This window comes from Rhineura floridana, chromosome 1 (assembly GCF_030035675.1).
Source record: "Rhineura floridana isolate rRhiFlo1 chromosome 1, rRhiFlo1.hap2, whole genome shotgun sequence".
Lineage (NCBI taxonomy): Eukaryota > Metazoa > Chordata > Lepidosauria > Squamata > Rhineuridae > Rhineura > Rhineura floridana.
In genome coordinates, this window is record NC_084480.1 from 175427585 (window position 1) to 175571763 (window position 144179).

A 144179-nucleotide genomic window follows, 5' to 3' on the forward strand; every position below is an offset into this window, starting at 1 on the left:
CAGAAACTAGGAACATAGGAAGCTGCCTTCTACTGAGTAAGACCATTGGTCCATTTAGGTCAGTATTGTCTACACTGACTGGCAGCAGCTCTCCAGGGTTCCAGACTGGGTTCTCTCCCAGCCCTACCTAGAGATGCTGGGTAGCCAGTGCAGTTGTGCCAGAATTGGTGTTATGTGCTCAAACCGTCTTGTCATGGTGAGTAGTCTGGCTGCTGAATTCTGCATCAGCGGCAGTTTTCGAATTGTCTTCAAAGGCAGCCCCACATATAACGCATTGCAGTAATCTAAGCATAGACAATAGAAATCAGGCTATCTCTGTCCAAATAGGGTTGTAGCTGGGCCACCCGCTGAAGTTGATAGAAGGCACTTCTCGCCATTGAGGCTGCTTGAGCCTCAAGTGACAATAATGAATTGAGAAGTACTTCCGAGCTACATACCTGCTCCTTCAGAGGGAGTGTAACCCTATCAACAGCAGGTCACAACCCCTCCATCCAGTCTAGGGAATCACCCACTAATAGTTTCTCAGTCTTGTCTGGATTCAGCTTCAGTTTATTGGCTCTCATCAGCCCTGTAGCCAGCCTTCCTTGTTAGGTGGGGCAACCACATAGAAAGATGGGGCTTTTGGGGGAGAGGGAGAAAGGTGCCAGCCAATTCCCCCCACTCCCACTGGTGGAGAGCACATGAAAAAAAACCCTTCATAATAATTAGGAAAAAGCTAAAAAAAAGTTCCTAAAAGAAGGGCAGTAAAATACAGGTAGGAGTCCAAGTCCTGTTGCTGATTTTCTTGTTAACACTGATGAATTATTTTTTGCCACCTTTGAAATCATGAAAGAAATTTGCTTTAAAAACAAGAGAATGAAGATGGGGGGAAATATTACTTTTGAGAAAGGGTTTTAATTTTACAGGACTGTTTAAGGGCTAAGAACTCTGTTCCTATAGTATTATGCAGATATATAGATCTAGGAAGGCTTTACAGGATGAGATGTTTTCATGACAACAGTTGTAGAACTTTTCAGATTCTCTCACATTTCTCCAGATGGCTTGAATCTTCTCATTCAGAATTGTCATATTCCTTCATGAGAGCTTCTGCTTTCTGCACAGTTTTGTCTCGTACACTGCCCTGGAGTCCTTCAAGATACCGCAGCAAAATGGAAATATATTTATCAGGGACCTTGTCTTTCTCATACATGTGTAAAAGAAGCGGAGGGCACATGAAGTCCAGGCCAGGGGAAAGGCAAGGCAATGACCTTTCCCCTCACTCCTCCTCCATCCAGAGAATTTGTTAATTTACACAAGTGAAATTTAATCTCTTGAATTGTCTTACCCTTTTTTAAAAGGGAGATTCCCAAGAATACCAGACTCAAAAGCTTGACTTTGGCTATAGCTACCGTCCTGTTTCACTTGTGGTCTGTCCCTGTGTTCTGATTTTCATGAACTGAACTATTTTGGTAAAGACAGTGAGCTTCTGAGCTTGGTTTTGATGCTGCATTAGGTATCTCAGTTTTAGATTCCACCTGAAAAAACGAAGTTGTCTGTACTGCAAGGTTAGGGAAGGGCAGAGAGAAAATAAATACTTTAGGGCATGTTTGTTAACATCTCCTTGAGAGTCCCCCCTTCTAGTCTTTTTCCTGACTTTTAGATTTTCCTTCCTGTTGGAGAATGTTTTTAACTGGCTGCTATATAAAGAACTAAATAAGCAACAGGAAAAGTAATCGTGGAAAGCAATTGGATTATTTTTTTTAACTGGCTGCTGGGTTGATTTTTTGGTCCACAAATCCTGAAAAGGTCCATCCTGAGCTACACATATCAGGAATATCAGAAATTGGGCCTGAGTTACAGCCTAGGTAGCCAGCCAGCTAGCTGTAGTGTACACAGCAATATTCTATTCATCTAGGACGGTTTTCATCCTTTGCCATCAAGTACTCAAGAAAAAGCAGAAAAAATAGCCACTATGACTGTGAGTACAGTGAGAGCTTTAAAAGAGTAAAGGGTAACTTAGGGTAGCCATTTTTTAAGGTGACTTTATCTTTTTATTTCAAAGCACCCAGTCCTGCTCTATTCATAATAACTGCAGTATAAACAAACCCTTACTTCTTAGTGCAGGCAAACAAACATGCTTCTGCTGAACACAAGTAAAAATGAAAAGCAGATCTCCAGGGGGTGGAGTCTAACTGTATCTCATAATACAAAATGCTAATATTTAACTTTTCAAGGGTCACTTAAGTAGTTATAGGATGATTGCGATCATGAAAAATCTACCTTGGAAAATCTTGAGTGAGGAGACTTGGGGGCTCTTTCAGATGAGGCTTTTGTTGTGCACTTGTCCTGCCTTATAAAGTGGATTTTTCAAAGGGCCCTATTCTTAAATTGCTCCTGTTCTTAAAACATGCTGTCATTCTTTCAATGGAGGTTTTCATTGTCTGTCATGTCACAAATTCAAAAGAAGACAATTTCCCCCAAAACTCTGGGGGGAGGGGTGAAGCACAGCTCCAGGGGGGCAGCACCCCCATCTGCCTCCCCCCTGGCTACAGGCCTGGCTCTCATCCAGTCCATTACTGAAGTAAGACATCGGTCTAGCACAACTACTGCCACATCTACAGTTGTAAAGGAAAAATAGAGTTGTGTGTCTTCAACATGTTGCTGACAACTTACTCCAAATCTCTGGATGACCCCACTCAGCAGTTTCATGTACATGTTAAATAGCATGAGAGATAAAATTGAACACTGCAGAACCCCAGATTCAAAGCTCCATGGAGCTGAACAATACCTCCCAAGCATCACCCTTTGAAAGCGACCATCCAAGTAGGACTGAACCACCACAGAGCAGTGCCAGAAGAATACCATGGTCAATGATATCAAAAGCCACTGAAAGATCAAGGAGGATTAATGGGGACACACTTCCCCTATCTCTCTTCCAACATAGGTCATCATACAGGGTGAGTAAGGAAGCTTCTGTGCCAAAACCGGGTCTGAACCCTAATTGAAATGGATCTAGAAAATTGGTTTCATCCAAGGGAGCCTGGATTGGGTCTGCGACCATGTGCTCCAGAGCCTTGCCCAAGAATGGAACATTAGGGACTGGCTGGTAATTATTTCGATCTTCCAGGTCCAGAGAGGGTTTCTTAAGGAGTGGTCTTATCACCGCCTCTTTTAGGCAGGCGGTGACCACCCCCACTCGCAAGGAGGCATTAATCACCTCCCTGGCCCAGCTGTTCCTTGCTAGCTTTTATCAGCCATGAAGGGCAAGGGTCAAGAGCACAAGTGGTCACCTGAATTGAGCTATGAGCCTTACCCACATCCTTGAGCCATAGTTTGAACTGAAAGAGTTTCAACTGAAACTCTTCCAACACAAAAGGACTAGACTTTACTCTGGACACCTCTCGAGATTCATCTGCTTGAACAGTAGAGTTAAGATTCCAGTGGATTTACTCTCAAAGTGTTTTGCAAACAAGTCACAGCGGGCCACCGTAGGTTCTATTACACCATTTGGGCCAGACTGTAAAAGGCCCTGCACTACCTGGAAAAGCTCTACTGGATGACACAGTGAGGATGCAAGGGCAGCAGCAAAATGTGTCTTCTTTGCCGCCTTCACAGCCACTGAGTATAATGATAATGAGCACTTACTAGCACTTGATAATGAACACTCGCTAGTGTTTGATTGCATTTGTCTGGAGTCTTCCTCCACTTGCTTGCCGCTGTATGGCCTCCTACATGCACTCTTGACCCCTCTCATCCAGGCTGGTTTGTGCCATCTGTGGAGGGTTGATGGGGTGGATCCAGAGTGTGGTGAATGACAGTGGTGTGGCCACTCCTGAAAAAAAATCCACGCTGGGTCCAGAGGTTTATGCCAGCTACAACCCGGTCACCAATACACCTTTTTTGGACAAGGCAATTGAGAGGGTGGTGGCAGTTCAGCTGCAGACACTCTTGGATGAAACTGATTATCTTGAACCTTTCTAGTCTGGGTTCAGGCCCAGTTTTGGGTCACAAATTACCTTGCTCACCTTGATGGTGACCTTCTTTAGGAGGACAGGGGGACAGTGACCCTGTTGGTTGTCCTGGATTGCTCAGTGGCATTTGATATTGTTGACCATGGTATCCTCCTGGATGGTCTCTATGAGCTGCAGATTGGAGGGAGCAACATTTTATAGTGGTCTCACTCCTACTTACATAGTCAGTTCCAGATAATAGCACTGGGTGACTGTGTCTTGGCCTCTGACAGTTGATCTGTGGAGTGCCACAGGGCACAGTTTTGTCCCAAATGCTATTTAATACATATATGAAGCTTCTGGGAGCAGTCGTTGGCAGATTTGGAGCAAGGCATCACCATTATGCTGATGATACCCAATTCTATTTCTTTGTAACATCTGAATCAGGAGAGGCTGTGCATGTCCTAAACCACTGTCTGGATGCAGTTATGGGCTGGATGAGGGCTAATAAACTGTGACTGAATCATGAAAATTCTGAAAAGACAGAGATCCTATGGATGAGTGGTTTCCAGGTCTGAAAATTGGATTGTGTACTTGCTCTGGATGGCGTTGCACTCCTTCTGAAAGAGCAGGTGTGTAATTTGGGATGCTCCTAGATTCATTGCTATCATTAGAGGCCCAGGTAACCTTGGCAGCTCAGAATGCCCATTACCAACTTCGGTTGGTGTGCTAACTACCACCATTCCTATACAGGTATAGCTTTGCCATGGTGGTCCATACATTGGTCACACTGCATGTGATTCTACACTTGTGCCTGGTTTGGGAGCTGCCACTAGTGTAAAATGCAGCTGTCAGGTGCTTAGCGGGACATCCAGCTTTACAAATATATTACTTCATTGTTGAAAGATCTGCACTGGCTGACTATTTGCCAAGTTCAAGGTTTTGTTGACATTTAAAGCCCTAAACAACTTGGGACCTGAAAACCCCCCAATACAGATCAAACCCATATTTAATCCATGACCAGTGCATGGCCACCTGGTGACAATGAAGAAGCTGGCCTTCTTGGGGATAGTACCAAGGCTCCAGAATGTCCTCCCTCAGGGAAATCGTGAAGAGACAATAATGATTTTTATGTGCCACTTTAAAAGTATATGTTTACCCAATTTATACTGGAGTCTGACTCTTAATTTACAATGTTTTGTTTCTGACACAGCTTAGTTTTATTTGTGATATAAAGTCCTATTCTTTTTCATTTTTATTTAGTTTTTAGGAAACGTTATTGAATGTTGTTGTCTTTTAATTGGTTTTTTAAAATCTAAACCACTTAGGGATTTTTACTACATTAAGTGAAATGTTTAAAATATATAAACAAATTCACTAATAGGCAAAAAACCTTGCAGTTTAAGAACGTACCTATAGCTAACAAATATTTCTATCAAACTTTAAAAAGCAGGGAAATTGGGCAGCTATAGTGAATGCACCAGGGGAGCAGGAGACCTGACCTCCTCTCTGCTTTTTAATCTGGGAGGTAAGCAATGGGATCCTGTGCAAGTTTGCTGAGAATGGATTGATCATTTGCATGCTTATTGAGTTAGTGGGATTTACTCCCATGCAAACATAGGTGAAACTGACCACAGGGGATGGGGAGGGGAGGAGGGGAGCAGGCAGGAGGGGGAGAGGAGGGCCAGTTTGATCATTTGCATGTTTTATTGCGTTCAGTGGGATTTACTCCCATGCAATCATGCTTAGGATAGGTAAAACTGACCTGCAGAGTGCAGTGATCGACTGGGTGTATAAGGGGTAAGACGGTCTTTCAGGTATTTGCCTTTGGGTTGAAATGGGAATAGGTGTGGCTAATCTACTGAGCCAGATATCCCAGCTCGATCACTGAGATCATCTGCAGGAGTGGCTTTAGTTGTTCTCAAGAGTTGGCAAGGCTCATTTAACACTGACATGCAATCGAGCTTTTAAGTGTCATCAGCCCAGTTCTCTGGAATGCTCTGCCGACAAGAGATTCAGCAGGCACCTTCTATTTTAACTTTTAAACACCTGCTGAAAAGCTTTCTGTTCGCCAGGCTTTTGCAATAGTTGACCTTTGTTTTTATTGTATTTTTAATGTTTTTACTTTATGATTTTGTTTTGTTTTGAACTTCTTATAAACTGCTTTGATGTTTTTAAATGAAATAGCAGTATACAAATATATTTATAAATAAAGCAAATATAAATAACAGGCAGCAATGCATTGTGAGAAAGGCAAGAATGTCTGTCAGGCTCAGTGTCATAGCCAGGCCTGCAAGCTACTTGCTTTCAATTTCCAGGAGTGCCAGAAGTTGTCACTTGCAGCTACTGTGCATATTCATTTCATGCATCTTGCCCCTCTGTTTTACTTGACCACAGACTGAAATAAGATACTTTATTTTGCAATTAAACTCATAGCAATGCACGCATAATGTTATATGCTCACTGAGTGTGGGTGTTGGTTGGACTGGGAAAGCAGAGGATCAGAAGGGGAAATCCTCTGCATGTCACTCTTTTTACTTCCTTGGCTAGGCAGGTTTTAGCCAACTGTTTGAGAAAGATAAGAGCACCCACCAAACTCAGAATGGCTTTGGAATGTCACCTCTGAAATAGTCAACACTTGAACACAAACTGCATTTACCTTTGAGTTGCTGAGAGTACATGACACTTTCAGGGAATATGGGGAAATGACCAACGCTCCCATTATGGCAAGCTGCCATATCCTACTTGGGACATGGCCTGTTTGTCTTTTGTACTATTTTGCAAAAAAAGGAGTTTCAGCCAATGAAACCAGCAGATGCTGTGAACTCCATGGATTATGTAACAATAGATTCATTTTGCACCTTCCATACAAATGGCACCACTTGTGCTGGCCCCAGTTTATCCCTGTCTGTCCGAACCCTTCAGTGAGCCATTTTACTTAGTGGGGGAATCTCTGATTTCCAGGAGTTTATTGCTCTGTATAGCACAGCAGAGCATGCATTGGAACTTGCCTGACAGCATACCTGAGACAGCTTCCCTTTACATGTAGAGACCCTTCATTGCCAAGACTTCCTCAAGAAGAGAGGCTCATGGGAAAGGGCCAAATGAGGAAAATCATCTATTTTTCTATCATGTTTATACAAATGCTTGAGTCAAGCAAAGTCTCTAAGCAAGCTTCATATCCATATTAAATACATTATGAATTTATTGAGGTTTATATGGCTATTTTGTCATTTCATAATGTGAGCTGCTTAAAGATCTGACTGGACAGAATGGGTGGGCATTAAATTACATTTTGAGTGCTGTGTGGAATGTGGTGGTGTGATAGTCATGAGCACATCAGACATTTCCTATAACTTGTGACAAATTTTATATATATATATATTAACATCTTTAGAGGCTGAGTACTTCACTAATAAACAACTCTTTCAGCAACTGCAGCAACTAGTAAGGCTATCCCTCCCTGCAAGAAATCCCCTGCCATTTTGAGGAACACTTCTTTATTTCCTTCTTTGAAAGTTACCTTCCCCAGTACTGCGGCAATATCTCCCATCACATTTTAAGACAGAAAATAGGAGAATTTGTGAAGAGCTCTGAAAAGATTTCTCCAAACTGGTGGAATGGTCAACAAAAATGGGAGATGCTCAATGTAAGTAGTGCGTTCTTTGTGACAGTACTCACTGGTAGAGTCCCATCACCTTTTTTGGGCTCTCCATGGCAACCATTTTGCGTTGGCACCTACAGCACTTTTATCAAGGTTTGAGTAACGGCATCTCATTTTTTACAAAGAAGAAACACTAAATGTGGCTAAAGTGTATAAAGTGTTGCCCACTGGGGCAAAAAACAAAGCTCAGCTTCACATACATGCTGTTAGGAGTCTAAGTCTGTAATTACCTAGGAGAAATGGCTTGTGGTCCGGAGTAGTAACAAAATTATTTATTTATTTATTTATTAGATGTGTTAGTCACCCATCTGGCTGGTTGTCCAGGCACACTGGGCGACGTACAGAATAAAAACATACAAATACATTAAAACATTAAAATCTCAACAGTAGTAATAAACCTAACCCACCCCAAAAGCCTGTCTGAAGAGCCAGGTCTTCAAGGCCCGGCGGCAGCTCATCATAGCGGGGGCATGATGGAGATAGTTTGGGAGGGAATTCCACAGAGTGGGAGCCACAATAGAAAAAGCCATCTCCCTAGTCCTCACCAGTCTAGCTGTTTTAACTGGTGGGATAGAGAGGAGGCCTATTGAGGCTGATCTTATTGTGCGGCATCCTTGATGAAGCTGGAGGCACTCTTTCAGATAAACTGGGCCAAGACCGTATAGGGTTTTAAAGATCAAAACCAACACCTTGAATTGGGCCTGGAAAATAACTGGCAACCAGGGCAACTCCTTCAGCCCTGGAGTGATGTGATCTCGCCGGCGGCTGCCTTTGATCAGGCAAGCTGCCACATTCTGTACCAGTTGCAGCTTCTGGACCATTTTCAAGGGTAACTCCACGTAGAGCGCATTACAGTAGTGTATGCGAGAGGAGACGAGGGCATGTACCACTGATGGGAGCAGATGGCTGGGAAGGTAGGGGCGCAAGCCTCCGTATCAGATGGAGTTGATACAGCGCCGCCCGGCTCACAGCTGAGACCTGAGCCTCCATACTGAATATGAAATCATGTGCTGTAGCAATGAAAAGAGTAAATTCAACATTTGAGAAATTAAGAAAATGACTGAAACTAAAACTGCATTTTGCTGTTATACAAATGGTGTGGCCAGTGGCCACATTCCCAAATACTATCTTAGTAGGTCCCATCTCAACAAGGAAACTATAGAGCTGGGAAAAAATAGTGGAATGTTGAAGTATCTTTTTTTTGAAAAAGGTGGAATATTTGGGGCCATTTAGTTATGGTAGCTCATGAAATTATGAATGATGGGGAGAGTGGACAGAGATCATTTTCTTCTCTTTCAGAATAGCAGAAGCAGTAGAATATTAGATTGTGAACTTGTGGGCAGGGACTATCTTTTAATCTCTGTTCAGCACTTAGGAAAAATTAGATGATTTATCGCAGTCTCAAGTGACTTCCTTACTCTTATTTCAATCATTTATCTTGGGATGCCATTCCATACAACAGCCTGAAACCAGCAACTGTGTAAGCACAACACTGGCTTCTCAGCACCCTGGTGAATAGGAAAACACTGCTCACATATTTATTTGCCAGACAAAACCCTGAGCATTGCTATCAAATTCATTTTAAAAGATTTATATGCCACCCTTCATTAGAGATGCCATTGAAGCTTGCTGGGGAGGTGTGTGATAACTATGACAAATACTCAGAACGCTTTGGAATTGCATCTTCAGCATCATTTGGGATATTTCAGGGTAGGATTAATAATCAGGATGGTGTGGATATAAAAGAGGTAACTGAATTTTAGCCTGCTTTGGAAAGCCACCACCCAGTCCAAAATATTGCCTCACAAGCATTCCAAACAAGGTGTTTCAAGTTGCAACCTCTATGAAGGCATCACAATCTGAAACAGATACCTCTGTGACATGAGCTGGAGAACAGAGACTTAAATCACTTTATTTCTCCTCAAGAAATCCTACACATCTAGTTTACTTATCTTCTATTAGAAATCTGCAGATGGATGTTTGGTCAGCCAACTCTTTGTAATGCCACTAACAACGTACTTCCATCATGTTCTTCAGGAGCCCTAGAGCTGTCTTGCCTACTCAAAGGAGCAGCTGTGGTTCTAGGATCACAGAGATGTGTACTTGCCCATTTTGTTTGAAAGTTGTGTGGTGTTTTCCCCTATTACAGATCATCTCTCTTTTGTGGAGTTCTAGGATGTTTATTCTGTGATCTGAAATAATGCTCCTTTTTTATGAAGCTGCAAGAGCTCTAGAAGAGGAAATATTCCTTTAAAGCCAGTGATACTAGTCAGCTCTGTGTGAAATTATTTTTTCTACCACAGAATGCAAATTTCTGCACTAAGGCACTCTGTGTCAAGAATATGAGAATTGTGGAAGCTCTATACATTTGTTGAATATTCAAACTGTCTTATGCTAGTCGTGGTTAGGGCAACACACTCTGTAGGGCACTGAAACCCCACCTGTAGTCCCCAGGAAGTACCTCTGGCTTCTAAAACTTTGCCACAGGTTGCCCCCACACCTTCCAGCCTATCTTCACAGCTATAGGTCCACATTTTACTTTTGGGTTTGTTTTTTTGTACCTCCACAGGATGGTAGGGCACTTACATCCCTGTTTACTCAAACGGGGCTTTGTGGCAAGTGGGTTTGGGCAGAGCCTAGTCCATGCTCACCTGAGACTTGGCTTTCTTTTTATTTCCTTAGTTTGCGTTGTCAGTAGGAAATTACAATCTCTTCTTATAACATAGAGCTGGAGGAAAACAGGAGTGGCACTGTAAGAGCTCAAGAGCAGGGAGCATTCTTGGTGGTCCTGGGACATAGCATTTGCTTTCTTCCATCCTTAGCTTCCAAACCCATCCATAGTTGGAGTGCCTTGAATTGTGTGAATGCATGATAACACATTGGTAGCAGCTAAATGACAATGTCAGCACAAGTTTTGCCTTTATTGATCATTTACTTCCTTAATGTATTCACTTTAAAAAGAAAATATTCCATCTCTTAAGCATTCACCTAATGTTTTTATTGACAAAAAAGTGTTAATACAGTTGTCTGTTTTACGTTAATGGAGAGTATCTTGCCATATGCAAAACATTGTGTCCAGTACAATGATCACTTCCAGAAAGCAAGAAAGGTATTCAACGAAGTCCTATGCAGGGTAGACCTATAAAAATTAATAAACCTAAGTTAGACATTTCTGTTAACTTCAGTGGGCCTGCTCCGAGTAGAACTAGCTTTGAATACCACACTACATTTGAACTAAAATGGAACTAATATGTCATAACAGCGTTGATCAGAATTCTTTTCAAGAATGATTAGCCGAGGGTATCTGTATTTTATTTACTGAAATGGAAATAACCTTATTACAAAAGGGGTCTGATAACAACCTTGGCAGAACGAAATAACCCCAAGATGTCAAGGAACTTAGTGACAGCAACTATGAGAGAAAGTTAATTTCCTAATCCTACCCCTCATTTCCAGCGCAGTAACTGACAGCACCAATCAACCCAATATCACATTCCCTCTGGGATCTATCCAGGCACATCTCTTTGCTGAAAAAAACCCCACCCACCCCTTTGTTCTAGTGGAAGCTTCTCTGAGTGGAAAGGAGGGGGAGGGCATTTTTGCTGATTTCCCCTTCCTTCTGCAGACGCCCGCATGCACACATTCCAATCTTCTCCAGAGAGGTGGGGGACACTCTGGAACATTGTGGCAAGTGGCATAGGGAGCTGTGGGAGAAAGGGGGAATAAGTAAAAATCACCTCCTCCCCCTTTATGTCCACAAAAGCCTCCAATCGATCAAAGAGCCTTCCATCTATGGAGGGACACAACCCTCTGGAGCACGGCTAGCCAACAGGGTCCCCTCCAGATGTTGTTGAGCTGCAACTTCCATCATCCTTGACCATTGGCCATGGTGGCTGGGAGTGATGGGAATTGTAGTCCACAAACAGAAAAAAGTTACTTGTCCTTGACAAAATGCAAATGTTCAGAAAAAAAGAGTTAGGGATAAATAACACATAAATGTAAGAATTTTGATGTGTCAAACAATAAAAGCAAACTTTAAATACTTATTCCAAAGACACTTGTATCACCAGTTGAGGAGACAAATGCTTATTTTTTTTAAAAAAAATGCTCTTTTGGTGTTTTGGCCAGGTGAGTTTTGGCAACCTGTCTTTCTCAGTGGCCAAGTGCATAAAATCCAGGGTTCTTTGTAAGATTTATTCATTATTCACTGGGATTGGACTGTAAATGTGATTTGTGGCATCCAACATCAGTCTGAGATATATATTGCTTCCAGTTTCAAAGGATTTTTTATTCAAAAGCCTGGATTTTATGCACTTGGCTACTGAGGAAAACAAGTTGTCAAAATGCATCTGGCCAAAACACCAAAGGAACATTTTTTTTTAAAAAAAGTATTTGTCTCATCAACTGGTGATATATGTGCCTTTGGAATAAGTATTTAAAGTTTGTTTTTACTGTTTTGATACATTAAAATTCTTACATTTGGGAATTGCAGTTAACACTCCTGGAGGGTGTTTACCTGTTCCAGAGCAGGGGTGTAGTCATGCAGGGTCTCAGGGGGCCTTAGACCCTTTACTTTTTGGGTAGCAGGGTCCCTGTGTCTCCAGCATCCTACAAGCCAATTAGCATCAAACAGGAGTGTATTAGCCACTGAGAAGTGTCCTCTAACATGCTTCCTTGCCCTTTCCTGCTGATTGGAGCCAATCAGAGTGAAAGGTGGGGAGTCAGGCACACTCTCCTCTTTCGGGCTTATTGCTTCCTAGGCATTAACAAGGTTCTCATTCTCAGTCCCACAGCCAAAAAAGCGGGGAGGGAGCATGACTTTGATTAACATAGCAAGATCCTGCACTTCTGAATTTGCCACTACACTACTGCTCTAGAGCCACCTGCAGCTCATTTAGTTATGGCACAACGGATCCTGTGAACTAGAATAGTTAATATTCCTATAAATTTGCCAACATGAATGCTATGTTGATTTCCAGTTATTCGAAAATTGATGGCCTTTCCAGTTAGAGCAAATATTCTACTTATCAACTGTCTAGTTTGCTTTTTGTTTGGGCCTAAAAGGAAACCGTACGTAACTCAGATTCCATACACCATATATTTGCACCATCCATGTTCCGCTAGCCAACAACAAAATGCAGCTTACAAAAGGAAATGTCTCATAGTTCCATTTCACTAATAAAAACATTAATAATTTTTACTTTAAAAAATGAACAAACAAAAAACTAAGGAGGACATCTAATGTCTGTGATATTCAGAATAGACCCAGTAAAATCAGTGGGGCTACTATGAGTATGACTTAGAGATCATCCTAGCAGTGCAATCCTAACCATGTCTACTCAAAAGCAAGTCCTATTTAATTCAATGGAGCTAACTCCCAAGTAAGTAGGGTTAGGATTGCAGCCTTGAACAGTGTTGAACCCTTTCTTAATGGCAAACATTGGAAAATATTGTGGGGAAAACCTTCAACATATCTAAAAGAGGTCATTTTTGGTTTGGTATCCTCCACCCCAAATCAAAAACAAAACAACAAACCCAAATGCAACCAAAATGGACAGAATGGAGATGTAAACCATGACACAAAACATGCTTTCATTTTTATTCACAAAACAGCCTGAATCGCTAGAACATTACAAACAGCCTTTCAGTTAGTGATGGTGAGAAAGCAGGAAACAAGGGCTTTGAACAGAAGAAAAAGACTCGTATATGTGTTCAGCACAGGTTCTGCAATAGCCTTATATCTGAATTCCAGTAACATTGTTCAAATGGTTTCTAAAAGAGAATTGCTGCAGTTAATTCCAGGTTTATTCTAGTGTGCAGTTCTTCTTGATCTAAACTTAATTATTATTTTGCTTTGCTTTAAGAACTTGCCAGTTTTGCAGTACACTTTCACTTTTCATACCAAACATCTTGCTGATTAAACCTTAATCTTATGTGTATGGTTAGGGAAAGGGAAACTACTTTATTTTAAACATATTCTCATTTATAAACATGAAGTTGAGCCATTCTAGAAACTAGCCACACTATTTTTCTTTAATGATGGAAATTAATCAAACAAAAATATGAATGAATAAACAGCTGTGCTAATTACAGTAGTGCTTATTAGTAACTAGATTTAAAAGGTTACTGTAAATTTACATTCTCTACACAAGAACTGCATCTTCCACACATAAACAACATCAACATCAAAACACAGGGAAATAAATTGATTGTCCATATTCCATTACGTCTTGGTACTTTATGGATTCTTTTTTAAAAATTATTTGAAAAGCAGTTAATGTTTGTTTTTTAGTAGTACTTGAAGATGTTAAACAAATGAGAAAAAAATATAAAAACAGGAATGAACTCTGTGAGAAAATATTTTTGGTTCTAAAGGAGACAAAGGCGCATCCATTCATTTCCGCCAAAAAAACATCTTGCCTGAGACAACACAAGCAAGCAGTGACATTGCACTGGATGACAGAGCTTTGGGATTCTTGTTCCTACTGAAACCATCGGAATGCAGCGCCTGTAGGAAGCATCACTTTCTGTAGAGACAGAAGAGAACAGAACAGGGACACATGAGCAGGGAGGAGAACAAGAAGCCCTGGGCAGAGTTCAGTAGCTTGCCTCTTACGAGGAATGTCCAGAACATTACACCACACAGGATGCCCCATCTTTCAACTGCAATGTCCCATCTTCCAAAGTTTGATCTGACATCCTAACATATCTAACATATCTGCAGTTCCATCTACAGTGTTCTCCCTTCCCAAATTTGTTTTTCCAACTTTCTGCTCCTGCCAAAGACCTCTTTGAAACTTTATTGACACCTTCTCTATCAGCAATGCCTCATGGTACCAGACAGCCTCTTGTGAAAACTTTCAGGCCTTTGGCTGAATTTTCTGGCCACATACATTTCAACAAGTCCCCAAAGTGCTATTTCCATACTTTTAAATGGTAATGGTGGTGGCGGCGGCGGCATAAGGAAGTGGTTTGAAATATTTTCATATGAACACAGAAATAAGTCCTCACTCTTTGGCTGATCTCAGTACCTTAGAAAACATAGCTGAAGCTATTAAAAGAACTTTCTCTCTGAAAGTTCTCATGCAGAACTTTCCTCATCTACTAATTCTTCATCTCTGAAGTTTGTTTGCTAAATTCTGCTATATATTTTGTTCATATTTTGCACTGGGATGGCTTCCTGTTTAAATGAATTTGGTTTGGCCAGATCAAGAGTTGTTGGAATGCAAGATCAGACTTGGGTATCTGCCCTTAAAGAGTGAGGGTGAGGCTACTGCAGAACACAGCAGACTCTCCTGAAAAGGATGAGTTCCCAAAACCATTACACTCAGTGCTCCAGTATCTGCAGTCTTCTAGGAAAAATTCAAGGTACTGGACTCAGGTCATGCTTAATCCATTAAGAATACATTAGGATTCCATCCTGAGCATTTCAGGAGCACAACAAACACTATCATGATGATGAAGGGATTCGTGAGAGGCAATTATATGCTAATGAGATATTTACACAGCATTAGTTTATTACGGTGGCATGATCACTGTGTCAGTCGCATGCACACATATTTCCAGCCCTGCAATGGAGAGCTTCTGAGATGCCTACCTTTCTCTCCCCAAGTAGCATTGCTGGATGGGGGTTAGAGGTGGGGCAGTAAGAAGTTGTGACTTTACAATCTGGAAAGGAGAGTGGGAAGACAGGGCTATCGATCTTTTAAAACTGATGTCACCATGCTGTAATATGCAACTTTCCCTGCTACCATAATCAAACAAGGCTGAATAAGCAAAGAAAGAATTAAAAATTACTCGATAAAGCTTATAGGAGAATGGAGTAAGCTAGAATGAAAAACTTTTATTCATTTAATTACTGAAACCTCAGGGCATCTACTTTGTTGTTGTTGCTGGGGTTCATTTTCATTGGTTGCTCAGGATGCATCTCATAAAACAAAGAGAGGGGGAAAGTAGCATTATATCTATGGCTGTTCCACAATTGTATAATTCCTTCTCCGTAAAGGACGGACTAAGGTTGGAGAGTGAGTATCTTCCAGGAGCACCATAAGGCTTTCTTTTACTGAGGTAAGTTTTGCTGGTGCTGAGACTTTTTTTTTTAATCTTCCAAGCATTTGTAGGTTTTTATTTTGATGTGTCCATTTTATGACTCTGAGTTTAAACGTATTGAGGCTAGAACTAGACTAAAACTTTGATGTTAGGAATGGCATTATGAGGGGGAAAACATTCCTTCACAATGCAAGGTTGACATACATAACAGTTTAGCTCTTTATTGGTTATTGGCTTGTTTTGCAGGCACAAAGGAGGTAGGAAGGGCCCATGAAATTGCCACCAACCTGTCCAGCCGTGCAATCTTTCTTTACAAGCCTGAGCGCCTATGAAAGCTGTGTGTATCCCAGAATTTTAAAGGGACTCATTCTTGACTTTTTAAACATAGCACTACTTCATAGGGCCTTTTCGGTGGCCGCCCCTAGGCTATGGAACTCCCTTCCGAGTGAGGTGTGATCAGCTCCCTCCTTGCCGTCTTTCCGGCGACAAGTAAAGACTGTTTTATTTCAATGGGCATTTGGGATAGAGAACGACTAGGATTAAGTGTCATAGGTTTGGTGATTACATTATATGATTTTATTATTTTAAATTGTCAGCTGTTTTTAACCTATATTTTATGGTTTTAATTTTTCTCATAGTTTAATTCTTTTTTAATAATATACTCTATGTTTTAATGGTGTTCTTTTTAGTTGTAAGCCGCTCTGAGTCCTATTGGAAAAAGGGCGGGGTAGAAATAAAGTTTATTATTATTATTATTATTATTATTCATCGCAGAGCTTGGAAAAGTTACTTTTTTGAACTACAACTCCCATCAGCCCCAGCCAGCATGGTCACTGGATTGGGATGATGGGAGCTGTAGTTCAAAAAAGTAACTTTTCCAAGCTCTGATTCATCCATGGCTGATGACAAAAGGAAGGATGTAGTACAGTAGGGCCCCGCTTCCCGGCAATCCGCTAATGTGGTAGCTTTGATTTTACTTTTTTTAAGCCGATTTTGCCCTTTTGCAGCATTTTGGCGGCATTTTCGCACGACGCGCCCCATTATATCCAATGGGGTTCCACTTTACAGTGATTTCCGCTTTACGGCGGGGGTCCGGAACAGAACCCGCCGTATAAGCGGGGCCCGCCTGTAGTCCTTGTCTAGAGCTTCATCTTGTTGTTTCAGATGTTGTTATTTATTAGACTCAGTCGCTTGTTATGCAAAGGTCTCCAAGTGGCTTACAACATATTAAAACCCCACCAGTCATTCAGGTCCTCTCATCACTGCTCTAGGGAAGATTGGGTTGTCCTTCAGTGTTCTCTGACTAAAAGGGGCTTATAGACAAGGCAATATAGCTCAGAATATGGCTTAACCTTGAGCAAATTGCAATAAAATATTTTATTATATTAAAATGTTCAAGAAAATATGCCATATCACATACCAACTAGATTCCAAAATTTTCCCTTCCCTTTCTATGATTGCCATCTGTATAAAAATTAATACCTCTTGAAATAATTAAGTCAGAGGAATGAATAAAAGACAACTTGAAAACTGCATCTAAAACTGATACAGTGCCTTGCAAAAGTCATCAGACCCCTGACCTGCTCTCTCATATTACTGAATTACAAATGGTACATTATATTTTAAATGGTACATTGTATTTTATTTTCAAACACCGAAACTCAGAATTAATTATTGTAAGGTGACATTGGTTTTATGTTGGGAAATGTTTGCAAGAAACATATTGCTTGCACAAGTATTCAACCCCTGTGCTGTGGAAGCTCCCAGTTTACACAGATGAAAAAAATTGCCCTGACGAGGACACAACATTGGCCTCCACTTGTGAGCCATTAACGTTGCTGTCACATTGTCAGGATAAACCCCCCACTGTTGAAGGATCAAGCTGTGAACCTGAAGGAAAATGAAGACCAAAGAGCGTTCTACAGAAGTGAGAGCAGAGCTTTGAAAAGTTACTTTGTTTGAACTACAACTCCCATCATCCCAATCCAGTGGCCATGCTGGCTGGGGCTGATGGGAGTTGTAGTTCAAAAAAGTAACTTTTCAAAGCTCTGAGTGAGAGATAATGTAATACAAATGTATAGATTAGGAAAAGAGTACAAAATAATAGCCAAGTGTTTGGATATCCCTGTGAGCACAGTTGGAACAATAATCAGGAAGTGGAAGCTGCATCACACTACCCAGGCACTGCTAAGAAAAGGCCATCCCTCAAAACTCAGCGCTCGAACAAGAAGGAGACTTTTGAGAGAAGCCACAGAGAGGCCAAGAATCGCTTTGAAGGAGATACTGAGTTCAGTGGCTGGGAAAGGAGTAATGGTGCACTGTATAACATTGCCCTGTATGGGAGGGTGGCAAGAAAGAAGCTGTTATTCAAAAAGTACCATCTGAAAGCACGTCTGGAGTTTCCCAGAAAGCATGAGAGTGCCCCAGCTGCAATGTGGGAAAAAGTTTTGTGGTCAGATGAGACCAAGATAGAGCTTTCAGGCCAACACTCAAAGTGCTATGTGTGGCACAAACCTAACACTGCTCATGCCTCAAGACACACCATCCCTACAGTGAAGTATGGTGGTGGCAGCATTATGCTGTGGGGATGCTTCTCATCAGCAGGGACTGATTAAAATCGAAGGAAGCATGGATGGAGCAAAATACAGGGAAATACTGCAAGAGAACCTGCTTCACTCCACTAAAAAAGTGAAGCTGGGGAGGAAATTCCCTTTTCAGCAGGACAATGATCCCAAGCACAAGGCCAAAGCAACACTGGAGTGGCTCAAGAGCATTTGTCAGGGGGGGTCTGATTATTTTTGCAAGGCACCTGTATATATTATTTAAAGTTTATAATTAAAATGTAGTTTAGTCAATGTAAGACAGCTATTACTAAGAAGACGTCTAAGGTCAACATTTAAGCACTACCCTGTTTCGACTGTAAGCATCACCGGTTTTAGTAACACTTTTAGTGTGTGTTTTATGAATGCCCTTGAAACAGTACACCATGCCACTTGGGCCTGCAGTTAGCGCAGTGTGCCAGAATTGCCACTTGGAGCAGCGGACACTGTCTTTATGTCTCATTTCATAAATAAAAAGAGTGCAGATAGGCAGTGTAGGTGTGGTGGAAATAGTCTGAACAAACTTCTGCTGCCCTGAAAACAAATGCTGAAAATGTAGCAATGTGTCATTGAAAAGACTTGTACCACACATATGTCTATGTTTATCCTGAAACACTGCCAAAGCAACAGGGAACCAGCCACTAATCCATTTAATCAAATTCACTGATAGGCAAAAGACCTTGTGGTTTAAGAACGTACCTATAGCCCACAGATATTTCTACCAAACTTTAAAAAGCAGGGAAATTGGGCAGCTATAGTGAATGCACCAGGGGAGCAGGAGACCTGACCTCCTCTCTGAGATATTGGATTGCCCTACAAATTTGTCAAAATGCAAACACAATTTGGGCTGGTCTCTTACAGTCCAATCCACTTCCTGTGTAGCTTGGAAGAATTTGGTAACATGTGCCTCTGAGCATATAGTGAATGTTGGCAACACCTGCCATCTCTAAAGATGGAGAATTATATTTTTGTATGTTTGTTGGTGTTCTTCTTACTTTGCTTCTTTCCTGTGTTACTAATGTTTCTACAGAGAATCTAATCTAGAAAATTTTATTTCCCTCATTATTCATCCTAGAAATCTGTGTCACAATTAATTTTTATAAATTTCAAAGCCGTTTTATGGGCCAATGTCATATGATGGTGAAGACAGCCTTTTGTGTTTCAAATTGGAGGCAATGTTCTGTTTCTATTTTGGGTGCATTAACAGTTAAATCTGAAACTGCAGTTTGATGTAAAATCAGACTATTACAATATGTTGCTATTTCAGCAATGACTCTAGCTGTTGAAAAAAAAGAGGATGCACGTTTTCAACCTGCTATCTTGAAACCCCTTCATTTAAGGCAAGGTGGGCACGGTCAATTAAAAACATAGATCACACCTAGAATTTTGCTAGAATATATTTCACCTCTCACTGTTTTATCTTGTGCAAACTGAGACACTCCTGATGTCCACTCGAGACTATTCTGCAGAATAGTCAGTGCCATTATTCCACAATTATTTTTGGAGGTTTTTTAGTGTAAATTTTGCAAACTGTTGCTGTACTTCACATATTCACAGAAATAGAAACGTAAGAAAATAATTTCTTATAAGAAACTTCACTAAAATTGCAAAGTAAATCAAACATATTTAAAGTGAATATCTGAACTCTATCAACTGTATCTTAATATTGTTGCTTTCTCCCTGCTAAAACAAGATCAGCACAGCACATGTCTTGTTTCTGTTCTTTGGGCTGATTGCAGGTGTTGCCACCACTCACCATATGCTCAGAGGCACATGTTACCAAATTCTTCCAAGCTACACAGCAAGTGGATCGGACTGTGAAAGACCAACCCAAATTGTGTTTGCATTTTGACAAATTTGTAGAGCAGCACAATATCTCAGAGAGGTCAGGTCTCCTGCTCCCCTGGTGCATTGACTATGTCGTTGTTGTTATGTGCCTTCAAGTCGATTACGACTTATGGCAACCCTATGAATCAGTGACCTCCAAGAGCATCTGTCATGAACCACCCTGTTCAGATCTTGTAAGTTCAGGTCTGTGGCTTCCTTTATGGAATCAATCCATCTCTTGTTTGGCCTTCCTCTTTTTCTACTCCCTTCTGTTTTTCCCAGCATTATTGTCTTTTCTAGTGAATCAGGTCTTCTCATGATGTGTCCAAAGTATGATAATCTCAGTTTCATAATTTTAGCTTCTAATGATAGTTCTGGTTTAATTTGTTCTAACAACCAATTATTTGTCTTTTTTGCAGTCCTTGGTATGTGCAAAGCTTTCCTCCAACACCACATTTCAAATGAGTTGATTTTTCTCTTATCTGCTTTTTTCACTGTCCAACTTTCACATCCATACATAGAAATTGGGAATACCATGGTGTGAACGATCCTGACTTTGATTCACTATAGCTGCCCAATTTCCCTGCTTTTTAAAGTTTGATAGAAATATCTGTTGGCTATAGGTACATTCTTAAACTGCAAGGGTTTTTGCGTATTAGTGAATTTCTCTGCTTTTTAATCCGGGAGGTAGGAAATGGGAGCCCGTACAAGTTTGCTGAGAATGGATTGATCATATACATGCTTATTGAGTTAGTGGGATTTACTCCCCTGCAATCATGCTTAGGACAGGTGAAACTGACCATGGGGGATAGGGAGGGGAGAGGGAGGGGAGGAAGGGCAGAGGGGAGAAGGGGGAGGGGAGCAGGCAGGAGGGGGAGGGGAGGAGGACAGGTTTGATCATTTGCATGTTTATTGAGTTCAGTGAGATTTACTCCTATGCAGTCATGGTTAGGGTAGGTAAAACTGACCGGGGGGGAGGGAGGGAAGGCTGGAGTGCACAGGGGAGGAGGAAGAAGGGAGGGGAGGAGGAAGGGAGGAGAGGGGAAGGAGGGAAAAGGCAGGTCTGATAATTTGCATGCTTATTGAGTTCAATGGGATTTACTGCTATGCAGTCATGGTTAGGGTAGGTAAAACTCACCATGAGGGAAAAGGGGGAAGAGGAAGGAGCAGACTGGAGGGAGTAAAGGAAGGGGGAGTGGAGGGCAGGTTTGATCATTTGCATGCTTATAGAGTTCAATGGTATTTACTCCCGTGCAATCATGCTTAAGGTAGGTAAAACTGACCATGGGGAGGAGGAAGGGGAGGGGGACAAGGGGGAAGGAAGGGATTGGAAGGGGATGGGGAGGGGCAAAGGAAGGGGGAGGGAAGGGGCAAGAGAGGGGATAGGAGTAGGGTTGCCAGGTTCCTGGCCTGAGACTGATCCTGTATCTTTAGGAGAAGAGAAAGTCAGCCAAGTGCAGGTGTTCTTGCAACACTGTAATGAGAAAAACCACAAGGTGGAATACTCCCTTCCCCCTGCACAACATTTAAAGATACAGAAGACCTCTTGGTTGCCAGGCCCGGCCTCCAGCTCCCCCTCTAGCTGATCGCGCTGCTGGCACCATATTAGCGAAACACCGAAAAGCGTGGCCCTACTGTACTGCATGAACATGGCTGATTTTTATTGAATTTCAACAGATTGTCCGATTGTCCAAAAGCCCACCTTTTGGTTGCACTTATTAAAGAAGTCTCTCATCAGTGCAACTCAAGTAACATCTGTTAATTATTCTGATTATGAATAAACAGCATTTTATCCAACAGTTGCTACCCAAATCTCCAAGCTGTTGACTCCTGCATTTGTCTACTTGCTGATGAATCTGAAGGACAGAAATGGATGTTTATGTCTCACTAAGAACAGCTATGATAAGTTGTTCTTTAGGAGGGGATTCTTACTGTGGGAAGCTCTTGGTTTAGTTTGCAGTTGGAACACTGCTCTTTTGACAATGAGCCAGGTTTCCTGTGCCTGCTGGAGTTAGCCTGACCTATCAATGAATTTTTTTTTTGTAATTGTACTAGGGAATAATCACTTTTAACCTTCACAGGCTTGTTCTAGAGTTGGTGAGTTCATGAGACATAAGGATACTGGATATTTGAGAAGGTCATTCCAGAAAGGATATTTAAAATTATGTGGAGCAGGTACTCTGCCATTGTTTTCTGTCCTCTCACTGTTCCAGACACAATGCAGGTGACTCCCTCTCCTTTCCCTGTGCCTGATCAAGATTACAGCATCTAACTTCAGAGCAAAATTGGCCAGACACCCTTTCCCAGTTCTACTGGCACAGCAATGTTGATTTCCTTCCTGCCGCCCACAAACAACCCTTGCACTTTAATACATAAAAAAGAAACTTGGCTAGAGTGCTGTGGAAACTGGAACATCACCAAAGAAACACGAGCCCAAGTCACCTGGATGGGGGGGGGGAATCCCAAAGGTGGGGCACCCACTAGGTTCCTTCAGCATGAATATAGATGCAAATGCAAAATTTAAGTCATAGCGCTGTGCATTTCTAATCTGTTTGTATTGTGCTAACCACACCAACTGTTGTCCACATGAAACATCCAGTATCCCTCAGATGGCTTTATAACGGAATGTTTGCTTGGACGATAGCTAATAGCCCTGAGTAGACCTGTATGAAAACCTCTATGGACAGATGAAGTATACTCTGAGTAGCAGATGCTCAGAGTACCTTGAAGCCCTGCTTGTGAGATTCCCAAAGGCATTGGCCTGGCTAATGTTCAGAACAGAATGCTGGATTACATGGACCTTAATCTGACCTGGCATGGCAGGGCTTGTGTTTTGGGGACTGGGAAGCAGGAGTCAGAGAGTGAGAGTGATCACATAATTTTATTTAATTTATATCCCACCCTTCCACTCAAAGGAGTCCAGGGAAGCAGAAAACCCATGAACATTCACTACCCCAGATGCTGGGTTTAAAACACTTTCTTCCTCTTTGTTTGCATTGTGTATATTTGAAGAGAATTGTCTAACTGTGTTCCTCTTCATCATTTTGAAATGAAACAAATGAACCGGAGTCTTCAAAGCCTTTACTCCAGAATAGTTTCCACTAACATCACTTAAGATTATTCCAGAGCAAATTATTCAGCAGTGGGAACTTCAACAGCTCCAGAGTAGGGAAAGAATTGTGATGCCCCTAAAACAAGAACTGTGTGGGACCCATGAAGCCTGCTGAGAAGGTGACATCAACTGAAAGCTGCTGGTGAGACATCAGAATCTGTGTTTGTCACCCATGTTAAGTAAACAGTGTTGAAATCTTTCACTGAGTGCACTTTACATAATCCTGCACAGATGATATGATTAACGCTGAGAGGCATCTGGACACAATGCTATTATGTCTTAAAATGCTAAAATTTCTTTTTTTAAAACGTGTCCTCCCCTTGATATGAATGGAGTAACACCAAGAACCCCATGCAACATTATGTTTGTTCACAGAACCATGTAATATTAGGAGAAAAGGGTTGTAACACCCACTGCAAAGCATTTTAAATAATTTTCTGCCCAGCAATCTAGTGTTAAAAGAACTTCAGTTAAATTAGCCTGGCTAAAACAAAGGTTATTTGCTAGTGATCCAGGATTCATGGGGCAAAATGCAATGTTTACAGAGGCTAAGAATTCACAGAAAATAACATTTCTAAAAATTAACTTTTTTTCCCATAAGGGGATTTTGGCTTCAGACAGCCATTTGCAGGATATGTTTAACTGCATTTGAGTTTGAATTTCTAATCTTTTCTCAAATCTGTTTCATCTCAAAATTGTAGACAAAATTGTAGACAAGGTCCATTTCCAGTGAGAACCTTTATGCTGAAGGGACAGAGAAACAGATGAGGAGGAACAGAAAAGCAGACGGAGGTCTGAAAAGGGGAATAAATACAAAGCGCTTCTGCCTTGCAAGACAAAACAGCTGACTGTTTTTAGCAAGCTTTAGGCCTTCTAGACCCATTTGTCAGGCAAGTACGGCAACCAGGCCCAAAGGTTGCCCATTTTCTAGAATTTGCAATCAAACCACTGCAGTGCAAAACAGAGCAAACAGGCATATATGCCTTGTGTGCACCAGGAGTTCAAACATATGAATGACCTCCTAAAAACTGCCTCAAGATTGCTAAACTGCTGAACAGCCTCTATAGAACAGAAAGGCTTACATTTGCCTGACGCAAAGTTAGCACCATGTTCAGAGATCTGAGTGATGGGGATAGAAAGCCATAAAGGAAAACAGGTAGACTACAGAATGGGGCATGGAGCAAGAAACTGTAAAGCATCAGAGAGTGCTAGAGCTGGTGCAGTAGAGATTATGGACAGGAATATAGATGAAAAACAAGGACAAAGAAATTCAGAGCCAATAGTGGCTGGGGTGGAAAAATGCAGTTTTAGGATGATCCATTTTACTGGATCCAACATGTCTGTTTCTCAAATATACATCTCTCTCGCTCTCTCTGGCACTCGCTTCTGTCTTCTCATGTCTGTAGCTTCACTTTCTCCTTTCTTTTCTGCCCCCAGTCTCACAGATCACTCTCCTTTCCATCCCACCCTATTACTCCACTTTGCTTCAGCTACTCAGTTCAGATCTGAGCCTTGAAAAGCAGAGCTGAAAGAGGAAATGGGAGAATGTGTCACTCTTCCAACTTCCCCTTCCAACTCTACAGTGTAAACTTTCAAGGAGGGTAAAAGTAACCAACCTCACCAGCTCATGCTGAAGGGGGCAGTGACTGGGAGGGGAGGGGTTCAGAGGGACCAGAAGCCCTCAAGGGCACCATTGCAACCACAGGCACCACATTGATAACCCTGGGCCAAAGTTCGGATGTTGAGAGAAACACAACATTATTTGGTTTGGAAGTTGGGAGACATACACACACCTCTCCAAGTCATCAGCCATCAGCCAGCTTTATCAAAAGGGAGTTTCTACTTCTTCCAGCCACATCTGCGAGCAGGATACCCCCATGCAACAATGGTGGAGCTCCTCTACTTATGTAGGGAAGTAACTTTGAAGAGTTAGAAGCTATCTCACCCATGCATGAAAAGCGGTATCAAATGAATAAAAAGCTGTATCAAATGCCGCCCTGGGCTCCTACTGGGAGGAACAGCGGGATATAAATCTAATAAATAAATAATAAAAATAATGAATTTCCCTCTTCTACACACTATTAAGACTCAGATGCTCTGCTTTGTCTCTGGCTACCTTTCCAGATATTTATACTGACCTTGAGCAGGAGCCAGTATCTGGTCAGTTCACTTGTCCCTCCTCGTGATAATATCCACATACTCACTCATGGGGTGTTGGGTACCACCAGATTGTGGGTTTCCTCCTGAGAAGATGCCTTCCTACAGCCCCTCAATGCCTTTCTCTGTACCACACTTCCTCTCCCTCACTCCCCAATCTCCAGCATCTTTCCCAAGGACTCTAGGCCAGGCTCCTCAGATATCAGCAGGACTCCAAACTACAACTGTTGGCTTGCTTGTGAGGGAGAAAGCAATTTTCAGCAGCTGTAATTAGCTGAGAGTCAGAACAAGCAGGTCTTTAGGGGGCTAGAAGTGTTCAGACAGGTCTGTGCAATCCTCTAAGACTGTACCCCACATTAATTAGAAGGAAGTGGAACAGTTTGGACTTTCCACTTGAGACGGACAGATTTAAAACAAAGTGATTTCAAAGCAATGATTTAAACTGTGAAGGAGGACACCTCATTTAAATCATTTATTTATTAACCTAACAGTTGGGATGCAAGAAACAGAAGTCGGTGTGTGTGTAACAAGGTGTCCTGGGGAAATAATTAGTAGATCCTGGAAATGGGCGACATGGTATATGGGTGCATGTTAACACCATGGAATGGGATTAAGGGGACAGAGGCAGCCTTTCCCATCCCTTGGATCTCCAGATATTGCTGGACTACAACTCCCATCAACCCCAGCGAGCATGGCCAATGGTCAGAAATTATGAGAACGGTAGTCCAGCAACATCTGGGGACCCAAAGGTTAAGAAAGGGTGATCTAAGGCATCCTGGGGCATGGAAAGGTCTGACTGTTACCTGAATGAGGCTGTTGGTTTATGTGCTGGTCACTCTGCTTTGCTACTTCACTGTGCTTTCAGTGTGTACGTATGCATGTCTCTTCCCCAACCTCTTTCCCTATGAGGCCAGAGATTAAACGCCTGAGCCTCAGGTACGGTATGCCTGTATTAAGCCATGGCGCCACAGAGGACCCCTGTAGCACCAGGCTACTTGGCATAGCTGTTTAGTTGCCCCACTGCCTCTCCCCTTTCTACCTGAATGACATCAAGATCCACAAAATGAGGTCTTTGCTTTGGGAAGCCCTATTTGCATCTGCCTGGAGTGGTTCTTAAACCTATACCTCTCCCTCCCCATGGCATTATTTCCCACGGCGCTGCCAGCTGACATGATGCTTACTTCTGTAACTTTCATTCTTCATTGTCCACATGGCTCCCTTCCCTCTCTTGCAGAAAGCTTGTTCCCCTCACAGACACCAATACAAATGTGCAGCTTGGTCTCCTCCGCAACACTCAACTTTCTCCCAGGAAGGCTCTGGGTTCAGTACGCATGGCTCCTGACCACTGGGCCATGGGAGGCCTCTGCTGATGTGCGGGGACAGGCACACTGCTCTCTCTTCCTGGGAGTATGCTTGTGCCTGGTGGGTGGGAAGGGTTTGTATATGCTGGAATGGCCACCATTGCTGCCGGTTGGTTGGTGCCTTCTGTGCATAGATACTGTGGGGTCATTGTTGGTAAGCCACATTGTGATAGCAGAGTTTCTAGGAACGTTGTGCAGAGGTCTTCATGACCTCTTGCTTCTATCTCAACTGATGCACTTCCTTCTTTGCTGCTGGGTTTATGTAGGATTGCAACTATAATAACTGTTGCTCGCAACCTTGAAATCACTGGTTGAGAGAATGTTTTAAACTGTTTTTAGAATGCTTAAAAAAATTATCATTGATGTGTCTGCTGCCCTGGCCCCTTTTGGGAGGAAGGGCAGGATATGAATGGAACAGATAAATAAACTATATTACCTTGACATAGTAGCTGTCAGCATAGCGAGACCATAGGATTGCCCCCAATTTACTGCTTTTGAGTATTCCAACAAAACATGGCTGTAAAAATACAAAAGGACCCAAATCTTTGAAAGAAAGATTTCCTCCACACAGGAAGCAGATGGCCTCCTCCTTCACCATTATAACTTAACAAAGTGAACCAGAAGCACAACTGGACTTTCTGCTCTAAGCCGCAAAGTGTGAAAAGGGGAACTTGTGCATTTCTCCCTCTACATGCATCCATGTATCACCCTGTGGGGAAATGCACACATACTCTTTTGCATTGTAACTTCCAGCAGAAAGCGGAAACTCAAGTCCACTTGCCTCCACCAGTAACAATGGTCAAACTGTTGCGCATCGCGCTCAGGCCCTTGGCTGAAAATAAATAGCATCCTCACATCTCATTCTTCCCTTCTCCTCCCTGGAAAATTTTAGTGATACAAGATGTGCGATGTAATGTTTATCATGTTGCCAGTTTTCCTTCCTCCACAAGTGACAGCCGGTGAAGCAGAGTGAACTCACCGTGGGATACCCTTACATCACACTTTGTACCAAAAAACATTTCAGGGGAGAGGAGAAACAGGATTGCCCTGCATCTGCTGTAGTGTCTAATTTTAGACTCACCGTTTCAGCCATTTTCTAGCCACATCTTTACAAATATTTTAACATGTGCGTATGGAAAACTAACTTCAGAAATATACAAGCCAGTGTATTGCAATGGCAGATTTCGGCCAGTGAGATCTGGGTGCAACTGTCCATAGGTCGGTTTATATCATTTAACGAACACTGCACGGCAGGGCTGCTGTGAGGATAAAACCACCAACTGCAGCAGCCTTAGTTCCTCGAGGGAAGGGCAAGATTAATAAACAAATAAGAACAGAAGAGCCTGCTGGATCAAGCCAAATGGCCGTCTAGTCCAGCATACTCACGTTGGCCAACCAGATGCCTGTGGGACACCCACAAGCAAGAACGGAGCGCAAAAGCATTTCCCCCTCCTGCCGTTTCCAGCAATGGGTATACAGAAGCATACCGTCTCTGACCATGCAGATAAAGCATATGGCTAGTAGCGACGATATCCTCCGTGAATTTGTCTAATCCTCTTTTAAAGCCATCCAAGTTGGTGGCTGTCACTGCCTCTTGTGGGAGGGAATTCCATAGTCTGTGCTGTGTGAAGAAGCACTTTATTTTGTTTGTCCAGAATCTTCCAGCATTCACCTTCATGGATGTCCATGAGTTGTGGAACACCCTCCCAGAGGAGATACGCCTGGCGCCAACGTTACTATCTTTTCAGCGCCAGGTTAAAACTTTCCTCTTCGCCCAGGCATTTTAATTATTTTAACATGTTGTATATATTGGAAGTGTTTTAATTCTTAGTATTTTGTACTTTAAATTGTGTTTTATATTGTATATGTTTATGTATTTCTAATGTTGTTCTTGTTCTTGTGAACCGCCCAGAGAGCTTCGGCTATGGGGCGGTCTATAAGTTTAATGAAATAAATAAATAAATAAATATTGCTATGAGACTGAGAGGGAGGAAAAACCTCTCTCTATCCACTTTCTCCATGCCATGCATACTTTGATACACTTCTATTATGTCATCTGTTACTCGCCTTTTCTGTAACCTAAAACGCCCCAAATGCAGCAGCCTTTCCTCATAGGGGAGTCACTCCATCCCCTTGTTCATGTGACGAGTGACCCTAAAGGTACAAAGACAATGAACAATTCCTTCGAGAGAATACAATACTATTGTTGCAGGAAATCCTTAAATGTAATCTTCATTGCCATCTGTCCACATGGCATCAGTTCCAGTGTCCAACTCTGTAACTTGCCTAGGCAACTTGTTCCATCACCTCAACTGAACTTATTTTATTGCTAGACTCCGCCCCCCCCCAAAAAAAATTCTGGCAAAAATAACTTAAAACAAAAGTCAAACATTTTATTCCTCCTCACAGTATCCATTTTATATTTATAAAAAGTGGTTGCCATCTACTTATGGAGTCTGCTCCTATGCATGCTCTCTCAGAAGTCAGTTCCACTGTGTTCATTGGGGCTTGCTCCCAGATAAGTGTGCATAGGATGGCAGTGTCAGAGATACTGTAAGACCTAACAGATTTCTCGTTAAATTATTTTTATTTACTTCATCTAAACTTAGCAACCAATAGCAATTAATTCTTAGCTCAGAATAGGTCTGCCACTCCTTGGGAGATTCTAGCCCTAACTCCCAAAATTAGAACAGATTTGTTCCAAATGGACCAGAGCTCATCATAAGTTGAAAGCAGTTTCAGTTATTCCAATTTCCCAGTTAACTCCCACCAACTCCCATAATGCCAAGAGAATGAAGGAAATACTTCAGCCTAATATGCCCTGTGAAATCAGTGTTCCCACTTCAGGTCTCTTTAGGACAGGTGGACTTTTCCCTCTCCCCTTTTCCAGATCACTGACTCAGCAAATTAGAACAAGAATATAATTTAGCAATACAGCAGTTTTTGAAAGATACCAGTCCCCCATATCACCACCACCCAGACCGATCCCTTCCCCCTCCTTAAGTATGCATTCCAGTCTGATGCTAATTGAAAAACTTTGAATGTGGCTAATAGAGAGTAAGTTACCATGTCTCCTGTGCCACGTATTGCTGTCTTCAGTGAGAGTGTGATGCCTATAACCTTCACTAACTTTAGAGAAATAGTCTTAAGAAGCATAACCAGACAACACTTCATTGCCCCACTGCCTGACAACAAAGTACAGATTAAATGGAATGGAAGTGGCCGTTTTTTCAGGAACTGCAGATCTTCAAAAATTAGCCAGCTGCCTGACCAACAGAGCAATCATTCCCAACCTGGAGAAAGGATCACAACCTGGAGAAGAAGGGACCTGTGCCTATTAAAAGGCCAGCCTCAGACAGTTGTTACAGACATGCATGCTACATGTCTTCTCTTTCCCCCTTCATCACCAGGTATTGATTGAGGGGGGAGGTCAATTGACAAAGGAGGCACAAGACTTTGCTTTGCCCCATTCAACACAGCTAGCTAGCTTTGGCACAAATGTCAGCGGTGCATATTTGCTGTTTGTGCTTGCACACATATGGGGCTCAGTCAAGCTGAGCTCGTTGCCTCCTCACTGGGCCTCCTTTCCTTTTGATCACCTCTTGGCAGTGGTGGGGAGAGATCAGCTCTGCAACAGCCATAAAACAGATTTTTTAAAGCTATAGGTTCCTCCTTTGTGACCTGACAACTTTGCAACTTGGGAACAGCAAAGGAATTTAATAAAATTAATCCATCACATCTGCACGGCAAATCTTAATCAAGACTAAATTGTTTATATGCAAGAGAATGGCAGAACTACATGTTACATGTAAGCGATTATGACTGCAGCTTCTATTAGAAAGCAGTTGTGGGAGTGGCCAATTTAGAACAGAGAAATGCTTAACACTTCCCCTGCATGTTACTTTCATCCTGCAGTTCCTCCCTGCCGCTGCTTTTTCCTCCTACAGGGTTCCAAATGTGTGTTTATCCTTGCAAACAGGCAGCAGGAACCTCATGGCCAGAGCTTGGAAGATTACTTTTGAAAAGGAATAAATTACAATTACTGTTGCACGGCCCCAAAAGGATTAAATCACCATTACAATTACAATTGTTCTGAAAGGAATTGATTACTTTACTGTTACTCAAAAGCAATCACTACAATTACAGTTACTTTTTTAAAAAATAGAGTGCCTACAAGGTGCTGGCCTTGGCTGCTGAACACCTAAGTAGCCTAAAAAAACATTCAAAATAAACACACACACACACACAGGTAGAAGAATAATTCTTTTTATCCATAAGACAGCAGTGGGGGTCTCTCTGCTGGTAAGGGAGGCAGGGAGGGAGGCAGAGGCCACTACTCAGATCTTTGCAAGTCAAGCCAAGCTCAAGCTCAAAACACATACATTCAGCCAGCAAGTGTCACCTCTCTCACCCTGCCACCAACTAAGGCACATCCACCCAAGCAAACATTTTCCCCTGGGGTGCAAAGTTAAAACACTACAGATGCGCAAAGTAGCCAGGGAGGGTGGCAGAGGCTGCTTGGAGTGCCAAGTGCAAACACAGTATTAACACACACACATAGTTGTCTCTCACCTCCATTGTTCTTTATCTTCATTCTGCAGCTGCCTCCTCCTCCTTTATCCATGTTCTTGCCCTCCGGCTGCTTTCTCCCTCCACTCCATTCTTCACCACCACCGTCCATTTTTTTTAACAATTATTTTCTCCACTGCACCCCGTCTCGCTCTCCACCTCCTCCCTCATTACACAACCACAGAGCACGAGAGAAGAGTGACTCTGCATAGAAGCCTAGTTTGAGGCACATGATTTTCATCCATGAATCGGAAGAGCAGAAGATTTCCCCTGCTCCCCCCCCCGCGTAATGCCCAAATGTAATGCTGGAAAGATTACAATTACTCCTCAAAAGTAAGAAAATTACGCTTTGTTCTATTACAATCAAAATGTAAAGGAATTACCCACTCGGTCCTCAAAAAAGTAATAAATTACAAGTAACTCATTTTTTGTAAGTAATTACTTCCAAGCTCTGCTCATGGCAATGGAGAAGCAGCCATGGTGGAGGAGGAGAGAATTTCAAGGGGAAAGCTGAAAGTGTGGGAAGGTTTAAGCACCTCCTCTCACCATTTCCCTATTCTGAATCACCAGAACCAAGCTCCCAAACTGCACCTGGTTTTTTTTCCCATAGAAGCAGTGCGGATCATGGTTTGTTGCATACATTTGTGTGTAACATGTAGTTCTGCCCAAAGACTACTGCTTTACTACCTTACATTGTCCTTCTTTTATTTGGGAGATGTTGCAAATATTTTCATTCTTCCCTGCAAAAATAAATAACACATGGAAACAAACAATTTTATCTATGAGACATGGGACACATTTTTCAGTCAGATTTTGAGCACTTGCAAAGGAAAGTGGATGAACTGCTTTCAACAGGAGTCCTCCAACCCTCTCTTTATACAGGAAGTTCTAGTGGGGGGGGGAAACGTCCTGTGGGCCGAATTAGACCTCTCAGTTTGGCCTGTAAAGCTTTTTTCACAAGGCTATGCCCACCTGTCATTCACCTAACATCATAAGGCATCAAGCGCAGGACAGATAAAGCCATAATCAGGAGCGCTCCTGATTGCTCCTTTTCTGGTATGCTTACGTTTGGCACTACTTATATTTGGCACTGAATGTAAGCCACACCATTTTCAGCAAAGATCAGAACCACATGTGACATCACACCTCATCAAAGTGGCCTGTGGAGAACAGACCACTTTGGAATCTGGCTTGCTCCCTCAAAGTAGTTCCCCCACCCTGTTCTAGCGTGAGAAGTGAAGAACAGCCCCAAACCTTCCCACATCTGGGAAACTGACAGATTAGCAAAGCAAAATCTATACTGCATCTTAGACACTAAACATTCCTGAGATAAGTTTGTTTGCTAGCAGCATTTATGTCCTTACCTTGCACTGCTTGCATTTCAGATACAACTGATTACTCAAGTCCTGTTCTTTTGTTTGAAGTCTTCCATGGCATGTTACTCGTATGTTACTTCAATGTTTTTACCAAGAACCCTTTCAATGTACAAGACTCAGAGCTTCTGTTTAGTTAGGCTAGGATGGGGAACCTCTGGCGTGTGAGCCAATCTTGACCCCCTCTAGGGGGTCCAATGTGGCCCACAAGGCCATTTTCCACAAATCACGCCCACCTGTCCATCAGTTGACATCATTTGTGATGTCTGCTGATGGACAGAAGGGTGGAGTTCAATTCTGCCTTGGCTGTGCAAAGAGACACTTGCAGCCAAAGCAGGATTTAGCCTCCTGCTTGTCAGCTGGTGAACAAGGGGCTGAATCCTGCTCAGCTTGGCTCTGTGTGTCTGTTCCCTTCTGGAACATGTAGCCGAGGCAAGGAGAAAGAGAGGTGTCTTTTATGAGCATCCCAGAGCACAGGAGAAGTCCTGTCCACTGCCTTTGCTTGCACAATGCACCTTGCTTTCTTCCCTCCCCATCACTTTCGTAATAGCCATGCAAGGGATTTTGACAGGTGGGCAGGACAGCCTGCCTGTTAATCATGTGACATTATGACATTGTATGACTGACACATGGGTTGTCCCATCCACGTGTCAAAGTTGGCCTGGGGCCAAAAAGTTCCCCATCCCCGACTTAGGTTGGGATTATGTACAGTGTTATTATAATTATTACATATAAAATAGCATGTCAGGGGGAAAGGTTCTAAAACAATCCTTACACTGACATGCTAGTTTTCTTTGTCAGGGATTATATTTTCCCACGGGGGAGCATCCACTCATGTAAGATCTCAGATGCAATCTGAGATAGTGGAGTGCAGAAACAGGTCGACCACCTCATCATCTGTTTGTAAGGAGTCTACAGAAGGACCTAGAGAGCTAATCATAGCATCACAGGAAGGCCAATCTGAGACAGTTTCTCTCCAAATCACTAATAACAATGGCCTGTATGTGTATGTGTGACAAGACTGAGGCCAAGTGGAACATAAAAGGTAAGAACTGCTAACAGATTCAAACCCCTGACATTTCCACATCCAGTCCACATGAACTGGCATTGTAGTTCCACACAGAGCAGCTGAGGGGGAACTATTAAGCTGCCTGACCAAACCCAATTACCTCCAGTGCAGCAGAAGGCTTCTTTTTAAGTTCCTCACATTTTCGGAATTTGCAAATCTGATGCCCAGTTTTACGGTTCCTACAACTGCTGCACTGCTCGCAATTTATCCGTCTTCTGCAAGGAGGACACATGCCACATCGTTTCCGTTTCTTTTTCCCTGAATTGATGGCAGATGCCAATTCGTTCTGCATTGGGTACTCTGCTAAGCCAGCCATATGGAGTGCGCTCTCTGCCAGAAATACGCCAGCAGGGGTCATAATGAAAAGGCCAGGGTTGATAGGAAAAGCCCCCAGGTAAGGGAAATCAGACGGGCTGTTCATTGTCTCTGCAGCCGAGACAGCTTCCATGTCTGAGATGCCCGTCCCGTGGTCACTAGGCAGGGGAATGTGCTCCTGGACTACTCTTTTGAGCAGCTCTGTAGACTGAGCAAACTGTTGCAAGATGTTCTGTCCTTCTGAAGAAATATCTGATTTACTCAGCATGTCAGAGATGTTTTTGTGCTTTGAGGTAGAATTGCTTTTATCCATAGTTGCTTCATTGCCGTTGGCTACAGGGGCACCTTTTTCAGAATGTTCACTTAACAAGCTGGTGCTACCAAAAGTGGAGTAGTGGGAGAGTGGTCGAGACTTCTTAAGACTTTTGTTCAAAGGTTCACTTATTATCCCACTTTTGTTCCTTCTTTCTGAATTGACTGAAGGCTGAGAGTCATCTGGGCTATTGCTTTTTCCCAATAGGCCTGGCTTGATGCCAGCGTCTTGATGAGAACCAGGTTCGGACATCTTTTTTTTAACCAAGAGGAGACCAGATAAAGCAACAAGCCCACTTGCTGTGAAAAACCAACCACCACAATAATAGCAGCACTAATCACAAATAGTGGAAGGAGCAAGGTCCGTCTTCAGTGCAATTTCAAGGCCATTACAACATGTCCTGCAGGTTTCATATATAACTGATGTCTCTGAAAGCCGATGTCTTAAAAAAGGGAAGAAGGAATTAGTGAAGAGTTAGTATCTGCTCAAGCAAATGGACTCAGTGTTGATTTTCACTCAGACTGCCTCCCCCTCCCTTTACGGTAAAGACAGCTCTGTCCCCACAACTCCTGTTGTCTCACAACAAAGAGGTTTTGACTGGACTTGTTTTGGGTGATCCAGACCTTGCAGGGCTTCAGTGGATGGTTTACCACATGGTTAGTCACTCCTTAACACACTGGCATGTTAATACAACCACATGCAACTTCTAAATATAAAAAATACATGAGAAATGAAGCCCTGACTCAAGCCATTTGACCTGAATACTTCTCGGATGGAATGGTACTTCTTCCCCAGTCCTCTGCAGGTTGCTTAAGGATCTCTTCCCATATATTTTGTCAAGATTTGTACGTGTCGGTATGACAACAAAATATTATTGAGCTTACTAGAGTTGGTCTGATCATGAAGCAATATCAAGCAGCCATTTCAGGTAGCTAGTTCCAGAGGCACATTTTCCTGCCTCTACCTCCATATCATTAAAAATATCATTTCTAATTGGGGGGGGGGGGCTGGTGCAAAAATATCTAAGGCCATTCTTGAATTAAACTATTTATTATTGTTCATTTATTATTTAAGTGACAAATTACCTCTACATCTGATACACAAAGTGAAAGGGTGTAGCTCCGTCAAAGAACACACATTTTGCATGAAATGGGCTTAATCCCAGAATCTCCAGATAGGGCTAGGAAAGACTCCTGTCAAAAACTCTGAGAGCTCCTACTAGTTGATGTAGTCCAAGGATGGCTAATCGGTGGCCCTCCAGATGTTCTTGGGCTCCAACTCCCATAAGCCGTAGCCAGTGTGGCCAATAATGATGGGAGTTGTAGTCCAGCAATATCCTGGGGGGGCAAAAGTTAGCCACCCCTCACGTAGACAACACTGAGCTAGATGGACCAATGGCTTGACCAATGGGCGGGGGAATACATTCCATTTAGGTAGGCAAAACAAGCAGAAGTGTAACACAAAAGACAGTAATATAGCACTCTAGCACTAACACGTACAAACTTGATGCATAGTTCAAAGGGTCATATTGTAGATTGTTCTGGTTCTAGATGGGGTGCCACAAATATTTGGGAGTTTCCATTATTGAAGCAAAAAGCAAAATGGGCAAAATAAATACCCCCAAAGTAGGTTCGACAACAGTAGTATTAGATCCTGTCTGTACTTTGAATGGGGAACCAGATGTGCAATTAAGCCAATCATACACGTGTGCAGCAACAATTATTCAATAGTAGCCGGTCTCTGAAAATCAGAGAGCTTTTCATGGGCTGGATTGTAAGAAGGAACACATTGGGCAAGAGCTGCATGTGACATGCCTTCTGACCCAGTGAATGTTACCATACTAATGCAAGGGTTCCCACTCCTAGATGCTCAGATTTGTTTCTGATAAATACACCCATTTTAAGTCTATTTTATGGAGTTAAAATGTCAAGTCATGCAGAAACTCTCCTGAAATTCAGTTATCTCTCTAGCCACTTGGAGAACTGGTGTCCAAAGGCAGAATGGTTATTGAGATAATGCAATTTAAAATGTCCATTCCAAATATTTCATTTGCCCTGTGGACAACTGACAAGAGTATGTCTCCTCCCACTCCCATTTCTTCTGCCTATGCAGACACTCAGGAGGCCATAAAACAGGTTGTGAGGTGGGAGAGGGAGGATTTGAGCAAACCTCTGAGGCCGTTTGGCACCTGTGTAGATTCTGTGATCATGCTGATAATGGTAACTTGGCAAGCTAGCTTTATGCTTTCACCATGCAGCCTATCGCTTGTTTATGCCAATTGTTGGTGCTGCTACTCTCTGCTCAGATTCTTAAAAAATGACTATTAAAAACTCCCAAACAAACTGATGGTTGAGTTTTGCTTGGATTTTCCATTTTTCTAAATGAAGAGTCAACCAGAACTGCTCTCTAAAAGTGGATCTCACAGTCAAGACACAATGACAGATTCTGATGGTCAATTCCTGCATTTAGCTTTAAGCTTTCTTCTATCTTACTGATGAATATTACTAATACTTCACTGTGCCCCTCCCCATGTGTCCTAGAGTTACAGGTAGGAATGGCTGGGGACGCAAAGAGAAATGCAATCAATTTAATACAACCAGAGGAACAGGTTTAAACAAAAAGTTCTTTCTTCCATTCCAATATTGTTTTAATAGAATTATTTATGCCCTGATCTCTATCGTCCAGCTCAACATGAGAGATCTTTTCTCCCTTCTCCCTATTTGTGAAGGGAATGTGTGTGCTTGTAACTGCTCCAATCCCAGCATGACATGACAAACTCTCCCTACCATCTTCTCAGTCATGAGAAAGGGTTCCATGATGAGCTTTAAAGCAAGAAGAGGTAGCGCAAGAGGCCTGCTCCAAATCCCAGCATGAAATGAAATGTACAACCTCCTGCAGTCCTCTGGCACATGCAAAAATCAGTATGCCTTGCCTACTCAGCCAGCAAACACGGGGAGGGGCTGTAACTCAGTGGTTAGAGCATCTGCCTTGCTTGCAGAAGGCCCCAGGTTCAATCCCTGGCATCTCCAGGTAGTGCTGGGAGAGAATACTGCCTGAAACCCTGGAGAGCAGCTGCCAGTCAGGGTTGATAATACTGGGCTGGATGGACCAATCGTCTGACTCAGTATAAGGCAGCTTCCTATGCATGTATCTTGGTCCACTTATCAGGCATGAAACCTGGAAGCAACGATGCCAAAAATGCCATGCAACAATGGGGTTATCTCCTTTTTCACAGAGGCTTCACTGCCACCTTATTCACGTAGAAGAAATAATGGAGTATCCATGGATCAGCACCCATAAAGCCTCACACACAAAGCCCTTGCAGCTTCCACCTCCCAGCCCAATTGTGCAAATGAGAAAGATATCATGAGGTGTTCTTTTCCTGCACTTACAGGCACAAAAATCTGGTCTCCTGAGAAGAAAACTGAACCCAGAAGGCTCTTGTGGTGGGGATATATTTTGTATAACATGTGCTAGAAATACAGTTCTGAACTATACAATCTTGCTTATCCCATGTAAGATGTTCAGAAGAATTCTGAAATCACAATTTAGATGCATGGATAACATCTGACCAGTGTGTGAGGGCAGTGAGTTATTAGGTTAGAAATGAGGCAGTGATGCACTTCTGTATCTAGGTTAGGCTGAACTTCTAGTGTACATGCACACTACACAGCTTGGGCTTGAGGAGTACCCTCTCCACAGTTCCTAACTCGATACAGGTTTTTAGCTTAACAGCTGTAGTGGCCTTCAGAGCCAAATCCTGTACAGACACAGCTGAAATGACAGAGAGCCCTCTGGCTGCTTAAGATCTCTTTCCCATCCAGCTTGATGGACAGTTCCAGTAATGGTTGTATTAGTGTATCTCCTACAAATGGAGCAAACACATTCAATCAGAGAACTAGGCAGAAAATAGGGGAAATTAACTGGAGATCATCAAAACTTTCCTAGATTAAAAAAATATTACAGGGCCAAGTTCTTCCAAAAGCTTAGGGATGTCCTTCAAGAAAAAAAAAGAGGCAGTCCCCAGGTTGTACAACAGTGGCTCAGAGGCTGAAGCAATTCCTGTAATCAATGCCACAGTTCAATGAATGCTCTCACCAGATGGCCAGTTATCTCTTTTAATCTGGTGGTTGCAAAATGAGAGGCAGGCGGGGCCCATCTTTGACCTTGCACGGGGTTTGCAAGGCTCGCTGCTTCTGAGAGTCTCCAAAGCTCAGCACAAGAACACAGCCAAGCCCTCCCTGCAATCATTCTCCCAAGCCATCCATCCAAAATGCATGAGTCCTGGATGTGCTGCTGCTAAGTTGATTGATGTTTACATTTTAATATACCAAAGGAGAATCCGTGTAGTGCTTCACTCTATATATTATATGATCTACATTATTTTGTGCCACAGTAGCCAGAAACCCCCCAGCAAAGCACGTGGATAGCGAAACTTGATTCCACTTTTGGCCCTACCCCTCCATGTCCTGACAGACAGACATGAAATGCATCACAAAGCCATTCCTATGACATTCCCTGTGAATGCTCTACAACTAATTGTCTGCATAACCTTGTGGCCTTGTTTTCTAGAGGTCGCAGAGCCATTCCATAACTGGAGGTAGCTTAGCCACATTCCTGAATCAGGCGCCAGAAAGGGTGCCACGAGAAACAAAGAGCAACATCCATCATTCTTCTAGTCCAGAAAGAAGCAGCACCAAGATACAGCAGTATTGTTAGGGGACTGCCTGAGGGGTCATGCTCAGGGTCTTTCCCACCAGGCCATGCAGTGCCATGGGTCTGCCAGCAGTGGCTGCAGGAGCCAAGCATGAAAGCAGTGTAGTGCCACCAAATAGCTATTTGGCAGCCGGGGAGGCCAAGGCCACTGCACTCCTCCAGTGTGAAAATTCTCCGCCCCTAGGAAACTCCTCATTTCCATTTCCAGCAGTGCTGTGTTTGAAGAGAAAAAAATGGTGGAGGTTGCTATTGGCCCATACAGGATGCTAATATATATATATATTTTGGTACAAATTCAATTCCCTCAGAAATAGAAATGAAGAGTTTCCCAGTGGCGTAGAGCTTTCACATTGTGGCATGCATACAGCCAGCTAGCAGCAGTAGCCAAGCCAACGGTGCGCAGGATGCGGGGAAAGTCCTGTCACTTGCTGAGACATCAGAACTTGTGATGAGCCCCAACAACAACAACCACCTTGTCCCTGACAGGATAGATCTATTCCATCAGCTCACTCCTTTTCCCATGTCTCCCCATCATTCTTTCATCATAGACTTCTCAGGCACTCATTGCAGCCCTCTGGTCCACATTTCAAATCAGCAGCAAAGATGTCATCTCCAAAGGTGGATTGGGCAGGAAGCTGCCAATATCTATATATATCTGTCCAAGGCAAAGAACAGTTAAAAGGGGAGGGGGGGGGGAGGGTAAACAGGAAGGAGAACTTTGGGCTACAGATCATCACCCTGAGAATGGCAACAATGGGTAGGGGATGAATCCCAGGCCAGAATAGGATGCCACAATGCCCTTTTGGGAACAGCCTCAACTAGAATTGCCCCCTTCACTCTCTCTTACACCTTCCCCTCTCATCTTCAGACAGTCCAAGTGAGCTAGCGAATCCAGTGTTGAGATGCTGCCATACCAGAGCAACAAGAGGCTACCAGGGTGACCGGGTAGGATATTAACTTGGGAGAATTAATCTGAAGAGGGATGTAACTTATTTAAATTTGCATCTATACATACAATGCAGCATACACAAATATTACACAAATTTCTGTCCTTTGGGCCTGTGCCCTGGATCTTTTAAGATCCTAGCAACACTGCTGACAAAAAAAACCACACACCCTGTATTCCACTGGCAAAGCACATGCAGCTCCTTGCTGATCCAGCATCACACTCTGCATTTAGAGAAGGATTAAAACACACCCACATATCATGGTGAAAGAAACACAGAGGGGACGCTGCCTAAGGGTGTGCTTGGCTTGGAGTCATAATGATAGCATGCTGAGCCACACCTACAGTGAGCTGGAAATCAAAGAAAAAGGAAGTACAAGGAGCACATCTGAAACCTGAGAGAAAATCCGTTAGTTACCCACTACTACCTGAATCCACCCATTTATTTACTTACTTACTTACTTATTTAATGTATCAAAGTATTTATAGGCCACTTTCATAGAGTACATTAAGGCAGCTTACAACATACAAAGGCATACAAAATTTAAACATAATAAAAACATCATTAAAAACAATAATAAAAGCATGTGTATTTCTATTGGCATAAGGTAATTTTTGAGAATTCCTTCTACTTTGCCAGCGAAGCACAATACATCATTGTACAAACAGACCAGAGGAAGGGATTTCCTTAGTAAACTTCCTGAGTTCCATTCACACCTCAGAAACAAACTGTGACGCTTTATTCAAACATATAACCAGAAGGGCAAAAACATTTGCCTATGAATTTGATGCTCAGTAACTTTTGCAGGCCCAAAGCCAAAATTCTCCAGTTGGAACCTAGGGAATCTGTCAGTCCCATAAAAATTACCAGTCATATTTTGGATGTTTTGTTCTGTCTCTTTCCTACAGAAATCTCTAAATCTTCTCTGTTTTCAGCAATTTGGAGGTTGGGGAGTAGAAAGTAAGGGAGAGACAATTTTTTCAGTTTTTCCCTTGCAGTCATGTGGATTGACTAGCAACTCATTTCCCCCCACTGAGTTTGTCATGATTTCGGTCAAAATTGCATTAGAAGTGATGATTGCCGTGCTAGGTGGAGCAATTCTTGAGGCTGGATTTTGTGTGCTTACTCAGACATAATTCCCACTGAGTACAATGGGATTTACCTGACGTAAGCACAGGACTGCAGCCTTACAAAGCAATCATTCATTCATATGTGTGTGTACTCTACTCAGAAGTAAGCCCCACTGAGTTCAGTAGGATTTACTCCCAGGTATGTATGTATATGATTGCAGCCTTTGTCAACTAATGTTTGTATGCTGAGATATGGTCTGCTGTTGGGTAGTTTGTATCAGGAAAGATGCCTAGCCTGTTTCAGAGATATGCCTAGTCTGTTAGTGTTCTGTATCCTGAATCATGCCTAGAATGCCTGATGCTGCTTTTCTGTACTGACTTCTGGAATAAAATTAATAAAAAACCCAGACTTCAAGTCCTGAGACTGTTTCTCTGGTTGGGTGCCAGGACACGTGTTTTCAAACACTAACTCCTACCAAAAGAAGAACTAGATACAGACAAGGGTTGCAGAAAGAAAGAAATTGCTAGAATTCTAAGGGATTTCAATACATAAATATATCCAGGATGCAAAGACTCTTAGGATTGGTATTGTGAGATTAAAATGTCTACAGGTTTGACAAGTTTCAGAAGATTGCAGCCACATAGCCTTGCTCATTGCCTTGGACTACTTATAGGACCCTATGTACCCCCTTCACACATTGACTGTGTGAATGGAGCATCACATGTATATTGGGGAACTGGGCTACACTCCTGGCCCTGATATCAGACATGCTGCCTGACCACTTCTTTAAATATCTACAAATTAGTGGAGTCATCTGCATGGGTTTTTTCTTTGCAGACAACCTCATAAACATGGACATCTAGACAGTGTGCCCAATCCTAGGGGTGGGACCAGGACCACATTCCCACTTCTCAACACATGTGGATGCCCCCTTCACACGTGAAGAGTATTGCGTATTTCTTGGGGCTCATCTGTGTCCCCATCACTACATATTAGGATACATTTTCTGCTGTTCTTTACATGATCATTGATCTTTTTCTGAAAGAAAGGGGACAACTTTTCCAAGCTTTGGCGGTTTCAGCATTTCCTAGCCTCTGCTTTCTCACAGGATGTACAAACACACACAAACCAAGGGTTTTGTTTTTTTAAGACAAGGAGTTTTCATCACAGAATAACCAGTGGTGGAAACAGGTCCTAACTTGTGAAGTGTAAGCTCCCCAATTCTGTTCCTGTATCCAGGCAGACAACAATTAACCCCATGTCTAAAATTAGTCCTGTGCTTTATTTAAGGTTAATCAATGATCATAGTAACGATCTACCTTAGGATTTCTGCTTGACCAGAAAAGCAGCAGAATGGTGAATGGTCTATTCCTCTACTGTCCACAGCAGCTCTCCACAGTCTAAATGATAAACCACATGAAAGCCATCAATCCATGGATCCTTCCCTGGAGATTGGAACACAGAAGAAAATGATAATTATGACAGCAATCATGGATGGGAAAAATGCTTGCATGGAAACATTTGCTACTTATCTGCAATGTGCAAGAGGGCCAATTCCCAGTTTTTATTATTCACAAGGGCCTCCCTCTCAAGGGTTGCCAACTTTTGAAGCAAGCTTCAGTTTTCCATTTCACAGCAGCTTGATATCCAGACGTTGGTAGGTGATAATGTTTAGTGCCATACTATGAAAAGCTTTACCTTCTCATTTCTGCATATCAAACCTCCGTTTAAAGACCCAGGAGCAACCCAGACCATCCTTTTTCTAGCCAGTTGGCAACATTCCAGGTGTTACTGGTGGGGGATAAGGGAGGGTTGGGAAACTTTGACCTGGTGCTTAATGGGGTGAGATTGCCCCTAAAGGACCAGGTCTGCAGCCTGGGGGTCATTTTGGACTCTCAACTGTCCATGGAGCCCCAGGTAGCTGCAGTAAGTCGGGCAGCATGGTACCAACTTCATCTGGTACAGAGGCTGCGACCCTACCTTCCTATACATCTGCTTCCACGAGTGATACATGCCCTGGTCTCCTCTCGATTAGACTACTGTAATGCGCTCTATGTGGGGTTACCCTTGAAGACGGTCCGGAAATTGCAGCTGGTACAGAATGCGGCGGCATGCTTAATAAAGCAAAGCCGTCGCCGGGACCATATCACCCCAGTGTTGATGGAGCTACACTGGTTGCCAGTTGTATACCGGGCCCAATTCAAGGTGTTGGTATTAACCTTTAAATCCCTAAACGGTTTCGGCCCAGTTTATCTGAAGGAACGCCTCCAGTATCACCAAATATGCCGCCAAACAAGATCGGCCTCACAAGACCTTCTCTCGGTCCCACCGGTGAAAACAGCTAGGCTGGTGCGGACCAGAGAGAGGGCCTTCTTGGTCGTGGCCCCCACCCTCTGGAACTTGCTTCCTTTTGACCTTCGACATGCCTCCTCCCTGATGGCTTTTCGTCGAGCCTTAAAGACCTTGTTATTCAGGCAGGCCTACGGGATTTCTGGGGTGGGTTAGGCTACTATGTTGTATTACTAACGGGTGGTTTAGATGTATTGTTGTTTAATATGGTGACTGTTGAATGAATATGTTTTAAATTGTGTTTTATATTGTGTAAGTCGCCCAGAGTGTCTGTTAAGTCAGACAGATGGGCGACTAACAAATAAAATTTTATTATTATTATTATTATTATTCCCATAAAACCATCCCTTATTAGGATAAAAAAAAAAAGATTGCGTGATTGCATTCTTCTTTGTATTTTGTGTTGTTTTTTCAAATCAGTATCATAATCCCAAATTCAAGAGGGGTTTCTCTATACCAGGTCAAGGCAGTTTCTGTGGCCAAAAAATATTGATGAGATGCCACATTAAAGCATACAACATGTAGATTTGCTCCTCAATAAAGGATAAAACAGGGGTAAAACAAAAGTTACCTTCCTATCCAAGAGTATTTTGCCCATTGGTTGAGCTGCTGTCATCTTAAGCCTGGAGGGATGTGAGAACTCAGAGGACGATGAGTAAAGGAGCTGAGTGATGTCAGTGATGGGTGGGATGTGCGGACAAGAGAGGCCATATGGGGAGGTGAGTGCATAACAGAAGGATGGACAAGGAGGGAAGATGCAGGTGTCTGATGAAGGTGACTAGAAAGCTGCCTAGCTAAAGGCCAGTCTACATATTGCTTTTATCGTATGACTGCTTCCTAGGTCCTCATCACATGAAGTGTCTCACATCACATGATATGAAACCCTGTACAGCAGACTCTGGCTGGATTGCTAGGATGTTCCATTATGGAGAAAAATCTTATATAAACCCAAATGAAGAAAGCTTAATTTAGAATCAACATTTCTTCAAATGTCTGTAGCTTCCACATTTATCTCTCCTTGCAGCAATTGTAGCTTGCATCTTAAATTACTAATGGGATTTTTGTAAACTCCCTTGACACCAGGAGATGAATGATTAAAAACAATATACAAAAAATAATAATAATGCGGTAGTTCCTCCCTCCTACTTCAGGAATGTGTCTAGAGAGCAGAACTGTAGCAATCTTACTGGGCAATTCTATGCACGTTTACTCGTAAATAACTCCACATGGCACTTAGTCCCAGGACTGTAGTCTTAAGGTTGTCTTTGTAGATGCTTTTGCACACAAGTTTGGCAATTCAGATCTAGCTTACCTGAGTTGCAACTGTAATTCAGTACTCAGTTTGGTAGAAAGTGCAGATGATAAACATAAGCTTCTCTGTACATCACCCTACATCCTTTGGGTGCAGCTGACATGCTGAGACGCCACATTCCTACACCTACACACTTTAACACTGTTACATTACAATTTACGTCAGTGGGACCCAGATAAGTCTCTGAGCATAAACATGAGTCAATTTCAACAGTTCTCACCGCCAAATAAGTCAGCTCCGAAGCTGTGCTGCAAAAAGGTTAGACCGGGTCACATGTCTCAGACTCTTTCCTCCACAGCCGCCTGTATTCAGTGAATGAGCATTGTGCTTGTCTGGAGGTTTGGGGCCAAACTAAACAAAACAGAGGAGCTACATGGGTTTTATGCCCATGTCTGTCACATTCACATATAAATCAGAGATGAAGGACCTATTATCTCTTATATGATAAAGTGTGCATGGAAGAGGGAAGTGCACTCTCCCTATATCTTACCTCACTGTACTTTATTGCTTTATGGAGTTTTCTCGCAGCCTAGCTCAGTTTCAGTACTGGAAGAGGTTTGAGAGAACAACAGAGCATAGCAAGTCAAGGTGGGGAAGGGAGATGCCTTTCCCTTCCCTTCCCTTCCCGTCCCTCAAATACTCCCTTTCCATGTATAGAATAGGTCCCACACCCCACTTTACATGCATGTGGAGAGACACATATATGAACTCTCCATCACATTTGGCTTGACCAACAGAGCCAATGAAAAGCTACAGTGGGGCCACAGTAGGCCACACGTCCAGGCAATGCAAGGAGAGGAGTCGGACTGAGGCCACTTGCCTTGCTACTGAAATGTAAGAAAGCGTTCTCCACGCATGAAACCAGACAGGCAAACTTGTGGCTCCCCTCCATGTCCTGACTGGATTTTTATTTATTTATTCATTCCACACAATTTGCATACTGTTTGATTACAATAAAACCTCTAAGCAGTTTATTTAAAAAAACAATAAAGTTAAAAACAAGTAATTGAAAACATTTAAAAGATAATTAAAATTAGCATGGATGAGTGTCCTGGAGAGGGTTATTGCCTGGCCAGCTGCCGCCAGCTTGCTCACAAAAGCTTCTGGATATCTGGCTTTTTATCTATTGCCTCAAAAACATGTTGAATTAAGTAAAACTGGTGAGGAAAAATTACATAAAATTCACATTGCAACCGTTTAAAAACAACATGATTTATTGTCGCTTTCAGCAAATCAGCTATAACAACGTAATTATAAATAATTGGTATATATACAGCAAAATTTCCTGTACTGTCAACAGCAAAAGGCAGATAACCAAATAATCTTTATATGCTCATTTTATACACCTATCCCCATTGTGGCTGGAATAAGTTTCCTTACTGCCCCACTCTGGTTAGACTCATAGTATGCATTTGTATTCTGTTCGTCTTTGGATTGATTGTTTAATCTCAAGGTATCCTTTCTCCAAACTCTGTGTCTATCCAGGTTTCAATTTGATGACTCAGAAGACTTGGCAGAAGACTCTGACAGGATGCACCCTATTATAGAACAGCCAATTACAGGAAAAAAGAGCTGAATTCCTCCCCATCCCTTTTTCCCTACGCACGCAGCCCTGATACTACAAACACCAGAAGATGTATATTTTTGTCAACATTTGCTTCTCCGCCATCTTGAATGTTGAGGCATATTCAAAGCTGGGATTCCTTTTCTATATTTGCTTGGGGATATTGCTCATGCTTGGACACAATGCAAGTTTGGAGCTCCTCTTCATCTATTTGGTCCGCATGCACAATACCATACCTCATATACTGCACATCAATTCAGTGAGAATGTCTGCTGTTGTATTGACTGAGTAGAAAGCCAAGATGTAATAAAAGAAAAAATATGGGGAAGATGCAACAGGAAAAAAGAAGATATTTATAGGATAAGAGAAGCCCCAAAAATTGGGAAAGGCACAGGAAATGGATTTAACAGAAAAAAGAGCGGTCTTCTCCTACCAGTGATGGCCACCAACTTGGATAGCTTTACAAGAGGATTAGACAAATTCATGGAGGATAATGGTATCAAAGGCTACTACCCACAATGGCTATGCTCTGAATTCAGTATGCTTCTGAATACCAGCTGCTGGATACCCCAGTGGGGAGAGTCTCTTGTGCTCAGGTCCTGCTTGCCAGCTTCCCCGGTGGGCATCTGGATGACCACTGTCAAGATGCTGGGCTAGATGGGCCACTGTCCTGATCCAGCAGACTGTTTTTGTGTTCTAGTGGAAGCGCTCACTATCATATTCCACCTGCACAACTGTCAGCACCACCATGCAGTTGGTTCCCTTTTTGGAAAGCTGGATCTTGACCCAGTAATACATGCAGAAAGTCTCAGTGCAGTAGAGCTTTTCCCAACCAAAAACTACTGCATGAACATATACCAGGAATGCACAAAACCTTTCCTTTCCAAAAGCAGTCCTGTTCGTTTGCATGCCCCCTCCTTTTCTATCTCTTTTCTCTTTCCCTCTCACAGGGCAACTGTTTTCATAAAAAGCTGCCTTATAGCAGGGTAGAATATTTTGTCCAGCTAGTATAGTCAACTCATTCTCCGGTGTCTCAGACAGCCTTTTAGTTGCTGTCTGATCCTTACAAACAAGAGATGGAGATGATTACTATTTACTATTATACTATTCACTGTTTACTTTATTGTTATGAAAAAGAAATACAGTGAGTAAGGAGAAGAAAAATTCCACTGTGGGTAGAAAGTGTATTGATGAATGGATGGCCCTGCCTCATGGTGGGAAGGCGAACCAGATGAACTTTGATCCCTTTCAATTCTCTAATTCTATTAAATAAAGAATATCTAGCAACCGTAGTTCGAAGAACACCACACAACCACCACACCACAAAGAGAGCCCTAACAGGAAACAAAAACACTCTGTAGATGTTTGTCTCTCCTTTAACTCCCATATGGCACTTGGACCTAAACAAAGCTTGCACCAGCCCAGAAAAAGTCTGAAGTTCTCTAAAGGAGAGCTATAGTGGCCATAGCTCAGTGGTAAAGCAGGTCTTTTGCATGCAAAAAGTTCCTTATTTAATATCTGGCACCTCCAGTTAAAAAAATATTAAGTAGCATGTCTACCTGTCATGGTTGGGGTCCAGGATTCCTTGGAGGCACAGTCCTCCAGCAGCTGCAGCTCTGAGGAGATGGATCCTCACCTAGGTCCATCCCATGTGGGTTCACAGACATTGGAGCCCACCTCCCATCCCCTGAGCCCAGAGGAGACACTACTACTGCCAGACTTTGATGGCTGGTCTGCAGACTCTTCTGCAGATCAAGAGAGCCCTGAGGAGAGATTTCCACAATTGGAAATCCCATTACCATAAAGGAGCCAATAGCTGCAGAAGGAAAGCAGCACTCAGGGGGTAATGTCTGCCAACAGCCCTGTTGTAAAATTTAGCCAGTTGCTCCAGGATCTTGCTGGCCACTTGGATATTTTGCCTCAGCTAAAGGAGCACTGTCTGTGGTCCTGAACCCCCCCACACACACCTTGACCTTCCTCCAAGGTGCTGACTTTGCCTAGCTTTGCTTTGCTATGCTGTCCTGCCTGCTTGAGGAGCCAGGAACTATGTCATGACCCCCCCTTTCTTAGGCCATCACCCCACCTTGGTGGTGAGCATCCCTGTGGATCATGACACTTGCAAGGACTCCAGACCCCAGAGAGCCACCTCAAGTTGGAGCAAACAGTAGTAGGCTATGTAGACCAATGGTCTGATTCTTTATAAAGCAGCTTCATATGTGAGGACTCCCAATGTAGTTCATAGGTCATTACTGGTCTGGCCAAGTTCATATACGTAACCTGTAAAGGGATCTGAAAAGCCAGTAGATTTCAGAGCTAGCCTGACAAAAAATGGACCCACAGGGCTACCCCACCAAATTCCATCCCAGTTAATTCATGGCCTGCTAGGGTGCCAGGCTCTGCCCCATCTGTTACATTTTGACCCTAGTTTGCCCTTACTCCATCCCCAAGCCCACTTTTATACCACCTTAAAGGACAAGTATTTTTTAAATAAAAAGTTGTCAAAGTCTTAAAAGGGCATAGGTGTCTGCATGAGAAGAAAGCAGAGGAATACATTAGGCATGAGAGGTGACGCCATAGAGGCAGCTTGTATTAATAAGAGTTGTAGTTTTGAGGTGGCAGCCAAGCCAGTAGGCCAGAGGTTCCCAAACTTTGGTCCATGAGCTTCATTTGGGTGGTCTGCAGCATGTCCACGTTAAATATTCCCATTGACTTTAATTGTATTTTTATTGCTTTTCTTTCTTTCTTATATTGTATTTTATTACATTACAATTTGAATTCTAAGGAATGCAAATTGTGATGCAATAAAATACAGTATAAGAAAAGAAGAAATAAAATGCCATTAGCAATCACACAGCACCTTGCACAGCACATTACAATTGCTACAGCAGGCAGAAAGATCATTCAGTGGTCCTCCCAGATTATCAGCAATTTTCAAGTGGTCCATGGGGGAAAAGTTTGGGAACCATTGCATTAGGCAGTTCTGTCACCAGTTCAAATGTTCTTGAACACTCCATTATCTCTGAAGAGCTCAATCAGTAGCAACAAGGGGAGGGGAAATCTGGAGTGGTAGGCATTTTTAGTATATTAAGTAGACATAGCTATAATAAGTATTTACAATTTCTTCCACAAAACCTTGGGATCCATCATACTTCCTTAAAAATTAAATATCTGGAGTCTACTGAGTCACCACAAGGAAGGCTCATCTCTTCAAAAGTGTTTTCAAAAGTGGAACAGGAAGCAGGTGAGATTTATATATCAGCTGCTGTATAGCCACATTGCATGGGAAAATTCTTCAGAAAATTCTGAGCATAAATCAAAGCCACACATAAGCTGCGTTAGTTTGCAGCTGGACATGCCATACCAGAAGGAGCTGACAGAGCTGTTACAGTCTATCGGACTGATAATCTGCAAAGTAAGACCGATTTATTGCACATGGCACATCGTAACAGTTCCAATGAAACCATCGCTATCTACTGCATTTATTCACTTGCTTTCTCTTTAAGGGGCCCAAAACAGGATTTCAAAGATAAGGTACATTGGCTGTTCTGATCTGTTACACACACAGCCCTGTCAGGAACACAACACACACACACACATACATACACACACACATGAGAGAGAGAGAGAGAGAGAGAGAGAGAGAGTGTCCAATCTCCAGAGCAAAATGAACACTATTTCATTTTCAGTGGATTAGCAGAAATGGTGGACACACCTCTGCTTATACAAATTACAGAACCATTGTTTCCACTTATCATACAGAACACTTGGGAAGATAAACGAGACTTCTATCAATTTGGCCAAGTCTTTGCACAAATATGGTATAGGCTTCAGTTTCTTCCATCTGGAAAAAAGAAACACACTTATTTTAACTAAATAAATCAAAAGAGTTTGAAACTAGTCTGTTTCCATCCAGCCCCTACAAAGTGAGTTTCATCATAGGTCTAAACTCCATTTACCATTGTCGTTCACCAAAGTTAGGCTAAAGGGTTTATTTCTGGACACCCTACTCTTTTTTAAAAATACACATTATTTTTAATGCTGTTGGCTCAGTGCATGCAGCTACTACAGGTAAAAGATGTTCTACGACTGGAAACAGAACAATTACACAACCTGTTCAAATCATTTGAGGGTTATAAATTGCCCCAAACCTGGTAAAAATATACACCGGAGACCACTGAAAACATAAACTACAAGCGTCAAGAACTTGCAGTTGTGGAAGGGAGACACTCTTACAGCGCACTTATGTCCACTCAGAAGTATGCCAACTCAAAAGTAAGTCCCATTGTATTCAATGAGAATTACTCTCAGGTAACCGTGTACAGGACTGCAGTTTTAAATTAGGCCAGTTTGAAAGAAGATTCATCAGCTCACAGAGCATAAAAATTGGGAAATACTCCTGGAGGTGATGAGGATCATTGAAAGAACTTGTCCTCTTAACTGTTAAAGTCTTGTAAAGTTCCCTACCTCAATGTGTCCCAACTGGGATTACACCCTCCAGTCATAAAGGAAAACCCATCTTCCAAGCTGAATATATCTCTACAGAGAAGAAAGCTATTGCATCGTCCCATGCAATGGGATAATCACCACCAGAATATAACGGGGTTGCATATGCAGGGATGCCAACAGCATTTTCTGAGCCCAGTGCACTGTGGATTAAGCCCTCCAACCAATTCACAAAAGATGACACAGATTTGCACTAAATTTGCATGCGCTTTGTGTCATCTGTAAATTTGTGTCATCTTTTGCAGGTAAAGTGGCCAAAAAATAAATCAGTGGCCACACACTTGCCGTAACTGTTATTTCCATACTCCTGGCCATGACATGTAAAACACTGCAAGTGTCAATGACCATTTAAATCATATCCTTCACGGTATCCTAACCCTAACAGAGAGACCAAATCTCAATGGTGGGATACACGTTCTGGGTGCAGAAGGTCCCAGGTTCAACCCTCAGCATCTCCAGTGAAAGGATCTCAGGCTGCAGGGCTGGGAAAGACCCCTCTGCCCGAGTCAGTCAGAGCTGATAGTACTGGGTTAGAGGGATTAATGGTATGACTGAGCATAAGGGCAGCTATACAACATAAGGGTTTTTTTTTCTATAGATGCAGCTTGTTCTACTCTACAGAAATTTGTTGGCTGTGCAGAGCAGACTGTAAGCTGAAACACGATGCTTACAGGCTAAAAAAAAGAAACTTTCCACAGTCTGAACCAAATGCCCACCACTATCCAGAAGGAGAGGGCAGGTGTGCAACCAGCAGGGGCGGCTCCTTTGCTGCTGTCGACTGCTCACCTGCCACAACTCTGGCAATGACGATGACAGGGAGGAGGAGGAGCAGGAGGAGGAGGAGTTGCTGCCCGCTCATCTGCCACTTCTCTGGGCCAGTGAACAGATAGTGGCAGCAAAGAAGGGGGCCCACTGGCAGGGGAAATACCGAGGGGGACCCTTAGCTTGGCATTGGCCCTAGAGAAACTGGGAGAACTTGACACGGCTCTTGTCCTTCCCACTATCCTAAATGCACAGTGGCTTGTCAGACTTGGGGATGGCAAGCAAAGTCCAACAGAAACAGAATGCTGCTGGCAGATTGGCGTTTTGGTGATGAGCCGCCAGATTATGCCTCTTTGGGATGAGTGTAGGTGTGAAACTGTGAATATATTTTATGAATGTGCTAGGAAAACAGCTTCCTCTTACTCCAGAAACTGTTTACTGGCCCCAACCTACCTATCAACTGCTCCCTCCCATGGATTCTGGGGGGTCTGTTCTGAAAGGGAGTCATAGGTAGGTAGATGTGGATGAGTGTGCTTAAGTGGACCATCTCTGAAAATATGACCCACCAAAATGTGACCCACTACAACTGATAAGATCACTGAAGATGTTAACATGAACAACTTTTAGAGTGGAAAGGACCGAAGAACATCAAGCCACCATATGAGGCATCCCAGGCCATTATGATAAACACACTTTGGCCTGGTTCACATTTAATGCTATTTAAACCATAGCTTACTATGAACTATCGTGAGCCACAGCACTCCTCCTCCCCTCAATCCTTCCGCTGCCAGACTACCCAGGGTTAAGCCACAGTTTAGCTTGGTGTTATGTTCAAACCCAGGCGTGTGGTTTGTCTCTACCTCCCTACCCCCCAATAAACCACGAGCCTGGATTTGAATGACACAGTAAGCCAAACCACAGCTTAGTCCTAAGGAGTGCAGTGGCCATGATCTTCACTCCAGGAACCTACATGTTTGCTCATGTGCAGTGCAGTCAGTCATGGTTTGGCTGAGCACTATGTATAAACCAGGTCTTTGATTAACACACCTCCAACCTTCAAAGGGAGCAGTGACTGATGAGGCAGTTTGCTTGGTGAGGAGGAGTCTTCCCACCCTTATTTTTCAGTGCCAGGAGGCAGCGGTGGAAGTGGGGGTGTCGCAGCTAGCTCTGTGTAAGTGTGAGGCTGTTGACTCACTCCTGCTGATGGCAGCTCCTGTACAGGGCGACTATCTACTCAGCAACATGCAGGCTGAGACACTCTCATCTCCAGCACTATCTCTCAGTGCCAAAAGAAACAGGCAGGAAGGCCCTCCTCTTCTTCCCTCCTTCGTCCACCACACAAGCAGACCCCCTCATCAGCCACTGCTTTCACCTTCCCCTCCTGTCTGCTCTTTTGCCATTCCCAGGCTGTGAAGATGTACCCTGCATTTTCATGTCTACTTCTGGCCTTTGAAGAAACTGGCTTCTGAGAGTTCACATGCCATATTTCTTTTTTCCTGCTCCCTTCAGATATTCTAAATCCTTGCTCTCCCTTCTCTGTTTTTCTTAACAGCAACAAACTACTCCCCCTGCTTAGATTTTTTCCCCCAACAGCCTGCCTTTTCTGACCAAAACACACCCACCCAATATCTAGCCTTTGGCTCATAAAGTCTCCAGATCTTTAATTTGGCTCTTGTCCCATTCTAATCTAAAAACACTGCAGATAGCCCTCTGTTTTGCATTGCGTTCACTCTCCTCTCGTGCAATTCTTAGATGTGACAACCGACATTCTTCAGTGATATTTCACAATCAGACAAGTGGATCAGAGCAAACATGTCAAAATTGGTAGGAGGACTGAAGTAAGTTAGAAAAAGCACATAACCTGGCACATGTGATGAATGCACATGTGTCCATTTCACCACACGTATACATGGCATACTCCCACCGCCAGTCAGGACTTCCTGCTACAGGTCCTTGAAGCCAAGCACAAGCAGAGTCATTCTGGGGTCCACACACATCTTCCCCACATGGAAGAGATGTCTATTTAGGAAAACTGCCCTTGTTCTAGGTCCCCTTGTTCTAAGTGGCGTAGAAATTATGACACTTTCCTTATTCTGACTTTGCCTTTCCCAGCAGCTTATTCTGCATATATGCTTCTCAATAAGAAATGGAGACAGGACAAAGTTCCAAAGGATAATGCTGATGCCTCACCCCCCGCTTGTCTTGCTGATACAGAATGTTTTGCCAGCTTTCCTAATGCATTGCAGAGACTCTCGCCCAGCTGAATAAAGAGATGAGATTCAGCTACAGCAGGAGGTGGGAAGAGTGAGAGAAGGCCTTACATCATGAATATTCAGCAGAAGCTCCAGGCCCCCAGCTAATCCTTAAAAAATTTCACTCCAGAGGGATCACAAGAGTTCAAAATAGAAAAGGCCATATATTACAGATTAGTACACAGAACCGATCCCTTCTGCTAAGACAGAACAGATCCTCAAGGTGTGGCTTGTTTCTTTCTTTATTTTGTTACCCAAGTGCCCTCTCTAGACACCCCTCTCTTCTCCAACATTCCCTATGGACTCGAGTATTGTATTGTTGCATATCTTAATTAAGGGTGTTTATATCTTAATGTTTTAATTGAATTATTTAATTGTGTATCTTAATGATGGATGTTTATGTTTTAATGCTTGAACAATTGGCTTTTATACTTGAAAACTGCTCAGACGCCTATTTTAGCATTATAAAATGTAAATGTACTGCCCTCAAGTCAATTCCGACTTATGGCGACCCTATGAATAGGGTTTTCATGAGGCCAAGAGGCAGTGACTGGCCCAAGGTCACCCAATGAGCTTCATGGCTATGTGGGGATTCGAACCCTGGTCTCCCAGGTCGTAGTCCAACATCTTAACCACTACACCACACTGGCTCTCACATATTTTTAGCATTAAATAAATCAATATAAATTAATAATAATATACATTAATAATAATAATTCTTGCATATTATTGGTAAGGCCATTGTCAGCTATATGTAAGTTTGGACTAATAATCATTAAATATATATATATTCATTAAATGATATATAATAATTAAAATATATATATTGGGGCAGGTGAGAATCCTGCTTCAGCATTTTAATTTTATAAAAACTAGAGGTGAAACTAGGTGTATTCTCAGGACCCACACAAGCACAGAGGTGGTTTGATGAGTTTCTCTGTGCAAACCATTGCTAGAAAACTTTACAAACAGTTGCCAAACTAAACCCAAATTGGATATTTCTGATTCTTTGGGGAAAACTAAGCACATGTTGCATCCAGGAGTGCGCTCAAATAAGTCATAAATTTGACTGAAGCACCCCACAACTGTGTGCTGGATTTGGAATGACACGCGAAAGCATTTAAATAGTTACAAGTATTTAAACAGTGTTTTTACCAGGATGAAACTGAAATTCAAATGTTGAAGGTTTGATGTTAACTGAGCATATTCACTTTTAATTTAATTATTACATTTTTATCTAAATTTGAACCAATAAGATGACCCTTTCAACCCATTACGTTTTGCTGCTCCTGCCAAAAGTATGGAGAGTTCTTCATTTTTTGTGTAGTGCAGAGCAAAACATCAGCATTTAAAATCCAAGAAAGTTGCTACGAAATCCTGCGCATTAAGGTACAGAGGCGCTGTACATTATACCTTAGCCCTCATCATTATATTTTAAAAGGAATAAATAAAGAGCCATGCTAAGTGGCTAAAATGAAGACCTTACAAACTATAAGTTTAGAGTGCAGATCCTGGCCCCTTCTGATAACTTCAGGCAAGGCCCCTGCCTCAGCATCAGCTGCCAACTTGGGTAACTTAGAACAATAGGTGGCTGCTTTGCGATTCCTAGACCAAGTAATCCGATGGAGTGAAGCTGTTTTGTTAAACTCCATCATTGCTGGACTGGCAGATGGAAACCAGATTTTCTGACCAAGTGTCCCTTAGTTAGGCTAAAGAGAATTTAGAATCTCATCTCCCTTCTACTGAAAGTAGTGGCAAAAATTCCATTGGCTTCAAGCAGAGCTAGAGCAAGTTTGAACACAGAGGCCATTAGGACAATTTCCTATATTTGTAACCCTTTGATGATTTGATCATTTGTGTTACAATAACCAACAAGACTTAAAATGATGCCTACCACACTTTGGTTGACAGTTCTTTCTTAACTGTAGATCCTCTTATGCCAGCAATCTGTTCTGTCTTCCCTTGGTAGTTGCTTGTTTGTGCAAAGCGGAGCTGAAACAAAATAAAAGATTTGAAGTTAATGCATTTCAAAATTTAAATTCTTTAGAATTCTGAGACTGTGGTGGTGAGGGATACTTTTTAAAAATAATAATAATAAATTTTAAGATAATGTTTTAAGGGCCAACTCCATGTTTTTTTCTAAAATGTCTGTTTCTAACAGCATCTGCAACTGCAAGTTTTGGGGTGGAAATCAAGGAATTTGCTTGACTTTCTGGAAGCAAATTGGAGTTAGGTGATTTTGTTTGAAGATTTCCCTTCAAAAACTCATTACCACTCTAATGTAAAAGTATATGCCATCACCTTCCTAGGAACTGGAATTATTGCTTCCTCACTAGCAAAAAAGGAGAGGGTGTTTTCAAGGGAGGTTCCCATTTACTATGTGAACTAATATAGTTATGTAATCAGCACTAACAGCACCACCTACTGCCAATTTATAAGCATCACAAACATTACACTGCCACAGCATAAAAAAGCAGGTGGTGGTGGCGGTGAGTGGTGGGAGAGAGATAGCATCTTTGTGAAGTTACATATTTAAAGAAGTCTATACCTTACAACCAGGTGGCTAGACACAGAAAAACAGCTATATACATTATGTAAATCTCATTCTAGGATGGCACCCAAAACAGTAATAATTTGCCCAAATTTGCATCCCCAAACGTATTCACAGTATGGATAAGCTGTGGTGCGCAAACCTTTGCCTTGCTAGCGCTAAGAAACCTCATTTAGGCAATCAGCTGTGGCAAGTAGGCTGTTACAGCTGGCTGTGATGTTGATAGCCGTGACAGCTGCATTGGCCATGCCCATCAGGATTGGAGAAGCACAAAACAATGTTGGATTGAATTAATATACCTCAAGTTGAGGATCAGAAGCAAACAGAGGATTGGTTGGCATACCAGTCACTCCATTGCCTGACAGACAGATAAGGCTGGCAACTTATCAGAAAGAAACTGGACTGTCCTGCACCTATAAAATTTTCACTGAACAGATTTGAGCACTATCATCTGTCAACATTTACAGCTTAAGCTTCTGTTGAAAACACAGCAGAAGCTGGTAAAGGCTGGAATTAAATTCTCAGGATATCAGACAGTTCAATATCAGAAGGTGATCATGGGGCTAATAAGATTGGTCTACCTGATCTGTGTGGTTTTGTTATAGAAAATCACCTGCATTACACTGGCCTTAAGTAGGGGATCTGGCCTTGATCTAGATACTGCAGCTGTCCACCTGGTGGGAAACCAGAATGACAGTCTCTTCTCAAGTTATAAGAATCCAATCTTTATCACATCAGTGTCCCGCCCAGAGCCGAAAGAATGAGGCTGGAGAGTGTGTGCAAGTAAATCTTGTTTTATTAGAGTGATGGATACATCAAAACCATTGCACTTCATAGAAAACCCTAGGCTAACTCACTAAAGTCCCTAACTATACTCTAGACATGCTCTGCAGCGTGTGAAGGAAGTTGACTCAGCGACCCCCCCCCCCACGAGCAGCAGGCTTATAAAGGAAATGTTTTCGAACGTAATCTCTGACTCCTCCGTAATTCCTGTCTTTGCCCTGTCCGTTTCTCGCGGCGGTGAGAACGAGGAGACAGGGGCCCCACCTCCACTTGCTCATCCAAAGACACCTGCTCCCGAACAACAGGCTCAAGGTCAAGAGGCGGTGCCTCATTGAAATCCTCCTGGGAACTGCTTGGAGAAGGAGGAGCTGGCACTACTTCTGAAACTTCCTCCCACAAGTTCTCTGCCTCAACTGGGGGCAGTGCGCTCGGCTCCTCGGAAAGGGCGTTACTCGTGGGAAATGGCTGAACAGCAGGCTGCCCCCCTCCTGCATGATCCTGCTCAGACACAACAATCCCCAACTCTGTTTCTTCTGGCTGCGGAGGTGCCTGAAATTCATGCCTCCCCCCTTCCTGTCCCTTCTGAGTTGGCTGCAGCGTAACGATCAGCCATCAGTATGCAATATTGCCCTGGTTCAGGTACTTGCTGTGCCAGAGCTCCACCTTGCAAGGTAGAGGAGCAATTGCTCTGACCTTCTGATACAGACATATCACATGACCTGAGTGCTCCATACAGAGCCCCATAATGATCCGACTCTGCAATTTCCACCCTTCCCCTTCTGGAAGGGGAGACTGTACAAATCAGGCCATCATGTGCACAAGCCTCCATATGGGGCATCTGCTCCTCTATCGTGTCAGTTACAGTGCAACCCTGATAAGAGTTTGAACTGGACTGCTATTATTGATTTTATACCTATTCTATTATGTCTCATTCTGATCTTAAATTTACTTCCTAACAATTAACAATGTTTCTGAGTGGGAGCTAAAAATCTTACCCATGATGTTTAATGACTCTTGAGTTATACTACTGGTAAAAAAAAAAGATAAAGGCTTTGTCCTTTGCCAGAATGTGAACTCCCCTAATTAATATTAATTAGACATTTGCATTTGCCTAAGAGTTAAAGGTTGGTGCAGTGGGACTACAACAGTTTAAAGGCTGCTTGGGGCCTCGTGGCAAAACTGTATCTGTTATCCTTTAACAGTGATGACAACAGATGGTGAGGTTAAGAAGATTAGGAGTAGAAAATCTAAAAGGAATCTGCTGCGCATCACAACCACATCTAGCTCTAGGCTTTTCAAGCCTCAGTTTTTTGAAGATAGATAGAGGTAATGGCTATTGCACACTTCCAGGAATTCCCAGATTAATCACCATGTTTTATTCAACCAGTTTCAGCTAAGACGAGTAGGTAATGCCCAGCTTCATATCTCATACCCGTTAGAAGAATGGGTTGTGAGATGGCCCCTGTATTATGGAATTGGCTTCCTGTCCATATTGGCCAACACACAATCCTTCCAGAATGCAGAAAAGCTTCCTGGAGGTGCCCTGCTCTTCTTTTGACAGTAGTGGTGCTTACGGCTTACATTACAACAATAAAACGTCTTTAACTTCAAAGACAGGAAACCAGCCAAGGAAGCTGTTGTACCACTAGATGACAAAGGCATGAAAGGACTACTAAAAGATTATAGGGAGACTGCAAAGAAACTGAATGAATTATTGGCATTGGTCTTCACAGCAGAAGGTACTGGAAAGATGCTGACACATGGATTGCTCTTTTTACCTAGACGTTGGAAGAATAAGTCAAACAGAAGTGGTAAGAGATTCAGTTCTAGAGATAACTGACAAATTTAAAACCAGATATGGACAATATACTCCTAAGAATTTTGAAAGAATGAAAATGTGAAATGGTTGATGTTTTACGAAAAATATGCAACCTGTCACTGCCTGACATATCACAAGATTGGAAAGTAGCTAATGCACCACCAATGTTTACAAAGTGATCTTGAGGAAAGGCAGGAAATTACAGGCCCGTTCACCTGATGTGTACTTCAAGGAAATTGGTGGAAAGAATTACTAACGCTAAAAGAAAAACAGGGCTCGCAGGGGAAGCAGCATGGAATGTTCCGTCCCACCAGCCGTTTAGAATTGTCTAAGGGTGTGAATGAAACATGTCTATCACATCATCTCCATCTCCATTATATTCTTGAACTTCTCAAAAGTTTTTGATGAAGTCCCTCACCAAAACTTGCTAAATGAACACAACAGTCAGGAAATAACAGGAGTGCCAGAATAATATGGATTGCCACCTGATCAAAGAAACAGGAAGCAGAGGGTTAGTATAAATGGACAGTTCTTGCAATGCAAGGGCACCAGCTGTGGGATCCCCCAAGGATCTGTATTGGGATTTGCTCTATTTACATTACAGCACTAAATTATTCACAATAGTGAAAAGCCAAGCATATTGTGAGGAACAACAAAAGGACCTCTTTAAACTGAGCAAATAGGCAACAAAATAACAAATCAGATACATTGGAAGGGTATGGTGATGCAGAAAGTACTAACTTCACATACACACTGATAAAGTCTAAACTGATAATGACTAACCAGGAAAGTTATCTTGCGGTCACCTTAGACGACTTAATAAAAACATTAAAAGAGTATGCTGTACTAGTGAAGAAAGCAAACTCCATGGCCAGAATTATTAAGAAAGGACTGACAAAACATCCAATATAATAATACTGTCATATAAACCAGGCTGCAGCATTAATCAATTAATCAAACTGATTAATCATTACAATGGTGCAGCTTGAATAAAAAGCTGTGCTGTATTAATTGAGCATTACCTTATCTGGCCTTTGATTAAGCCCCCATGGATCTCCTAGTCTCAGCCTCTCTCCTCTCCTTGGCTGGGTGTCACTTCCAACACAAAATGGAAGATCATCCCAGCATCCCCTCCAACAGTGCAGAGGCCTCTGGGGTGATCTCCCATTTCTCCCAAGGAGGGCTGCCTGGGGGAGGAAGTGGAGGTAGCAGAACAGAGCTCTTTTGCACTGCCTTGAGAATGAGAAGAGGACACTCCACAGTCTCCTCCTGGGAATTGGGAATCTTGCCTGGAGGATGCAAAGACATCAGCACAGTGCAGCTCTTTCTTGCTCTTTAAAGCCCTACTGGTATCTGTGGGGGTTACAAAAAAGCTGCACTCTGCTACCACCAGGTACATATTCCATCTGAAAAATGGATCACCCAGAGGCCACCGCAATGAGGGAAATTTGCTGGTGGGAAGAGAAACCAACTGAACTTCAAGGACTGGTTTTGTGAATGAATATGCACCATTAGAAATATGGAAGAGGCATTAAAATTGTGTTAAATGATTTATGAGAGCCAGGGGAGGAGGGGAATCACTTTCGGGAGGAGGAGTATCTTGGCAATACATAAATACGTACCTTCCACGGACCACCGTTTCTTGTGGCGGGGTGGGATTTTTTCATATTGAATGTAAACTTGTGTATGACCCACTAAGGAGAGTGACTGCAGATTAGAAAGCAAAATGTGATTGGGCAAGGGTGCAGGCCTGATACAATTAAATTATATATAAGAGGTCATACCTAGGATTCCTCCTCTGCCACAGGAATTACAGTTTAGATACAGATGTTATACTTTTTTTAAAAAAATCACTTTACATAAGTATGCAAATGTATGAAGATTTAATATAGATTAATCAATTAAAAGCTGATGTTCAAACAATTAACATTTCTTTAATCAATCTGCAGCCCTAATATAAACCGTGCTCAGCAGGGAGGGGATGATTTTAATTTCCATTATGGTTGAAACCTCTCTCCAGCCCAGTGTCATGATGTGGAGGCAAATCACCCCCTCCCCACTCATCAGATGATCTGATGATCAGAGAGAGAACAACGACCCCTCCTCTTCAGCTAATCTGCACAATCAGATGAGGAGGGGGCTGTGCACCTGTGTGTGCCTCTGTGTGTGAACCTCTCTGTATGTATTCCCTATGTGTGTGTGTCCTCAACAGATCTGTACAGATCCGCTGAGAGGGGCTGTGTGTTCTGTATGTGTTGTGCCTGGGGGAATGGTACAGCCACACCCATCACTGGCATGTGGTCCCTTGAGGATTGGCCAAGGGTGGATGCTGTCCTCTAGCTGAAAATGTTACTCACCCCTGTGAGAAGAGTTTTATGAAATAATGCAGAGAGAATGTTTTCTTCCACAACGTTAGAGGTCAGGGTCCTCCAATGAAAATGACCGGCAACAGATTCGGAATATGTAAAACGAAGTACTTATACACACAGTGCATAATTAATCTCTGTAATTTCTTGCCACGTGATGATGGCCACTGCTTTAGATGGCTGTAAAGTCAGTTTAGAAAAATGTATGGAGGACAAGTCAATCGAAGGGCATTAGCCATGACAGCTAAACAGAGCCTACAGGATCACAGCTGGGTATTCCTCTGAATACTAGTTGCTGGGGGGGAGAGAGAGATAAGGACAGAAGGGTCCATGCCCTACCTGGTGCCAGGAGCTGCTTGGCAGGAGGATCCTGGGAAGGCCATCACTGTGCCTTGAGAGCTTCCAGTTTTGGGGAAGCTGCTGTTACTTCCACCACCCTTCAGTAAGCAGGAGAAAGGAAGGCAGGGAGAAGGTAGAGGTCACAGGAACGGATGGGGGATAAGGGAAAAGGACAAGGATGAAATGGGGAGGGATTTGTGGGTGGGTGCCCCAAGAATGTGTGTGAGAAAAAGCATATAGGTGCATTATGCAAGAGGGAACATGTATGGATGTATATGTATCTCCATGTATGCAAAGAGATGGAGAGAGAGAACAAGGAAAATCTCTCTCCACTCTATGCCCTGCTTGTGGATTTCCCAAAGGTATCCAGTCAGCAACTGAAGGAAACTGGATGCTTGATCGGATAGGCCTTTGGCTTGATACAGCAAATCTTTTCTTATGTTTGCCTCCACTCTAACCCTGTGAGATTCCATGTGAGTTCCTACTTATTCCTTTGATTCTTCATTCTCATCCTGATACTTTTTCACCCATCTCCATTCTTTTCCTATCTAAGTCCCACATCACTTTCCCAACCACCACAAAACAATTTATTTGCTGGTTATTACCTCTCTTTCAATATTTACCTGAGGTCATGTCAGCTTATCTTGTTGTTAAAGCTCCAGATTCCCCCTCCCAATGACTTTCTAAACAACTAAATGCCATCATGAATGAAACCCTCGAGAGCTGAGAGGAATTCTGTGTTGGAGAAGATCAGGCCTGAAATTATCAACAGGCCAGGAATACAAACTATAGCTTTCCTGTAGTTCTGGTCAAGGTGCTGAAGCAATATCTCTACTCTTTGTTGTGCATAAGCAAAGCACACACAATAATGCCTGAGTCAATCACACATCCCCATCTATTTATTTTAAAACTAGTCTTCTGTTTGGCAATAATTAACCTGAAGTGTTGTCAAAATCACCAGCAAATTCTAGAATAAACTTTTTAGACAATATCTATAGAAACAAAAGGGGTGGTTACAATGTGTTAAAATATAGTTTGTTTGTTTATTAAATTTATATCCTGCCCTTCCTCCCCAGAAGGAGTCCAGGGCTAAAAGTTAATCCATCATTTATCACTGTCTCCCTCCCACTGAATACTTTTAAAGATGCAGTTTTGTGATCATTCATCTAAGGTTAGCATGAATAGTCACTTCTAATATAGAAGATGTGAGGCACAGAATAAACTCATTATTTTTACTACTGTTGTTCATATTAACAAGTTTGGTGATGAGAAAGTACTCCTCCCTTATGCTTACCAATACCTCTGTTGTCTTTGCATTGTTTTAATGGATTTCTGAAAGTTTTTAATATTTGTATTCCTGGCCTGTTGACGCAGAGGCATTATTGAAAGCTGGGGATCGCTCTTCTAAAACCGTTCACCACTTTGGGATTCTTTGGGCCAAAATGTGATATATAAATAAACCATAACAAAACAAAGCATGAATCAAGGGTGACGATAACGTAACTGAAACCAGAGTTTTCCATATGGATTTCTGCACAGCATTGCATCCACTTCCGTAAAACCGGGCTTCTGTGATTATCTCTAATCCTGAACATTAAAAGGTGACTGAAAAGGAAAGCTCCCCCCAGAACTTAAGCAGTTCTAAATGGTCTATAACGATGTTTTGAACATGAAAATGAAAGTCTGAGAATATGGAAGTCCCTTGCACTGGAGTATCTATATGCTGGCATCCTGGAGCTACACTAATACCAGCAAGGTTGTGCCAATGTAACCCAGGCAAAACTCTGTCAGCATAGGAGCCAGAACTGGGTAGTGTTGGGAAAGGAGCAGGATGGTAACCCAAACTCCCTCAGATCTCAGTCCTGTCCCCAGTGGCAGGATAACATTATGCCAGCAAAAGAATGGAATAAATTAAAGCTTTCCCAATGAAAGTCAAAAAATAGTGTCCCCATCTCCTTCCACACAGCCACAACAGAGTGTAAGATTTTTACAAACTGTAGCCAATCGCAGCATGGCCAGCAGTATATACAGCCTGCCCTGACAGTAATGCGCTGTTCCAACATTTGTTAACCCTTGCCTTTTCTGAAGCTTATAGGGCAGAGGTAGAGAAGCTCCATCCCACAGGGCTAATTAGGGCTGGCATGGGTCCCAATTTGGCTCAAGGGACTATTGTCTCCAAACGGCACCCACCTGCTCCAACCTGATGTCCTGTGCGATGTCAGGTGTGGGCCAGGTAAGAATGGGGTTCCAAAAGAACAACTGAGAGCTTAAAGCGAGCTCCCAATTGTTCCTTTGAAAGTGAGGCTCGTTGTTGACAGAGCTGTTTGATGCTCAAAGCGGCTGCACATCAGGAACTCCCTAGTGCAGGTGAGGGTGCCCAGTGTTTCACAAGCACCAACAGTCAGCTGATCATCAGCACCAGCAGACCCCTGCATTTTTCAAGTACTGACTATCAGGGCAGCACTTGCAAGGGCACTGGTCTTTGCAAGTGCCAACCATCAGCTGATCATCAGCACTCTTTGTCTGCAGCAGTTTGATTTCAAATCGCACAAAGGAAAAAGAGTCACCTTGTAATGTCAGGTGGCTGACAGGTTGGCTGCCCGAAACCACCTGTCAAAGTTGGCCCACGGGGGGGGGGAACCATCCCTTCTGTAAGGCTTACAGATCTTGAAGTCTTGAGACACAGCCAACATCTACTTCTCACCTGCAATTGGGGGTGGAAAGACATTCCACACAAATGAGCAAGCTGTGGGAATTTTCATGACTGTTGCAAAGGCTGTCTCTCCACACCTCTCCCTGTCATATGTGAAAAAATGTATTGTCAAACAACCCTTTGTCCTTTGACAGGTAGTAGTTGTGTATTCCACATAGGGACATAGGGCAAGCACTCACTATACAGAAAGGGGGGAGGGTTGTAGGGCATAAAATTTCACATGTAGGTAAGCTACAGAATATTCACTGAATTGCTTTCCTTACAGAACCTCTTAGAGGCAAAAAGTCTTCCTTCAGAAAATGGAAGTCTTGTCCGAATGAAGAAAATAAAAAAGAACACAAACTCTGGCAAAAGAAATGCAAGAAGACAATAAGGGATGCTAAAAAAGAATTTGAGGACCACATTGCTAAGAACATAAAAACCAACAACAAAAAATTCTATAAATACATTCAAAGCAGGAGACCATCTAGGGAGGCGATTGGACCCTTGGATGATAAGGGAGTCAAAGGTGTACTAAAGAACGATAAGGAGATTGCAGAGAAGCTAAATGAATTCTTTGCATCTGTCTTCACAGTGGAAGATATAGGGCAGATCCCTGAACCTGAACTAACATTTGCAGGAAGGGATTCTGAGGAACTAAGACAAATAGTGGTAACGAGAGAGGAAGTTCTAAGCTTAATGGACAATATAAAAACTGACAAATCACCGGGCCCGGATGGCATCCTCCCGAGAGTTCTCAAAGAACTCAAAGGTGAAATTGCTGATCTGCTAACTAAAATATGTAACTTGTCCCTCGGGTCCTCCTCCATGCCTGAGGACTGGAAAGTGGCAAATGTAACGCCAATCTTCAAAAAGGGATCCAGAGGGGATCCCGGAAATTACAGGCCAGTTAGCTTAACTTCTGTCCCTGGAAAACTGGTAGAAAGTATTATTAAAGCTAGATTAACTAAGCACATAGAAGAACAAGCCTTGCTGAAGCAGAGCCAGCATGGCTTCTGCAAGGGAAAGTCCTGTCTCAGTAACCTATTAGAATTCTTTGAGAGTGTCAACAAGCATATAGATAGAGGTGATCCAGTGGACATAGTGTACTTAGACTTTCAAAAAGCGTTTGACAAGGTACCTCACCAAAGGCTTCTGAGGAAGCTTAGCAGTCATGGAATAAGAGGAGAGGTCCTCTTGTGGATAAGGAATTGGTTAAGAAGCAGAAAGCAGAGAGTAGGAATAAATGGACAGTTCTCCCAATGGAGGGCTGTAGAAAGTGGAGTCCCTCAAGGATCGGTATTGGGACCTGTACTTTTCAACTTGTTCATTAATGACCTAGAATTAAGAGTGAGCAGTGAAGTGGCCAAGTTTGCTGACGACACTAAATTGTTCAGGGTTGTTAAAACAAAAAGGGATTGCGAAGAGCTCCAAAAAGACCTCTCCAAACTGAGTGAATGGGCGGAAAAATGGCAAATGCAATTCAATATAAACAAGTGTAAAATTATGCATATTGGAGCAAAAAATCTTAATTTCACATATACGCTCATGGGGTCTGAACTGGCGGTGACCGACCAGGAGAGAGACCTCGGGGTTGTAGTGGACAGCACGATGAAAATGTCGACCCAGTGTGCGGCAGCTGTGAAAAAGGCAAATTCCATGCTAGCGATAATTGGGAAAGGTATTGAAAATAAAACAGCCGATATCATAATGCCGTTGTATAAATCTATGGTGCGGCCGCATTTGGAATACTGTGTACAGTTCTGGTCGCCTCATCTCAAAAAGGATATTATAGAGTTCGAAAAGGTTCAGAAGAGGGCAACCAGAATGATCAAGGGGATGGAGCGACTCCCTTATGAGGAAAGGTTGCAGCATTTGGGGCTTTTTAGTTTAGAGAAAAGGCGGGTCAGAGGAGACATGATAGAAGTGTATAAAATTATGCATGGCATTGAGAAAGTGGATAGAGAAAAGTTCTTCTCCCTCTCTCATAATACTAGAACTCGTGGACATTCAAAGAAGCTGAATGTTGGAAGATTCAGGACAGACAAAAGGAAGTACTTCTTTACTCAGCGCATAGTTAAACTATGGAATTTGCTCCCACAAGATGCAGTAATGGCCACCAGCTTGGATGGCTTTAAAAGAAGATTAGACAAATTCATGGAGGACAGGGCTATCAATGGCTACTAGCCATGATGGCTGTGCTCTGCCACCCTAGTCAGAGGCAGCATGCTTCTGAAAACCAGTTGCCGGAAGCCTCAGGAGGGGAGAGTGTTCTTGCACTCGGGTCCTGCTTGCGGGCTTCCCCCAGGCACCTGGTTGGCCACTGTGAGAACAGGATGCTGGACTAGATGGGCCACTGGCCTGATCCAGCAGGCTCTTCTTATGTTCTTATGTTCTTATGTTCTAACCCCTCATACACACTTATTCCATAAATATAGGGTCCATGATCCTTTGAAAACAATGGGCATGTTCAATGTCAATATTCCTGAGAGGACCACAGCTGCATTTGTATTACAGGGACACTACAGTTTTCGGACCAAGTCTGAAATAAAAGAGCCTCTTCTTCAATGGTCTCTAAGATGATTCAGAGCACTTTGTTCACTATTCCATTCCTACCCACATCCACATTACAAACCCACATAACATTGCCTTATTGGTGCCCAGTGCAAAATTGAAGATACCAGCAGAAAACCTTCCTATGCAAACTGATATTAGTGGACACAATATTACCAGCTTTAATTATCTTTCTCTGAAGGCAGGACATTTCCTTTTTCCACTGAAGTGGCAAGAGCTTTGCTGCTGATATGACAGAATGGAAAGGGTGGAGTTCTTTTCATAGTAAAAACCATCCTGGTAAATTTCCAAGACCTTTCCATTCATGGTACTACAGCTGACTGTTTATAAACAAATTATTGGATTGGGACTGGCTAGGTGTGAATGTGGCCAATGTATACATACATCCTTCTGCCAAAATAGTATCTTTAAAAAACTGCAATATGCTGACAGACGCTCCACCTGCATACCAATTGTACAGGGCGGGCCAGGTATCATTAAAAAAAAGACTTGATATGATCAGTCTATCATAAAGGGGCTCTTATGAGGAACTCCTGGTGACGATGCCCAAGTTGTGGAGCAATTGTTTGCCTATGGTAGGTTAGGGAGCCTTGGAAGGAGGCTGACCAGACTGACCACAGTAAGTTTTCAGTGCAGTCAATGTGTCAAGAGGAGCTCCATGAGGCTGCCTATAGGCCAGAGGTGGGAGCTGAAGAGAGTCCTCAACAAAAGAGGACTCTTTGAAATAGGACTTTATGTGGACTCCTTGTTCCTCTAATCCACATCAGTGGTTCTTCTTACACTGTGCCGTTGTCCCTGGTGAGCATTTGTAGGCTATGATGAAAACAACAAAGGAAAATGCTCTAGAGCTGGGGGGAGCTCTTGAAGGTTTCACTACATGCTAAATAGGCAAGCTACTTGTCAGTGTACATTTAAAATAATTTAAACTGAAACATCTAAGAATGGAAGGATAGTAAATGCATGGAACCAACAGACAGGTTCAGAATTCCAAAATAGAAAGCAGTTGGGGATAGGTTCAAAGTGTTTCCCCGCTAGACAGGTACAGGATAAGAAAATATGTGATTGTGAAGAACAAGTAAGCCAGGACAGTGGTTCTCATTGCAACAAACTTTTAAAACCAGTGATCTACAACCACATTGTCCACACTGTCCCTTTTCTTACACATGTCTGGTGGTGTTTGTATAGTCTCCTCCCCACAAAGAATCTCCATATAATGATGATCACAAATAAGAACTTGTACAGAAGCAAGAATTGAATTAACTAACGAATAAAAGGGCACACCTTTCTAACAAATCAGAAAGATTTGTTCAAAACAGCAGTAGAGCACCATCAATGGAAACCGCATGCATCAGAGAAGCATATTGATGCAGCACTACACAAGGTCAGTAAAGCTGCAATCTTGTGCATGCTTACCTAGATGTCCTCCCCAGTGAAGGCGATGTCCAAATAAATATGGACAGAATTGTGTTGCATGCACGGTTATTCAGAGTGGAATACAAAAATCTAAACTCCTTCTAAGCACTAATTGTTTAGGGAGGAGGGAGGTGAAGACTAGGCACCCCAGAGATCCAATTTTTGTAGTTAAAAAAAAAGTGTATGTAAGAACTGTGTTTACTGAGGATAGAAATGTACAGGATATGATCACTTCTGAGTAACTCAGCAAGGAGGATGAGCCACTGAGCAGATTTATTCTGAATTAAATATAGAGACATCAAATCCAGAGCAGCTGACGCACACAAGGCAATGAAAACCAATTGACTTTAAAGCTATTCAGACTCTGTAGATGGCCAAAACGTGAAGGAGGATGAATAGTATGAGAAGGGACCTAGAGCTCTCTTGCAGAATGGAAGAGATGGGGTGATAAAACATGATTCTCCAGCCATAAAGCCAACAAGGACCAAACCCTTGTCTCAGTGCCAAATGCTTCTTCTCTATAATGGGTCCAAATAGGTTTGCATTGTTTGTCTCATCTGCAGAACTTTGACTCACTCTACATAATTCCATCATCCTAGCTGACCAGAACACTGAGATGCAGCTTAACCATGTCTTTCTATTTGTGCTTTCCAAATAAGTTCACAAAGGCTACTGGCCCATAACATTGTTTTACTAGCCCACAACATACCCATATCAGTCAATTGTGGTCTTTGGCAAACTAAGGAAGAACTTTTGTAAAATGCCCCTACCTAATTGCCTGGAGAAAAATTTTACATGCAACTGGTGACCAACATTTCTTTTCAATCCGGGTTTAGAGACTGCTGTGAAAGTTTTTTTTTTTTAATGTGAAATTGTATAATGTTGCAATAGCTGACAACAAAAATGCTTCAGGCACATGTCTTACCTGATTTGCACACCAAGTCGCTGTATAGGCACTTTAAAAGGCCAGGGCTAACATAAGACACAACTCATTTGGTAATTGTAACACAGAGAGTAACAAATATAAATAGCAATAGTGAAGGAAACCTTTCCTGAGGAGTCAAATTGTGAGCCTGTATTTGAAATGCTTTGCATACTTCTGGTTATCAGATTATAGCTGAGGAAAGTAACCAGAGGGCAGCCAGAGTGACATCCAGGACCAGCCGTTGCAGTCATTCACAGAAGTTACCCTAACTAGGTCAAAGGTTTCAAAAAGGAACAGGAAAAACAGCAGTAACAACAGGATGATCCTCCTCCTAAAGCCAGGGCTGTGGAGTCGGTACGCCAAACTTCCGACTCCGACTCCTCTATTTTTCTACTCTCCGACTCCGACTCCACCCAAAATTGCTTCCAACTCCACAGCCCTGGAAAGTTCTGTAAATGTCTTTTTAAACTGGAAGCTCTCGTAGGAGCATTTTTATCGCTGCCTGAATATGTGCTGATCATCACAGCATTTGACTTCATCTGGGTCCTGGGTCATACACTGAGACACAAAATGTTTTCCATCTTGAGTTATGGTGAAATGCTCAACTACAGCTGACTTCACGGGAAGCTTCTTTGACATTTTGAATTTATATTTTAAAAAATTTGTCAATCAAAATTTATTTTGAAGCTGGAGTCGGAGTCGGTACATTTCTACCGACTCCGACTCCACCCAAAATTGCTTCCGACTCCGACTCCATGACTCCGACTCCACAGCCCTGCCTAAAGCAAAGCCCATCATTCCAGTTCAACAGTACTCTGTGGATATTAACATAATGGATGGGGCTGAAAACACAACCCTATCAATACCACTGGAGCAATTCAAGGAACAGAACTGGCTTGCTGCAGATCCTCCCCTGGAATCTGCTTTGTCTTCCACTGGTGAGATAGGAAAAAGCACTGAGAAAGGCAACAACGACTGAGAGATGAGGATGGGAGTGGAATAACAAAAAAGTATGCTCATACTGGAGAAGAGCATTAATATGTGTAGGCCTTTACATTCTATCTTTCTCTCCCCATATACTGAGGATGAGAAGTCAAACAAGTTATCCACCTGAGGCTAAGCTATATGGGTGAATCCAGGTAATTATTAGCCACTCAAGTCAACACACTGCTGATTAATGGTACTAAAACTAAGCATGCCTTTTCCATTTGGTAAACAAATCTTGCCGCTGGCTCCATTCACACAACGGCTTCAGCCTGTGGGAGTTTGCAGCGCCACTTGACAGACAGGTCATATGAAGCCATGGGCATTATTCATCAGCTTGGGGCAGCTGTGTTTTTTAATCAGCCCATGTTGACTTTTGGCCATGCTGTCATGGACTGAGGCAGTCATGCAACCAGCAATGCACATACAGAAAATCTGGTTTGGCCATTCAATCACAAGTATTCAAAAATGCTGCAGCAAATGTCACAACCTAGTCTGCTCTTCGGTTAACTGGCACACACAGTCACAGAATCACTTGTGTCTGTGACAGCACAGCAGTAAGTGATCACAAGCTGATTAAAACCAATGGCTACCACCAGCTGACTAATTATGCCATGGAATCACATGATGCCACTATCTAATATAGCCATTCAGAATTGAGTATTTAAATGTGTCCACCATTTTTATTGCCCTCTTTCAGCTATTTTGTTCAGCAAACACGCAAGGAGAAGTTTCCTTTTGTGACACTTACTTTGATCTTTCTCTCTGGAAAGATTCAAGTCAGAGTCACAAATTAAAGTTGACTATCTAAACTGTAAATATTATTCTAATCTTCAGGAAAGAACAGTCGACCAATATCCCATTAGAAGTCTGCCAAAAGAAATGGAATCATACCTTACTGTTGCTATATCTAGACCTAACAATTTTGGAATGCATAAATTACCTAATATGCAATGTTATGGATATGCAAAGTATGGATTAATAAATCAGACATCAGAGCAAAGAAAACCTAACCCCCAATCCATTGGCAGGGGGTAGGATACTGCAGAAGTGCCCTTCTGTGGGCTCTCTAATGGGGGGGTTGGGTGCCAGTGCACCCACTGACAGTACAGTTGGCCTTAAGCAACAAAGTGGGGCATTACGCTGAATGTGGCAGAGCAGATTCATTTCCTGACAGTCCATTTCCTGACAAGGAGTTTGATTTGGTCCCCTCTTCTACATTGGCCTGGAGCTGGTGCAGCAAAAAATGATATTAAAATGCCCCACCTGCACCAGGGCTGCAATGGAGAATCTGATACTCCACACCTCTCCAGCCCCAATTAGGATTGCTTGCTTAATTAGCATAATTAACTTCTGGCATTTCCAACAGGTGCTTTACCTGCATAGCAAAAAGAATCAGAAGGGCTGCAAGCTACCCTTTAGCAAATGCTCTTCATTCAGCCAGCCATGTAACACTTCACAATTTTGGACCTAAGTGGCTCCAAGGCAGCTTTTTAAAAATTAAAATTGTATAAAACCATTTTGCAGAGGTTACTTCCCCCACCCGCACCCCATTAATTTCCTTTGGGAATCTATGGGGAGAATGAAAGGAGCGAGCTCTTGGGCTTGTCTAAACATTCCCCCTTGCCCACAAACAGATTAGTACTGTGGCAGCTCAGCAGCCTTCTCATTGCTTCCCAAGAGATCAGCACTGTGACAGATGCTGGCCACGGTCACAGACCTGATGTGTGCCGCAAGATGCTGTGACTCAAATGTATCGGTTTGTCCATTGCTTTCTCAGGGTTAGAAAGGTCAGCCAGATTCTAACCCCAACACCCTTCGCCAAGAGCCCTGCAACATGTGCTATAGATGAGCAGGGCTGTTTGTCTCTTGCAATTCTATAGGAGTCCAGGAAAAAGTCCAGAATGTAATGTTTGATGACGTTCAAACAAGGCCTGCACTCAAGCCCCAGATTAGTTTAAATAGTTTTTAATAGTTTTAATAATTATCCTGAAGGGAGTAAAGGGGGAAAATGTGCCCCCCACCATATAGCTATAAAATACTCGGGTTTGGGGGGGGGTATGGGAATACAATCTAGCCCAATTGGCTAGGTGTTCTTCAGTGTGACATTTCAACAGTTTATTTATTTATTAATTTATTTGATTGATTGATTGATTGATTGATTGAACTTTTATACCGCCCATAGCAAGCTCTCTGGGCGGCTAACAGCAAGGAGACACAAAGCTTACTACCTACTGCGCATGCAGAAAGGTTAGCATGGGCATTATCAATTTGCACGTGGGCCTTTCTAGTTGGATGCTCACCTACTTGTATCTTAATTTCAATGTAACTGAAATTGATCAGCAGACCAGACTCACACATCAGAGTTAAGGCAGATAACCTTAATACAACACCAAACATCTTCTGGAATATTTAGAACTATATCTTAATAATGTATGCCCCATCTTAGAGTGGACACCATTTACAAAAAAAAAAAAACTTAATTAATCCCAAGAATTGTAATACAGCAACATTTTTTAATTTGCATGCTGACCGTAGAATATATTGTATTGATTTATAAGGAGTCATCCTTTGTGGCACTACCACACCAGTAGTGGCACTGCTGTTCAATGTTGAAAAGAATCTAGAATTGGTGCTGGGACTAAATTGTGGCTCAGATTAATCCATCTGAGTTAGTCTATTGCTGTCGGACCTAACTGCTCCACATGCTATTTCTGCTTCAGTCAGCCATGCATGCTGCAGCTGCAATTAAACTTGCTTCCTCCTCTGGGCTTTCTACAATACTGGCCAGTTGAAATCAAAATCTCCAATATTAATGACCAAGGGAAAGTAGCGAATAACAGCTAGTGCGATAGAAGAGTGGGAAGAGTGTTGCATGTAAATTGGGGGGAAATGGGTTCAAATTCACACTTGTCTGTGAAACTCCCTGGCCTTGGGGCAGTGGAGATTTCTCAATTTAACGTCTGAAGCTCGGTATAAATATTGTAAAACAAACAAATAAATTAATAACCCACCTCACGCTGTTGTTGTGAGCATAAAACAGGATAGCCTCCCATATGCTGCCTTGAACCTCTTTGGGAGAAAGTGCACTTATACAATGATGGGGGGTGCTTTTCCATGGGATAATCCCATGCCATCGGGGAGTGCATCCGAATATTCTTCCCAACCGTGCAATCCAAATGTATGCATGTTGGAAGAGTCAGATGGAACCTAGGGGGGTCCCTCAGTGGGATACTCCAGATGCCCTTCCCACTGGTCCCAACCTACTGGCTGGTAAATGCTCATGGCAGCCAAGAGAAGTGCCAAGATTGGTGCAAAATAAGCAGCCCTGCTTTCCAGCAGTTTCCCCTGCCTCTGCAATCTTCCTGCTACTATCACCGTTTCTACTATTCCGACTGCTAGTACACTACCTGCTGACAGCCTCTGTGGAAAGGTTGCAAGCCACAAAACAATAGCCCTTTGGCTCTTGCCCTTCTGCTTATGCCAGGGGCTTGTGCTTCAGGCAAGCCAAGGAGCTTTTACGTACCTGAAGGGAGGAGAGGAAACAAGCATACTTCCAGAACCTGGCCAGCTGCCACAAAAGTGTTCCATAGTGGTTCTTGCCTGTTCACTGCTGCAAAAACTTGGGTGTATGAAACCTACCCATCATGGGAATCAAACTATCAAATTTGTTGGACAACTTAAAATGATAGCTCTCTTCAGTTGTACAACCTGGACACAAGGGCACAAGTGCGTAGAGGGACGGTGGATGTACATTGGCCCCTTCCCAAACATTGCCAGGCATGCCCCTCCCCCAGACTTGTGTGCTAGCATTAAGATCTCAGGGGGGTTTGCAAGCACATTCGCCTGAACATGCTCCATCTCAAACAGTATATTTGTATTAGTGTTTGAATAAATGCTTTTAGAAGTATATTTTTCATTCTATAAATACACGGAATAGTACTGCATGAGCTGTTGTATTGTCATTTATTTCATTTATGAATCACTGCCTATGAAGAATCTCGAAGTGATATCACAATAAAATACACATATAAAATGATGCATGTATAAAAACAATTTAAAATCCAATACAGATACTGACTGGGATACAAATCTCCACTTAGAAAGCTTGTTGAAAGAGAGAAGTCTTCAACAGGCACCAAAAATACAATAGTGGTGGCCCCTGTCCGATATATAAGGGGTCCAAAGGGTAGGCCACACACTGTAAGTTACGCCTAACAGGTATGATCTAACCAAGTTTAAGTCCAACTGACTTGATTGTGAGAGTTAGCACATTCTTAATTTTCTCCCATTAATTAAAAGTGATTGGGTGATATCCAACATTAGTCACACAGATAGTTCCACTGAAATCAATGGACCCTCTGAGTATGACTTACTTTCAATATCACCCATAAACTTTGGATGGCTCATGCCGTATGTATTTCAAAAAAGCAAAATGACACACCAGTCACTATTGCATATAGTTCAACCCTTTCTTAAATTTCTATGTTTTCCACTCTTCACAATTTCTGGAAATGTTACTTCTCTGATTGTATCCCAGGCATCACACAAATCCTGGTGAATAATTCCAACTTCTTATTTTGCAAGCAAAAATTATCTAAAAAGCATTTATGCAAGTCAACCTATTCCCATAATGTTTCTGACAGCAAAATCCAGAAATTTTTGCTTCAAAACTGAGTGACAGATAAGAGATGTGTTAACTTATATTGGTGGAACATACACAAGTTTTCATGTTACATGGAACTTTTCATAAGGCTGAATAAGCATTACAGAAAACCAACCTACTTGCATAGTTGTTTAAGGGAGATAGTCAGCTATTCACAAAATGTTTACTGCATCATAAAGTAGGTATAAAACACAATAGCCAGCTCAGCAGTGGCTGACAGACCCTTACTGGGAACCAAGTTTTATATTTATGCTATGACTGAAATTAAATGGGGAAAGGGTGGCGTGGGAGGCTGGTAAGTGAATATCTTTGCAAAAACAAAAATGCTGGCGTTTGGGGCAAGTAGAAACATCCTTTAAAAAAACACACACGCTGTCTCAACATTTGATATTTTTACATTAGTTCTGTAAAGAAAATGCACATTTCAACAGTAATACAGTATATAGTACAGAAGCATATAGAACAGTAAAAAAATTTTGAAAATAGGAAATTAATGGTAAGAAAGGGGAAAGAAAACATTTGAAGTACAAAGTCTGGCATTGTAGACTGCCAGTTCTACTCCTCCCTCCATTGCAGGCTGAAAGCAATGTGATGTGGACCAAGGGTAAAACAGTGTATCTATGGAAGTATTTAAAATATACCCGGTCACATTTAAATGCATACCACATGTGCCATCCCACTGGCATAGACAATTGGCATCCACTGGAGGTGTGGGCCAACACTTGTGACATGTGCATTTAAGCACTGTAGGAGATACCTGGAATACACATACAGATAAGAGCTTTACCTTTCACTTGCACCATGTTTTCTTTGGCTCCAATGCTCAGATTTCTAGTAAAAGGAAGGACTGAAAGATATTAGAATCCAGCCCAGCGGGTAGGCAGGCGGTTGTGGCATGGCAGCGGCTGCTAAGGACTTTACACTACAGAAAACCAGACCTATTGGCTGGGCCGGCAGCAGCCCTACTCATGAAAGCCAAAGCAGATGCTCTCATCTGGAAAAGCTCATACCTGGATGGAGCTGACAGGTCATATATTTGGCTGTCTATTATAAACCGCAATTAAATACTGCAGCCGGGTTGGAAGCTTGCACGCAAAGAGCCCTGTGTCACTGCAAGAGCACACGGGCTGTTTTCAAATGTTTGAAGTGAAAAACTTCTGCTCAGCCGCCTCATTCATCACCACAGGGCTGGAACCATAAGAAGGCCTACAGAGGCCTGACCTTCTCAGGTATATTCCAGATCCCTTCCCTGAATTGTTTTTTGTTTGCACTGTTAAAAACAAAAACAAATAAGAGTATACAAACAAAACAAAACAGCAACAACAACAACACTGTAAAATAAAGCAAGAAAACGATCTAGATAAACCCGTTTCATTCCTATAACAGCAACTTTGAAAGGGGTGATCTGGAGTAGGAAGTCAGCAGGAGGGGGGGTTGCATAACCTTTTTCCTTCCTACCACATGACTTGCATAGTATGCAAACTAGACCATCTGGATTTGGGGACTGGAATATGGTAACCCAATTCAACATAATTGTTCACTGTTTCTTGCTCTCACTTTCCAGCGTCCCCGCCATGGAACGCAAAGGTTAAGTGACAAGAACTAGCCGCTGACGTTTTAAATGTTATAAGAATAACCATTTATTTTACAGCATGGGAGTGTTGCTGTTTTATTATTTTGTTTTGATACTATGATATATTTGTTTTTAACACTGTTGTAAGTCACTTGGAGACCTTTGGGTAACAAGCGATTAATAAATCAAATAATAATAATAAGTTGATTAGTATTTAATACAAATAAATAGTTGACTGGACTACTTGTACTACTTGTGAATTGCTAAACACACCCACAACCATTATGCTTTCTTAGCACAACATTTCTGGCTATTGGCCTGGTTCCACACCAGTACTAGCCACTGGCACCAGTTTCATTTCCTACAGTACTAATCAGGGTCAGAGCTGGTGACTGCAGTTGGTGCTCCCCAAATGCCTACTTCCCTTGCTGCTGCAGCAACAGCCACTGAGCTGGGACTGAGTATCAGCAAGCAGACCTAAGAAGCAGAGTAAGAAGCACCTTCAATGACGCAGGGTTTAGCAGCCTGAAGATGCCAGGATGCCAAGCTCTGCATCCCTAAATGTGCCTTTCCAAGTACGGGAACTAATGATTACTCCTGTATCTGAGTATGGCCTGAGTGCTCATGGCCTAGTCTCTCCTCATAGGGCAATCAACCTGGGAGCAAGTTCCTCGTTTATTACATCTGTGTGATGAGCACAGAAAGTACAAGTGTTCCCCAGTTCCTGATCTGTTGGTTTGTTGCATCTTCCAGTATGAAGATATGTGAAGGTATGAAAGCTTTGCCCCAGGCAGTATGATGATAGGAACAAGCAGCATGGGGCACATGTGCTTCCTGGTTTTTTATTTTTTGCACTGACATAATGTCTGAAACCATTCTGCAACATGCAAGATAGAGAAAACACATGCCAGGGTGTGGATGTGGGTGGATGAGGGAACAAAGAGAAGGAAGGGAGGATACACAAATATGGACCTAAAAACACTCAATGTTCTGTGAATTTTTGTTGCTTCCACTGAATATATTTTTCTCCCAAAGCTCATCATTAGAAAGTATTGTACAAGATCCTTTTAAACAGTGAGGAACTGAATCTGGTGTTTGTTTTTCAGATCACTGTTTGTAGCACAGTGACCATTTAAAGCCTTGCCACGTGTCTTATGGACTTCCCCAGTTTTCCATGTGGCTGCAGGAGCATGACCGGTTGACAACTTTCCCTAGCTACCAGGCAACCGGTTATTTAAAGGCCAACACAGGAAAATAGAGAGATGGTCTGAGATAGAGGCTCAGAATATGCCTGCCCACAGTCATCTTCTATAGACATAATTTTCAGATCTCAAGGGCTCATTGGTTTCATCGATGTGACTTCTACTGGAACACATGCCAACTTTTCCCTATGGGTTTGTAGTTTTGGGTTTGTGGGGAGGGTATTCTGGTCTCTACGGGGATGTTTTTGGCGATAGTGTTTTCTTGGTGAATTATAACATGGATTGCAGTTTCTTAATTCTCTGGATTCACAATTAGCTCAAACAAGTTAGGGGACTGCCTGAAATGCGGGTGGGGAGAGATGAGGTGGTAAATTTGACTTACTGAACCATGCGACACAGAAAATCCATTTTGCAAGTAGACAAGTCTGAACTTCCAATGTTGCTGTTTCAGACATGAGGGATGACTCATGTGACTTGTAGCCCCATCCTTACAGCAGGTTTAGATAAGTGTCACTGAGAGAATTCCAGATAAGTTTTCTTAAAATCATACAGTCAAATGCATCCCTGAGTGCTGCTGCAGATGAGAGTCTGTTTCAGGTATATGGCTGTGATCTATCAGTCAACACATGATAACTCTTTTCTGATAGAGGTACTGTGCCATTATCAGATGCATGACAGGCACAAATTCAGCAGGTCTGGCTTTTCCTTTCACCGCACCTGCATGCTGGGAAAACACAGTTTAGCTTCTGCCTGTTATACAGCTGTTAAAAGGCACAGATTCTTTGTCAAGAAATATGGTAGTAACTCTGGCTGAAATTCCATTCTCATTTCTGCAACGATTCCCATATTGCAACTTCAAATGAGGGAATGGCTTGTATAACATGGGAAGTGGTCCCCAAGGAATAACCTGAAAGATGACAATTCCACATTGTGGATCAAACTCAGTCCTCTGTTCTCTTAAGTTCATTGTAGCAAGTAAGCTAACTGTTAATACCAGCTATTCCAAAGATTTCCATGAAATGCAAGAGTTTGCCATGGTACCAGCTTTTGGCCTCAGAATCCTTTTATTTGCATAACAAGTGTCCGTATGCATGAGGAAAACAAGACCATTTCCAGCAAGCATCGGGTGGGGGAAGGGGTAGCATTCAGAAGATAATTCTTCTCACTTGCAAAAAGCAACTGTTGTGTTTTTAAATGAAGTACCACTTTCAAAATGAAGAAGTATTTTTTTAAAAGGACAGGGGGCAGGAGGATGAATTCACTGTTGATGTGTAAATGACATGTCAGAAACAGTATGAACCCCTCCGGAAGCTCTTTTAACCCTCTTTTTGTTCGAGATGTAAACCTTAACTTGAAAAGGTCACACACACTCATACCTCCAACAAAACAAACGATCAAACCTACAGCTCTCCTGTCTTCAAATTCACCTATAAACTCCATCTTTTCAGCAGAGCCCAGAAAACATTTGAAGGGCACCAATTAGAAAAGCCTGATCTATTGTAACAAAAATTGGAGAAGAATACATAATTGGTAATTCTTTGCCAATAATGCAATAGCATGGAGACTGCTGATTTTGTGGGCCAGCTCAAAGATCTTAAAACACTTATAGCAGCCTGGCCTGGGGCGGGCAGGCAGAGAGACAGAGAATCAAGAATGGGAGTGCACACCTCTTTGTGATAATCTCCCAACCCCAATTATAAGCTTCCGGATACTATAAACTGTAAAGAGCTCAATTCTACAAACACACCAAACATATATTTTTTAATTTATTCATTTTTTTCTATGATATTCAACTGCCATCTATTTCATATATTTCTTGGAAGGCAGAAAGTATACTGAGTCTTTTGTCAGGTTATTTTTTGAAAGCCCTTTACTCTTCTTTCATTTACAAATGATTTTTTTACTTCTGCATAAGTAGCAAGTTCCTCAATAATGCAAAATTCCCTATCTTTTTCTGTGGGTGAACCCATTTCAATGTCCTACTGACAGGAACAGGAAAACCAAGTTCAGTATTACAGAGAATCAGTTGGAGGTCCTCAAGCAATGGGGGCTGGAGAGATAAATGGCTGGAAAAGCCCTTCTCTCATAGCACAAAAGTGAAAAATAGCTGAGCTCTTGGGCTAGATGAGTAACTTCCTGATCACCTTCAACCTCAGAAGGACAAAAGGCATTCAATATTTACTTCACAGTTTTCCCAGCCTCAAATTCTCCCTTTAGTGGCCCCTCCCAGGGGTTCTAAATCTATGATTGTGAGCGGAAATGTGCTTGAAACCCCATGGTGGAGTGGGAGTGAAGGGAAGCCACTGATGGAGTGTGGGGGTTCTAAGACAGCCAAAATCCAGCACCCTCTGCAGTAGGACACACAGGTTGAGACCACCTGGGTTCAAGTTGCCATTCAGCTTTAAAGTTAATTTGGTGACACTCTCTCAGCTAATCCACCATTTTAAAAAAAATAAAAAAATATTTACTGCCCTTGGCAGACATTTTGTGCTGGCACCCATCGTGTTTTTATCAGGATATGAGTACCAGCACCTCATTTGTTTCTTCCCCAAGAAAAGCACTGCTTGTACATGCATAAAATGGAATTCTGCTCTGAATTAAAGGATGTAGCAAACTTCTGTCTTCATAAGTTCTCCCAACATATAAAGCATTCCCACCTAGCCAATTTTAAGATAGCTAGTACTTACACAGAGATACACTTTTTAAAAACTACTTAGGTAGTTTCAAGTCCCACTGATTATAGTATAAGAAAGTTAAGCATGTACTTAAAGTTTAGCATGTACCTCCACTCTTACAGGCAGTATGCCCCTGAATTCCACCCGCTAGAAATCACAAGGGGGAAGAGCACTGTTGTACTTATGTCTTGCTTGTGGGCTGGCCATAGGCATCTGGTTGGCCACTGTGAGAAAAGGAGTCTGGACTGGATGGGCCTTTGGCCTGATGCAGCAGCCAGGCTATTCTTATGTTCCCATAAAAAAGGTAAAGGTGTCCCCGCACTTGTAGTGTGTGTCGTTTCCGACTCTTAGGGTGATGTCTTGCGACGTTTACTAGGCAGACCATATATATGGGGTGGGATTGCCAGTTTCTTCCCCAGCCTTTCCCCAGCATGCCCTGGTCACCTCTCGTCTGGACTACTGTAATGCGCTCTACGTGGGGTTACCCTTGAAAACGACCCGGAAATTACAACTTGTACAGAATGCAGCGGCGCGCTTACTTACCAACAGCCGCCGCCGGGACCACATTACGCCAGTATTATTTGATCTACACTGGCTACCGGTTGTTTTCTGGGCCCGATTCAAGGTGTTGGTTTTAACCTTTAAAATCCTGTACGGTTTCGGTGCAGCTTACCTGAAAGAGCGCCTCCACCGCCACCAACTATGCCGCCCAACTAGATCAGCCACACAAGGCCTTCTCTCAATCCCGCCAACCAAAATAGTTAGGTTGGTGGGTACTAGGGAGAGAGCCTTTTCTGTGGTGGCCCCCACTCTCTGGAACTCCCTCCCATGTGACCTTCGACATGCCCCTTCCCTAGAGGTATTCCGCAAGGCCCTGAAGACATGGCTATTCCAACAGGCCTGGGAAGGGTAAATCTCCTTGATCTTGTCATTGTATGCTGTTAATATAATTGTTTTTATATGTATTGATGACTGTCCAGCATTTTTATTTACTGTTATTAATATGACTGCATTGTTATTGTTGTATTTTATCTCATTTTAATGTATGTCGCCTAGAGTGGCCATTTGCCAGATAGGCGACAAACAAATTAAATATTATTATTATTATTATTATTATTTACCCCCCAGCATATGCCAGGTACTCATTTTACCGACCACGGATGGATGGAAGGCTGAGTGGACCTCGACCCCTTTTACCAGAGATTCGACTTCCTCCTTCCGTTGGAATCGAACTCCAGCCATGAGCAGAGCTTCGGCTGCGTTACCGCCGCTTACCACTCTGCGCCACGGAGGATCTTTATTTTCCCATAACAGCAGTAAAGCCTTAGGGCAGACACAAGCCCTGCCACGGTTGATTTTCTGTGGGCAGTGGGGCCAGAAACAGGGCAGAGCAGGGAAGATCTTGGATCCCCCTCATTCCCCTGAAAGGGGTAAAAAAAATGTCAGCCCTGGGGCTGGTATACTTGCTTTACCTTCCATCAGTGTCAATGGGAGGGATTAAAAAGATGGAGAGGGGGAATTGGAAAAGTATGCTCCTGCATCTTCTACCTTGACCAGAACAAACAGAGGGGCTTAGAAAGTGCTTGCTCCTTCATCAATTAATCTCATCCCCCTGAGGATTGCTCTGCCCATGATGTATCATCTAGCCTCGTACAATGATGGTGATACTGGATTGGCATATCAGATTTTATTTAGGATTTTATTTATTTATTGCACTTATATCCCAACTTTTCTGCAAGGAGCTCCAGGTGCCATACACAGTTCTCCTCCTCATTTAATCCCCCCCAACGATCCTGTGAGTTTGGTTAGGCTGAGAGGCAGTGACCGGCCCAAGGTCACCCAGTGAGCTTCATGGCTGAGTAGGGATTCAAACCCTGGTCTCCCAGGTCCTAGTCCGATACACTAACCATAATACCACACTGGCTCTCAGTTGTAGGATGCACGGCTTTATAGTGGAATGCCTCCATCCTTACTGCTTTCTCTCCAGTCCTCTTGATACAGCCACTGAGAACAGATTTTTCTTGAAAATTGATACTGTTTATAAACATGTCCGATAATTATTTTATGAATATATGTTCTTCCTGTCTTTCCCCTCACTCTTTCAGAATATCTGTCCAGATACATATTTACTTTGGTTACATCAAAAAACTAAAAGAAAAAAACAGTGTCAGTTCTCTCCCAATCAACACAGCGTTCCCTTCCAGGACAGGAGGAAAAATGGTGTCAAATTTTACTTCACAAGCAGCTACTTACAAGCTTGAAATATACACACATTTCAATCCATGTTATATTCCTATAGTGTTCCAAACCCATCCCCAATTTAAAAGGCTTTACAGCAAAGGCCAAACCAGACATGATAGTAAGCATGCAGCTGGTACTAAAAATGGCAGGCCCCAATCTAGTTCCCCCTCTGTAACATCTAACGAAATTGGTATTGCAATTTGATGTCACAAATTGTTTGGCAAATCCCCTTCTCACCCGACATTATGGGCTGCTAAATGGCAGGGAAGCACACAGTGCTGTGATGTCATCATATCAGGCCACATTAGAGCTCTATTGAAAGACATATTGGGGAGGGGGATTCTTTAACACATCTGTGATAGTATTTGTGCTTCTGAATCTGCCCATCTCCCTATCAGGGAGAAATAATGTGAAGAAAGAACTAAAGAGAAGTGCCAGAATTTTCCAGCTATTTGAGCTACTTTTCAGAAGTTAAGTCCCAGAAAACACCTCAGAAGTTGAAGCAGAGACAGGAAAAAACCCTTCAGCATTATATTCTAGTTGAGCAACAGAGCATGAGTAACTAATGGAGGCTTTTCGTGGTCTAGTGAGTTTAAGCTATGAGCTGAAAGTTTAACTATTAATGGACTTAGGGTGTGTACAAACGTACAACAAAACAGCACTCACCACGTTTTTTCCCTACTGGCTTTGAGACAGGCTTTCCCCCACCACTGCAATCTTTAAGTGGATGCACATTAACAGTAGTTCCAACATCAACTTAGCCCTCACCCTTGCCACTCCCCCACACTTCAGGAAGCAAATTTGGTGGTGTTGTTTTTATACCATTTACACTATTAAAAGATTGTTCAGCACTTTCATTTAAAAAAAAAATAAAAAGCCTGGTCAACTGAACAAAAATTGGAAAACTGTACAAAGTTGTGGGTAAAAGTATGGCATCACAGCTGTCATCCAATCAGTGCAGGGTACAGCCAAAGTCTACTGCCAACCAAAACCAGTTTCCTCTGAATTAAGTTCTGGATAGGAATAGGGACAACTGGCCTGAAGGTAGGAGTGCTTTTCCAAAGTGGAGTGCACTTCCAGATCAGGCTGCTGTCTTTATGTATAAGCATATGCAACTGCAATCCTGGAATTGCTTTGGGATCGGTAGTGTGGCGGCAAATTCAGAAGTGCAGGGTCTCTTCATGTTAATCACAGCTATGCCCCCTCCCCATTTTTTTTTTTTTTTTGCTGTGGGATTCAGAATGAGAACCTTGTTAATGCCTAGGAAGCAATAAGCAGGAAAGAGGAGAGTGTGCCTGACTTCCCACCTTTCACTCTGATTGGCTCCAATCAGCAGGAAAGGGCAAGGAAGCATGTTAGAGGACACTTCTCTGTGACTAATACACTCCTGTTTGATGCTAGTTAGCTTGTAGGATGCTGGAGACACAGGAACCCTGCTCAGCCCCCAAAATTAAAAGGCCTAAGACCCCTCGAGATCCTGCATGACTACACCCCTATTTGGAACCAAAGGTTTATAAAAGCAAGCTGGCCAATAGCAAAGGAAAGGAGGGGAAGCAGGCAGATAAAGACTGGAGCAGGTCACTACAGCTGCCAAAGAGCAAAGGAGATCCACTGCCCACAGCAGCCTGAGAAGGAGGTGGTTGGTGCATACCCTGGGGATTGAGAGGTTGGAGGTGGCTGGCTCCCGCTTACTCGTAAGCCTGGATGTGGCAATTAAAGCATGTGATGAAGTGGCAGCCAGACAAAGCATGGAAACCTACTGCTGACAGGAAATTCAGATTCTTCTCAGCACAGAAGGCATTTGAATAGCAATTGTAGAACGCCGGAGAGAATCCATTCTAGAGGCTAAGAAAGCAAGGTGAAAATGCAGGGCAATCTTTAAGTGCCAAAGTGTGGCTGTAAAGAAGAGGATAGGTCTTCCTGAATAAAGCCAATTTAAGATGGAAAGGAATTTTGGTTTTCAAACACCAGAGTTTGCACTGTTGTAAGGTTATATCCAGAGTCCAAGTATTTTTTTTAAGCTTTTACCAAAAAAACTTGACTAATCTGCACCAAAGTTATGGAAATCTGCTCATTTTGCAGGAACTTGCATAATAGGCATGCTGAGCTGGAATCTTACATATTTTTGATATTTTTACATAAGAAGATGCGGGAGAAGAACATGAAAATAAAAAAAGCCCTGCTAAATCAGACTGAAGACCTATCTAGCCCAGTATGCTCAATCTCACAATGGCCAACCAGACGTCTATGGAAAGTCCACAGGCAGCACAAGTAGCATTGCTTGCGATCTTGCTTGCGATCCCCGGCAGTTGATGATATTCAGAGGGATGCTACCTCTGATACTGGTGGTAATATAGCCATCATTGCTGCCCTGGGATCCTTCAGGAGGAAGAGTCGGATATTAATTTCATTATTATGAATAGTAGCCACTGACAGACTTATCCTCCAAGAATTTCTCTTATCCTTCCTTAAAGCCATCCAGGTTGGTGGCATCACTGCATCTTGTATCATCAACAACTTCCACAGTTTAACCATCTGTAGTGTGAAGAAGTACCTCCTCTTGACGGTTCTTCATCTTCCAACAATCAGCTTCACTGGATGACCCCAGCTTCTAGCATTATGAAATAAGGAGAAAAACATCTCTGTATCTGCTTTCTCCCCCATATGCAGAATTTTATACACCTCTATCATATCTTCCCTTATACTTTTTCCTCAACTGAAAAGCCGCAAACATTACAACCTTTTCTCCTAGAGGAGTTCTCCAGCCCCTTGATCATTTTGTTTGCTCTTTCCTGCCCCTTTTCCAGCTCTCCAATATCCTTTTTGAGGTGTGGCCACCAGAACTGTGCACAATATTCCAAGTGGCACCATAGATTTGTATAGAGGCATCATGATAGGGGCAGTTTTATTCTTGTTCCCCTTCCTAATGATTCCTAGCATAAAATTCCCTCCTTTTCGCAGCTGCTGCACACTGGGCTAACGCTTTCATTGAGCTATCCACCAGGACCTCAATTTCCCTTTCCTGGCCAGGCAACAGGTAAGGCAAAGGTGATCATGGGCAAGGGGTAAACACTGGAGCTTTTTGCACATAATGGCAGAGAACCAGAGAAGTCAACACCACAAGAGATCATGCAGGAAGAGAGTTGAGATTTTCCCTGCAGAGACTGCTAGAACTGAAGCACAAACTACTTTTTCTTTCAAGTTTCAAAAGCAGTTGGGCAGTTCAGTACTAAGAGGTTTTCCTGCAAAACCCGTTAAAAAAGGAGCAGACGTTATATGTATGGACTCAAGGATTGCTAGCCTGTTTCAAACACAGTTCTGTGACAATGTGGGATAGAAACTGAGGTCTATAACAATTAGAGCTGAAATGAAATAGATGTTGAGGGGTAAATACAGGAGCCCTCCATCATCTGGCTTCCGTGTGCCAAGACAGAGAAGGAAGGAGACTGTTCCAAGGGAGATACCAGGAAGGAGCAGAGTGCTTCATCGTTTTTCTCAGCAGGGAAATCTGGTCTCAGAACCAGGCTGGAGAAAAAGATGGCCAGAGGGAAGAGGTGCCTGCTACCTCTCCACTGTAAATGCCCAGTTTTAATGCTGGAAGCAAATATGAGATTCCTAACCCCACATTTGCTGCCAAACATCTAGTTCTGCTCTGGGATGATCAGCAAGAGTCTGAAACGTTTGACAGTCAAGCCAGCAGGACCCCGCCCCTCCCTTGTTGCTGGCTTTTTACTGCATTTTTGCATAATGCCAGAGACACGTTTGGTGCTAGAAAGGCTGGCAGGAAGTTTGCTGGGCGGCCAAGGGACTCCGAGCACCTTGGCAACACAAAGGCCAAACCTCCAATCTTCTTCCCAAACCCAGCCTTGGAGCTGAGGATGGAGAAAGGATCACTACACATCTGCTGGGATAGCCCCTGCCCACCTCTGCAGTCCCAACGGTGGGAAGGAGGCTGGGGCTTGTCATAGTTGCCAGAAAGAGGCTGTATAGGCTGCATAGCGAGATGAGCATAAATGTGGACACTTAAAAATGCGAATGCCAGGCTGCATACAGAATTTCACACACAGAAAGAAAGCTTTGCCATCACTGGTCAGTCCTCCACCCTAGCAAGTTGGCCCGCTGGCATATGAATACAGAGGTCAAGGACTGAAAATGTACCCCAGAATCACCTGTGGTGCCATAGAGGATTCTGACCTGTACTCAGACCCTACTTGGCTGCCAGGCACATCAGAAGCAATGTATGAGTCATGGCTCGTTTTGTGATGACTTTTGGTTTTACGCAAATAAATGCAACTGAACTGAGCTGAACCATGACTCTTATGCAGCTTTCGGCCTGGCCATTGCCCATTGCAAACTTATAAGTGCCTCCAAGTGTACCCCTTAGAATCTTCACTCGTGGGACTAAATTATCTTGGGCACCCTTTCAGTTAATGTTGGGTAGTGGTTATTTCAGTAGCAGCATGCAAGTCTGGGCTTTTACGTTGCTTCTGACCTGCCTGGCATCCTGTGAGAGCGGATAGTGAACTTAAAAGCATACCCCAAGAACAGAGCTTGGAACAGTTACTTTTTTGAACTACAACTCCCATCAGCCCCAGCCAGCATGGCCACTGGATAGGGCTGATGGGAGTTGTAGTTCAAAAAAGTAACTTTTCCAAGCTCTGCCCAAGAACTCCTGTAACATCATCAGACCTAGCCTCCTACTAGTGTTCTGAAGTAATCTAACAAATAATATGCATAAACACCAAATTAAGCCATTTGTACATGCAGTTATTGACAGAAAAGCAGCATTTTTTGAGGTTCTGTGGGTTTCAAGTTGAGTCACATAATTCTTTTCTACAATCCCAGTTGAAGTTGCTCAAAAATAATCTTTCTCCCACTTTTTGAATATAAAAGGTACACCGACCGCTTACCTAAATGTAAATGGCTGCAGACATTCACAAAATTCATCTCAATCTCCGTCACGTTCATATGTGAATGTACCAGATTTCAAAATCTGTATTGTCATATTATTTCTTGTATAAATCTCACTTCAAAATTTTGAATTTTGAAATCACTGAAAATGTCCACATCATATGTCAACTGTACACCTCCGCTATAACACCATCAGCTACTTTTTAATAACTCTTAGGTAATAGCCCTCTCAGGTATTAGTGGTAAATTAGTGGTAAACATAAGGGAGGGGCAGTGGGGATGAGCACATATTCCCCCTTCCCTGGTGTTCTGATCTGCAGCAGGGAGCCTTCTATATTCGTGGAGGGTCCCCACATGTTTTAAAACCCTAATATGCAAGTAAATCCATCTAAGGCTATTGAACAGATTGGGAAATAAGAGACAAATGAACATGACATTATCAACATTAAAAAATTTTAAAGAAAAAATAACAACACCACAACACCATGAGTAACAATTTTTAAAAGCCATCCAAGAGCGCGACCTGCTAAATGCCTTTCTCTTAAAGGCCACAGAGTAGGGTAGACTAGGTGAGGAGTTGATGGTGTCTCTGGAGATCTGCCCAGGAAGGTCTTCACTCCCAGACACTTGAGCTCTCCTCTTTTTTATCAACTATAGCAACAGCGATAGTTAGGACAGATGCTAGAGTGGGCTTAACTGGGCCAGAGCTTGGAAAAGTTACTTTTTTGAACTACAACTCCCATCAGCCCAATCCAGTGGGCATGCTGGCTGGGGCTGATGGGCGTTGTAGTTTAAAAAAGTAACTTTTCCAAGCTCTGAGAGAGACCCATAATTGATCATACAGTCCCTTCACCCATTCACAACCCCGCAATAACCAGCAAATGTGTTGTCAGACATAGTCTCTCTTCTCTTATCCCACTCCAATCAACACACAATTCAACACATACATAATGTGTACCTCAAACACACCACAATAATACTGACCATAGCAATCCCAGAATGGAAACCTCACACACCGTATCAGACTTGCCCAAACCCACCTTGAAAAACTGCATTAATTAGAAATCATTATCACATGACAAACACTTTAAGAGTACTGGAAAAAACAAAACTCCCATACAAACACAGTCACACACTGCCATTAGTCCAGAAAGATTCAAGCCAACCAACCTTAACTTTGGTACAATCAAACTTCCATGCCTGTCATGTTGTCTAAATAACACGAACTCCTATAAACATCTCTAAAGATACTGTGATGTCATTTGCAGTTCTATAGCAATCTACTTAAATTTGTTCAACTTCTTTAGGAATCAATTGCTTAAATCTAAAAGTAGTGTTTTCCATATTTCAAACCTGCAAAGTTTCTATAGACTTTTCAGATATAACATATTTTGTAAAAGCAAACTAGTATTCTAAACTTTAAGATATTACAAGCTACATCCAAATCTCTCCACAAGAAATTCAGATATTCTACAGAACCTCAGCTGTCCTATGCATTCCACCATTTCCAAATAAGTAAATCCCATCAAAGTGAAAATATATCAGTTCCCACTTACCTATCACACCACAAATGTAATATAGGGTGCCATCCATACTGGGGTTTAGAAGAACCATAAACCAGTACTTTGTGTCACTTTACCTAACTGCCTCACTAAGGCAGTCATCTTAAGTGCACTAAGACAGGTATGGGGAATCTTTGGCCCTCCAGATGTTGCTAAACTACAGCTCCCATCATCCCTGGCCACTGGCCACATTAGATTGGGCTCATGAGAGTTGTAGTGCAGCAACATCTGGAGGGCCAAAGGTTCTCCACACCTGCACTAGGGAGTAAGCCCACAGCGAGACTTGGTTATGACCAAACTCTCTGTAGAAGACAAAGCCTTTGGCCACTAAACAGCATCAGACACAAAATCTGGCCTGCTTTTTAAAAAAATGTGAAGAAATTAGAAATTAGCATTTTCAGGTTTTTATTGGATGTTCTATAATATTTGGAACCAAAAGATATTCATGTTGAAGATTCTGTTTGACTGCACTAAATTTTGATTGATTTCCATTAGTGACTAGAGTGCATTGTAAATCAGCACTTTTGAAACCTCCATCACCATCACCATCATCTTTATTAAAAATCAAAAAACACCACCCTCAAATGAACTTCTACACTACTTGTCAGGAGCACACAGTCTAGACCACATACCTTAAGAAACTGCAAACATGTTGGACCTTCAGAAAAGAGAACTCTTTTCAGCTCTCCCAAAGCAACAGAACTTATTCTGATTCAGAACTGCTGACAAAAAAACCATCCACGTTTTTGTTTTTTCCACCATTGTTCCCCTGCCATACCCATAACAGCCATATCTGTTTACCAAAGTTGAAAGCAGATTTTTGGAAGCAAATGTCTCCGGATGCTTCCTCAGCCTGTTAATTTCACAAGTCTGCCTGCCAAGCTGCTGCTGCTGCTGCTGCTGCTGCAGCAGCTGGATCAATCCTGGGGCTTCAGTCATCATCAGGCTGCAGCTATTTCTTGCTGGCCAAATTCTATCCGAGCATATGTGGACCCAACTGCACCTGGATCAACAAAGCTTATTGTGCAGAGTGCCAAGCTAGCTTAGTGACTGCTCCATTGCCATGGCCTTAGAACTAATTTCACATTACGCAACACTGCATCACTCTTCCTCGGTCACAATTCTTCACATTTTGTTTTGTCCAGGTTTATCTCCAGTTTTCCTTTGCTGCTCTTCATGATTTCCTGCCCATATTTACTTTCCTCTCTGGACTGCAATCTGATCTCTTTTTTTAAAAAAAATAATGTAGTATATGCAGACAGACAGCTGTGCATCCATACACAGAGACACCAATAATTGCCGGAGTGTGCAAAACAACAACAACACGGGGGGGGGGGAGCTAGGGAAGTCCAAGGTCAGAAACACAGCTGGTGCCACAGTCAGAACTGTGCAAAGCTTGTGGGGGGGGCGGGGAGAACAAAGAATTACATTTCAGCTGCTGCAGATCAGTATGCAATCAGATGCATTTTTAAAAAATTCTAAAACATTGTCATAGGAAAGAAGCCACAATGCAATGAGGGACATTTCCCTATGTTTATGCAGACATTGTGGTGTGGGATAACATGGGAAAGTTGATGACCAGGACACAGAATGAGATGCAGTCTACACTAGCAGTGTATGTTAGCATGAAGGGATGGGCCATAGTTCAATGGGAAAGCACATGCTATGCATAGAGAAGGGCCGAAGTTCAAACCACAACATATCCAGTGAACAGGACAGCAGGCCTGGGAAAGACCTCTGCCTGAGACCTCAGAAATCACTTCCAGTTAGATTAGACAACATTGGATGAAATAGACAAATGGCCTGACCCTATATATAACTTCCTATGTTTATAAACTGAGATAAACAATGGATATAGAACCAGTTCAGAAATCATGCTAAACCATAGGCTATCATGATGGCAATGAGCTGCAGTGAGTCTCGGGCATGTGCATTCCCCCCTCCCTCTGGTGCAGCTTCAAGGAGGAGATCGGAAACTTTTGCTTCCTTCTCGTTTTATTAACCACAGGTACACCTTGTCATTTCAACTGAACCTAGACAAAATGTGGTTAATCTTAACTATGGTTTAAGCCAACTTCAAACTATGGATTATGAAGCTGGCTTGTTTCAACAAACCATAGTTACGTTTAACCACAGTTTAGGATTCTGACATAAAAGTAAACTGCAGCTAATAAAAAATGGAAGCAAACACTTCCAATCTTCTCCTCATGGCTGTGCAGCAGGAGGGGGCACACACAAGCTGGACGCTTACTATGGCTCAGTCCCATCATGGTAAACCATGGTTTATCTTGATGCCCAAAGCAGCTCATTGACTATCCATCCAAGCAGCAGTAAACTCCAAGTACTAGAGGTGTGTGTGTGTGTGTGTGTGTGTGTGTGTTCTTTTTAAATTCATTAGTGGAAAGACACTTGTACATGAAATATTCAGTACAGAGAGCATACCGTCTGCAACCATAAAATGTGCCTTTTGGATCTATCAAAACAAACCTTTGCCATCTGACTAATCCACATTTAGATGTTTGAATTTTGCAATGTGCGCTTTGCATTTACAGCACATCAACAACACTCCCAGACAAGTTTATCCATTCAAAGATTGGTTTTCATTCACATTACCAGTAACTACATTTAAATCATTCTTCCCATTTACTACATTAATTTCATTCATCCAGTGTTTTGAACTGTCATTTGATCATAACGTATTTTAATGTGCAGAAGCAGATTACCTAGGACCTGAAATATATGGAGAACAGAGTTTAGGCATAGTTTTCCCAAACAAAAGGATTATAGGCAGGTTTTTCCTGCAAAGTTACTTCCAGCATCATAGATGCTGAGTTAACCCCATCTATCTTCCTAAAGCAGGGGTGGGAAACCTTTTTGGCTCAAGAGGCCAGATCCTTACTTCCCCCCTGCCTCCGCAAGCAAACTTTTACAGGTGGGAGGGACAACCCTGCAAAGCAGCAGGCTTCAGCTGTCGCACCTATAATAGGCAGGAGTCTCAAAGCTGGATTGTTGTGCAGGGCTTACAAATAGGTTTGCAAGCCCAGCTCAGTGATCCAGCAGGTAGCCAATGCCTGCAATAAACAGGCTTCAGCTCTTCCACCTATCAGCAGGCTTTGGTTGCTTACTGGATTGCTGCATACGGCTCGCATATTTTGGAGGAAACAACCCTGCAGGCCAAATTTTGAGCCCTGTCCTAAAGGCTCAGAAGATTATCTTCCTGAATTTGGTAACAAAATAGGCCTGCTTCTACAACAAGGGTATAGGGTACCTTTGCACATTACAAAGAAAAGCAAATGGTAAATTCACATTATAGCACAATAAAAAGGGGCAAGGAGGGCAGCCTACATTACTCTTGGTCCAAACCACTCAGATCATCTATTTCAAGACCTCTGAGGTCAAAGAAAGTAACAAAATGAGTTATTCTCCTTTGAAATTGCCTTGAGATCTTATTTACTCCTAGAGCAACTGAATGTTCCATAAGATCAGTTCCTGTTCACATTTCTTAATTTTCAGGGAATACCACCAGTCTCATCATCATCATCTAGTTGGATAAATATCCCAAAAAGTATTCATAGTAGAAAGTAAAGGCCTATATAATGCCCATATTCTTCTTTTTATGTACAGAATTATTTCCTCCAAGAGAGATGCTCTCTCATTAAGAGACAAAAAGCAGGGTTATTTATATGTTGTCTCCTGTGATCCTGCTGAAGGTTACTCATCACTCAGAAAGCAAGCACAGAGGACCTCTTACGATTCCCTTCCATGTTTGGTAGGTCTTGGTTTTTCAAAGCAAAAATTAAAAAATGTCTATGGCTTGAAGACTTCTCTAAGCACAAAAGGAAAGAACAGCAGGAAGTGCACTTTCAGCTCTGATTTTCTTGGTTTGGGTGACTTTAAGAAAGGCTTTACACAATTATTTTCAGCCACTTTTTGCTCCCCAAACCATTTATGAGCCAGATTTCCAGCTCTGTCTGCAAAAGGTGTTCAAGCAGAAGCAAACTGAGGAAACAACACCTACCTGCTCTCCTTCCATATTTGCAGTTAACTGACGGGTGCATCAATTTGTAATGGGAGATGTGTGTGTGTGTGTGTGTGTGTGTGTGTCTGTCTCTCTCTCTCTCTCTCATACACACGCGCACACACACTAACTTGAAATACAGATAATTATGAATATGCATTTTATATTTTAGAACTGGAATAAAATTAAGTGGCTCCAACTCATTAATATCCTAGCAAATGTTCATATGCAAATGATTCTTACACAAGTTGAGTATGGTAAAACCCAGTTTTCTGAGCCTCACCCACCTGCACTTCTTAGGGCTCACACAGATAGCAGCATCCTGCGTTACCACTTCAGCACAGCATACTATAACCAGAAGTTCCCCCCAAAAAGTGAAGTAGCTGTTTCCTCTGGAACATCATGGCAATCACAGTAAGAAGACGGGTCAGTTGTACATAGGCAGATATCAGAGCAATGATATCTGATCATCTGCAGCCAGTCTATCTGGATGTACTTTGTGTTTCCCCACTATCACTAAGAATGCAAAAGCACTGGTATCCCTGAGATCTCTTACCTAGAAAGTCTGTCCCTTAACTACCATCCCCAGAACATGATAGCTTTGTAGACTACAGTGGAAGCTTCATTTCAGCATGACTACATTCCATAGAGTACATCACTGCAAAATTCTGTAGAGGAGAGCACTACGGAAGACACCAGTTTTCCTTCTTTTGGATATTTAGAGTTGGCAAGCTTAGGTATTTTAATCGACACAGCAAATGATAGCAGGCTTTTACATAGCTGTAGACACTCAGTTGTGGCAATGTCACCTTGATTAAGACTGGGAAGCCTAGAGAATTCATCTCATGCCTGTTAAAGGCCAGCTGTAGCAGGTCATTTCAGACTTCCTTCTGATGCAGCAGCAATACCTTAAAGAAATCTGATATTAGGATCATTAGTATTTCTTAGCAACCGGTGTTTAAGTCGATTTACTTTGTTGGGGGAGAGTCCAGATCCCCAATTGCTGAAGGCAGCAGGAGCTTTTGTAGGATGACCCTGGCCTATAAGGATATACTCTGGCAGCTGGTTCCCAAATATTCTGGTTCTTACAGTTCTTTGCTCCCGTTGCTAGACTGATTCCCATGAACTCTAACCATCATTTGCCAAAAGATTACAGCAGTGGTCTGAGTTAAGCAGGGCCGGGAACACATAGGACTTCATATCACAATCTCTGTGTACAATTTTGTTGTACATACATAACTATGGTTATGATCCATAGTGAAGGCCACATGTTAAATAACTGGTCACCTGAGCAAAGAAAAAATATATTAAGAAGTCAAATAAACCAGGAAGGCCGGAAAAGTAATCTCAACCTCCAGCCTTAATGGTACTGTGACTGGATAAACTATTATGCTGGGCAAGCATTAAGGATAGTATATTGTCAGTTCCCAAAATTTCATTACACCAAGTGACCCAAAACAGAGTGAATACATTTGCAGATGAATATGCAACAGGCTCGATTCTCAATGGCTGAGGTCACCAGGGGCGGTGAGCAAATTCAGGCATACCTCAATATTGTTCCCTTTACTTTTTTTCCACAAGAGTGAATGAAGCCATTCATTTTTATGGGAGAAAGTAAAATGCTGCACTAGGATATACATACTAGTGAAGAGGTCAAAACTTGCCCTCTACTGGTGACACTACATGGCACAGCCCAAATTGATACAAATCCTTGCCTGAATATCTGTGTGCACAGTATGGAGACATCCACTGCACTCTCCCCATCCCCAAAGTCCTTGCACTATGAAAGTCCTCCCTCCCCACACCCAAAGCCAGCTATATGACAGTGATGGCCACCCATTTAGATGGCTTTTCTTTAAAAAAAAGTAGACCAAATTCATAGAGGCTAATGCAATCAATGGTTACTAGCCATAATGGCTATGTTCTAATTTCCACTGTTGGAGGCTGAATATCAGCTGCTGGGAATACAAGTGGGGAGAGTGCTGGTCTTGCACTCAGGTCCTGCTTGCTGGCTTCCCATAGGCATAGGGCTGGCCACTGTGAGAACAGGATGCTGGACTAGATGGACCATTGGCCTGATCCAGCAACCAGGCTCAGCCTAAGTTCCTAATAATGAACCCTTTGCTAATATACAATATTTGTAATACTCAAACCATCATCAAAACATACTATTACTTCCTGACTTCTAAAGAACAATATGGCTATATTTAAATGCTTAAATGCTCTAGATCTCCAGTCCAGTAACCAGCAAAAGAAAGAAAAGTAATGGAAGGAGACTATAGTATACTTCTGGCAGGTTCTCTCACCTAATCTCGTCTTGGTGCCCATTTGGAATTTCCCATCAATCACAACAGCCAGCAGAACACCAACAGAGGATCAAATGACATGTCATGAAACCAAAAGGCAAAACAGACAAGACATCCTGACTGTGAAGGCCCTGCGTTGGCTGGGGAATAGGGAATCAATTTAGTGGTAGCAACTCTGGTCCCTAACTTCACTGGCTACACAGTCTCAGTTGAGGGGAAGTGCCAAGTTGCCCTGAGGCATGCAATTGCACTCGATTTCCTGGAGTGCTTTTCTCTTGCCTCATGACCATGCCCAGTGCCATCTTGGAAGTCGTTTCCTGCTGCTGCCAGAGGAGGCAGCTTGCTACGTGTGGGGGTAGGGTGTGGGATGAGGCTGGATGGGTATGGAAAGGCAAAGCAACTTAAAGTAGACATGTTTACTGTTGTGCCAGTTCCAGTGTGTCTCCACATCTGTCGTCTGAAAACAGGGGCACATAATGCCTGTCAAACTTTACCCCTTTTAACTCTAAAACCTGGTCAGATCAGCTCCTGGGTATTTTTTTTTTAATTCAGGTTCTGGCAGATTTCACAACTGATTGGTAGATCAACCCATTGCCCCTCCAGGTATGGCCAATGGAAATGTTTTGCTGTAGGCTCAGGCTGAGACAGTGACTGGCCCAAGACTTTGCTGTGGGTGGTCCTAAAAGGTCTGAAGGCAGCAGTGGGGAAGGGAGGTGTGTCCAGCCAAGGGCCGAGTCGCTTTAAAACACAGCCAGAAAAACCATTCTGGTTGCTTTTGAAGCGACTAGTGTGCCCACAGCCTTCGTTTCTCTTATCAGGGAGTGGAAAGGGGCTGACCATGGAGAAGAAGAAATCAACTGTGCCAGAACGGCATGGCTTGTCCCACATGATTCCCTCGCAGGCACCAGCACAAACTCTGTGGAATGACATACAACCAGAAAGTCTGGAAACATACTGCTAACAGCCAAACTTAAAAGGAAGAAGCGCCACCGCCACACGGGCGAATGGCAACAAGCACACTGTAAAACCAAAGCAAGTGGTTTTGCCTGAAGATAGCCTGAAAGTACAACTAAGCGCTCAGGACTGCTAACTTCGCTTGCTTCCAACCCCCTAAATAGTCTGGAGCCATAGAAAAAGGTGAGATGCAACTCTTTTCAAAAAGAAAGACAGAGAAAGAAAAAGGGCTTCCAGCAAGTCTCTCCCTTCCCTCCGCCTCCACATTTTTGGTGAAGGTCATCAGTAGCAGCGGCGGCGGCAATCGCTGCCTCTTCCCCCTCCCCCAGCTTCAGGCGCTGCGGGAGGCAATCGAGGCAGCGCCAGGCAGGCTCGCCCACCGCCCGGCGGCCCCTCGCCGAGAAAGGCTGAGACCCAGCGCCTGACAGCCCCTGCAGTGGCGCTCCTCGCGGGCCGGGCGCCGCTCTAATCCGCCGCCTGCTCACACAAGCAGAGCAGGCACGACGTGGAGGGTCAGCCAGACCCAGCAGCCTCCAACGCCTGGCTGGCTGCAGACACCGCGGCTGTAACCTGGGAAACGAACCACCGATTAGACGGCACGGGGGGGGATGGGGGCTCTCGATCTCCGAGGCAGTGACCGGCGAGGGGGAAGGGACGCGCGAACACCCCTGCAATAAATCCTGCACCCGGGAAACTGGCATCTGTCGACCTGAAGAGAAGGAGGGGTGGGGGCTGAATCTTGCAAACAAAACTTTGCTCGGCAGCCACTAGCCAAGCGCGAACTCTCCCTCCCCCGATGTACCCCCCCAACAACAACAACAACATCCAGGAATCCAAGAATCACCCGAGCCGCCCTCGAGGCTCCACTTACAGGACTCCGAGCCCACCTCCGTCCGCTTCCCTTCCTGCCTCGTCGAGAAAGGCGCGGAGGTCTCTGCCCCGGTTCGGTTTTAGGGGACTTCGGGGTGGGGAGAGAGCCCGCCCTCTTCGGGGGAGCTCCCGAAGCTGCTCTTTTGCCGCTGGCGCTCTTGAGAATCGCACGCGGCACACACCCCAAATCCCCCCTCGCTTTTTGTCTGGAGCCACTGATCTGAGACCGGCGTGGCTGCTGCAGGAGCGGCAGCAGCAGCAACACCTCCCCGGAAGGAAGGCAGGGAGGGACGGAGGAAGGCGATGGGGAATGTGGAGGGGAGCCAGAGGACCTGCGCCACTCGACCGGCAGCCCCCGAAGGGAAAGGAAATTATTTCTCCGCCGCAAACTTTTCCGCGATACTTTCCTCCCTCCCCTCCGCCCCGTATCTACATATTTAGTCAACAGAGGAGGCCTTTTTCGGACTCTTGCACCTACCAGAGGCAAAACGATCCGGAGCAAAAAAACAGGAGCAGCAGCGGCGAGGAAGGGGAGCTGCAGTCGCCGCCGCCGCCGCCGCCGCCGCCACTCCGGGCAGTCGATGTGTGCGTGTTGCGCGCGCGCTGTCGCCAGCCGGATTAAAGATCCAAATCCGGACCGTACACCGTAACGGTGATGATCTTAACACCTGCCCCAAAGGTCTCCCGAAGAAGAAAGGGACCCCGGGGGCAGCCGCCTCCCCACCGGGTACATCAGGGGTGGCTGCAAAACGCGAGTCGGTGGGTCGCCGGCATACAAGGGAGAGGTCGGGGCTGGCAAAGTCGGAATTGCAGATAAGTTAGGAAAGCTAAAGGCAGCGGACGAGAACAGGTCTTCCTCTTTCCCTCCCTCTCTCTCTCTGGTGCTCGATCCCTCGCCAACAGCTCCTTCTCGGCAAACCCACCTCTACATCCTCGCTCTGCAAGGACCGACACAGGCGGACCACATTGCAAAAGGCTGCCGCTTGCTCTTGCTGCTGCTGCCGCTATTGCTGATGCCCGGGGCTGTAGACAAAACCCGGACCGGACTTTCAGCGCGACACCGTTTTAGTTGCCCATTTTCTCCACCTCCTCCTCTTCTCCTGCGGGTCGTGCTCTCTTTGGCCCCGTCCTCGGTGCTTTCATGGTGAGCTTCCCTCTGCCTTCCCAAGATTAATTCCGCAGGAGTCATTTGCATGGACCCATTGGTCTTTAAAGGAGGTCCCTCTCTCTTTGCTTATGTCTCTAGTCGACGCAACAGTGGCTATCCACCTCAGTCCTTGCACCTTCTTAACCAGTGCTCCTTGCCATTCACTTCCTTTGTGGCTCGTCTCCTTCCCCCCCCTTCCCTCCGCCCCGATCAGAGGGAATTTCAGTAGCGACGTTGCCAGTTACAGTCCTTCCCCTTTAAACAGTTACGCACATGCACACACAGAAACACGCGTGCGCGCACATATCAACAATCTAAAGTAGGATGCAAAACTTTGAAGCGCGGTTAGTGACAGCAGGCATGTGAGTTGTGCCGCGCCTCAAAATATATCGAAGTTTCTTTATTTATAGTTTAGGTCTCCCAAGGCAAATGTAGCCTTTGTGGATACTTGTGGGGCTTCCAGTTCCTTTCTGAAATACATGGCTTTGGCCATAACAGCGCAGGGCACTTCTAACATGGGGAGGAGGGGAAGGCTCTGGTTGTTTTGGAATAAGCCAGGGTGTAAACAAATCTCTTACCAAAATGGAGCTTCAGAAAGAATGGTAGTCACTGAATCTCTGATAAATGTTATGAAGAAAGGAGCTTTTGGTTACTAAAGAGTGATATTTGATATTGTATTTATTATGCACAGAGACAATTTTAGTTCTTTTTTTTTAATGCCACTAAGCTGCTAGATGTGGCACCAAACCAAAGATTAAAGGTACAGGGGATGCCAGTATGAATGACTGCAAGGGCCAGCTATTGCTTGGACTCTCTTCAGCAACCATCTTCCACTGAGATCTATATGGTCAGAGCCCTAATCTATACAGATCTCTCGATCTCTCTCTCCCAGTTCCAGTGGCAGCCTGACCAAAAAGATCATGGACTCATCCTGCTATTGGAAAGGAACCTCCATTTTCTCTCCTCCACCACAAACAGTTGCACCCTATCCTTCCTCTTATGTCTGGGTACATGGGAAGCTGCAAATGGTATAGCTCCTCCCACAGAGCTGGGACAGGCGGAGCACAGTGTGTGTGGGCTCTGAAGAACCAGATGCCCTCGCCCACAACAACAGTGACTAAGGGGAGGGAGCAGAGCCCTTCCGTTCTAGTTCTAGCAAGCTCAGCTCTTCAGGACTTGCCCAGAGGCTTTGAGCACATGTGCACGTGAGAAAGTATATGTGTGGGATGTTTAGGCAGGAATGAGAGTGGATAGTGTCAGAATCCATCCTCAATATCGTGCATGGATGGTTAACAGATGCCTGGAAGACACTGCTGAGCTCTGGCTAAGGCACAGAGTGCAGTCACAGGAGACCATCTTGGGCAGCTTTAAATCCCATTCTTTGCAGTACAAGAAAGTTAAGCATGTGGTTGTTTTTGACTGCATCTTGCTCACTGATATAATACCAGCAGTGAAGCTTTAAGTGCTATAACCATTTTAAGGGTCCCAATATCTGGTACCATATGTATAAATAATCCTTACATGTGAAGTACCTTTTAAAAAAAAATACACAGAACAGCAGTACACAATACACAAAAAGACAGGTTGTGCCAAGTGGGGTTGCACTCTAATTTAATGATGTATCATTGAGTCTAATATAATGGTGTGTTGGCATACCAGAGTGTGTGATGGATGACTTCGTTGATGGATCCTTGTTGATTTCTCAGAGATCCTCTTGATGTTGCAATCACATACAGATTTTTTTTTAAAAAAATAAGTTACTGGTTTTAATTTATGTCTCTAATAGTTATTCATTTTCCTAATAAAATACTTTTATCCCTGCAGAACACCCATGACACCTCACAAAATTATATAAAACAACAATCAATGAAAAGTCAATAAAGCAGGAGAGGCAATAAGAGTAAACACATCAACAATAGCAGGATGAAGCAATCAACCTGTGCTTGGTTAAAAAAACACAAAGCCCTCATCTGAATAGCATTTGAGAAAAAATAGGATGGGAGCCCCTAAGGCAACAAGTTCCAAAGCATGGGTGCCACCATCAAAAAGGGCCTCTCACATATACCCATCTAGCATACCTCAAATAGTGGCAGGTCACAAAGAAAGGCCTCCAGAAGGATTTCAACATATGGGTAAGGGTGGTCCTTCTGATATCTGGATCCCAAACACACTAGGACTTTAAAGGTAAAACCCAGCACTTTTATTTAGACTTGGAAACAAATGGAAAGCTAATGAAGATGACATAAAATTAGTGTAATATGTTCTGCCATGTTCCTTACCAACAAATATTTCCAAACACTTTTCAGAGGTAGATGCACATACAGCATATTACAGTAAATTAATCTAGATGTGACCATGGCATTTATGGGTAACAATGACCTAGTCTGCCTTTTCTGTGAAAGAGTGAGGCTGGCACACCAACTGAACCTGGGCAAAAGTGCCAGTTCTCTCATCCTAACCCAACAATATTTTAAACTGTGACATGGAAGTGTACCTGGACTTTCAAAAACTCAGAAAGTACTTTGGACTTTCAAAAAGCTTTTGACAAGGTACCTCACCAAAGATTCCTGAGTAAGCACAACAGTTACGGAATAAGATGGGAGGTCTTCTTGTGGATCAGGAACTGGCTTAGGTAACAGAAGGCAGAGAGTAGAACTGGATGGACAGTCCTCCCAATGAAGGGCTGTCGAAAGTGGAGTCCCCCAAGGATCGGTATTGGGACTCTGTGCTTTTTAACTCGTTCATAAACAAGTTAGGGATGAGGAGTGAGGTGGCCAAATTTGCTGCTGATAATAAATTGTTCAGGGTCATTAAAACAGAAAGGGATTGCGAAGAGCTCCAAAATAACTTCTCCAAACAGAGTAAAATGGCAAATGTAATTCAATGTAAACAAATGTAGAATGATACATGTCGGGGGGGGGAGTTTTAATTTCACATATACACTCATCGGGTGTGAACTAACGGTGACTGACCAGGAACAAGACCTTGGGGTTGTGGGAATAGCTTGATGAAGATGTCAACCCAGTGTGTGGCAGCTGTGAAAAAGGCAAACTCCATGCTAAGGATCATTAGGAAAGGAACCGAAAATAAAACTGACAGAATCATAATGCTGTTATGCAAATCTATGGTACAATTGCATTTGGAGTATTGTGTACACTTCTGGTTGCCTCACCTCAGAAAAGATACTGTAGAATTGGAAACATTTCCGAAAAGGGCGACCAAAATGATCAACCCTGTGAGGAAAGGTTGCAGCATTTGGGGCTTTTTAATTTAGAGAAAAAGTAAGAGGAGACATGATATAAATTAAACATGTAGAGAATGTGGGCAGAGAAAGGTTTTTCTCCCTCTGACACTAGAATTTGCGAAGCTAACTGTTGGAAGATTCAGGGCAGACAAAAAGAAAATACTTCTTCACACAGCCTCATTCACCATGAATTTGTCTCATCCTCTTTTCAAGCCATCCAAGTTGCCTCTTGTGAGAGTGAATTGCATAGTTCAACTATAAGCTATCAGTGGCTATGCTCTCCCTCCATGGTTGGAGGCAATATGTTTCTAAATACCTATTGCTGGAAACAGCAGGAGAGAGTGTAGTTGTGCTTAGGTCCTACCTGCAGGCTTCCCACAGGCATCTGGTTGGTTACTATGAGAACAGGATGCTGGATTAGATGGGTCTTTGGCCTGATCCAGCAGGCTCTTATGTTCCTATGAAAGTTAGGCACCAGAAATTAATGGAACACTTACTACAGCATCATTTAAATATAAGAATTTAAGAACCTTGCTGGATCAAACCAGGGGACCCATTTTATCTACTTTTCCATTTCTGATAGTGGCCAGCCAGATTCCTCAAGGAATCCCACAAAGCAGGATATGAAAGCAATCGGCCTCTCCTGTTTGTTTGTCTCCAGATCCTAGCATTCAAAGATATACTACCCCTAAACATTGAGGCTCCATTTAGCTATCATGACTAATACTCAACAGCCACCGATAGGCCTATCTTTCATTAATTTTGTTAACCCTTTCTAAATCCACCTACAATTATGGCAGGGGATTCCATATGTTGTGTGAAGCACTTTCTCTTGTTTGTTCTTAACCTTTTCTTAACTAAATTCATTGGATGATCCAGAGTTCACCTGGTCCTACAATCCTTAAATGTTGCTTTTGCAGTACTACATTTTAGTCTCCTTCCTCTCTATTTTAGGGTCAAAAGGTCATGTGACCTCCTCCAAGCAAACATGTAGCCAGTCGATAATTGCTGGTGCCAGAGTTATTGACCTGGGTAAAAAAAAAAACTGAGCAAAATTCTTTTCAGGGCATATGAGCCTCTCTCTATCATAGTTTTTTCTTATGCAAGAAACAGAATGTCTTCCATGCAAGACAATGAGAGGAAGTCATAGTCAGATGTGAACAGTTTCTTGTCCATGTAGAATATATATATCAGAGAACAGAGAAGGGAATATCGTCTGGACTCAATTCTCTGAAAAGTCAGTTCTCGGGGATGTTGTGTTCCCAGTGGTGGAAGTCTTGTCCAAATGAGAAAGAAAGGGGTGGGGGGAAGCACACAATCTGGCAAAACAATCACAAATAAGCCTGGGAGGAATTTCAGGAACAACTTTCTTTTTAAAAATATATAATCTATTAGAGAATTTAAGTAGATCAAAAGTTAAGGGGCAGCCAGAACCCATTAGATGACAAAGGTATATATATATATATATATATATAAGGGGGGGTTGAAGGATGGAAAAGATGAAAATTGCAGTAAAGCTAAATGAATCTGTTGCAGAACATGTTTGGCCAATACCCACAACTGAGCTAGGTCTTGTTTTCAGGAATATATCTAAAAACACAAGTGAAGAAGAGCTGGCAGGGGAAGACATTTTAGAAGTTACTGACAAGACAAAACAAAGATAAACTGGGCCGGTGGCATTCATAAAAGAACTCAAATGTGAAATTGTTACTTTTTACAAACGCATCAAACATTACTGAATTCTTCAGATTTTTTTTATTTATTCATTTGTTTGATTATATCCTGCTGCCTCCAAAGGATAAAACCTAAAATATTTAATGTTTTGAACAGTCTCCCTTGCTACTGAATTCTGAATCTGCATGTGCTAGAGTTCTCAGCCCATCCTTTTGCTGTAGGACATTCCACCACGCACAGCTGCTGAAACTGGAACTGGGGAAGTGAGAAGTTACATAGACTGAGGTTTTTTTTCTGTGCTCTGAAATTGAGATTTAGTGCAACCACTTTAGCTATCTTCAAACTGACATCTCTAGGAAGAGTTTGGGTTGAAATCCCTTGGAAGATATGGCTTTGTTTCGACTAAACAAATAGTTACAGTTATTTTATTTTAAAATATTGTTTTTAAACAAATAAAAATGAAAAATAAGAATATATTTGAAAATAGCAACAAGATGAGAAATACAAAAAAAGCACTATTCCCCAAAAGCCAATGGTAAAGGTGAGCATTGTACTCTCCGCACCCCCCAAGCTAAGATGGTTGTGTAATGGCATGCTTCCTGAAGATCATTTTATTACTTTGGGGGTATAATGGAAGTCTGCTCATCCTTGAAAGTTATTTAATTTCTCCTATAGATGGGATCCAGAGAAGGGCCCTCCATACTGATCCTAACAAGACTGGGAGTGATGTTGTATAGTAAATGAAGTTCCTAACCCCTGTAGGGCTTTAACGTTCTGTAATGGCACCTTGATTTGGGCCTGGAAACTCTGGAAACCAGTGCAGAGGCTACCAAGTGGTTGTTTATGTTCCTGCTTCCCCAGAACTATTAGAAGGTGGACAGTGGCATTCTGCACCAGCTGAAGTTTCCAGTAGAGGTGTGCATCAGATCTGGACAAATCATGAGACAAAGTGGGGTGCCTTGGAAAACACTGGGATGCCTTGGAAGCACTTCATAGTAACTTGGCAAGCTTCACCCAAGCATCTGCTAAAAGTGAAAACACCAGGGGGTGTGATGAGTCAAGGGAGAGCAAACACCAGCATGAATAAAAGGAACAGGAAGAGCTCTGTTTTGATTGACAAGCCAAACGTTTAATCAGAAGGGATAATTTTACCAGGAAAGTGAATCGCTCTTAGTTCTTCCCTCCCCAAAATCAATACTAAAAGTGCCTATCACAAAACTACCTGGACCTATGTGTCTGCAATATGTTTTCTTACCCAGTAGCAACTTTTTTATGTCTGTGATTTGCACACAAAACTCTATGGGATATTAAGTGATTCCTTTTCACTGCAGCTATCCTTTTGAAATTTGGCAAGATTCCCACCCTTATTGTAACCTTGCTTGAAAATTACATCCGATTCTGTCCCCAAATATAAAAGTTATAGATCTTTCTTCCTTTTTTAAATCAAACTTTAAAAGGTGCCCAGCACAAAAGCCCCTAAACACTGGCTTTATTTATTCTGGAGCAGCTACTATGGGCTCATCTACATGGTGGTTTATTGTGTGCTTGGTGCTATTCACATCTCCTTTAAATTTGCATGGTTCACATGGCAAACAGAAGCTATCACACAGTTTCCCCCCATAAATCCATACTAACCCAATCCACTGATAATACAAAAAGGGGGGGAATCTTCACTTCCTTTTTCTAGTACTTGCAGATGCTTTGCTCTGATGCTTTTAGGTGGGTGTGTCAGTTGTTCCCCTCTTCACGCCTACTCCCTTCTCACTTCATTCATTTTATTTCCTGTAGGCTGACAAGCAACTTCCAGTTGATCTCCATTTTGCTGGCCTTTTTTATGTTGCTGCAAATGCTGCCTTTATTTTCTTTTTCCCCTAACTTGTGTGCAAAAGCATAACAAAGCTCAAACAAAGATTTGTATTTCAGCTGTATCCTACCAACCATAGGCAGGGAAAGCACAGATACTCGCACTTCTGGATTTTTTTTTAAAGGAAGCTACTGCAGCTGGTAAAATAGACTGAGCATGCTCAGTCACCTTAGCAACCAGAGGGCCACAAGGAATAAGCAAGACTAATCCTCCCTAGAGGAATGCCTGCTTATATGAATGGAAAAAGGTGATGGCAGCTAACATTGAGCAGGACCTGCAGACAATGCTAATGAAAAGCTAAGGTAAAAGAAGTGTGTTTCATGCAAAGAAATGATCCCATGTAAACGAGCCCTATTTCTGCAAGTTCCATCTACTTCTGTCAAAAGGAAAACTTATAGCCATTTTTTATTTCCCAAGAGTGAAGCAGGGAGGGGGAGTATGGAAGTGGACTTGAAGGAACACTGAGGTGAGTCAGCCAGCCTCCTACCCAGATACATCTTTGACATTTGGGCCATTTGCTGGCAGAGTTGCCCCAACAGCAGACTTTTGATGGTGAAATCTGGGTGTTGTGTGGGCAAGAAGCTGCCAAAACTAGCATATCTCCAACCTCTATCTGCTCTGGAGACATGCAGTACAATCCTATGCATGTTTACTCGGAGGTAAGACCTACTGTATGTGCACACGCACACAGGAGAGGTCAGGGGCTGCAGCAAGCTGGTGCCTGAGGGCCCATAGCGTGCTGGAGCCAGCCCTGATTACTTATTTCTATGATGTCAAATGACTGGGTTGCTGCTGTTTTTAATGCAGATGCATTAATCAAGATTAGTACCATCTTAACTGATACATCTTTCTTATACTAATGGATTTATTCTCTTTATTTTGTAAAGTAATAAAACATTTTGTTAAAAATCCCAAAGAACTATATTATTACTATGACTACAATTTTATATCCGTTCTAGCTGGTGAAAATATATTAGATTAATTGACTGGTTAAATGATTCATAATTTTAAAAGAAAATTGGTCCATTCAATGTTTTTATTGTTTTCATTGGCACATTATTAATCATATGCTTAACTCTTCTCTGAATGTTTATTAGGAAGCAGGGGTGAGCACCAATAGCAATATTCTGTTTGGATTGTTTTCATGCCTTGTTCACTCAGTCCAAGATGTTTGTAGGCTGCCCAGTTCAGCTCCAGATCTGTCCAAGTCTGCTTCGATGCTCTCCCCCCTCCACTTCACACTTGGGATTGAAACATTGTTACAACTTTTTCCCCTTTTTACATAAGTGACGAAAACTGTAGGCATAGTAGCCTCTCCAGAGTGGATAAACCCTGCTAAACTACATGCAAATAACGCCTTTTGTGCTGGTCACCTTTAAAGTTTGGTGTTAATTTGATTGTTTTTAAAAATAAAACTTCTATAAAAAAAAATTCCAGCATAGTTAGATGAAGTTTGCAGACAAGGTTGCCTCTTTTGAGTGCATGAATCCTGCCAAATTTCAGGAGGATAGCTGCAGTGGTTTTCTTGAGAGTGTAGCTGATACAGTTTGGGAGTGTGTAAAGAGGAATCACTTAATCCCCCCTAGTGTTCTGTGGGCAATTGGTCTGAAAATTGCAAGACATAAGAGATGCCATGGGGTAAGGAACCTGCCAAACTACAGACAAAAATGTCCAAGAGCTTTTGTGCTATGCATCTAGAAAGTTGGTTTTGGGGTGGGAAGAAATAAAAGGGATTCATTTTCCAAGTAAAATAATTCCCTCTGATTACAAGCTTCATTTGTCAGTCACAATGGAGCTGTCCCTCCACCCTCTCCCCCTCCCTATTCTGGCATCTTCCTCAAGCTGGAGATATACATTTTCTTCTTGCAAAGTTGCCCTCTCCCCCAAAGCACTGGGATTGGAGAGCTATGGTAAAATAATTCCCTCTGACAACAATCTATCAGCTGCTAAGGTGCTCCCCTTCCTCCTCCTGATCTCCGTGTTTTCATTAAACTAGAGATATACAGTTTGATTTTACAAAGCTAGAGGGGGAGAGGGAGCATCCCTACCAGGAAGCAAGAACCACTGAGTTCAAAGGAATTTATTCACAAGTAGAATGTTGGCCTTAAAGTTGTCTAGCTTTGGCTGAATCATGCACAAAATTAGAAAAATATTGCACATAACTTGTGCAAAGCAATACAAATCAGAATAAATGTTAATGTTTTTTAGATGCTGAGAAGGCAGTGGACAAAATAGAATGGTCATTCCAATTGGAGATATTAGTTTTTCATATGGATTCATAATTTATATAAATCACATTCTTTCATTACTCCTAAAGGCAACATAATGGTAAATGGTCATGAGTCTAGATATTTCTAATTTTCAAGTGGAACTAGACAGGGCTGTCCCCACAAGCAAGAAGCTTTTAATTAATGTTGGAAGGGACCATTGCTGAATGGGACTTCTAAATAAAAATTAGAGAAGAAACTTGGCCATGAGAAAGGGCCTTGCTGAATAATATAGTGTTATGTAAAGTGCTGTGTGGAATCTCTGTGTTAATACCACTTCCAGCTGATCAAGAGAACTAAAATCTCAGCAGTGCTAAAGCTGGCTCTAGTGTAGAAGTTGTCCTTGTAAGATGAAGGCAAAGCTTTTTGAATATTACATTATACACAGCTAACACACACACTCATTTTTTGTGTATCATGTATTATTGAGAGATACCGGAAAAACCAATGAAATTCTTGGGGCAACTGAAAAAGATATCTGTAACTTCATTTAAACTAATCACATTGAAATGGCACCAGAAGTGTAGTCATCTGGGGTCGCAGGGGGTCGTAGACCCATTACATTTTGGAGAGCAGGGTCCCAGCCAGGGCCCTATGTATGAGCCAATCAGTATAAAAAGGAAGTGTGTTAAACACTGAGAAGAGTCCTTGTCCTTTCATGATGTTTGGAGCCAATCAGAGTGAAAGGAGATGGAAGCAGGGTCCCAGCTATCCCTATATATGAGCCAATCAGTATGAAAAGGGGGAGTGTTAGACATAGCTTCCCCTTTCATGCTGATTGGTTCCCAGGGATGTCTGTTGCAATGGAGTGTGGTCTTTTGAGATGACAGGGAGAGCAAGGAAAAGTGGGAAAGGGCTGTGACTGGGGCATGGAGTACTATCATCACTGGACCCTGCACTTCTGAATTTGCCACTAACACTACTGAATGGCACAGGGTCTAAGACTGTGTGAACATATCAATGAATGGAGTAAAAATACCACATAAATCACATGCTAAAATTACAAAAGTAAAGTGTGACTATGACCATGTAAATTCACCCTGGGTGAGATCAGTCAGGAACATTATACAGCTTCACGGGCAGAGCTTCTTTCTTCCCGTGCCATCAGAGTGCAGTTCTTGTGCTGAAAGATGAAAACGACATGCATGCAACTCAATATCAAGTTAGTCAGCCTCATCACAAGGGTGTGGGAGAGACAGTGCCACCAGAAGCAAGTCACTGAGCTATAAAGCAAAGCCCATTCACTGGATGTGTGCTCGATAATCACTGACTTTCCACCGTGATTACTGTGCTCATCAGTGTCAGAATAGCTTTGCTATTTCTATTGGCATCTTGCCTATTCTTGTTCTTTAGTTCTAGAGCTTTGTAACTATTATCCAAGCTATGTTCTTTCTTCCTCTTCTTTTTTCAGAGTACCATTATTTCATCTGCATTCTTTCTCTTCCTTTGCATGCTGCTCTTAGCAGATGGTGACATCTCTTCCAGCCTAAGCCCTGCTCCTTCTACATACTTGATTTGTGTTCCATGCTCTGACTCATTTTCTTTTGTGCCTTCTTACATTTCCATTCCTCCATCAATAAAGCCACACTCCTTCATGGGCTGACTTTCTTGGAAACCCTGACATTTAGTCTGTGTACACACTCCCAATTACTCTGCATCCAGTGCGCTCCCACTGCTGGTTTGGGATGCAGTGTACATACGACATTAGCTACAATTAATCTCTGTCTGTTGTTTCTTACAAAATACTGAATTTTCCCCAAACCAGTTTCAATCCGAATTGAGAAAAAGAACAACCCACCTGTGTTTTAAGTTAGTAATGTTTACACAGCCTTGCTCTTGTATGAAACATGGATCATTCCCACTGATTCAGACATTCTTTTGGCCCTTGTTTTTGTTTCTTTCTCTCTCCCCCCCTAATTCATCTTGCCTTTATGACCACAGTGATGGTGTCCATCTTCTCCTTTTTCCTGTAGCCACTAGCAGAGTTCTTTATTCATTTCTTATTCTTTTCCTTCTTTGAGTAGCTTGGGGTTCATGGACCTGTTCCTTCCTAATTCTGACTTCTTCTGCTGCTTCTGTTAGTGTTTCTTTCTTGTTAATTCTGTGTGCCAAACTACATGTGATGGTGGTAGCTCCATGGCTTTGAATGCAAATCTGCTCCACTCATGGATAAAGTGGAGATGAGGTAAGAACATAAGAACATAAGAAGAGCCTGCTGGATCAGGCCAGTGGCCCATCTAGTCCAGCATCCTGTTCTCACAGTGGCCAACCAGGTGCCTGGGGGAAGCCCGCAAGCAGGACCCGAGTGCAAGAACACTCTCCCCTCCTGAGGCTTCCAGCAACTGGTTTTCAGAAGCATGCTGCCTCTGACTAGGGTGGCAGAGCACAGCCATCATGGCTAGTAGCCATTGATAGCCCTGTCCTCCATGAATTTGTCTAATCTTCTTTTAAAGCCATCCAAGCTGGTGGCCATTACTGCATCTTGTGGGAGCAAATTCCTTTTTTTTTTTCAATAATTTTTATTCAGATTTTCATAAAACATACAAGACGAAATCATAAAACATTCAAAGACAAAAAACAAAATCAAAAATAGTTAAACAAAAAGAAAAAAAGAAAAAAAAAAACAAAAATAAAAAATAAAGAGTAAAATATTGACTTCCCATTTGTCAAAGATCAAATCAGTTATAAGTCTATAATATATAACAATCCTGTCTCTTAAGTCATATTATAAAATCACTTTCCTCCAGTAGTTATCTTACTTAATCATCAAATCTCATAAACATTACTTTATTCTTTCCACAAAAAGTCAAAGAGAGGTTTCAATTCTTTAAGAAATATATCTATCAATTTTTTTTTCCAGATAAGCATATCGATTAATCCATCTCATTACTAATTATGATAATCTTATTGTCATAACCATAGTCAAAATAAACATTTCAATTAATCCATCACATCAGAATCTGTTAGGTTCAGTAATTTCAGTAGCCATTGTTCTATTATCCCTATTAGTTCCATTTTCCATCTTCCATCTTCAGTAGTCTTGTTAAGTCCAGTAATTTCAGTATCCAATCTTCCATTATCAGTATTCCATAATAATCTTGCTGTCAAAGCCATAGTCATATAGTAAGAGTCTGATGGGAATTACCTCTATCCCAAATATTTTCTTGCCATCCATTCTGAATAGGTTGCTGAAATACTGCTGTAAAATCATATCTCTGTTCTTTTTTTCAAAATACACTGGGTCATCTCTTGAAAGTTTTTCCATTGTCACATGGCTGCAGTTAATTCCATAGATTTTCTCTATATTGGGCTCCATCACATCATTCCAGTCCAGAAGATTATCCATGCCATTGATAACTTTATCTCTAGAATCTTCATTAATTTCTTCAGAGATAACATTGAGTTCCAAACAATAGATTTTATTTCTAAAGTCCATAGACTCCAAATCTTGTTCCTGTTCCACGTTTGTTCCAATCTCCGGGATCTCCTCTCTCACAGGGACCCCTGTTCCAGTCTCCAGGGTCTCCTCTCTCACAGGGACCCCTGTTCCAGTCTCCAGGGTCTCCTCTCTCACAAGGACCCCTATGTCTTTAATCTCCTGTGTCTCCAAACAATAGATTTTGTTTCTAAAGTCCATAGACTCCAAATCTTTTTCCTGTTCCACGTTTGTTCCAATCTCCGGGGTCTCCTCTCTCACAGGGACCCCTTCCAGGGTCACCTCTCTCACAGGGACCCCTATATCTTTAATCTCCTGCTTCATTTTACTCAATTCAATTTTCAGCTCCTTACAACCCTGTCGCAGGTTTTGTTTCGTTATCTCAATCTCATCCATTATTTTCTGAAACATAGTTATTTCCAGATTCTCAGCCACTTTCTTAATTGCCATTTTAAAAGAAAAATATAGGAAAACCACTTCTTATTTCAGCAACAATTGGGTTAATACTCCAAACTTGGTGACATCACAGTATAAACAGAGCAGACAGCCTTATCTCTCCATGCTTAAGTAAACAAAATGCAGTTCCCAGGATCGAAACAATTAATGGCGGTCGTCAGGAAACAGATTCGTCAAAATAAAATAGACCAAAAAGAGAGTAGTCTCAGACAATATAATATTCTTCAAAATAAAAATCTGGAATAGAAATCCCTCTTCTGTGTATATCTTTAGAATGCAAATCCAGGACAGCTTTTTGCAACAAAAACAGAGATAAGCTATTAATTAGTGAGTAGCAGAGAGAAGTTATGGCTCCCCAGTGAGATGTCAAAAACCGATCAATCTGGCAAATCTCTTTTAAACAGCAACAATTTAAGTCAAGTAAAAGAAAAATATAGAAAGAAGGGTGCTTGCCTGTTAGTGCGTTCTCTCTTAGAAGATAAGATGAACGTTCGCTTTATCAGATAGAGCTTGTTGTTGAAAATCCGTCCCACCTTCGTCGGCTGGACCTCGTCCCATAAATTAATGAGATCTGGTCGTCCCAACAAAAATAGGCTTTGAGGTTAATCTCTTCGTTTCTCCCTACCCGGGAGAAGTTTAATCAGTCAAAAAAAAAAAAAAACTGACTGATATATCTGAATAAGCTTCTTTTGAGGCAGGAGCCCGTCTCAAAAGCAGGCACAGGCTAAGTCACCCTTCCCGGAAGTCTTGTGGGAGCAAATTCCATAGTTTAACTATGCTCTGAGTAAAGAAGTACTTCCTTTTGTCTGTCCTGAATCTTCCAACATTCAGCTTCTTTGAATGTCCACGAGTTCTAGTATTATGAGAGAGGGAGAGGAACTTTTCTCTATCCACTTTCTCAATGCCATGCATAATTTTATACACTTCTATCATGTCTCCTCTGACCCGCCTTTTCTCTAAACTAAAAAGCCCCAAATGCTGCAACCTTTCCTCATAAGGGAGTCGCTCCATCCCCTTGATCATTCTGGTTGCCCTCTCCTGAACCTTTTCGAACTCTATAATATCCTTTTTGAGATGAGGCGACCAGAACTGTACACAGTATTCCAAATGCGGCCACACCATAGATTTATACAACAGCATTATGATATCGGCTGTTTTATTTTCAATACCTTTCCTAATTATCGCTAGCATGGAATTTGCCTTTTTCACAGCTGCCGCACACTGGGTCGACATTTTCATCGTGCTGTCCACTACAACCCCGAGGTCTCTCTCCTGGTCGGTCACCGCCAGTTCAGACCCCATGAGCGTATATGTGAAATTAAGATTTTTTGCTCCAATATGCATAATTTTACACTTGTTTATATTGAATTGCATTTGCCATTTTTCCGCCCATTCACTCAGTTTGGAGAGGTCTTTTTGGAGCTCTTCGCAATCCCTTTTTGTTTTAACAACCCTGAACAATTTAGTGTCGTCAGCAAACTTGGCCACTTCACTGCTCACTCCTAATTCTAGGTCATTAATGAACAAGTTGAAAAGTACAGGTCCCAATACCGATCCTTGAGGGACTCCACTTTCTACAGCCCTCCATTGGGAGAACTGTCCATTTATTCCTACTCTCTGCTTTCTGCTTCTTAACCAATTCCTTATCCACAAGAGGACCTCTCCTCTTATTCCATGACTGCTAAGCTTCCTCAGAAGCCTTTGGTGAGGTACCTTGTCAAACGCTTTTTGAAAGTCTAAGTACACTATGTCCACTGGATCACCTCTATCTATATGCTTGTTGACACTCTCAAAGAATTCTAATAGGTTACTGAGACAGGACTTTCCCTTGCAGAAGCCATGCTGGCTCTGCTTCAGCAAGGCTTGTTCTTCTATGTGCTTAGTTAATCTAGCTTTAATAATACTTTCTACCAGTTTTCCAGGGCAGAAGTTAAGCTAACTGGCCTGTAATTTCCGGGATCCCCTCTGGATCCCTTTTTGAAGATTGGCGTTACATTTGCTACTTTCCAGTCCTCAGGCACGGAGGAGGACCCGAGGCACAAGTTACATATTTTAGTTAGCAGATCAGCAATTTCACCTTTGAGTTCTTTGAGAACTCTCGGGTGGATGCCATCCAGGCCCGGTGATTTGTCAGTTTTTATATTGTCCATTAAGCTTAGAACTTCCTCTCTCGTTACCACTATTTGTCTTAGTTCCTCAGAATCCCTTCCTGCAAATGTTAGTTCAGGTTCAGGGATCTGCCCTATATCTTCCACTGTGAAGACAGATGCAAAGAATTCATTTAGCTTCTCTGCAATCTCCTTATCATTCTTTAGTACACCTTTGACTCCCTTATCATCCAAGGGTCCAATTGTCTCCTTAGGTAAACAAGCATGTATGCAAGGGTTGCTGAACCTTTCCCCTGCCTTCCAAATGCACCACAGTAGCCCTTTCTATAGGTGATTTTCTCTTAGCTGAGCTCTATTACCAATTTTACCGTATTTGTTTATTTATTTATTCATTTATTTATTGTTGTTGTTTGATTTATATCCCACCCTTCCTCCCAGCAGGAGCCCAATTATAATTGGGTGTATTCTTTTCATATAATACTGCAATTTTAAATTGTTGCAAGCCACCCTGAGTGCTGAATAGATACATACCAGAAATAAGCCAGGCTGGAGAAAAGTGCCTTGAGGGACAGATGGTGTGTATAAGCATCACAGGCGGATAAGGCTTCAGCACCTCCCTGCCCACAAGCTCCTTGGTGCTTTAATTCCCCTTCCCTCTGTGTTAAAAGTGAATAGGGTAGGCCTATATTTGAATACATAATGTCTGTCATCACATGAAGTTTGAGCCAATTTCTACATTTCTCTAAACTGAAACTGCCCAAACTTTGTTTCATTGTCTGATCCTTTCTAGACTTCACCTATTGCAATGTTCCTCTTTCTAGGGTACCTATCTATCACTCACTTCAAATCTCACTCTTACTATTCTGAAGTTGCTCTTGTTTTCTCTACTAATCAATTTGATCTTATTTCTTCTCTTCCTATTCTCTTCCATTCCCTATAACTGTACCTATTTCAGATTCCTACCTCAAGCTTTGGGATGCCTTCACTCAGTAAGTAGCCTTGCTACAACTTTCTTTCCTGTTCTCTGTCATTGATCCCTTACATTCCGTTCATTCCTCAGGTTCTCTGGACTTATCAAACCTAGTATGGGAAAATGGAAATGGACTTCCTTCGATTCTGACTTATGGTGACCCTATGAATAGGGTTTTCATGGTAAACGGTATTCAGAGGGAGTTTACCATTGCCTTCCTCTGAGGCTGAGAGGTAGTGACTGGTCCAAGGTCACCCAGTGAGTTTCATGGCTGTATCGGGATTCAAATCCTGGTCTCCCAGGTAGTAGTCCAACACCTTAACCACTACACCACACTGGCTCCCAACCTAGTATTACTGCTCCCTATTTCTCTTACTCTCCCTTTAGAATCCATTACTACCTGAATACCTGATATTCAGACCATAACTCTGTTGCATTATTTTAACAACAGCTGAAAACCCATGTCCAGTGGGCTTTCAACTATGGTGGCAGCCCAGACAGCTGAGGTCTAAGAGGAGGCCTTTGGTTATCTTTTAGTGTGACAACACACACACACACCATATGTCTTGCTTGCCACAGAGGAGTGCCGCCAAAGACCATCAGCCACTAGTATAAGGAAGCCTTGCCTGTGAGGGCCTTTGAGATCCTCTGGCAGCTAAGGCCTCTCATGACAGATCACCACCACTGGATTGCCCTGAAAGAGATGACACCAAAGGGAGTTGCCCCTCTAAGCCATCAGTTTGGGGCGGAGGGGGTGAAGGCATGGGTCACTCTATTATAAGTGCTGGAGCCATTGTGTTTCCAGCCAAAACTGGAGCAGTTGGCCTTTACTCTTTTATACTGATATGCTTGGACTAACTCTCTCCCTCTCACCCCCTCCTGGCAAAGGTCATGAACCAGGAAACCCAGGCAGTTTTGGTACCATGACCAGGCCTGAAGCCAGACTGTAGCCACACTGAAAGGGAGTAGGTAGCATGTAACGGGAAAGACCTCTGCCAGAGGCCTTGGAATGCCACTGACAGACTACATAATATTGGGCTAAATGGACAAATAGTCTGACCTGGTTTAAGCCAGCTTCCTATGCCTCTTCTGAAGCAATGAAACTGAGCAGATGGATGAGGGATGGATGAGGGGAAATAAGCTGAGCATGAATCCTGGCAAGTCCTTTTGGTGAGTGGTTACCATGTCTGACAGATTGGTCAATTGCCTGTCCTGGACAGGGTTGCACTCCCCCTGAGGGAGCAGGTATGCAGTCTGGGGTGCTTCTGGATCCCACTCTGTCACTGGAGGCCCAGGCAGTCTCAGTGGCTAGAAGTGCCTTTTACCAACTGTGCCTGGTACGACAGCTACAGCCATTCCGGCTGGGAGAGCTTGACTACTGTAGTTCAGGCATTGGTGGCTTCAAGACTGGACTACTGCAAAGAGCCCTAGGTGGGGTTTTCCTTGTGCTTGATCCAGAAACTGCAGTTAGTGGAGAATCCTGCAGCCAGATTGCTGAGAGGGGTGAGATCCTGTCAGCATAAGACACCTCTGCTCAGAAATCTGCACTGAATGCCAATTTATTACTGGGCCAAGTCCAAGGTGTTTATGTTGATATATAAAGTCCTTAACAGCTTTGGACTAGTTTATTTGTGGGATCATATTAACCCACAGATGCCACTCAAATGCTTTGATCTGCACAACGGGCACCGTTACAGGTGCCACATAATACTCATTCCATATTTGTAAGAAAGCAATCTTTTAGCATGGCAGAACCCACACTTTGGAACTCCCTGCCTATTAACATAACACAAGTGCCCTTGCTCTCTCTCTCTCTCTCTCTCTCTCTCTCTCTCACTCTGTGTGTGTGTGTGTGTGTGTGTGTTTAAACCTTCTTGTTTAGGCAAGCCTCTCTAGACATATAGATGTGGAGGCGTTCAAATCCTTGTTAATGTTAACTATCTTTTAATGTTTTTAATTGCTAGTTCTTACCTGTTCTTATTGATAATTTTAACTATTTTAATACTGCATTTTAAATTGTTGTAATATGCCCAGGGACCTGCTGGTGAAGGGTGGGAAATAAATTTAATAATAACAATATTTTTATTAACCACTTAGAGGTTTTATTACAATCCAGTGGTATATAAATTTTATTAAACAAAACAAAAAATGAAGACGAGGTAGAGATAATGTTGGAGCCGACTCCATAGACGTAAACTAATTCTATCAACATTGCATTCATGCTATGTCCAACTGCAGAGCTGCTCCGAGTGCTGAAGGGTCTTTTATATACTGACCCCTCACAGTGTAGTAAAAGATCCCTTGGTGGCCAACTGTGACCTATTTGCAAGGCACTTTGCAGATAAAACCACTTGTATGCATTACAACTTTGACGCATGAGTTAATTGCAGAATACTTTTAGGAAGTCCCTTTGGCCTCCTTCTGAACACTTTTCAGTTTGTACAGCCTGAGGATATAGACAAGAACTTTGCAAGGATATGGCCCACCACTTGCATACTTGAGCCTTGCCCTTCCTGGCTTATTAAACAGCCAGATTAAGACAGACCAGCTGGAGAGATGGGGTTATTAGAGATGCCATATTTGGAGAAGGCATAAGGTTATAATGTAGCATTAAGCAGGTTGTTCCATCAGCACAAAGATTTATCCTTGTGTAATTGAACCGTCTCTCCCTCTCCTCCCCACATGGATTTCCTAAATCTGTACTGGGGGTTCCTTCAACCATCCACAGCAGATCTGGGATGACATGGGGAACGTACTGGGGAATGGAGGAAAACCCATTACAGTAGGGCTAGCCCTTGCGCTAGCACAACGTTTTAGTTGAATACTGCCTATAAACTTTAGAGAAGGCAGTTCTGAAGGAGACTATAGTAAGACCATTATTTTAAAAGCTGTCATTTGATCCAACCATTTTAAATAACCATGGTCAGTCTTATGTACCACTTTTGCTAATGGTGTTCAAGCATACAATGTCAGCACAGATCTTGTTATTTCTGGATAATACTGATTATCTGGATCCTTTTCGATCTGTTTTCTGACCTGGTTTGGGGACCAAGACAGCCTTAATCACCCTGGTGGATGACCTACACAAGGAAATGGATGAGAGAGTGTATCCTTGTTGCTCTGCTGGCCTTCTTAGTGGCTCTCAACCATGAAGTTTGTACAAGCTACCCTTCCGGAACAGGCTTGGAAACCACTGTTTTGCTGTGTTTCTTGTCATTCCTGGAGGGCGGATCTCAGAAGACAGTGCCTGAAGACCGCTGTTTGGCCTTCCACAGAACTCCATCTTGTCTCCTGTTCTGTTTTATATCTACATGAAACCCCTGGGAGAGATTTGGAGTGCAGATGTCGTCAATATGCTGATGATATCCAACTCAGTCTCTCCTGTTCATCAGCTTCCAAGGAGTCTGTGGAGGTCCTGAAGGACTGCCTGAAATCAATGATGGATGGAATATGGGCTAAGTAGCTGAAGCCTGATCTAGATAAGGCACAGGGTTCTCTTGAAAGTTAGCATGAAAGGAGTCAGGAGAATGCACCATGGTAACCCCAGAGCAGCCTTTCCCAACTAGTGGACCACCAGCTGCTGTTGGACCACAATTCCCATCTTTCCTGACCATGCTGGCTGAGGCTGATGGGAGTTGTGGTCCAACAACATCTGGTGGCCCACTAGTTGGGAAAGGCTGCTCTAGACTCTGCTATTAGACTCTGCTATTCTGGAGCTGTCAAAGTGACAGGTTGTGTGTCCACACAAGCAGCTACTAACTGAGAATCCTATACGACATTTTAAAAAAGGGAGAAATCAGTTCTTTAGGAAAAGGAGCACTTGGAAGGATGTCTGCCATCCTTGTGAGATACCTGGCCGGTCTCTTACTGGAAAGGTCTTGGCAGTTTATATCCCATCAAGGTTCTCTCCTTCTCACTTTTATTTTCCTGGCTTCAGCTTTGCATCATCAACTCTGTGAATGTATTAGGGATGAACAGTGTAGGTGGGTGATTATCATAGGCATCTCTTTGAGGTCCCTCAGGCCCAGTTGGTTTTTGGTGTTTTAAACACTTTCAGTTTAAAATGTTATGTTGGGTCTTTTTTCGTTGAACAGTATGCACCTCTCCACACCCTGGAGTGCTTCCATCAATTATTCTCATTTGTTTAAAGGGATGAACAGCTTTTTGTGGCAGTGAGTCTCCTTTTCCACCAGGGGTGTCACTACCGGGGTGCGGAGGGTGCGGCCCGCACCCGGGTGTCACCATGAGGGGGGTGACACCCAGAGCCGCCCCGCCCCGCGCTGTTGCCCGGCAAGGCTGCTCCAACTCCTCGTTGGAGGCGGGCAAGACCATGAGCAGCGTCGGCAGGGCGAGGGAGGTGCGCCGGCGTTCCCAGGCCTTCTCCAGCGCACGCCCTCCCAGGGGCATGGACGGGGGTGGCTGGTCTTGAGCGCGTGTGCGCTCAAGACCAGCCACCCCCGTCCATGCCCCTGGGAGGGCGTGCGCCGGAGGTCCGCACCCCCTTGCACTCCTGATAGTGACGCCACTGTTTTCCACTCTTACCTCTTAACAGTTGTTGTACTGTTGCTTTAGGATTTGGGTTGGTGTTGTAGTAGTACTACAGAGGCAATTGCTCTTAAAAATAGACATCCTTAGAATATCCATCACATGTTCACCGTATCTACCTGCAATGAAACAGATATGCATGTAGTCACCATACTCAATAAGCTACACACAATTTTAACATTTAAAACACATTGTGTTTGAAGCAGTACTCAGTTAAGACTGTAGTGAAGTCTATGATGTGACATAGGGAAGGTTTTCACTTTTCATTCTTTTCCACACTGTTTGGTCTTTGGCCTGTTTTATTTAATACAGTACAATTGTTAAAGTGCATTGCATAACCCACATGGAAGCTCCCATACACAAAGGTAATGGATCAGCAAAGGTGCCAATATTTAATCAAATGTACATGCTTCATTTCCCAGCTTTTGAGCTATGCCCTAGTAAAGGTAATTCTAAAAAATCAGAGCTCACAGTGGAACATGTATAGAAGGGAAAACTGACGTTTGCAAATTCACTATAGATGTTAGTTCAGGATTAGAGACCATTCGTGGCAAGCAATAGTTGCGGTTTGGGATCATATGTGAGGCAAATGGGTGAGTAGTATAGGTAGAACTGAGGTTATACCGAGATTGAAACAACTTTGTACTTAACTGTCTTGTTTTATATGTACAGTAACTAAAGCTAAAGTTAAAGCTATCTTCATCACCTGAACAGTTACGTTTATATAACAGAGAAATCTGATCGTGATTGTTTTTATTATATTTGAGTAAAGGTTGTTTTAGAGTTAATTTTTGCATATTTATGCACCAAATAAATAATATTTTTAAAAATAATTTTTTAAGGTCTAAAAAATAAAGACACAATTTTTTACAGGGGAAATTAATATTCAATAAAGACCAGAATGCAGAGATCAGTCCCTTTCACCACAAAAATGCTGTAACTTTTCAAAAATATTTAATAATTAAGGAATCTTCTATATTCAGAATATTTGTGCTGTTATGTGGTAAAGATATTTGGGTAAATATTTTAAATTAATGACAGTTCTTTTTCATACCAATATGTCAGGGGAGAGCACCATTAGGTTAAATATGGGAAACATCAATTCTTAGAAATATTTCACCATATTGGCATAAGGAGTTTCTTAGAGAAAAAAAAAGGGGTTGAGAAGTTAGAGAAAGCACATAAGCAGGAAAAAAACGTAAAGAAAAAATTAGCAAAATGAAAATGGTATATTAAAAATATACTATGCAGAATGTTTCATAGCTCAGTTGACCTCTTCCTTTGTTAGGCAGATTACTGCTTAATTACCAGAGATGGTTGGTGATGGTTCATCAAGGGGGATTTAGTTAGGAGATGGTCCTCTGACAGCTGGACATTTCTCTTTAGTGTTTTCAGGGATTTAGCCATTAGAGCTTGAGGGAAGTAAGGGGGGAGAGAGAAGGGGGGAGATAAGCAGTAGCAGTTTGTGGGTCAGACGGAAGTGATGTTCAGACAAATCCCTTCACAAGTTAATGTGTGTGGTGATGCGCTTCATCACTGATGAGAAAAGAGCCCTACACATGTATAGCTGAATGTGCATGGTGCCATCTAACCAATCAGTAACTCTGATTGGGCAAGATCTCAATTGAGTTCCCAATTAGGCATAAACATAATAAAAAGATTGTAAATTCAAGTATAGTAGTATAGAAATAAGTTGAATATATATTCTCTTGATTTAATTGTTTGTAAGCAAGCAAGCTTTGGATTTTTCAGAATATAAAAATGGAAATGGCCTGCCTTCAGGTTGATCCCGACTTATGGTGACCTTATGAATAGGGTTTTCATGGTAAGCGGTATTCTGAGGAGGTTTACTATTGCCTTCCTCTGAGGCTGACAGGCAATGACTGGCCCAAGGTTACCCAGTGAGCTTCATGGCTGTGTGGGGATTTGAACCCTGGTCTCCCAGGTCGTAGTTCAACATATTAACCACTACACCACACTGGCTCTCCTTTTCAGAATATAGGTGACTCCTAAAGTTCAAGGTTTATGGCTATGCTCAAAGATGATTAACATCTTTATGAGAGATACGTTTTTCAGGTCAGTTCCTAAAGCGGGAAGAGAAAAGGAACTGGGGTGCTTTTGAAGGAAGTGGGATGGTTTCAAAGCTGGAGAGAAAAGGAAGTCAGATGGTTAGGTCAGCCTCAATTATGTCTGCCTGAAAAGAAGCAGAATGGCATTCCACCCCTCCCATCTCACTTTGAGCACTGCATCAGGCCTTACAAAATGTCAGCCACTCATCATCTAAATGTTTTCAGCCCAAGATTTTTTTATTGTTATTTTTTGGTCAGAAAGTCATAGCTGGGAGAAGATTAAGTATGTTCATATAACTGACGGTATTCTTACAGATTAAAAGCAGATGTTTTTAAGATCCTACAAACTGTTTAGGAATATAGCAACTGATGAGGGAAAGTTAAATCCATGATCAGAATTTTTTAAAATTAAAGCAGCCACATTGGGCTGCTAATTTGCCTCCAGCAATATTGGCTTGGGGAGCTATTTAATGTTGTGGCACTGACACTTTGAAATTCACTCTCCTTAAATATTAGACAGGCACTATCTCTGTTATATTTTCAATGCCTATTGAAGACCTTCCTTTTTCAACAAGCCTTTTAAGTAAAGACCTTATCCTAGTCTGTGTCTGTGCTATAATTGCTTTGTAAGATATTTTAAAAGTTTTTTTTAAATATGTTAAGATGTTTTATTTTAATATGCTTTTAAAGATGCTTTGTTTTAATATGTTTAAGTCTTTTGTTTTTAAAATGCTTTAAATTGCTTTTCATGTTTTTGTTAGCCACCCTGGGCTACATGTGAGAGGAGGGAGGGTACAAATTTAATAATAAATAAATAAATAAAATGATGAAAACCCACTGAGCCCCTACAGATAACTTTGTACACCTGTTTTATGCCCTCATCATCTACAATGTGTTCAGGTCTCGAACTTTGAATATATGTGTCTCCAGCATCAAACAACATGGACATTTACCATTCATCTCATGAAAACTTTTGGAAGTTCCAGATACTTGTAGCTGCCTTATCCTATGCAAATGTATTCTTCAGTGGGACTCATTTGCATAGATGGAACCTTAGGCTTCAAAAACATGCCCTAGTATAGTATCCCTGCATGTGTACAAAGAAAGCCAAAAAGAAATCTGTGTCATGTCTTTGAATAGATACAATTCAGGAGTGCAAATGCATGTAGGCTGCATGGGCAAGGATTTTGTATTATGCTATTGGGCTGCATAAAGACTCTAATTAGTTACAAACCAGTATGTTTTAATTGTTGCAGCAACCAGTTAGGATGCATATTGGTTACTCAGGAAATACATGGATTTCAAAATGGGAAAGCTGATTGAAATCAGTGAATTAAATCTCAGTCTCTTTTTCTTGATGATTTAAGTGACTGAAATAATTGCCTTGATTTAAATCAATCCACCCTGTTTCCAACTATTGAATATATGTTTTGAAAATGATTACCAACGTTACAGGGTACAGCTTGGAAATAGAACCTCGGATGATGGGGGTAGCGAGCTATTTCAACAAAACACATCTCAAGACAGATAATTTGTAACAAACTTGTTTGGCAGCAATTAAGTTACCAAACGACTTGAAAGTGAAACTTAGAGCCTACCTAGCACAGTGGGGAGGAGAGCCTGGCTGGGAGTCCAGAGTCTGTGAGTTCAAATCCCCACTCATGTCTCCTGGGTGTCAAGGGCCAGCTAAAGATCACCCCAACAGTGAGTGGCTCAGTGGTACGTGCCCTGCCACCTGTGCAGCTGTGGGCAAGCTGCAGAGTCCCAAGGAGCACCCCAGCTGGCAGTTGCAGACAAGGAAGGGGCTGGCTTGTGCAGCTGTGGCAGGCTGAGCAGGCCCTAGCCAGCTGGGGAGGACTAGCCTCAGAGGGAGGCAATGGTAATACCTCTGAATACTGCTTACTATGAAAACCGTATTCATACGGTCGCCATAAGTTGGGATCGACTTGAAGGCAGTCCATTTCCATTTTCCACACATACATGAAAAGCATACTGCAAAAGACCAAGAACTATTTTTCCTAGGGAAAAGCAAGTTTTGGAGGGCAATATACAGCAGAGCAGCAGCACAGGGAGAGGTGCTTAACTGTTTCCCCACCTGCTACTTCTCAGCTCCAAAATGTCTACCAGCTGTTTTCCCCTGCAGTGTTCCTAATGCATATTTGCATCTCCAAATGTGTTTGGAATTCTGGAGGGGAGAAATGTGGCTTGCAGGCTGAGTCAGAGTGGAGAGGATTAAGCATCCACCCCCTACCCAACTCCTTCTCGGCCCTAGGCTTTTCTTGTACATATGCATGTAATATCTCTTTTCAACCTTATCCTTTTGATTAAAGAACATAAAGTGGATGTTGTAAGGCCATTTAGTCATTTATATGATGAGTCGTATAAAGTAGGAATGTATACAGCAACACTTTTTTTAAAAGCTAGGAAGCAGATGAATGAGGTTATTGCAAAATGAAAACATGGGTTTTCATAGCCTAATTGGGGGGGGGGGCACAAGACCCTGAGTTTTCTTTCCACTTACTCCAGTGTAATGGAAGCTGGTAGTTGGTCTCAAGTGAGCATGTTTCACTTAATCACACTGATACTCTTTTACATGAGAGTAATTACACTGAAAGATTATAAATCTGGAATAACTCATCTAGTTTTTAATATATTTTAAAGCAATGCCAGTAACATTATGGATATAATGCTGAAGTAGTGTCCTTATACATCTGAAGTTCACATCTGAATCTGGCACGAACTCTAAAAATGCGTATACTTCAACATGCTTCCATTCTGTAAGAAGTGTACATAAGAAATTGTTAATTTTTAACCCTAGCTGTCTGTCTTCAACTTAGTGAGGACAAACTGCAGCAGCATATTCTGGCTAGACTGATTGGGTACACACAAAGGTCAAACAGCAGCTTCCCCTGAAACCAGCTCTCCTTTCCTGTAAATCATTGAGAGGGTGGGGGAATACAGCTGTGACTAGGCTCTCCAATAAATTCATCCTTCTTGTAAGAGTAGAACATATTTATATGCTGAAGATACCGTGGGCTGAATTTTCAATCATGCACACATGACAGGTGACTATGCCTGTTCTTCCATTTGCTAACAACTGCACTGACTGCACAGGACACATGCGACATTTTGTTTATTTATTTGACTACTATGCTGTCTTTCCATCCAGAAGGATCCCCAATGCCAACTTATTAACTGGAATAAAATAGAATTACTTTGAGGTTTCTCCCTTCTACTTTTATTTGGGGTGACCATCTCCTTCTTAGGTCATTGTGGCTGTTCCCACCCCTTTTCATTTCATCTCACTATCTCAATTGCTGGCAGTTGACTGGTCAGTTGCCTGATGGCACTCCTTGCTCTTTCTGCTCAGGACTACAGGCCTTTGTGCTGTTCAGAGGCAAAAAGGGAGGAGTCAGATGCAAAGGCTGTACCTCAGATGAGCTGCTGAGCAATGGCTACTGAAGGGAAGGTTGCCTGCCAGCAAGCTCCCAACTCTCTACCCCTCCACAAGGCCATTGCATTGTCTGGTGACACCTGTCAGAACTAAGGATGATGTGAAATTTCTCATCTCAAATCCCAAAATGAACTGAGATGTCTCACTGACCTCACCATGGGATATAAGCTCACCTTCACCAAAATTATATTTACTTCTGGACCTTGCTAAAGAAATTGAGAGTTAGGATACTCAGTTGATCCCAGAACTTGAGTTTCCCTTCTCACTTGTTTGACAGCAGAAAGACCAACTTCAGGTCTGTCTCACTGTAAAGAATAGTGTTCCTTCTTCCCCTTTAGCTCATCATAAAGAAAATGGGTTCACACACAAATACCAGTTCCTGACCAGGCATCGTAATTGATCCTTTCTTTCAGAGGTTAGCAAAATACACAAATTTTGTTATTTTATTAAACCATATTTTGCAGCTCTTTCCTATTAGATAGTTCCCCACTATCAGATGTTACCTGGTGTTACCTGAGTTAGCCAATCATTGGGTTATGGAGATTTCAAAACATTTCCCAAATAAGCGAATGAATCATGAAACGAACAAATGGCAAAATGAATGAAAAACTGAACAGCACTATGTCCATTGTCCAATGATCAAAGTACCAAACCACCAATATATATTGTACTTTTTGTAAAGAAATAGCTTGTAATAGAACCAACATTGTATAAGCTGGAGTTGGAAGTTATTTTCAGACTTGATCAAAGAAACTCACAAGGTGCAACCTATTAATTATTTTTCATCAAGAGTGCTACTTGGGAGTACAACTTGCAAGCACATCAGTAGCCTTTGAAAGATCAAATTGCCAAAGGTAAGCTGTAGTCAGGTATGTAATGGTGTAAATCAGGTGTTCAGCCAAGCACCAAGCAAAGAATTCCAATAACAAGGTGAACAATAGAGGCCCAACAGATATGTGCTGCTAGCTTATAATAATCTACATTCACACATTCAATTGGCTAGCCAAAAGAAATGGAAAGGGTAATGGGGCTCAGGATCAGGAGTTCCCAAGACAAATGACAGATGCAATGATCAAGCCCTGGAGCAAGCAACAACGTAACAAAACTGAGGTAAACAAAATACAAGATGTGGAGAATGGAGGTTGAACTAAATGTTATGAAAGACGCAGGGCTTCTGCTGAAAATGGCAGACTCATGTCTTTTCTGTAATATCTACTAAAACTCACTGTATGATGCGAGTTTCATGCTGTGAGTTTCCCAAACCACATTCTAAATCATTAGCTGTTGTTGGGATGAGAAAACTCACAGAGCAAAATCCCATCTTGTAATAGCTGCATCAGAAGAGACATGACACTGGTCCTTTCGTGTGTGTTACTGTTGATATTTTGGTTATTTGCCAAAGTCATGATTTTGAACCAATGAGCACAGTATCAGCTTACTAACTTTGAGAGAAGTATGTTAAGCCACTCACTATGATGAATAATGAACTACAATACGGAGCAATAAGGAACATGCTAGACACCAAATAAGCTGCAAACTAAGGTCTATACTGAGAGCCCAGTAAACAGACAATTAAATTGGTGGGGGTGAGCCTGACAGAGTCAATTTTCCACCTACAACCTCCATTGGTTTTGGTACGTCTGATCCAGTTAGTGGAACTCATGAGAGGATGTTGGATGGGGGGGAGGTTAAAGAGGAAGTCAGGAGAGGAAGAACAAGCTTCCTGCTAATTTCTGCTATCACCACAGTTGTGATATCCTCCTCAAGAACTGTCAAACAACTCAGATGGATGCCTACTGCTCCAACCCCCTGGCTGCCCCTGCAACATATTTAAAGAACTAAGTTAGAAGGCAGAATGATATCTGTGAAATGATGTGAGAGCAACCAGATGGCTACTTCAGAGCATCTGTGAAGTTCACAGCATTCAATACACAATCTCAATATCGCCAAAGTACAGAAGCCCTATCCTACCACCACTTCAGAGAAGATAGATGAGTACTCATGAAGACAAATACCGGCTGGGCATCCCCAATGGCAGTGCAGGAAACAGGGGAGTCAAGAGTTCCCAATGGCAGTAGATACAAACAAAGCAGAAGACACATGGCAAAAGCACATGGCTCAGTTCCCTGATGTTCTGGGGTGCATTATGTTTCTGAATCAGCAGGGCTGACAGTTACAGTATGGGTGGCAGAAATGTTGCCTTGAGTATAACCAAGCACTGCATAGAGCCTGTCTGAAGGTCTTTGTTGCGGGGTGATGGTGGTGAAGAGTGCTTTCCTCTCTAGTACCACTGTATTTGTTCAGTGCTGTTGTTTGCAGTAGACAGCAACATATTTTATTTATTATTTATTTTATTTTATTTATATACCGCCCTAAGTGTCCTTGCTCCCCACAATTAGACAACAAAATCTTGGCAACTCAGTAAAAGTGAGCTGCAAAATGACTCTAGTCCAGATAAATGTTGATACCACATTTGAGGCACTTGTCACTCTTTTGCCCTGTTTGCCTGGATCAGTTGCAGTCAAATGCTGGTGAATACCTAAGGCATCCTAAGGGAAGGTCTGATCCTATTTAGCATAGCCACAAGAGGAGAAATTTATTTCTTGTCAAAAAGAAACGATTAGTAGGCTTCTGCTTCAAAAATCAAAATGGCCTTGCTTGATTGTGAGAATGAAAAGAAGGCTCAAGCATTCTCCAGCTTATCATTTTGGGGCAAGGTAATGCAGCAGGAGGTTATTTGGCAACTCCAAACATTCCTGGAGAACGTGGATTTTCCTGATCTATCCTATTCATGCCTGAAGCAGGTTTAGTAGCACTTACAGGTAGACAATCTTCACTGAAAAAAGAAATACAACCCTGATGGACCATTTGATCTGGCTGGTGATGCCACCAGTCATCACACCTTGCTTGTTAGAGCAGCTCCAAGGCATTAAGTCAAAATTTGAGGGTCAGAACGCTTTGCATTTTTCTAATGGCTGGACTGAGAGGTGTTAGATGAATGTCCCTCCCTGACCTTAGGAGCTCCCCAGAACTATCCTGCAGGGCAAAAATTATCTTGCCCCAATCTTATTTCACAGGTTAGGATTCAGTAGTGGCACTGGAAGAAAAAGGAGTCCTCAAACATAAGGCTCTAGTTTTTCAAACAGGAGTGAATTTGCTTACACAAGGGAATGTAACAGCACACTTAAGAACAGTGGCAGCTGGTGGTTACTGGACCTGGCTGCTGAGGTCATGGAAGCATGGCCAAGTTATTCTGGCTTTCTCCCCATCCTTCTCCCTTGCAAAGATATTGTGGACACTTAAGCATTTGCAGTTGTACAAATACGTAGCACCTAACTAAACTGAAATGTGTCTTACTTTGGTTCCAAAGGGGGCCCCTGCTGTCACAGTTGCTTCTCTGTGTGCCCTCTGCTTGTTCTGATTCTCTCCCTCTCCTCCTCCTCTGCAAAGAAACAGTAGACACTTAATTGCCGTTGTATAAATACTTAGCACTTAACTAAGTGTCTTACTTGATTCAGAATTGCTATCACAATTTCTAGTGTGGGTTCATGCCGCAATAACCATACATTTCTCACAAGAAAGCCCTACTAAATTCCATGGGGATTACTCCCTGCTAAGTATGTACAGAATTTGGTTCAGCCTGAATTTGTTAGTCTTAAAGGCACCACACAGGACTGTTAACAAGGCCCCCCCACATTTCCAGACCTACGGGAAAAGATTATCCACCTCCCCCAGCTTATTCACTTCAATGTCTTCTTTCTAGAATGTGAAATAAGATGGAGAGATATTAAGTGGACTAGGACCTGGGAGATCAGGGTTAAAATTGACCATAAAGCTCATTGTGAGACCTTGGCCCAGTCACTGTCTCTCAGCCTAACTTACCTCAGAGGGTTCTTGGGAGGATAACATGGGGAAAAGGAGACCCATGAATGCCCCCTTGAGCTCCTTGGAGGAAAAGCTGACATAAATATAATATTGTCCAATAAAGAATGATAATAACAAAAAGTCTATCTCCAGTCTGCCTGATTTTGAAATGGGGAAGGGGTGTGCGGGGGTAGGTTTCGAATCATGAAAAAACACATAAAAATCAAAGAAAAAAAGAATCTGGGATAGAACCAGAATATTTCTGCTTACAAAGATTGGACTTTACATGCAGGTCCTCAGCAAACCTAATGTGTGGCTGCCTGCTGGGACAGGTTTACCCGTGTGGGTTGTGGAGGAAGGGCGCAATCTATACTCCCATACTACATATAGGCTCTGCACACTGAATTCTCCTCTGATCCATCCCCTGTACCATCTTTTTGAAATAGCATTTTAAATTTGCCAAGGTGTTTTAAGTCTTTTATCCTCACAACAACCCTGTAAAGTAGACCAAAAGGCCATTTTAGCAAAACAATTAAAAGAACAGTACTAGCACCTTCAAGACTAACAAATGTATAAGCTTTCTTGTGTTACTGTCTGCTTCTTCAGATGCATCATTCTTGATAATCAATGCAAGCATGCATAATAATATGTTTGCTAGCCTTTCAAGTATACCAAAGTAATATATATGATACCATATAATGAGCCATTGGCACACAAGGAAGAATTTTAAATTAGGTATCCAGATATTCTGGTGGACTGGCTTTAAAAAAATAAGTGTAAAGACCAGCCTCCCCTGCTAAAGACACAACTTTCTGCCCCAATAAGCCAGCAATTGTGAATAAAGTTGGGTCATATGTGCATAGCACTGTCCTAGATTCAGTTTCTTGTTCATGAGACACTAGAGTGTGATGGAATGCTGGGAATTGATTTTCATATATGTGTGCATTTAATTTAAGGAATAAGGACTAGAGAATTTGCTCAACCTGTGACAACAAACTCCCATGGATAAGTGTCCATCTATAAGCTTCCTCCATGTCAGAGATACTGAGCCTTCTTCCTACAACACATACCTGTGAAATACTGAGTGTGGTTGAGACCAATAGTAACTATTGGTACAGTAACTATCACACATCCAAATTACAAGGCGCTGAATCAGCTATGGTTGGGATCAATGTTATTGGAATAGCTGATAGATCTAATCTTGCTGTCTGCCCACCCCACCACCCCCATTATCTGAGGGCCATCCATCACCCAAGTCAATGCTGCTTCTGCAGCCCGAAGTGGATTGGAATGTTCTCGTGAGTTTTGTGATCTTCAAATATCTTCAGCCCTGCTCTGTTACCATCTTTCCTCAGAAGGGAAGTTTGAAACTAAAGAATAAAACAAAGATGTCTTAAATGATTAAGCAAAACCACCAAACACCTCATCCATCACTGCAAAGAAGGGTTCAATAGTAGGAAGGGCATAGCTTAGCTGTATATGGTTTCCAAAATGAAGTTGTAGAAAGATCCCGTTGGTATCTCTCAAGAAAAAAACACTTATAAAAAGAGTGAAATGGCTCATACCAAGGCTTGGCCTGCAGGATCCTCCCTACCCCCCCCATGTATTAACACGTCAGCTATATGAAGGGTGATAAAGCTCACACAATTCTTGCTATTCTAGGTACTTCTAGAATGGGAAATGATTTTGGGCTGGGAGAGGTGATATGTATCTCATTTTGAAATGATTGCTAGAATCATTTCAAAATTATCATCATCATTATTACAGCAATTCTAAAATCTGAACACGTTGCATATGATAAAATGAAGGACAGTTTGTTTCTGTAAGCTCACAATCTAAAAAAAAAAGACAAGTCAGCGAAGCAGAATAGTTGGGCAATGTAAGAGGAGGTGGTCAGGGAAGAAAGACCCAATTACAGAGGTAAACTAGACCTGGAAGGTCCACACTGGTCAGATGTTCTCTGGTGTATGTTCTTCACTAATACAGCTGTTCTAGACCCAGAGGCACAATGTTATCTCTCTTCACCTTGACTCATAGAATCTACATTTTAGATGTAAATCTAATGTAATCATACCTTTTCGTCTCTAAAAGCTGTGGCGACATCAGACTGCATTTGAGGACACAGGGCATTCCTAAGCAGATATAAAGCAAGGTGGGTAGGGGTGGATTAATGTGGGGAAAAAGTGGGGTTGGGTATTGTCCACTCTCCCCGCCCTCCAGCTGCATTTTTCCTGTTCAGGCTCCAAAACCAGAAGCAAACTCCCAGACCAGGCTAGGGAGCAGTGCCTTGGGGTTCAGTCCTCCTTCTTTCTACATGCCACTTCCCCTCTTTATACCGGTATGGCACAACCCTGAAAAAGAATGGGCAAATGCTCCCTACTGAGGACATGAAAACATCTGTAAACAACACAAGTATGACATCATCACTGTGCAAAGACTCCCTTCATTTTAGTGGATGATCCCCCTGCAGAGGGAACAGTCACTGAACCTGGCACTACACAATCAGCTTAGCTTAGTTTAGTTTTTCCTAATCTTTACATAAAGCAGACACTGGGACATCTGCTCCATTCCTCATTTGGGTGCTTGTCAGCTTTTTTCTTCTAAACATGATCTATCAGCCTGAATGTCCTTTTGGCTGAGATCCTATCCTCTGTCAAGGACTGCCTCAGCTAGATAGGATGGCGCTGGTGGACTTGCACCTGGATCAGTGCAAGGAGTCAGATTAGCAGGGCCCAAGGCCTTTATGGGCTATAAATACACAGTGAAGGAGTACTGAAAAGTGGCCAAGTGATTCAAGATCCTGTTCACTGTTCCAGAAACAGAACCACATGGGAAGCTGCTTTATACCAGATGAAGTTATTTGTCCTTATAGTTCCCTGTTGTTCACTCTGACTGGCAGTGGTTCACCAGGATCTCACACTAAGGTCTTTTTACATCATCAAATGTCAGTTTGAACTTCAGATCTTCGCATTCAAGGCTTATACTCTACCACTGAGTTATGGTCCCTTCCCAAACCACACCTCTGTAACATCAAATGACAACATTCCTTAACACAAGAGATTCTGTGAAGGAGTCATATCTCTTTCATAAAGAGCACAGCTTCATTGGGTCTAATATGTGATCCATGTGGAGGCTTCTCAAATACCTTAAAGGTGCTCTCACACAGTACATGAGCTAATGCCAGAGGCTGACCCATCCGTAAAAGCAAAGACTATAAAGACCAATCTTAAACAGATGCCTCATACATATACTGTACGTACTGGGGAGCTCAGTGCATCAAATGGAGCAGTCTGTGCCACAAGATTTTATCTGTGTTGGGGGAGTGGCATATGCAGCCTCTACAGCAGCCTTTTTCAACCAGTGTGCCTCCAGATGTTGTTGGACCACAACTCCCATCAGCCTCAGCCAGCATTGCCAATGGTCAGGAAAGATGGGAGTTGTGGTCCAACAACATCTGGAGGCACACTGGTTGGGAAAGGCTGCTCTACAGGATAAGAACATGCTGTAAGGTCAACAATCTGAACTCCATTTTTCACGCTTACACCCATACGTATGTTCATAAGATGTGCAATCATGTCTGCCAATCCAGGACAGGAGATCTATTTCATGTGAGAAGCCATAAGAAGGAAAAACTCAAGGATACAATGGCTGTATCACCTTCACCTGTAGCAAAGAAAGGGGGCTGCTTGAATCTATTTTCTGGCTCCTGCCTTTCACCTGCAGTGTGGACGCAATAGGACTGCAATGTACCCAAATGATTCAGACACCAGGTGCCATATATAAGGGAAATGTGAATCTCAAGATTGACCCAAAATGGCTATCAAGCTTTTCTTAAACTTAATAGCAGCAGGGTAGGGGGGACAATTTCCATCAGGAGGATGGTGGAAGCGGGAGGGAAGGTTTAAAATTTGCCTCTATCCTGCAACCCCCCTTGTGCTGCTCAGTTGACTGGGGTATAGCTGTGAGTGGTGAAAAGGAGGCTCAACCGAAGAAAAAAAATAATTTTTTTGGACCCCCACTCCTTCTTCCCACTACTCAGCTTATCAGTGAGAGGATATGTTGTGGGCCAGAATGTGCAGACTGCACACTCCTGAACTAGAAATAGAAAAACAGAAGCGTGTTTCTTGGAGACTATGCATACTGACTGAAGAATATACAGAATTCAGTTGAGATACACATATTCCCCAAGACCTGTTGGACATTATGCATATTGGCTGGGAAACGTGCAGAATTCTCTCTTCATGGATGTATTATGTACACATTCTCCATGAGACCTAGTGAATGTCCACAATGGCCAGTTGTTATGCACATTAACTGCTCAACTTACATCCCCACACTCGCACATACATACATGCACATCATATTGAATATATTACATTATATCAGATACAGAACTATAAACCACGATGCCAGATTTTCCCCTGGTGAAGGACTTCCAGAAGCATCAGGCTGCCACTACGGAAACAGAATGCTTGGCTGGACTAGAGGGACATTTGGTCTGATCTGACAGAACTCTTTTTATATTTGTGTGGATTATAAAGTAGAGAAACTGTTGTCTTTATCTAAATATCTTCTCCCAGGCATTTTTGCATGTGTTTTAGCATGTGTTTTAAATTGTTTTTATATTGTTTTAAATTGTTTTTATATTGTTTTAAATTGTTTTTAAAATATGTTTTAAATTGTATATTTGTTTTAATGTTTTTGATTGCTGTAAACCACCCAGAGAGCTTCAGCTATGGGGCGGTATACAAGTGCAATAAATAAATAAATAAATAAATTGTGCCAATTATTTCAAAATATAACAAAGTACACCAACGTTTTTTCTACCTTCCATTAGCAGTATGTCTTCAGCAAGCTTGGTGATTATTCTCCAACATTAGGACTGCTGAAGTGCACTATTTAGGGGCAATTAAAAATGTCCTCATCAGGAGACTTCACATAAGAATCTGATAATTGTTTTTTTTACGATTTGCCAGTCCATGTAACCAAACAGAAAAAGATTCCATGATATGTAGGTTATCGTTAATTCAATTACATATACTATTTTTCTTCCAAAATTCCCTTGTTGTGAGACAGTTTCATTCATGAACTCAACTCTTGGTTTGTTATAATGCCAACACCGATCTTGACATTTATGTAATTCTGTTCTGTCTACGTGGGGCAAGATACTAACAGAGAATGACTGTGATTATGCCATTTAAGGTTAAGGTATAAGGATGCAGTTGGAACCTTTGTTGGCTCAAATTTAATCAAAGGTTGCCATCAATTTCCCATTTCTTAAATTAGTTAAAAATAAACTCAGGTGGAAATAATGAAACTATTGAATATTGTCATTATTGGTTGTTTTTAATTTAATTTCAGAAAGACTCATACAACCTCCCTTCTATGTGACATCATTAAACCCTGAAATACCATAGTTAAGTCAATTCCCTTAATAAAATAAAATGTAATAGAATAGAGGTCAACAGAGAGACTAAAGGACTCAAAAATCTTTCAAGATTATTCCATACAGCTATCATAGATATGCCAAAAAGGTTGAAATTTGATGATACCATTTTACGCAATGGTTTGTAGAACCAGGGAAGGCACTCAGAAGTTTGCAGAAGAAAAAATTACTCTCAAGTGAGCCATTCCTGGAAAGGGGAGAGGGAAGAAAAGTCATCAGTACCTCTCTTTCATTCACTCACCTCTGCTGCTTTCCCATTCACCCCTCCTTACTCCAAATCACCCCACTGCAATTCATCTCATGCCCAGTTGCCCCTCCCTCATGGTACACATTCTTCCTCACCTGCCTCTCCTTACCTCTTGAATTTGGGGTGGGAGGAATAAAATGCCCAGCCCTTGAAACACAATACTGGGTTTCAGTTCACCACTTTGGGGACCCTTTGGGCTGAAAAGCAGTATATAAACTATTCAGTCCTTTTCCTATCTAATACCCACAGACATTAACCATACTGTTCCACACATGCCAAAACTTCTGAAATCAATTCTTTTTCAACAACGGCATAAAATTGTGTGCATACAAATGCATTTTAAAATCCTATTCATCTGCTTTCATCAGTGTAATGGCCCAATTTGATCTGCTCACAGTGCAATGTCTACTCAGGAGTTAGTCCGGTAGAGTTCATTGGGACTTACCCCATGTAAGTGCATATAGCAGGGATGGGGAACTTGCCACCCTCCAGGTGTTGTTTGGATTACAGCTCTCATCATTCCTGACCATTGGCCATGCTGGCTGGGGCTGATGGGAGGTGGAATACAGCAATATCTGGAGGGCTGCAGATTCCCCATTCCTGGTGCATAGGATTGCAGCTTTGGGGCTGCTAATGGTTCTATATTGTTTGCACATCACAATGCGAGAGCTGGATAAACTTGTCTGGTGACACATGATAAAGCTATCTCTACAGATTTCTGACCATTTATCTCAGTGATCTGGCAGTGTGTTTATGAAACATCCTGCCTGTGGAAGGCAATTAGTTCCTCAGGCCCATGAGAAAGTGGCCATGAGGGATGTGGCCCTGGTTCTGTGGGACCTGGTCTCATGGTATCTGGTTCAGAGGGCTCCTGCCAGCCAGCTTGGGTTTAGTAGTCCCTTGTTCATCAGCCTTAGGCTCAGAGCCAAGAATCTGAGGTGGCTCCTTAGCTGGTGACACTGTAGCTTCTGACTTGGTGTCCTGGTCACTGCTGGAATCCAGGATCATGACTCCTTCCAGATCAAAAGATGTGGCTTTGCTGAACTCCTCGGACATGTTCCTGTGTAGTTCATACTGCCCCATGGCAACAGCTGCAGAACCAGGCAACTCCCTCTAAAAACACAGACTGCTCCTCTGAGGAGGCAAGGCCAATAGCTGTACCAGACCAACCAGCCTACAGAAGACTTTAGCACCCTGCTGAGGCAACAGCTCTCCTTGAGTGAGGGGGGACAATTCACCCAGCACCTTCCACAGTGCTCTGTCCAGAGTCCTGACAGACCCTGCTTTATGTGATATTCTGCTGTACTGTAGTCAGCTTCCTCTGAGCTTTGGGCCATGATGGGACAACACACTTGGCATGGTATACAATATATATGGCACGGCTGCTGTATTCAATTGCTTAAGAAGGTCTTTATGCAGGAATCCTTGGTTTTGGATTCAAAATGATGAAACCACATAGCTTAAAGAGTTCTGTGGACTAATTTAGAGAAATTCCTAGTAGCAATCAGCACCCGGAACTGTGTCCTAGAACTGCACTGTTGGATATTCCTACAAAAGGTTGAAGTATGAACCAATCTGTCCACACTTCTTAAAGCAGCCAAGTAGGGTGGGGAGGAATGAGGAAATGGTGGAATTAAGGAAACAACCATTCAGGGATGTGGGGAAAAGAATAGAAAACCAGTTTCAACAATGTTGCAGAAAGCAGTAGCCATTTTAAGCCACATCAAAGTAGAGATCTTCTTCAACTGGAGCTTTAAATACTAAGCACACTTTTGAGGGAGGCTGCCAGTACGAACTCAGTAATGTTTCCTCACTTTTGCCTTTGCCAGGAAAGGTGGCGGGGGGGAAGAGAGAAAACAAGAAATACCCTGCAAGGAGCTGGAAGTTGCACACCTCAGTGATGACATAGATAACACCCTCACAGCAATCTCATAAAGAATGGCCATTGGGGGTGGAGATTGTCCATTCCATTGTCTCAGCATGCCACTTCTACCCTCACTTACCCCAAATACTCATGATCTCCTTTTGCTAGGGGAGGGGTGTGTGAACTATAGAACATGGTTTGTAAAGATGTGTCCAGCTACATCACCACCCCAGCTCAGGATGACCACCAACTTCTGTCTTTGCTGTGGAAATAAAGCACTGCAAGATTTCATTGAAAAGACAGCACTTTCTTAGGGATTGTGTGGAACTGCAGTTAAAATTCCTCTTCCAGCTCATTGTGCTAAATACTCTCTCTCTCTCTCTCTCTCTCTCTCTCTCTCTCTCTCTCTCTCTCAATAATCAGTTTAATCCCAGAATGCTTAGAGCTGGACGGCAACCATCCTCTTGAGACCTCACCAAGAAAGGAATATTTGTGACTGCCTGATTGTTGCAATTTTTCAGGTCCTCAGAGGCCTTTTTCAGAGCAGTTACACAACCATCTCCTCTGAGCACATTTTCAGTCTGTAAAGAGACATTGACTATCTCCTGGACCTAGCTGGTCAATCTGTCCTGCTTGAGGATTATAGGTCAAACACACATGTAGTAGGGCACACTTCACAATGTACTTTCACCATGACCAACTGAAAAACATGCAACAAAATGAGGTTAGATTATGCTTTGGACATGTCCCAAGACTGAACTGCAACTACAGAGGCACCCATCAAAAGGAATAAGCATGATTTCATCTTTGAAGTTCTTGGCAAACACATTATGGGGGGCTCCAAGGGTTGTTAACATCCTCAAAAGAGGCCAGATTGCAGAAGACCCCAAATCATCCAGAGAAATGTACATTCTAGCTGTCTCCCCGCCTACCTCATTAATGCCAGCTCCCTGGAAAACCAGGGGCTGAATGAGCTCTGCCTGGCAGAAGACAGCATGCAAAAGGAATTGTTGCTATCACATGGGTCACCTCCACATACTATGGAGAGACCAGGCCACAACCAGGAGTGCTAGGCATGCTGACTGGAAATCCTGAGGGCTCTCGGGAAGCCCTCAGGTTAGCTCATCCTACAAGGCCCACCATTCCTGCAGAGGAATATCACCACCATCAACCTAAACCTCAACAGGAAGTGATCTGCGCAAGACAAGGGAATTGAGAAAATGTCCCCTACTGCCAGACCTCTGGACCAGCTACTATTGATCCAAAGACATGTTGGGACATTATGCTCTGCTTATAAGCTTCAAAAGGCACCTGGTTGGCCACCAATGGAAAAAGAATGCTGGACTAAATTAACCTTTAGTGAGGCACAGCAATATGTTTTTATTTCTTATTTAAGAAAATGTATATCCTGCCCTTCCACAGTAGTCACCAGGCTCAAGCTGACAAAACAATAATTTCAAAACAAATTTTGTGCTGATTTTGAATTTTCTGTATTTGCTTTTTAATGGTTTTTAATTTCTAATTTGTATTTTGTCTTTTAAAGTAAGTTTGTAAACCACCCAAGGGGTTAGTAAATAGTTGATGGGTAGCAAAGAAGGGTAAGTAATAATTAAAAAATACAAAATAAATAATAAAAATTAAAAATACACTAGAACAATAAAGATAATAAAATGGAACCAGATATCACAAGTAAATAGTTTAAAAACGAGTTTGGTAGATTGAAACACTTCAACCTGAGAGATCAAATGTCTGGCAGAATAAAAATGTCTTAGGCTGCCATCCAATACACAGTTACATGGGAGTAAGTCCCATTGAACCCAATGGACTTACTTCTGATTAGCCATGTATTGGATTGCAGCCTTAGTCAAACAGCAGAAGGCAAAGAGAGAGAGAGCACTACATTGATTTCCCAAAGGAAGGAGTTCCAGAATTCATCATATAGTCATAGTCACCTTATTTGTATACAGCTTTCTGTAAACATTATACTCAAAGTGATTCATAACAAGGCTAGGCATACCTCAGCAACTGTTAGGATGCAGAACAGAGCCTCCCCAAGAGATCTGAAGGAATCTTTGCATCTTGGCTTGTGCTGAAAATTTCCCCTTTTTTCCTCCTAAAATGTTGAGTTTAGTGCTCAAGGAGGTGTAACCTGATCCTCCCAGAAGGCCAGACAGTTTGCAATCTAATTAGGTTAGCCTGCTCCCCTTTCAAGTCTGCTGCTCTTTGTTTGAAGACCACTCAGCTGTTCACTTGCAATGTGCCATCAGCAGAACCATCACTTTTTATGAACAGGAGTTTGCTGCTTTGCACTGAGTCAGCCTGTTGATCCACCCGGCACAATATTTGCCTACTCTTTCAGTGGCAGGCAGGAGCTTTTTCTAGCCCTTCCAGCTACCTGAGAGGTTTTTTAAATGGGACATGCTCAGGCTTCAGCATCTTTTCTACCACTTCCCAAATGGAACTCCTTCAGTCTGGAGCTTAATTTTCACCTGTATGTTGTTATTTCAAATAAATGCATCCTAAGAAGACTTCTACATAATTTCAAAGATCAGGCTTCCAATATGTTAAACCTTAGTTGGCTCAGATAAGAGGAATCCATTGACTTGCGCTATGCTTTGAAAAACAACAACAATGACCTTGAAGAGCTGCTGCAAGTTGGAGTAGACAGTTCTGGGCAAAAAGGACCAATGTCCTGACTCAGTATAAGATAGCTTCATACGGACAAAAGGAAGTACTTCTTTACTCAGCGCATAGTTAAACTATGGAATTTGCTCCCACAAGATGCAGTAATGGCCACCAGCTTGGACGGCTTTAAAAGAAGATTAGACAAATTCATGGAGGACAGGGCTATCAATGGCTACTAGCCGTGATGGCTGTGTTCTGCCACCCTAGTCAGAGGCAGCATGCTTCTGAAAACCAGTTGCCGGAAGCCTCAGGAGGGGAGAGTGTTCTTGCACTTGGGTCCTCCTTGCGGGCTTCCCCCAGGCACCTGGTTGGCCACTGTGAGAACAGGATGCTGGGCTAGATGGGCCACTGGCCTGATCCAGCAGGCTCTTCTTATGTTCTTATGTTCTTATGTGATTTTACATGGCAAATGAGCAGCTGAGTATCCTTCAGACAAAGAGCAGCAGGCTTGAAAAGGGAACGGGCTAACATAATTGGATTGCAAACTGTCTGGCCTTGTGGGAGGGATAAGGTGAGATACTACAGAAAGGATGGCCCCTCGAGAGCTGGAAGTCCACAGGTCATTGCCTGACACAAACCAATTATAGATACCCAATATATTTCACAAAGTCCAAAGCTCTGAGAAAGGAAGAGACCAGTTTACCTCTGGAGTTACGCCAATGAATTCCGTGGGAATTCAGATTGTACTTGTTTTTGTGTCCCTGACATCACATGAAAACCCCATGGTCAAGCAGTAACCCATTGGAACAATGGTCTTCACAGTCCTCCAGTGGGAAGTGCCGCAGCTAGCATCTTCCTTACAGGCAGAAGAGCCTGTGAAAGGGTCTGAATTTGCTCACAGAAATCCAACTTCTTGTCAAGAGAAATCACTTTTAGAAATATCACCCCCACTCAAATGCTGCAAAAATGCCTCTTAAGTTGGAGACTTACAAATCATTTTGACGCACTTATTTATTCTCTCCCACAATTGCCTCCGATTGTACAGATTTTCAGGGATTTTGATATAATACCCCACTGCCCACCATGTTTCTAAGTAAAAGTGGGATCAGTGTCCGCACCACCCCCTGCAGGTCAGCGCTATTTATATTTATTTTTATTTAACAAAATGTATACATTGGCCTATTGTAAATAAATCCTCCGTCGTCAGTGTCTGCCTCCAGCCTAAAGGAGTGCACAGCCCTATATCTCTTTATTATTATTATTGCCTTCCCGAGACAGGCACCTCAGGTAACCCCTCTCTGACTTCCTCTAATTTTCCCCCTGTGAATCCTGATCCTCGACTCGGGAAAGTTCGCTCCAGCTCTTGGCTGCAGCCTAGCACCTGGCAGCCTGCCAGCTGAAGTGTGTGGAAATGACACCGCCAGGGCGGCAGAGATTTTCCTTAATTTCTCTCTTTCCCGAATGCAGACAGGCTGACATTGGCTGGAAAGTGGAGCAGCTCGTCAGGGACAATCAATGAGAATCGATCGAGCTGCTCAGACTAGGCTCAGGGCTGGGAAAATAACACAGCAACACCAGCAAGCAGTCACACGCATACACACGCACAGAAAGAGATTTTAATCTAATCTCCCGCTATTTCAGTCTTTTCCCACATCCTCTTCTCGCTCTTTGGCTTCTCGGAAATCACACTTCGGTCTCCCTCCAAGGCTACTGGCAACCCCGCAAATTTCGAAGGGACAAGAGGGGCATCCATGATCCCTTTCTTATTTCGTGCTTCTCACGAAGGGGACTCTTAGGCTTAAAACAGGCGGACACCCAAGGGGACTTTACAGTGAGTGGCTCACTCACACGTGGACGCCGCCCGCCGGAGAACTGATTTCCCGCTCCCGGCCTTCGCTTTCGATGGGGGCTGGAGGTGCACTTTCAGGCACGTGCAGTTGAGGGAGCGCGTTGAAGGCCACCGGCCGGCCTCGGGAGCTGCGGGCAGGCCCGTCCGCGCAGGCCGGTCTCAAAGGCGTCGAGGGGCGAAGCCTTCAAGGTCTCCCACAAAAGCGCGCACGAGTCACTTCAGAAGGTCGGGGAGGCTGGGCTGCAGGCGCTCCCAATTCTGGCGAGGCTGCGAAGGGCGGCGGGGAGTCAGCCGGGCGGAACTCTAGCCGGCGGAGAACGAGGTCACCGGGAAGGCAAGCGGGAGGCTCTGGCTCGCTCATTAAAACGGGGGGCGGAGGACGTTTTGACTGTCAGGACGAGCTGCGTGGGTTGCTTGCGTCCCGAGGCCAGCCGCGTTTCCTCAGAAGGAAGACGCGAGGCTTTCCTCTCAGGTCTGTGTGGGGCGGCCGCTGCCCTCTCGGCGGCCCTGCTTGGCTTTCGTCCTCGCTCCCGAAGGGAAGCGAAGCCTCTCTCTGGACGCCGCAAGGCAGGCATCTCGTGCGAGGCGATCGTTGCCCGCTCTTTCTCCACAGCGCCGCGGGAGGACGGTTCCCCCTGGAGCGGGAGGAGCCAAGCAGGGCGCCAGCGCCCCCGGGTCAGCCAAACCGGCAGCCCCGTTGAATTCACAGGGGCTTCCTTTCTAGTAAAAGTGGCTCGCAGTGCACGGGAGCGACGCTGTGCGCCCAAAGGTGAAGATAAGCTTCAATGGGCTTTACGTCCGAGTAAGCGCGCATTAGACCAGGGACCTACCCCTTTGTCCCTGACCAAAAAACTGAGGTTGCAATCTAGATATGCAACTCGCGAGTGAGTTCCACTGAATGCAGAGGGGTTTGCTTCCGAGTAAATATCTTGCTCGGCCACTTGTCCAAACGTAGCGCGGCTGTCCGGGAAACTTTTTTGGGGGCGGCGGCGGAGGGCCTTCACGTAGTATAGGCAGCCGCCAAACGACTCTCCTGCCCTTTTAAAAAAGAGGCGATCCTCTAGAGTCGCCTTCTGGCGCCTCACCCCGTAAACCAATTTGCGACGGCGGGGCCGAGCGCTGTGAAGTGGGAACCAGACGAGCGGGGGCGGCGCATTAAATTTCGAGGCGCGGCTGCTGCAGACTCGCAAGGGACGCGCAGTCGGGCGGCTTCTGGGCCTGTTGATTGACACTTCGACGTTTGTTGTTGTGGCAGGACCGGAAACCCGCCGGTTTCTTTATTAGTGAGGCTCGGCCATAATCCTTGCCTGACTGCTCCTTAATTCAATGGTTGCTTCGCCGCCAGGGCTGGTCAGCTGAGTTGCTTTACTTACTGATTGCAAAAGATAAAGCGGATAAAAGGAATCGCACGTCGGCTGGGCAAAGAGTCATAGGCCGGCTTCAAGCCAATACCTACCGCGTAAGAGGCCCCCACAGAAATGTAGGTGACTGGCTGCAAAGGAGGCCGAGGCTGCACACACACACCATCCCTCATAGAGCTACAGTTCCTAGCACCTTAAACTACCGTCCCCTGGATTCTTTGAAGGGAGACATGTGCTTTAAATGTATGGTGCATACGCAGCCCAAAGCGTTTTCTCCAAATGTCAGGAAAGCCACCTTGGCATTAAACTTCGTTACCGTTTGTCATTCATTACAACTGTAAAAAGGAAGAGGAAGGGAGTGAAAATAACAACCTTTGAGCTTGCTTAGTTTAAATCTGTTTCTTGATTCAGCACATTTGTGCCCCTGGCAAGCTGCTTCTGCTGGGCACAAACAAGCTACAGTTTGTTCCGCCCTCCTCTGAAGGGCAAGTGTCAAATCACCTTACTTTTTTAAAAAAAAGGAAGAATAGCCTCTGGAGACTGATTTAGAGGGGGCGCTAAACCCCTTTCCCACTCTCAGTTTCTATTCAAAATCCACCCCCACCCCCTCCCCAGCTGCTTTCCCCTTTTCCCTGTTCTAGGTGCATGTTTGCTCTTCCAACAAAGACAATTGCAGCTGTGGGATTTTGAGAAAAATAAATTGCCAGCCCACTTATGCTGCTGCTCATTTTTTTTTTAAAAAAAATGGGGCATTGTTACATGCAACATGCCATTTGTTTGGGGTACTAGACAAAAGAAAGACCCAAACTGCATCTAACGATCCAAGGCTTCTGGGGAAACTTACCAGCCTCAGCATAGCCACCATTAGGTACTTGGTGCAACTTTCCAGGAAACCAGCAAGTACTTACAATCCTTTTGTTGCATGGAAATCGCCATTTCCTGGCTTTAAACTGCCAACTGTGGGAGCTGGAAAATGCGATTTGCCGTCTGTTCCTGTGATTAGGGGCAGAGTGCCTTTGACCCTTGTGATAAGGCCCCCCCCCCAATGTCTGCAGAGTTTTCTTTCTGGCTCTGAAAAGATTTGTTTTACTCGTGTTATTTTTAACTTTGTAAAGAGGGAAAATTACTTTTACTGGACTAAGAGAGTGGTTATTTATAATGTTTCTGTCTTCCCTTTCTGCAAAAGAGTCCAAGGTGGCAAAAACCCATGAAGAAATATAAAGTAATAAAAGGTTAATTATAACAAAACTAAAAGCAGTAGAGTAGAGCACAGAACATTAAAAAACCCCACAGTAACGCTTTCAGCAGGGTTTTGAGACCCCAAAACCTTCCTGAAAAGGAAGATCATAGTGCTATGGACAGCCATTAACAAGGGAGGACCAATGGCCTAGACATTAAAAACACCAACTCACTGATCCCAGCCAGACATACTTCAAGGGATGTTTGGATATGTAGGAGAGCCTCTGTTGATGGCTTTAACAAGTGGACTGACTCATACAGGAGAAGGAAGTCCTTCAGATTTCCTGGTCACTATAGAGATCATAATCAAGACTTTGAATTGGGTCTGGAAACAAATTGGAAGCCACACTGCAGTTGTTTTAATAGGGGAATCTCATACTCTCAGATAGTGGCTTCATTTGGCCACCACATTCTGGATCAGTTCTGGAAACATTTTAGAGGCAGCCCCACAAACAGCACATTTAAGCAGTCCAGATGTTACTGTGGCTCAACCTTCAATTTCCAGGAACCAGCATAACTGGCACATCCGTCTAAGCTGGGCAAGGGCACCCTTGACCACAACCATCGCCTCAGCATCCAGGGTTAAATCTGTCTGTCCATCCATCTGAGCGTAGCTGCATCAGCGCGTTTGTAGAGTTAATAAGCCAATGCTGCAAGAGTTGGACTAGTGTCATTTTGTACTATGGAGAATGTTGCTTCCATTTCATGAAAGATATCATTGCCAAAGACATGATGACATCTTAATTTGCACAAAGTTTTCAGGGAAGTTAGATAAGGTCATTTTGATTTCTTTATGGGGAAGATATACAATGTTGCATCAAGCAATTGTTATGCCACACTTTCCAGTGCATTTTCCCTTCACTTTCAATCTTGACTGATTTTGAATGTGCCATTATGTGATTGAACCCACCCAACAATTGCAACAGTCTGGAGGTGCCCCTAGTCTTTAGGGGCCTGGAGCACAGTTTTTTTCTGGATTATAACTGGAGCCATGTTTCACACTTCTATCCAAATATATCTTTTTTTTATCCCTTGAAGAACTTTCAAAACAGTGGGCATGCATCCTCTTTGCACCAACAAGGATCCCCGTATTAACATCACCTCCAGACAACCTGCCCTTCCTTTTGCCCAATCTGACAAGGTTCAGGAATGGAATGTGCTCTCTGGGTTATGGTGATACTTCTAGATTCCTTGCTCCTCCCAGCTGTAACA

General features: G+C 42.8%; 1 protein-coding gene and 1 long non-coding RNA gene across 13 annotated transcripts; both read right to left on the minus strand.

The window, feature by feature from the left end:
* Positions 1-10556: 10556 nt before the first annotated feature.
* Positions 10557-98621, minus strand: CXXC5 (CXXC finger protein 5). Of its 12 annotated transcripts, none has more exons than XR_009758181.1 (6): positions 97240-97610; positions 55709-55806; positions 42392-42517; positions 33811-34780; positions 14014-14120; positions 10557-10732 (listed from the first exon to the last, which is right to left on the minus strand). XR_009758181.1 is itself a non-coding variant. In XM_061587139.1 (6 exons), exons 4-5 carry the CDS (start codon positions 34588-34590, stop codon positions 28809-28811), a joined length of 825 nt encoding a protein of 274 aa, XP_061443123.1. In that variant the 5' UTR covers positions 34591-34780; positions 42392-42517; positions 55709-55806; positions 97240-97612; the 3' UTR covers positions 13172-14120; positions 28767-28808. The 12 variants fall into 12 exon arrangements, 11 of the variants coding, with proteins under 11 accessions (XP_061443159.1, XP_061443123.1, XP_061443130.1 ...); XM_061587139.1 differs by lacking the exon at positions 10557-10732 and adding an exon at positions 28767-28853 and having other exon boundaries at positions 13172-14120; positions 97240-97612; XM_061587146.1 differs by lacking the exon at positions 10557-10732 and adding an exon at positions 31961-32008 and having other exon boundaries at positions 13172-14120; positions 97240-97611.
* An 18970-nt stretch (positions 98622-117591) lies between these two features.
* On the minus strand, positions 117592-127914 carry LOC133388770 (uncharacterized). The gene is made up of 3 exons (XR_009763907.1): positions 127830-127914; positions 118947-119068; positions 117592-117831 (listed from the first exon to the last, which is right to left on the minus strand). It is a non-coding gene; the product is annotated as an uncharacterized LOC133388770 (long non-coding RNA).
* Between the last annotated feature and the right edge of the window lie 16265 nt (positions 127915-144179).

Bases quoted from the DNA above. Each gene is read 5' to 3' on its own strand.
- CXXC5 (XM_061587095.1), bottom strand. From the start codon at position 34,590: ATGTCCGAACCTGGTTCTCATCAAGACGCTGGCATCAAGCCAGGCCTA. The intron at 14,121-33,810 runs GTAATTGGGTTT...CTGTCTCTACAG, and splicing joins AGCCTTCTGCTGCACTGGAG to AAAGTGATGCTTCCTACAGG.